At 43.9% G+C, this 144,179-nt stretch overlaps 7 protein-coding genes, 1 pseudogene and 1 gene segment (V, D, J or C); 5 read left to right on the top strand and 4 right to left on the bottom strand.

Annotated features, from left to right (window-relative positions):
* Positions 1-10,218, bottom strand: part of osbpl10a (oxysterol binding protein-like 10a) — a 64,273-nt gene extending 54,055 nt beyond the window's left edge. Inside the window, exon 1 of one of the 2 annotated variants that reach the window (XM_035523315.2) lies at positions 9,547-10,218. In XM_035523315.2, coding sequence (XP_035379208.2) covers positions 9,547-9,782 — 236 coding nt within the window. In that variant the 5' untranslated portion in view covers positions 9,783-10,218. The remainder of the gene's footprint in view (positions 1-9,546) is intronic. The other variant, XM_035523321.2, reaches the window with a different exon arrangement.
* Positions 10,219-23,413: 13,195 nt separating this feature from the next.
* On the top strand, positions 23,414-25,875 carry tmem42b (transmembrane protein 42b). Of its 2 annotated transcripts, none has more exons than XM_081711788.1 (3): positions 23,414-23,667; positions 24,546-24,614; positions 24,902-25,875. In XM_081711788.1, the coding sequence occupies exons 1-3, from the start codon at positions 23,491-23,493 to the stop codon at positions 25,043-25,045; spliced, it is 390 nt and encodes a 129-aa protein (XP_081567914.1). In that variant the 5' UTR covers positions 23,414-23,490; the 3' UTR covers positions 25,046-25,875. The 2 variants fall into 2 exon arrangements, with proteins under 2 accessions (XP_081567914.1, XP_026886815.1); XM_027031014.3 differs by having other exon boundaries at positions 24,468-24,614.
* A 5,507-nt stretch (positions 25,876-31,382) lies between these two features.
* Positions 31,383-37,276, bottom strand: zdhhc3b (zDHHC palmitoyltransferase 3b). Of its 6 annotated transcripts, XM_035523369.2 has the most exons (8): positions 37,045-37,276; positions 36,048-36,219; positions 34,622-34,952; positions 34,140-34,264; positions 33,098-33,194; positions 32,777-32,858; positions 32,389-32,519; positions 31,383-31,928 (listed from the first exon to the last, which is right to left on the bottom strand). In XM_035523369.2, exons 2-8 carry the CDS (start codon positions 36,134-36,136, stop codon positions 31,770-31,772), a joined length of 1,014 nt encoding a protein of 337 aa, XP_035379262.1. In that variant the 5' UTR covers positions 36,137-36,219; positions 37,045-37,276; the 3' UTR covers positions 31,383-31,769. The 6 variants fall into 6 exon arrangements, with proteins under 6 accessions (XP_035379262.1, XP_081567912.1, XP_035379271.1 ...); XM_081711786.1 differs by having other exon boundaries at positions 34,622-34,959; positions 36,048-37,276; XM_035523378.2 differs by having other exon boundaries at positions 36,048-37,276.
* Positions 37,277-38,079: 803 nt separating this feature from the next.
* ehmt2 (euchromatic histone-lysine N-methyltransferase 2) lies at positions 38,080-53,447 on the top strand. Of its 3 annotated transcripts, none has more exons than XM_035523298.1 (28): positions 38,080-38,144; positions 38,495-38,534; positions 38,635-38,718; positions 38,817-39,007; positions 39,559-39,631; positions 39,912-39,997; positions 40,154-40,309; positions 41,041-41,112; positions 41,637-41,757; positions 41,861-41,968; positions 42,184-42,317; positions 43,539-43,682; positions 43,850-44,157; positions 44,622-44,861; positions 44,990-45,072; positions 45,392-45,498; positions 45,709-45,831; positions 46,323-46,424; positions 46,590-46,694; positions 47,913-48,067; positions 48,264-48,431; positions 48,523-48,667; positions 50,802-50,879; positions 50,972-51,087; positions 51,633-51,719; positions 51,936-52,014; positions 52,111-52,286; positions 52,689-53,447. In XM_035523298.1, exons 1-28 carry the CDS (start codon positions 38,118-38,120, stop codon positions 52,867-52,869), a joined length of 3,489 nt encoding a protein of 1,162 aa, XP_035379191.1. In that variant the 5' UTR covers positions 38,080-38,117; the 3' UTR covers positions 52,870-53,447. The 3 variants fall into 3 exon arrangements, with proteins under 3 accessions (XP_035379191.1, XP_035379185.1, XP_081567915.1); XM_035523292.1 differs by having other exon boundaries at positions 39,909-39,997; XM_081711789.1 differs by lacking the exon at positions 41,861-41,968 and having other exon boundaries at positions 39,909-39,997.
* Positions 53,448-53,694: 247 nt separating this feature from the next.
* Positions 53,695-69,035, top strand: slc44a4 (solute carrier family 44 member 4). 3 transcript variants are annotated; one of them, XM_081711793.1, is made up of 23 exons: positions 53,695-53,907; positions 58,733-58,781; positions 58,856-58,929; positions 59,675-59,753; positions 59,882-59,981; positions 60,081-60,212; positions 60,892-60,952; positions 62,332-62,446; positions 62,532-62,555; positions 63,570-63,653; positions 64,083-64,195; positions 64,605-64,727; positions 64,962-65,061; positions 65,179-65,271; positions 65,435-65,540; positions 65,776-66,035; positions 66,421-66,515; positions 66,601-66,704; positions 66,960-67,033; positions 67,550-67,620; positions 67,813-67,907; positions 68,006-68,090; positions 68,240-69,035. In XM_081711793.1, the coding sequence occupies exons 1-23, from the start codon at positions 53,868-53,870 to the stop codon at positions 68,344-68,346; spliced, it is 2,184 nt and encodes a 727-aa protein (XP_081567919.1). In that variant the 5' UTR covers positions 53,695-53,867; the 3' UTR covers positions 68,347-69,035. The 3 variants fall into 3 exon arrangements, with proteins under 3 accessions (XP_081567919.1, XP_035379218.1, XP_081567920.1); XM_081711794.1 differs by lacking the exon at positions 53,695-53,907 and adding an exon at positions 58,166-58,599; XM_035523325.2 differs by lacking the exon at positions 62,532-62,555 and having other exon boundaries at positions 53,696-53,907; positions 68,240-69,034.
* Positions 69,036-69,408: 373 nt separating this feature from the next.
* On the bottom strand, positions 69,409-76,736 carry rnf5 (ring finger protein 5). The gene is made up of 6 exons (XM_035523434.2): positions 76,448-76,736; positions 74,657-74,675; positions 73,304-73,416; positions 73,094-73,148; positions 72,617-72,728; positions 69,409-72,539 (listed from the first exon to the last, which is right to left on the bottom strand). The coding sequence occupies exons 1-6, from the start codon at positions 76,654-76,656 to the stop codon at positions 72,421-72,423; spliced, it is 627 nt and encodes a 208-aa protein (XP_035379327.1). The 5' UTR covers positions 76,657-76,736; the 3' UTR covers positions 69,409-72,420.
* Positions 76,737-85,241: 8,505 nt separating this feature from the next.
* LOC113568264 (major histocompatibility complex class I-related protein 1-like) lies at positions 85,242-90,432 on the top strand (annotated as a pseudogene).
* A 15,530-nt stretch (positions 90,433-105,962) lies between these two features.
* Positions 105,963-115,387, bottom strand: LOC113569144 (Ig kappa chain V-III region MOPC 321-like). The segment is given in 4 exon segments: positions 105,963-106,412; positions 108,189-108,222; positions 114,842-115,164; positions 115,305-115,387. Coding segments are annotated over 4 exon segments (726 nt in total).
* Positions 115,388-129,300: 13,913 nt separating this feature from the next.
* LOC118240839 (class I histocompatibility antigen, F10 alpha chain-like) lies at positions 129,301-136,607 on the top strand. 2 transcript variants are annotated; one of them, XR_014123028.1, is made up of 4 exons: positions 129,301-129,456; positions 131,664-133,104; positions 134,262-135,409; positions 136,361-136,607. XR_014123028.1 is itself a non-coding variant. In XM_081711785.1 (4 exons), the coding sequence occupies exons 2-4, from the start codon at positions 133,062-133,064 to the stop codon at positions 136,438-136,440; spliced, it is 408 nt and encodes a 135-aa protein (XP_081567911.1). In that variant the 5' UTR covers positions 129,301-129,456; positions 131,664-133,061; the 3' UTR covers positions 136,441-136,607. The 2 variants fall into 2 exon arrangements, 1 of the variants encoding a protein (XP_081567911.1); XM_081711785.1 differs by having other exon boundaries at positions 134,262-134,546.
* Positions 136,608-144,179: the final 7,572 nt, after the last annotated feature.

Here is a 144,179-nt window from a genome sequence, read left to right as displayed (position 1 = left end):
CCCTACAGTGGCGTAGTTAATCCCTACAGTGGTGTAGTTAAACCCTACAGTGGGGTAGTTAAACCCTACAGTGGGGTAGTTAATCCCTACAGTGGTGTAGTTAAACCCTACAGTGGGGTAATTAAACCCTACACTGGTGTAGTTTAACCCTACTGTGGGGTGATTCAACCCTACTGTGGTGTAGTTTAACCCTACAGTAGGGTAGTTAAACCCTACACTGGTGTAGTTAAACCCTACAGTGGGGTAATTAAACCCTACACTGGTGTAGTTTAATCCCACTGTGGGGTAATTAAACCCTACTGTGGTGTAGTTTAACCCTACAGTGGGGTAGTTAAACCCTACAGTGGTGTAGTTTAACCCTACAGTGGGGTAGTTAAACCCTACAGTGGTGTAGTTTAACCCTACAGTGGGGTAGTTTAACCCTACAGTGGGGTAGTTAATCCCTACAGTGGGGTAGTTAAACCCTACAGTGGTGTAGTTTAACCCTACAGTGGGGTATTGTTTATTTAGCTACATTTTAATCTAACTGCTCTATTTTCCCTTTTTTGTGTGTAAGTTCTGTTAGACAGTCTGGATGTTCACTCAACACAATTTAAAAAAATCAAGAAAAATAAAGAAATTATAAAGGAATTATAAAGGAATTCATATCAATTGAATTGGCTTATTTGCACACAGCCTCACTTTGCAGTTAGCCCAGAACTGAAACCCTACAGTGTACTAATGTGGAAAGAGTGCTCGTAACACACACACACACACACACACACACACACACACACACACACACACACAGAATTTCAGAACTTTATATCTGCTAAATGTGATCGAATTGTTTTAGTTTAGAAATGTCCTCTCCCTTTGCAGTTCTACAGTCTGCATAAATGTGGTTTTTATTATATTAATTGAAAGTAAACTGGTAGGCTACAGATCCACCACACAGACCTCATCTTATTGGTTTGGAGGTTTGGGGACTTTAAATAAATTATGAATAAAATCAGGTCACCGCTTCTCTGTAATCCAAACTGCAGGATGTTCTGAAAAACCAGGTTGAGTATATAAGTGTAGTTTAACCCTACAGTGGGGTAATTAAACCCTACAGTGGTGTAGTTAAACCCTACAGTGGTGTAGTTAAACCCTACAGTGGGGTAATTAAACCCTACAGTGGGGTAGTTTAACCGTACAGTGGGGTAATTAATCCCTACAGTGGTGTAGTTAAACCCTAAAGTGAGGTAACTAAACCCTACAGTGGTGTAGTTAAACCCTACAGTGAGGTAGATAAACCCTACAGTGGTGTAGTTTAACCCTACAGTGGTGTAGTTAAACCCTACAGTGAGGTAGTTAAACCCTACACTGGTGTAGTTTAACCCTACTGTGGGGTAATTAAACCCTACTGTGTTGTAGTTTAACCCTACAGTGGGGTAGTTAAACCCTACAGTGGTGTAGTTTAACCCTACAGTGGTGAGGTTTAACCCTACAGTGGCGTAGTTAATCCCTACAGTGGTGTAGTTAAACCCTACAGTGGGGTAGTTAAACCCTACAGTGGGGTAGTTAATCCCTACAGTGGTGTAGTTAAACCCTACAGTGGGGTAATTAAACCCTACACTGGTGTAGTTTAACCCTACTGTGGGGTGATTCAACCCTACTGTGGTGTAGTTTAACCCTACAGTAGGGTAGTTAAACCCTACACTGGTGTAGTTAAACCCTACAGTGGGGTAATTAAACCCTACACTGGTGTAGTTTAATCCTACTGTGGGGTAATTAAACCCTACTGTGGTGTAGTTTAACCCTACAGTGGGGTAGTTAAACCCTACAGTGGTGTAGTTTAACCCTACAGTGGGGTAGTTAAACCCTACAGTGGTGTAGTTTAACCCTACAGTGGGGTAGTTTAACCCTACAGTGGGGTAGTTAATCCCTACAGTGGGGTAGTTAAACCCTACAGTGGTGTAGTTTAACCCTACAGTGGGGTATTGTTTATTTAGCTACATTTTAATCTAACTGCTCTATTTTCCCTTTTTTGTGTGTAAGTTCTGTTAGACAGTCTGGATGTTCACTCAACACAATTTAAAAAAATCAAGAAAAATAAAGAAATTATAAAGGAATTATAAAGGAATTCATATCAATTGAATTGGCTTATTTGCACACAGCCTCACTTTGCAGTTAGCCCAGAACTGAAACCCTACAGTGTACTAATGTGGAAAGAGTGCTCGTAAAGAGTGCAAGTAAAGAGTGCTCGTAAAGAGTGCACGTGTCACACAGCAGTCATCATGAGATGTGCTCCACTCCGTCATGGTGAAGCTGCCATATCCAGGCAGTGCTGCATACCTCCGAGTAGCTGAGGCTTGTGGGAAACACAGTACAACAGAGAGGAATCCACATTTGTCCAGGACCCACTGACCCGTCAGACCTTTGTACTTCCATGAAACACGATTCTCACGTTTCCCTCAGTCTCATACACACACGGCTCACGCTGGAGTGGCCAGAGATGTGCTGTCCTGTGTGTGAAATGCACATGTGCTTCAGTCAGGGACATCACTGGCTACACACCCAGAGCTGCAGAAATGAACGCAGGACAGACAGACGTATTCAGGACAGACGTATTCAGGACAGACAGACACATATTCAGGACAGACATATTCAGGACAGATAGACACATATTCAGGACAGACATACATATTCAGGACAGACAGACGCATTCAGGACAGACGTATTCAGGACAGACAGACGTATTCAGGACAGACAGACACATATTCAGGACAGACGTATTCAGGACAGACAGACGTATTCAGGACAGACAGACACATTCAGGACAGAAGTATTCAGGACAGACGTATTCAGGACAGACAGACGTATTCAGGACAGACACACATTCAGGACAGACATGCATATTCAGGACAGAGACACATTCAGGACAGACAGACGTATTCAGAACAGAGACACATATTCAGGACAGACAGACGTATTCAGGACAGACAGACGTATTCAGGACAGACGGACGTATTCAGGAAAGACAGACACATATTCAGGACAGACACACATATTCAGGACAGACGTATTCAGGACAGAGACACATATTCAGGACAGACAGACGTATTCAGGACAGACGTATTCAGGACAGACAGACACATATTCAGGACAGACAGATTCAGGACAGACACGTATTCAGGACAGACACGTATTCAGGACAGACAGAAATAGAGGAAGGAGCAGAGGTCGTATGGGAACAAGAGCGGTCGATGCCCCTCCCCCACTCACGTCGGCCTCGGCAGTATGAGAAACTGACCCCAATAAACAGACATGAGGTGAATATTTAACTCACAGAGAAGCTTCCAGTGCACTTTAGCCAGAGACGTGTAAGTCATGTGGAATATCAACAGGAAGGGACTGTGGAATGGCCACCGATAAGAGGGTTCATTTTAGGTCACGCAGTTCTGTCAGCACACAGATGAAACAAGTATGAGGAAACAGATAAGGGCCAGACCCATACCCACAGCAGCGGTTTATCCTAGAGACACTGCCCAGGGAGGGTGGCAGCCCCCAACCCTAGGGGTGTGTTCATGGCTCCAACAAATCAGGCTGAAGGGAGCCCAGGCCTTTCTGAGCCACAAGGCCAAACCCTGACCAGAAGCTGGCGGCGTCTCTCAGAGTCTCTGCACTCCTGCTAAGATGGTGGCACCTTGGGAGTGGAAGCTGCTCTTCCTGACAGTGGAGATCGTGCATGTCGATGGGCCCCAGCAGATGCCAGCACCGTGGCAACGGGGTGCTGCTGCTTCTGCTGTCACCCTGGTAACCAACTCCAGTGCCACAGCAACCTTCAGAAGCAGTGCTATGCGGGTTTGGGCCCCAGCAGCTACATGCCGTGCTACCATAGCGACATAGAGTCTCCCCGAGTGAAACCCTTCCCCTCGGCACATATGTCACACACGTGACCTCCAGGAAACCCCGGGGCTCCATCTACAGCACCACGACTCACACACACACCCAAGACGGAGAGAGTGGAATGGACGCTTGTGATGTGGGCGCGCAGGAGGTCACGAACATGCAGTCACCTCGCTGCACGCAACACACCACTGGCACACGCGCACACACACACACACACACACACACACACACACACCCTGTACACACCCCCACGCGCCCCCAACACACACACACTTACATATGCATTAACTCGAATACGCATGCACACATTTGGTGTCTACAAGCTGGTGTAGAGGCAGAGTGTGTAGTCTGTCTGCTGCCATGGTCAGGAAGTGTACGCCATGCTAATGAATTTTTGAAGAAAACTTTTTTTTTTTTTGGATATGCTGACTCATAAGAAAGTTTCTTTTGATGCCAGGAGAACATCAAGTTTGGAAAGCTCATTACACATGTAGACCCATACGAGACTCCAGGATAAATCACCCTCACACGCACACACACACCTCATGCCCTGGGGTCAATGACACTGGCCGTGAACTGCTTCTTTACTGATTTAGTGGAGGGCTGACTGAAGACAGCTTGAGAGGAGGAAACCACACTCCAGGATTTAACCTCACAAAGACCTTCATGCTAAACGCAGATGAGAGAAGAGCAGGTGAAAGGTCAGCCAGGGTCAGAGCCACTCTAGCACTTCTCAGACGAGGGACCTGCTACTGTAGAACTCAACACAGTCCAGAAATGCAACATCCACACCCAAACAGACCTCTGAGAAAGAGCAGTGCGAGAGGATTTACTCAGACTGCACAGCGCCCAGACACACACAGACACAGAGACACAGTCACACAGACACACACAGACACAGAGACACAGTCACACAGACACAAAGACACAGTCACACACAGACACACACAGATACAGAGACACAGTCACACAGAAACCATAGACACACAGTCACACAGACACAAAGACACAGTCACACACAGATACACAGTCACACACAGACGCAGTAACACACAGACACAGAGACACAGTTACACATAGAGACGTGCAGCTCACCAGCCAGATCTGGGCTGCCTGCTCTTTCTCTTTTCTTTTTTTAAAACCTTAACATTTAGAACAATGTAGCCACTGCAGAAACTCTGTGTGTGTGTGTGAGAGAGTGTGAGAGTGTGTGCCTGTGTGTGTGTGTGCGTGTTTGAGTGTGTGTCTGTGTCTGGGTAACTGTGCATAATGTCACAAAGCATTGTGAGTATGAACTCAAAAAGTGTTTGATTAACAACTGATCTGCTATTATGAACTGATTATGAACTGATCTGCTATTATGAACTAATCTGCTATTATGAACTGATCTGCTATTATGAACTAATCTGCTATTATGAACTGATCTGCTATTATGAACTAATCTGCTATTACAAACTGATTATGAACTGATCTACTATTATGAACTAATCTGCTATTATGAACTGATCTGCTATTACAAACTGATTATGAACTGATCTGCTATTATGAACTAATCTGCTATTACAAACTGATGAACTAATCTGCTATTATGAACTGATCTGCTATTACAAACTGATTATGAACTAATCTGCTATTATGAACTGATCTGCTATTATGAACTGATTATGAACTGATCTGTTATGAACTGATCTGCTATTATGAACTGATCTGCTATTATGAACTGATTAGGAACTGATCTGTTATTATGAACTGATCTATTATGAACTGATCTGCTATTATGAACTGATCTACTATTATGAACTAATCTGCTATTATGAACTGATCTGTTATTATGAACTGATTATGAACTGATCTGCTATTATAAATTGATTATGAACTAATCTGCTATTATGAACTGATCTGCTATTACGAACTGATTATGAACTGATCTGCTATTACAAACAGATTATGAACTGAACTGCTATTATGAACTAATCTATTATGAACTGATCTGCTATTACAAACTGATTATGAACTAATCTGCTATTATGAACTGATTATGAACTGATCTGTTATTATGAACTGATGTTATTATGAACTGATCTGCTATTATGAACTGATCTGTTATTATGGACTGATCTGCTATTATGAACTAATCTGCTATTATGAACTGATGTTATTATGAACTCATTATGAACTGATCTGCTATTATAAACTGATTATGAACTAATCCGCTATTATGAACTGATGTTATTATGAACTGATTATGAACTGATCTGCTATTATAAACTGATTATGAACTAATCTGCTATTATGAACTGATCTGCTATTACGAACTGATTATGAACTGATCTGCTATTATGAACTGATTATGAACTGATCTGCTATTATAAACTGATTATGAACTGATCTGCTATTATGAACTGATCTGTCACCCATGCAACAGTGAAAAAGGAGCAGCAACAAATCAGGCTTCATGCTCACTCACACACCCACACGTGTGCCGTTATCAGACCAGCATGAGTTAAGAACGTGTGTAGGCTAGAAAACGTCCCATGTCACGCTTCCCCATTTCACTAGAATCTCACCTTAATTTTCTCCCTTTCTCTCCCTCTCACCACCATCACTAAATCTGGTCACGTCAGACCTCTCACGTGTTAGTGGTTCAGTCCTGGCGCAAGTCAGGCCTCTCACGTTATCTACTCCAGCAAGCCCCTCCCACTTCTGAATGTGCAAGCAGGTTCCTCCGTCCTGCTGCTCACACGCTGTGGTGCTAAAAATGCTAATCATGTCTCTCAGCCAGAACAACCCAACAACTCCTCCTGCACAGGAACTTCAGTCCAGGTGCTGACAGCACACACGCAAGTGGCACGTTTGAGGATGTTTCGTTGATTTTACTTTGCATTTTGGCACAATGGATGTGATATTAAGTCAAATATATGGAGGTAAATTCTCAGTCTGAAAATCAGTGACATTTCTGTATTTGGTGAATTAAGTAGGAATCAGAGCTTCTTGGGACCTATAATAACAATAATAATAATACATTTTATTTGTAACACACTTTACATTTAAAACAAATCTCAAAGTACTACAAGGTAAAAGCACCACTATAAAAACAAAAAAAAACTACAATAAAACATAACAAAAATAACAGCAATCAAGCAGTTAATTGAGAGTCATAAACTCTGCTAAACAGAAACGTTTTGAGTGTTTTTTTTAAACCTGTTGGTCAGAGAGGTCAGTCCATAGATGAGGGGCGGCAGAGCACGAGGCCTGTTGAAGACGCCGCGTGCGCATAGCGCGGAAGGACTGTGCTGAGGTCAGAGGGGAGAGCCACTCTGTGGAGAAGCATATGGAATCTCCATATATACACTGGTAAAACGCAGCCAGCAGGGAGAATGGGTGTAACATGTCTGTTCTGTCACTCTCGTCATGCGTAACGGAATGACCGGTTTCGTGGCCAGCTCCATTTCCCCACGTGGGTTAACCCAAGTCTAAGTGCTGCATGTCTATGCACGAGGACCAAAGAGTCGTTAACAGAGTCCATCATGGTGTGGACAGAACATCAGCATGTCAGAGACAGAGTGAAAATAAATAAATTAATTTTCTGAATCTAGTTCCGACTCTTATTACTAGATTACTGTTACTTTTTGAAAAACATGGCGATTGCTGCATGAGCACATCAGTTTATCACGGATCAGTGGTTCCTTTTTCTTCATTTTAATGGTTTTAATCGAGCAAATGGTTCTTGTGTCTGTTGTCCCACTGCAACGCCATTGGCCTGCATTTATTCACAGAGTTGAAACGTGCGACATGACGTGTGTTCAGTACCCTGAGTGCGTTTTGGTTCTTTTATGTCATTCCCTGGTGCCTGGATGCAGTCATGTGTGTGTGGAGTCGTTCTGGTTTGATATGGGGCTTTCTGTGCTTGAATTACTGCACGTCACAGTTTGAGTGCCATGAAAGGACTGTAAGACCACCATAGAGAGAAACACACCAGCACTACTGTAAGACCACCATAGAGAGAAACACACCAGCACTACTGTAAGACCACCATAGAGAGAAACACACCAGCACTACTGTAAGACCACCATAGAGAGAAACACACCAGCACTACTGTAAGACCACCACAGAGACAAACACACCAGCACTACTGTAAGACCACCACAGAGACACACACCAGCACTACTGTAAGACCACCACAGAGACAAACACACCAGCACTACTGTAAGACCACCACAGAGACACACACCAGCACTACTGTAAGACCACCACAGAGACAAACACACCAGCACTACTGTAAGACCACCACAGAGACAAACACACCAGCACTACTGTAAGACCACCACAGAGACACACACCAGCACTACTGTAAGACCACCACAGAGACAAACACACCAGCACTACTGTAAGACCACCACAGATGAACACACCAGCACTACTGTAAGACCACCACAGAGACAAACACACTAGCATTACTGTAAGACCACCACAGAGACAAACACACTAGCACTACTGTAAGACCACCACAGATGAACACACCAGCACTACTGTAAGACCACCACAGATGAACACACCAGCACTACTGTAAGACCACCACAGAGACGAACACACCAGCACTACTGTAAGACCACCATAGAGAAGCACACCAGCACTACTGTAAGACCACCACAGAGACGAACACACCAGCACTACTGTAAGACCACCACAGAGACGAAAACACCAGCACTACTGTAAGACCACCACAGAGACGCACACCAGCACTACTGTAAGACCACCACAGAGACAAACACACCAGCACTACTGTAAGGAACACACCAGCACTACTGTAAGACCACCACAGAGACGAACACACCAGCACTACTGTAAGACCACCATAGAGAAGCACATCAGCACTACTGTAAGACCACCACAGAGATGAACACACCAGCACTACTGTAAGACCACCACAGAGACGAAAACACCAGCACTACTGTAAGACCACCACAGAGACAAACACACCAGCACTACTGTAAGACCACCACAGATGAACACACCAGCACTACTGTAAGACCACCACAGATGAACACACCAGCACTACTGTAAGACCACCACAGACAAACACACCAGCACTACTGTAAGAGCACCATAGAGAAGCACACCAGCACTACTGTAAGACCACCACAGAGACGAACACACCAGCACTACTGTAAGACCACCACAGAGACGAACACACCAGCACTACTGTAAGACCACCACAGAGATGAACACACCAGCACTACTAGACTCGCCCTGTTCATGGTTTATGGTTCATAAACCATGATGGTTCAAAAAGTGTGGTTCAAAAGTGTGAATACGGAGTCAACCCAACAAATAACAACAAATCTCTGCTTTTGCAACCAAAGCGACGCGCGCCGCGCGCCTCCACGGACGTGCACATTAACGCTTTTGTTGAACTTCTCCCAACTTCAGCGACTCGTGGCACGCAGAAGCTGGCTCGCTTTCTCCAGCACAGCAGACTCGGGCAGAGTTTAATGCCACGGTTACCTCGAGCCCGTGTTCATGCCACGCGCTGTGAACGGACACGTATCCAGACGTGCACAAAGCACGCAGCGCTCCAACCGTTTCCGCGGGACCGTAGGAGCAGCTGCTTTAAGGACCCGTCAGAAGCTCGCTGCGCGCGGACTCGTGCGCGCGCCGGCGGTCATTTACCTGTTCTGCCAGCCTTGGATCAGGTTGGTGTATTTGCTCAGCACTCCTTCCAGCTGCCGCGCGCGTGTGCTCTGCGCGGGGACGTCGTTTGCCACCAGACCGGAGCGACCGCGCGAGCTTGAGCCGGGGCTGTGCGCGCCTGCTCGCGCCAGCTTCCGCGTCGTGTGTGCTCCGTCCGCGGGCAAAGATCCCGAGCTCGCGTGTGCAGGGGCGAGATGCGACAGCGTCCTCTCCATGCTGGCAAAGCCCAGGCTCGCGCGCGCGCGACGTGCAGACGAGGGCGGGCTCGCGCGACCTAAATCGCCTCCCTTTCAAAGCGAGTTTCCATCACTCTCCGCCTGTGTAAGAACGCATCGCGTGGGCATGCTAACGGCAGGGCAGCGAAGTGACTCCGCTGCGGCTGAAGCGCGCGTGTGTGTGTAAATCTCAGAACAGACACTCCCTCCCGTCCTCCGCCAACCCGGATATTACAACCCACTCCGCTCGCGCGGCCAAATGCGCAGCGCGATCCCGAGGCAGAGGGATGCGCGTGACTACGGGGATCAATTCCGCTGAAATGCTGATTCACAGATTTTCACCGCGTCACGTGTGTCTGTGCACGTAAACACACTCCCGTCTACTCTTGCGAGTCCTGTTCGACATATCGCGCGGGCGCCTGCACACTGTACAGCAGCGCAGCGCTACCGCGTGCCGGCAGGAGAACGCTAATCGCCCGGCTGCGGAAGCGCGTGACACGCTCGTGCACCAGTAGCAACATGAGCGCGAGCGCTGTGAACGTTCCCCTCCAGCACGAGGCGAAGTGTAACTCAGGCTTTATTTATGCAGCACGTGTTTAGAAGAAATAAAGCGAAAAGCTTTACGGAAGCAGCGTTCTGATTGGGTAGACGCGCCTGATCGGAGCGTTCTGATTGGGTAGACTCGTCTGGGCGGAGCATTCTGATTGGCTAGTCTCCCCAGAGCAGTGCTTTTCCAAATTTGCATGCCAGAACATTTACTAAATGGGTGAGTTATTATAGTTAAAACCGCCTAGATGTTGGCTTGTTTGGATAAGAGCACTCTGATAACCTCTGTAGATGTGTCAGGCGTTACCCATACAGCACACGTCCAGTTGAAGTATTCCTGACCAGGACTTTAAAGCTAAAATCAGAATTACGCAGCATAACAAACAGTATACCGACACAGTATACCTTAGATCCCTGAAGACAATGTCTTCCAAACTATTTTTAATACAGACTGAGGCACAGTCAGGAGATTCCTGTTCTAGAGTTTAAAAGTTAATCAAACGAACGAATGTTAAAATTAGTTTTAAATGTCTTAAAATGTGGCTTTCCCTGGCTTTGCTCTTTGAGTGTTTTAGTACTTAACACTGCAGTGCTGAACGCTTTAGTATTTAAAGGATAACCTGCGCTCAGCTTTTCCTGAGCGCTTTACCGCTGTTCCCCAGGGTACTGCTGAGCACTGTGGACTGGGTTTACTCTGCTGTCTCTGGTTCTGTGCTCGTCCCAGTGCACCGCCCGGCCCTGTCACGGCTCGCCGAGTACTGTCAGAGAACTGAAGAGATCCCGTAATCCTGAGCGACCCGCCTCCCTGACCCTGTCCAAACCGCTATGTCCCATTGTTTTAATCTCAATTTTCATTTTATCCACCTGCCTTACAGAAAATTAGATTCTTCCAATTATGTTTTAAGAAAAACATTTACAGTAAACCAGTATGCCTCCAACAAGATAGGAAGGAAAGAATCTGTACATCTAGAAAGTTAAACATGTGCACATTTGCTCATATTTAACAACTGTATAAAAAGGGAAATTATTGTTTAACTGGTGAATTAAATCTGGACCTCGAATCCAAATCGTGTGTGTGTGTGTGTGTGTGTGTGAGAGAGAGAGAGAGAGAGAGAGAGAGAGAGAGAGAGAGAGAGAGAGAGAGAGAGAGAGAGAGAGAGAGAGAACATGCATACACATAATTGTACTGAATAAATCGATGATCAGTGGATCTGAATTATATTGAATGACGGTTAGTCCAGTTCTAATTAGTGACGAATAGACGTGCCCCTTTCTGTAATGATTTATCGGCGTCAGACAGCGCTCTGGTCTCTGCTCCACGCTGCCCTCTCATGGCAGACGCTGGCAGTGCCGTTCCACCTGCTCCTGGACCCTTGAGAAAAGGACAGCTCGCACTGGCTGAGTTCAGACAACACAGAAAGTCTCTGTTGACAGTTCGATTTCACATGACAACATCTGTGCCCAGGACCTTGGCCCAGGGTTCTTACAGAACTGTATATAACACATTACTTTACATAATCCTTAGTCTGACACTCTGTTGTTGAGGTTTGACCTAATCAGGTTGGCACCTCGCCCCAGCTATGTGTCACCGAATTAAACCCACGACAGCTCGAGAAGGCTCCACAGCGAGGTCTGGCATCTCAGCACCTCCCCCGTACCCGCCCACTTTAAACCAACCACGTGCAGCTCTTTAGAGGAAAAGCCACACTGGCCTGCGTGGTGGCTAACGTGGCCCCAGCCCCACTGACACCTTTAATGTGTGTGCAGTGCCATCAGTTCTATATGTGTTTCATGCACTGCACCAACAGCACACATTCAGTTCATCTCCCTCTGTTGACCCACTGCACCGCTCTCACACATCCAGTCACTTCCTAACCTGTGAAAACCACACTGGCCTGTCCAGTGTCCAGTGACCAAGGCCATTCACAGGCCCAGTTCTACGGGGACCATCAATACTCAGGGTCACCAGTTCCTCATGAATTTTACCATTGACCCCACCAAACATACCCTGCACTCACTCTCCAGTGCGTTGGGAATCAAACACAGACCTAATCATTGTATCCATATCACTACTAGACAGAGTTAACCTCTAATCTCTTAATGTTGAACAAAAGACATAGTGGCACCTGACTGTGTCTCCATGTATATCAGCGCTGTGACAAATGAACCGTAACAGCCTGTAAATATCAGAGTCCTGACTGCCTCTCACTAAACTTAGAACTGCAGTCTTCACCTTGCCACTGTCCAAGGTTTTGAGGAGTTGGAAGGATGTCAGAAGTAACTCCAGCAAAAAATAAAAAGAAGAAACTTGTCTTAGGACAGAACTTTGGACTGATCCCATACACAGTCGCGCTGTGAGACAGCTCCTCACTGATGTGTGTGGGCAACACAATTGAACAGGAGACGAGTCTCCTAATCAGAATGTAGACTGCTCAGACCAGCCAAGCAATGAACACCTGAGGTCTGTCTGGTAACACTCCCACAACACCAGAGGTCTGTCTGGTAACACACCCACAACACCTGAGGTCTGTCTGGTAACACTCCCACAACACCAGAGGTCTGTCTGGTAACACTCCCACAACACCAGAGGTCTGTCTGGTAACACTCCCACAACACCAGAGGTCTGTCTGGTAACACACCCACAACACCTGAGGTCTGTCTGGTAACACACCCACAACACCAGAGGTCTGTCTGGTAACACTCCCACAACACCTGAGGTCTGTTTGGTAACAATCCCACAACACCTGAGGTCTGTTTGGTAACATTCCCACAACACCTGAGGTCTGTTTGGTAACAATCCCACAACACCAGAGGTCTGTCTGGTAACACACCCACAACACCTGAGGTCTGTCTGGTAACACTACCACAACACCAGAGGTCTGTCTGGTAACACTCCCACAACACCAGAGGTCTGTCTGGTAACACTCCCACAACACCAGAGGTCTGTCTGGTAACACACCCACAACACCTGAGGTCTGTTTGGTAACAATCCCACAACACCTGAGGTCTGTTTGGTAACAATCCCACAACACCAGAGGTCTGTCTGGTAACACACCCACAACACCTGAGGTCTGTCTGGTAACACTCCCACAACACCAGAGGTCTGTCTGGTAACACTCCCACAACACCAGAGGTCTGTCTGGTAACACACCCACAACACCAGAGGTCTGTCTGGTAACACTCCCACAACACCTGATGTCTGTTTGGTAATGCTCCCACAACACCTGAGGTCTGTCTGGTAACATTCCTACAACACCTGAGGTCTGTTTGGTAACATTCCCACAACACCAGAGGTCTGTCTGGTAACACACCCACAACACCAGAGGTCTGTCTGGTAACACACCCACAACACCTGAGGTCTGTCTGGTAACACTCCCACAACACCAGAGGTCTGTCTGGTAACACTCCCACAACACCAGAGGTCTGTCTGGTAACACACCCACAACACCTGAGGTCTGTCTGGTAACACTCCCACAACACCAGAGGTCTGTCTGGTAACACTCCCACAACACCAGAGGTCTGTCTGGTAACACTCCCACAACACCAGAGGTCTGTCTGGTAACACACCCACAACACCTGAGGTCTGTCTGGTAACACTCCCACAACACCAGAGGTCTGTCTGGTAACACACCCACAACACCAGAGGTCTGTCTGGTAACACTCCCACAACACCTGATGTCTGTTTGGTAACGCTCCCACAACACCTGAGGTCTGTCTGGTAACATTCCTACAACACCTGAGGTCTGTCTGGTAACACACCCACAACACCAGAGGTCTGTCTGGTAACACACCCACAACACCAGAGGTCTGTCTGGTAACACTCCCACAACACCAGAGGTCTGTCTGGTAACACTCCCACAACACCAGAGGTCTGTTTGGTAACAATCCCACAACACCTGAGGTCTGTTTGGTAACAATCCCACAACACCTGAGGTCTGTTTGGTAACAATCCCACAACACCTGAGGTCTGTCTGGTAACACACCCACAACACCAGAGGTCTGTCTGGTAACACTCCCACAACACCTGAGGTCTGTTTGGTAACAATCCCACAACACCTGAGGTCTGTTTGGTAACATTCCCACAACACCTGAGGTCTGTTTGGTAACATTCCCACGACACCTGAGGTCTGTTTGGTAACATTCCCACGACACCTGAGGTCTGTTTGGTAACATTCCCACGACACCTGAGGTCTGTTTGGTAACATTCCCACGACACCTGAGGTCTGTTTGGTAACACACCCACAGCACTTGTTACCAAACTGTTCGGTAACATCATCTTACATTCTTCAAGTATAATATTTAGGAATAAGTGAATGTCTTAAAACAGAAATATATTCAGAACAATCATGTTTCTGGAAAAACACACGTAACAGAAAAATGAATGAAGAACATTAGATGTGCCACATCCTCCACATCCACAGTTCATATGAGCATCAGTTCTCTAAAAAAGCGGTTTTCCGCAGCACTACCAGACCTGTACCGCATCTTTCTGATATCCTGTTACCCTTTCTCATGGGCCCGGAGCGGCCTGAGAGATCACATTCTTCTTCGGGCTATCTTTAAAGAACACACACTTCTTTTTGTCCTTTTGTTCAGTTACTCAGGGGTGTGTTGATCTGGAAAAATATCTTTCTACCCAACAGGACTGGCGGTGTTCAAACTGTGTTCACACACCCATAGCACAGGCCTAAATTAGCAAGGTCTTCCATGCTGGACAGTGAAAAAATAACTCAGAGTAACACACACTCATAACGCAAGCCTGACTTAGCAAGGACTTTCATATCTGACAGAGATTCAAATCAGAGAATAAACATGTCATCACAGAATAACACACAACTAAAGCGCAAGCCTAAATTAGCAAGATTGTCCATAGCTGAGGGATTAAAATAATATGGAATGGATTTTGGACATCAGGAGAATCAGGAGTCTAGCAGCTGGGCTGTGAGGACAGCAGTGTAAAATAAACAGGAATATTCTCTGAGCCAATAGTATGGGCCAGTGAAACAAAGCAGTTCGGGATATAATCTGAATACAATCCGTAAATAATCTGAACAACCACCATGTTACATCGCTTACATGGAAATATGCCATGCCTCCGGTTGATGTGTGTAACGTTGAGGAGGCAGAGCAGGATGCAGGGATGAGTGGAGTAAAACAGAGACACATTTATAAGCGCACACAACACAGAAGGCGTAGCTCGTAGGCTATCGCGGTTAAACGCCACGACTACACAAGAGACTTATATACACACATGATAATGATACAGAACAAGGAACAGGTGAGAAACACGAGAGGGCGTGACCACGCGCACACACTCATCTAACACAGACCCATTGCCTAGTGCCTTTGGTGAGACATGACTGTGTGTGTGTGTGTGTGTGACACACAGAGACAGTCAAACAGACACAGAGTCACACAGAGACACAGAGACCCATGCAGCATTAGAGACCCATGCACCCATCCACCATTTCACTGCGAGTTATACTGTGTATGACTATGTATGTGACGAATAAACCAAACTTGAACATTAAGGTGACTGTTTCCTGCCAATCCATAACACCGGGTTGAAGCCAGATGTCACTACACTCTGCCTTAGCTACAGTCATACAGAGATCACTAAATGTTAAAATCACTTGCCATATTCGCGGTGATCTAGATCTCTGTGTTCTAGACTTCTCAGTGTTCTAGATCTCTGTGTTCTAGATCTCTCGATGTTCTAGACTTCTCAGCTGATCCGAGCTGTCCGACCCAGGAGATGCTCTCATGCACACATCACTGTTACAGCAGGTTTCTTTTGCTTCGGCTATGTTTTTTAGATGCACGTGTTTTAGATGCATAAATCATAATTACTGTACACTTTTGTAAACATTTGTCATATAGAGTTAAGTGGTGGAGATCAAACTTGCCCTGTGGTAGGACACCCAGAGTGTCCGGAAGGCAAGCGGACGTGCTGGATGAGAGACATACGAAAGCCAGAATATTTCAGCAAGGTTGAACGGAGGAAGAGTGCAGGTGTGTGTGTGTGTGTGTGTGTGTGTGTGTGTGTGTGTGTGTGTGTGTGTGTGTAAATGTGTGTGGAAAAGCCCACCTGAATCCTCTCAACAGCCTCTCCTGCACCGAACGCCATTCCCAGCCACACGTCGTCTGGACACACACACACTCTCTCACACACACACACACACACACACACACACACACACACAAACACACACACACTCTCACACACACACACACACGGGCCACACACAGTCATGTGCCTTCATAGCAGGGCGATATGTCCCACTTTGCTAATGTGCATCCCATCTATAGGATACTAAAATATATTCTTGCTGGATGCTCTGGGTGGATGCTCTGGGTGGATGCTCTTTTAGAAGAAACTTGACAGGGGCTTTGATATGTGACCAGTGCATGGAGCATACAAGGGTGGTGTATCATAGCTGATGTAAATGTCATGTAAAAATACTTCCATATTGAGTTGTTAATGGAGTCTGGTGAGTTATTTATTGGTGTTTATTATTTATTTATCATGTTTTCTAATCCTCAGTGTTGTGTGTGTGTGTGTGTGTCATTCAGTCTGAGTGCTCCTTGAGGTAGAAATGATAAAAATGAAAAACAAGAATAAAAAAGTTCATCTGACGGAACAGAGTTGGCTGATAGATTAATTCATGGATTAATGGTACTAACCGTAGGTCCATATCATCTTCAGGAATGTACCACTTTGAAGGGGAGCCGGGGGGAGTAACAATTACATACGCCTGTAGGTGAGTGCTTAGTGTAGAGAATTAAGTGCTTCACCGTGACTTTACTGGCTGTGCATAGTGAATCTGACCAGAGAATCAGGCACTGACGTCTTTTACAGTATTTATTTGAAGAACGAGTGAGCAGACAGTGCGGGAAAGCCCTACACAGCTTCCAGGAGGTGCACTCCTTTACCTTCTCTTGGACTCATATCTTGTGTGTATGTGTGGTCTGGAAAGGCTGAAAGGAAACAGACTGGTAATCAGTGAGAGTTACCACTCATCAAAACCTGCGAAGCAAACTGGGTAAACTGTCATATCGTACGGTCAAGCCTTTAACATCACACAGACTCAAGTAAACGTAAATTATAGACATCCCTTATAGAATAGTATGGTGATCAAAAACATAAATATATATCAATGATAAACATGAACTGAAGCTAGAGATGCATGTAGCCTAATAGCATTAGCATTCACGCTTTGAGTTGGTCAGATAACACCAATTTTCTTAAGCAGAGATATAAAACTTTACAACAGCATCTCACAACTTTACAACATTAAATCAGCACAGGAATAATTGTTGTCACAGTGCAGTATAGGAACCCTGTATGACTGCAGTATAGGAACCCTGTATGACACAGTACAGTATAGGAACACTGTATGACACAGTGCAGTATAGGAACGCTGTATGGGACAGTGTAGTATAGGAACACTGTATGACACAGTGTAGTACAGGAAAACTATGAGACATTGCAGTATAAGAACACTATGACACAGTGTAGTATAGATACATTGTATGAGAAATGCAATATAGGAACACTGTATGACATTGCAGTATAAGAATACTGTATGACACAGTACAGTATAGGAACACTATATGACACAGTGCATTATAGGAACACTATATGACACAGTGCAGTACAGGAACACTGTATGACACAGTGAAATATAGGAAAACTGTACTCACACACTCACACACATATGAAACCCAGCAAAATGCTTCCTGGTGCTAAGCAAATGTCAAGCAGAGGTCAGACCACTGTGTGGGTCATCGTGTGTGTGTGTGGGGAGTGAGTGAATGAGTGACATTCAGAGAGAACAGGAGAGAGAAAGACAAAGAAAGAGAGAGAATGACTTTGAACACATCCAGAGAGCTAACACAGAATGCAACATACACTCGCGCTCACACACTTACACCTGTCGCAGTGGGAATGGCCTGGAGTTTCTAGTGTTGCTGACGTCACACAGCCTGTTGGGTTTATGCATATTAAGTGTGAAAAGAGAGTTGAGATTAGCATAAATGAGAATCGCTGACATTTCCTAAAATGCCTTTCACAGATGGCGTTACCCACAAGGGATCAGGCTAAAAGTCGAAAGACCTGGGACTGGACATGTGACCTTTCAGTAACCTGCATCTGTCTAACAGGAAGAACAGTTTTCAATAGTTCATGGGAAGATGCAATAAGTGACTTATAGTGACTTACTAGAGAATCAGTTAGTTATCAGTAACAAATACACAGAGAAGAAGGTGGTGTTTGAGAGCACTGTTACATTAACCCCACTAGTGTTTATTAACCCATTAGTGTTTATTAGTGTTTATTAGTGTTTTTAACCCCACTATTGTTTGTGTTTATTCACCCTGCTAGTGTTTATTAGTGTTTGTTAACCCCACTAATGTTTATTAGTGTTTATTAACCCCACTAATGTTTATTTGTGTTTAACTAAAACTTTACAACAGCATCTTACAACTTTACAACATTAAATCAGCACAGGAATAATTGTTGTCACAGTGCAGTATAGGAACCCTGTATGACACAGTACAGTATAGGAACCCTGTATGACACAGTACAGTATAGGAACACTGTATGACACAGTGCAGTATAGGAACACTGTATGACACAGTGCAGTATAGGAACACTGTATGGGCCAGTGTAGTATAGGAACACTGTATGACACAGTACAGTATAGGAACCCTGTATGACACAGTACAGTATAGGAACCCTGTATGACACAGTACAGTATAGGAACACTGTATGACACAGTGCAGTATAGGAACATGGTATGGGACAGTGCAGTATAGGAACACTGTATGACACAGTACAGTATAGGAACATGGTATGGGACAGTGCAGTATAGGAACACTGTATGACACAGTACAGCATAGGAACACTGTATGGGACTGTAGTATAGGAACACTATATGACACAGTGTAGTATAGGAACACTGTATGACACAGTACAGTATAGGAACACTGTATGGGACTGTAGTATAGGAACACTATATGACACAGTGTAGTATAGGAACACTGAATAACACAGTACAGTATAGGAACACTGTATGACACAGTACAGTATAGGAACATTGTATGACAGTGTAGTATAGGAACACTGAATGACACAGTACAGTATAGGAACACTGTTTATTAGTGTTTATTAACCCCACTAGTGTTTATTAGTGTTTATTAACCCCACTAATGTTTATTTGTGTTTAACTACACTAGTGTTTATTTGTGTTTATTAACTATACTAGTATTTATTAACTACATTAATGTTTATTAACCCCAACGTGGGTTTATTTATGTCTAGTAGGTGTAACAAGGCACAAATTTGAGAAAGAGAGGATCCAAATGTAGGAGGTTTTATTGGGAGTACGCAGAGACTGCAGGGAGAGCGTTAAGGATCCTGAACATTGCTGCCTTCATATGTGGGACTCAGCACGTACTGTGGGCCGGGTACTGTGGGCCGGGTACTGTGGGCCGGGTACTGTGGGCCGGGTACTCTTGGGTGGAGTCCAGGGGTGAGGCAGGAGAGAAGTTCTAGAAACCAGGAAGCCCAACACGTAGAGGAAAGGCTTGGGACACATCATAAGAGTGGCAGTACTTCACAAGGAGAGTGTGAAGAAGGGAGAGAGAGAGAGAGAGAGAGCGAGCACATGAGAGAGAGAGAGAGAGAGAGAGAGAGAGAGAGAGAGAGAGAATGAGAGCGAGAGAATAGATAAAAGGTGGGTCTAATTAGTACTCTGACGAATCAGATCAGAGATGTTGGTAGGTAGAGGAAGGTATGGCGACGCTGTGATGAGTTCATGGGATCTGTGACAACAGGATACAAGTCAAATTAAGTCACCTTAATTTATATAGCATGTTTAAATACACCAGATGTCAGCCAAACCACTAAATAACTAAAACAAGGCATTCCAATAAAAATAAATGAAAAACAGTAAAACGCAAGAACAAACCGCAGATAACGAGACAGGACAGATGGACAGATCGCACAGTTCTCAGAAGACTCCGACACTGGAGAAGATGCCTAGGATTGAGGCTGGATTTCCAAAATGTCTTCTGTAGGAGAACACCTTATGAAAACATTAGCTGTTCTATAATTCTGGAGGCAAGTCAGCGCTGCAGGTGTTACTCAGTACTATACGTGTTAATTCAGAAATGCTGGGCATTTCAGCAGTACAAGTGTTCATTCAACACAATATGTATGAATTTATTACTGTTTGTGTTGATTCAGCATTGCAGGTGTTAATTCAGTACTGTTTGTATTGATTGAGTGTTGTAGGTGTTAATTCAGTACTATTTGTGTTGCTTCAGCTTGGCAGGTGTTATTTGCCACTGTGGATTTTGCTTTGTGGATGTCTCATGACACTTTTCTGACGGCCGGTGTTTCAGTGGGACTTTTGTCTCTCTCAGTCAGAACATTATGAGCAGCTCATTAGCTGCCTCTTCCCCGATCACACCCCTGAACAGCACTCGAGGCGTCTCCCAGAGAGGCAGCTCACTTACCCAACGGGACATCTGACATTTCCCCCGATAAGCCGCAGCCGCTTAAATCAGGGCTCATCTCGAACAGCAGCCTTTCCAACTCTGTGGCCAGCCTAATGTCTTTGGCAATGAAGGCCCCGACCGGGCAGCAGGTGGGGCGCGTGTGCGGAGAGCCGGAGCCCGGCACGGCCATGGCGGAGCCGGACCGATACTACTCTCCTTTCTTCGCTGGGAGTTTTCACCTAATGAGGCTTCTCTGACACGAAACCTGATCTGCTTTGAGTATGAGGTGGCAGACATTGAAGAGGCAGGGATTTGTTAAGGAAGCTTCTGGAATTCTCGGTGTGATTAAATAATGGAATAGAAACTTTTAGTAATAAAAATCTAACTAAAACCTCTCTTACATCATATGTGGAAATTACTGCACGTTTGTACAGTACATACATCTGTTTGTACATACAGTAGTGAACTATTAATAGTGCAAAAGCTTTAGATTACGCTGTGCCATACATCTCTCCACAGCTGGTTCATCTATGTGTTAAATATTGCTTTTCATTCTGTGTTGTATTATACATGAACTTTAAAATAGCTTTTTAATCACATTTTTTAACTCATGTTTATTCTTCATTCTGTTTATAGGATGTATATTTGTAAATAGTCCAGTGTGTCTGTGTGTTTGAAATGCTTTGAGTGGATTGCGAAAGACATATTCCTCACATATCTAGCAAATAAAACTACTTCTGATCCTGATACAGTTTCAGAGTTTATCACGAAGATCAATCCGTTGCACTAAAAGACAACTATGCCCTCTAGTGGTGGAGCCACGTGTGTGCACCCACACATATATTAGCATAGTCTTTTGATCATTTAACCCAACAGTGACACTGACATATAAAAGCTACAGGAGCATTACTGTGTTAGGTAGGCACACCAGCAGAACACCTCATGCATTACCATGTCACAGCAGCAGCACACCTGCGGCCATATACCTGTTGGGCAGAGGGCAGGTGAACTGAATGTGCCTGTGCTGTAATCTTTACTCTTGTGTAATGCACACGTATGTGCTAAAATGCCAGTGTGACAGTGGCTCACATACTGATTCACTCTTTAGGCAAGTTTATAGCACTCGTCATGCAAAATGTCAATTGAAAGTGCATTAGAAAGAAATAATTATAACAAAGCTTATTACATCCTGAGTTATAACACCTCAAGAAGGTTTTTTTTTACTAAATAAAATAAAAAGTGAATTTATGTAAATAGAAAATGTAATTATAATAAATAAAGTTGCTTTCAGTTGTGTGTAGCTTAAGATGTAAATGTTGCCTAAGGCAGTTTTGGTTTGACGTCAGAGTTGTACAAGCCAGCAGCTATCCACAGACCATTACAGTCGTCAGTCCTGCTGCAGCTAATGCTGCTGCTATTGGCAGTGAAAACAACAAACAACAACAACAACAACAACAACAGTACGTTCATGCACGTCTCAGTGGAGAGTAGGGGTAGGTGCCCCTGTTCATGGTCTCGAGATGAGACTGTCTAGCTCTTAACTCAAGATTAAAGGTACTGAAGGGTTGTTTGCAGACGTCTTAACGGATCTCAATCTTGGTACCCCTGCACCCTCTGTGGGGTTTTTATTATCATGGTGTTTCTCTGTGGAGCTTCCTGTCTGCCCAAGTCTACATAACCTTTAATCAGGAGACAGCGTCCATAACAGTCAAAATCGTCTAGTTGAAGTGATCCAGGTGTACACAAGCAGAGTCTGGTGATGTAGCTATAGCCTTCATAAACTGATCACATGGAGGGTGCAGGGTGACGTAGCTATAGCCTTCATAAACTGATCACATGGAGGGTGCATGGTGACGTAGCTATAGCCTTCGCAAAATTGATCACAAATGCTCTCATTTATGGACCTTTTCTGAACAAAGAAAGTGCTCCAGGTGACCGCGTGAGTGTAACAGGTGACCCCGAGAGAGTGCTCCAGCCGACCCTGTGACCTTTCCTGGGGTGCATGTAAGTCCAGACATGGGAACTGATATATAACCCTGCAGCCCTGTGCCTCATTTTGACAATACACTGTATGATATTATAATAATAATAATAATAATAATAATAATAAAATACACCCTTTTTTAAAAAAAACTGCAGGATATCTCATCATGACCAAGCTTTCATCCATCTCCCCCCCTCTCTGATTAGATAGGGCTAATGAGTTGCAGGGCACTGCTATAAGTCAAGGGCATCTCATTAGAATTGATCTGCTCCCGGTGAGGGAGGTGGACAGAAATGAGAGGAATGAGATTAAACTGACAATCTCTGCCCTCTCTGCTCTGTGGAGTTCATTTGCAAAGACCCATATTGGCTCTGAATTGGTGTTTTTGGAAGTATCAGGAAAATACTGTGTAGCTTAATTTTTGTTTATCAAATACTTTATATATATATATATATATATAAATATAATTGCATAAGGCATATGTGCATTCTAAAATTACTTTGAAATAAGCGCCACATGGTAAAATGATCTTGGAAACTACGGTTCCCAGCATGCTGCAGTACGCCACGCTCCTCCCAGCCTGTGCCGTGAGCGGAGCAGCAGTAACCGGACGCACCGCCGTTCCCTGCACACGCGTCCCGGTGGCTGTGGGGGACATGTAGCCTCGCCGTCACCATGCTCCCTGGAGTTTTCTATGCGCTGTTGGCGGGGTTCCTGGGCGCTGTCGCCTCGTCGTCCGCCAAACTGTCGCTCGGCACCGATTATCTGAAAGGTGTGTGCGAGACGGGGCTGCGGACGTGGGGAGCGCCGCGCGCATCTGCACAGGGCGGCCAGACTACCGCGTGCGACTGGGTGAGTCATTTTCCGCAGTCCAGACTATATCAATGAATAACTGATTTGGTGGCGCTTGGTTTTTAAACGCCATGCGAAACTCGCGTACATCACGCTTACCGGGTCCGCGCGCCAGGACAGCGTCAGCACCGCCTCCGGCGGCGCCCGCGCGAGCAGCGCCCTAGAGTCACGCTTCAAGCGCAGCGCCGTGCTCGGTGCATGCGACTTGGACATCACGCGCGTTAAATGTAGGCCTAACACGACTGACCAAAATCTAATTCAGTCACCAGATTATGGGCGACGGCACTTAAAATAACAATCCATTAACCCCGCTGTCTCGGGACTCGGACTGAAGCAATATTATTACACGGATGTTGGAAATGACCTTCAAAAGCGATTGCACGTGTCGTCTTTGCCACTTCATTCTTTAGAAAAATGTATCATTTCTCTCGCCACTAATTGACTCTAAATATTTAAACAGGGTGTGCTGATCTACATTCATCATAAAGCCATTTTACTGCGAGCTAAGGCGAGAAAACGGCCTAGTGACCCTCGCAAGCATCCCTAGATCAATAAACAAGCAAGTTGTCTACTCTATGAGCATCTGAATGGTTTCTTTACATCCTCTCTGTGTGTGTGTGTGTGTGTGTGTGTCTGTGTGTGTGTGTCTGTGTGTGTGTGTCTGTGTGTGTGTGTCTGTGTGTGTGTGTCTGTGTGTGTGTGTCTGTGTGTGTGTGTGTGTCTGTGTGTCTGTGTGTGTGTGTGTGTGTCTGTGTGTGTGTGTGTGTGTCTGTGTGTGTGTGTGTCTGTGTGTGTGGCAGCTGCATGTCCCCTTGCGCTTGCTGTGTGGGGGGCTGGTGTTCACCTGTAATGCTGTGATGTGGACCTTCTTGTCCAAGGCACTCAGGTATTCGTCATCCTCCGCTCGGACCACTGTGACCACCACGGCCTCCAATTTAATCTCCTCAGTGAGTATCTGGGACCACGAGCGGCATTAGCCTCAGCCTCAGACCCCACCTCTCCCCAGCCCCCTAAAAACAGACCATAGCCAAGCATGCGACATGTCCAGAGGAAGTAAAACATATGCAGTAACCACGTGGCTCCAGAACCTCATGATCCATCCATGATCTGTAGCGTAGTCTGCCGTAATCATGTACAGCAGAGATGGAACTCTAGCTTGTCAGAAGAAATCTTTTAGTTTGTTATAAATACCCATAGATGATGTGGGATCTGTTTGTTTACACTTTCTGTTCAGGCATTCCTTGGACAGCTCATTTTTGGGGACAGCCACATAGCTTTGTGGTGGGTGGGCGTGTCCCTCACCCTCTCCGGCCTGCTGGTGTTGCGGCGAGCTTCCCCCAACCACGCGCGGTCTCCGCCCACAAGCAAGGACAACTGAGCCGGCCGGGCCCACCCCTCCAGTGGAACGCAAACGCAAGGACATCATGATGACCAATGACCAACGGCACCTCCCCCCACCCCTGCATACATTAGCATATTTTAGCATAAATGATTACAACATTATGCACATTATTATTACTATTATAGAAACATGGCCAGGGCCATTGCCATGGTTTAAGGAGTAATCTGACCTTTATTAAACTGTAACGTTTGCATATGGCAGGGTTGAACAGGACATGTCCTGAACTGGGCATTTAGACCAATTTAGTCCAACAAATATGACAGATCCTTCCAACACACCTGGATCTCTATACTATCCACTATAAACACCACCTCTTAAAAGGAACCCTGCTACCTGCACAAGGAACTTGTCTTAGATTAGAAACAAATGTTATTTTAATGGGAACAATTCAGATTCGTAAAACAGATATGACCAAAGACTTTTAATCCTGTATTTGTCTTACAGGGGTGGGCAGGAATCGTTATTAATGCTAGGGGGTGGAGAAGTGACACTTGATCCCTCACTCTTTAATGTGTCTTGATTGAGAGCTTGTTCACACTGGGGTTTAGCAGAGTTAAACCACATTTAGCCTGGAATAGTTGGGCACATCTGCAACATCTGGATATTTCCTGTATGATTCCTTTGTTTCCCAGGATATAACACTAGTGAGCTAGTCCTATAGGAAATGGCTCTTAATTCACATTCTAATCTGGAATGTCCAGGAAACCCAAACCCCAGTGCAGATCACCAGGCCAGAGGGGAAACGTTGGTTTACATCAGCTTTGTGTAAAATGCAAGACTAGTCTCACAAAGATGGATCAAACGAAGATAGTCCCCAAAGATGGTCCCCAAACATAGACCAGCAAAAGATTATCCCCACACAAGGATCATCCCCAAACATAGATAGTCCCAAAAGATCGTCCCCAAACAAAGATAGCCCCCAAACAAAGATGGTCCCCAAAGATTAACAGCATGTTTAGAGTCAGACATTCCGAACATTCCATTCAGACCCTTCCTCTGAGACATCACTGTTAAAGTGACAAAGATCGTCTGGTATAGATTTGAAATGAACAGAATCGGACCTCGTTCTCCTTGAGCCATCTGGTAGGAGATCCGTAGACAAGCTGTAGTGTGTGACTAGTCCTGCCTCTGGACACAACGTACTCTCTCCTCTGGTCCACGTCACTGTGAGCAACCATGGGATTGGTATAGTGTTATGCAATAACAACTATGACAACGAAATCGAACACACACTGAGAAATGGCATTCCACACATTGTGGGCCTTTGACTGCCAAAGTCCAACTGAGGCATTTTTGGTACGAGTTGCACCTTGTTACATGCAGTGAAACACCCAAAGCACATCTCTGTAGCAAAAACACTGATTCCAGGAAGTCTAGTTGGATGCACTTCCTTTGCGTCCTTCGTTTAGAGATTAAAAGAGCTACACGCAGACTTTCAGTAGAATATAATATTAAGTAGAACTACTTACTGTGGTGCTTGAAAATTTGTGAACCCTTTTGAAGTTTCTATATTTCTGCATAAATTTGACCTAGAACTTCATCAGATTGTCAATTCTATTGTATAATTCCTAAACAAGATAGAGAACCCGATCAGTGAGACAAAAATAAAAGACTCACTTATTTACTGAGGAAAATGATTATATATTACATATCTCTTGGTGGCAAAAGTTATCATTGTATTATTGGATCATTGTTCTCAAATGATGGACTAATATTTTTGTCTCATTTGATTTGGTCCTCATTGTTCCACTTTTAGGATTTGTGTGAAGTTTTAGGTCAACCTTATACAGAAATATAGAAACTTTTAAAGGGTTCACAAGCTTTCAAGCACTGCCGTGTTAAGCAGAAAACCTGATGTCACAGCACGGGTGCTGGATGCTAGGTGCTGGGTTCCCGCCCTGCTACTGTAGCACGCTAGCGTTTGGGCTTTTGGCTCAACTATCCCCTCAACAATGGGCATTGTTATTGAACTTCACATGGTGATGATGCATGAAAGGTTTATGACAGCAGAAGAAAACTCAAAGCAGCTTACTGGGAGGCCCCGACAAGGTGAACTGACTGGTTAGCTGAGCGTAATGCAGCATGAGACACACTGACACAGGCTGACTGATGGAGGTGAGGAGGGGTTATGAAGCCTCTAGTATCAGGCAAGGGCTTGGGTCAAAGGCCACAAAAGGTCACACTTCCTGTGAATCTCCAGTGCTTCCTACTTACAGCATGTCGAGTCCCTATATCAAGGGACTTATTTTTTAACTGTGATAGACTGACTGCATGCCCGCAGAGCTGCCTGTCCACACTGCAGGTGCAGTGAAGGACGAACATGCTGCATGCCTTTCTCACCAAAGTCACCAGAGAGTTTTCCCTTCCTGTGTGTGGCCTACCATCGGCGCCGTTCTGAAGACGCTGGCGTTTTAGGTAGTCACTGTCCTGTAATGGTGAGTGTATCTGCTCTCTCAAGAGTAATCATTCACATAGAGCAAAGTGTCGTGTCACAACCTAGTCAACACAATGCTAGAAATGTCCATTGACCTGTTTCAAGATGTGTACTGTACATTATAGATAAGACAAAGCAAACTAATCTAGCGCTTTTCATTAATTAGAGTAGTGTAGCATAGGATGGAATGGACTTCATAAGGGAGCATGTTTATGAAAACATTATGCAAAAAGGCCTGAAGTTGACATGGTGCACCATCATCTTGAAAGCGTTAAGAGTGAACCTCCTATCTCTGCGCACCACACTGGAGATAGAGGGAGGGGAACTATATTTTGTAGAATTATCTGTAGCATTGTTTTATTCTTCTCACCTCACCATATCTGTAAATATACACACTTGTAGAAGTGTAAATACATGTATTTAGGTATAGACACTAATAGCACTGTAAACCCATATACCTGTAATAAATGCAACAAAATCAGTGCATGAGTAACCTTTGCAGGAGGGAAATATTTTCATGTGCGATGTGTGAGTTAATACCACGGTACTGAGGCAGAGGTGAGGGACACAGGAGGCATGTGTTGAACTATCTGTAGCACTACCTTATTTTATGCACCTTGCCCTACCTGTATATATCTGTAACTGTACGTGTAAATTACATACACTATATTCTGTACAGGAGCCACTGTCATCTCATTTACCCATAATAAACGCAACATTACTTTGACTAAAGCTTGCAAGTGGACAGTGTGAATGTTCTAATGTAATGTAAACAGCCAGCCTGTTTTAATGTGTGTGAGATAAGCTATGTGACAGTCCTGCTTACAGAGGATACAAGACAGCAGGACCAACCCCACACAGACACACACAGTACTGAACTCAATGGAACCACACGCACATAGCCCTAAACCCAATTGAGCCACACACATGATGGCAATGTCACATGCAGCATCCTGCACCACAGAGACCTTCCTGTGTGCAGGACTCTGGTGTCCACTGACCAGCAGTCTCAGCCTCTGGTTATCTAGTGTCCCTCCACCCCCTAGGAAACTGGGTAATACAGTATTTATCTACATTCATATCTAGAAAGCCACAATGCAGACTGTGCATATATAAGTATATAAAAGAACCCCCTCTGGCTGGACTGGAGTACTCCTACACTAGGGGTTTACATTCTTAAAGTGCCCCTCCTCCCTTATTTCATTATTTACATAGTCTAACATCAACACTTCTGTTTCAAATACCAAGTACTGCGAGAGCACTCCGTGACTGAGAAGAGTTGCGGCAGTGCAATCAGTATATGGGTTTTATATTCACGTGAAAAGCTTTGGACACGGTTACAGCCCTTGCTATACATCCTCTTGATCACCAAAATGCCCTGTACCACTCATGAACGGGACTAGAGACCAGCACGCCATGTAACAGTTCTGAGAGTGCACAACGGTTCTGTTCTTGTTTGGAGAGCATGGGGCGGGGGGTCAGCAGCTCAGACTGTGCATCAGCTGTGCTTTTGCCATCCAGCCTATTACAAGATCAAATACAGAAAGAGCAGAGGCTGGAGAAGTCTCCGTCTTAATGGAACCCACCCAGGTTTGGCCAGTTTAAAACGCACACCCACATATGATCTACACCATCTTCATTGTTCCAAGTTATATTTGCTGAGTTTTAGTGGTAAACAAGAAAAGCTTTCACTAGGAACTGTTTTGAGAGCGATCAACCATCACCTTTACATGGAGTCTACGACATTACAGAAAGATTCATGTTCACATCAAGAACTCAAATAGAACTGTCAACACCCACCCACCCACACCCACCTTCTGTATGAGTCCTTGTACCAAATACATCTGTTACATGATTTCGCACATATCCCTTGTACAATAGAATTAATAATAAAAAAAATAAAAACATGTTGGTACACCTTAACAGGTGAACAGGGAAATGGCACACATTTGCAAATGGCAAAAACAATGCATTGTTTTTGCCATTTTGCCAATCAAAGCCCATTTTACAGGGGCAAATATTTATGAAATATTTGCACATCATGAGATCTACACATACACAGAAAGAGCATAAGAGACTGTGCAACTATAATCCTTTTGCATGAATAGCAGCACAGAAACGTGATTTCTCACCAGACACACATTCTCTTACTTAGTCCCACACACAAACATTCCGTCAGGTCAGGCTGTCAGGTCTGGAGAGGCAAACGCGTCTGCACTGCTGTGGGGACACTGGTCTCAGCCGCCCACACCGCTCACCGAGCAGGAGCTCCTGCAAGCCCAAGACCAGGATGCCGCCATGGTTACCCACCCACAGCCAGGGAAACAACACTTCTCAGAATGTCTCCTAGAAAACTGAACTAAGATCAGCTCTGACAACAATTTACAAACATCTGCTCCTTATCTCTGTTATCCTATTCAGTCATGTTATGAAAGGATAAAACTGATCCTGGATCAGCCAGATACAAAGATATACAGAAACAACCAAGTTCAATATTCCTGTGAGCAGCTCTTGCAGGTCACATGATCTCACACTCAACCCATCCTTGCCCAGCTGAGCTACTAACCCCAGGCTAAGCTCATGCAGCTGTATTCAGCACAGGCCAGTGGGATAAGTAACTGCTTTGGCTGGTGAAATCACGAGTTACAGACCAGGATGACACCGCACTATGGGAAGTCCCACCACCAGAACGATTGACCCAACAAACAGCTTCATGAGCATAGCTGAGGCGTCCTCCCAGACGGTGTGCGTTTAATACGACCTCAGCAAGTCCAGTTCAAAGGAAGGCCTTTGCTGGGGTGTGGTTCCTGTGTAGCCAGCGCCTCGGCGTGCGCCGTGCTGCTGTACTCGGGCAGAAAGGTGACGTCAGACTGGTAGACGAGACTCTTGCCCTGAGGGATTTCTTTTGGGTGTCAAGTCCAGCAGCAGGACTTGTTAAAAGGTGAAACCCACACAGCTAGGGAACACACCGAGCAGGGAATCAGAGCTACTCAGGCATTCGTGACGTGAACAGATACTGCAGAGCAACCTGCCACCAGGCAATCAAAGCAAATACCAAATGACACTGGACAAAAAACCCACCGAATGCTTAAGACTACAGTAGAATCAGACAGCCAAACCCCACCGACTGTTTAAGACTGCTGTCTGACTGAACAGGATGGGGCACAGCATTCTGCACTAGAGACACCTTCCTGCAGGACTCAATTACTCACTGAACTGGACTCAATGATTCAGCAGAGTCATGACGTGTTATGGTTGTCACAGCTGGACCAGTGTGTCCATCTAAGCAGAGGACGGTCCTGGCTCCCAGAATTACACCATGTCCAGCTCCAGAAGGCTTTAGAGCAGGTACATAAACTGCACTCTCAGGAAGTAGTGTTCTCATCACTGTGCAAGGAACGAAAGAAAGAGACAAAAGGAAATGTGCGCATCCACGTTTGGCCCAGCTCTACTTCAGCCAGGTGGTACATCCTGTGTTGTGCTGGTCCTGAGATGTTTGAGTGGTGTGTTGTATTCAACAGTCCTCCCTTTATAAAAGAACCAAAACCGGCACAATTTGGCAGCATAAGTCGTAGCAGGTGGCAGCAGCTACCAAAGGCTCAGCTCCATTTGAACGAGTTCCAGGCGTTTGCTTGCAGCGCAGAGCCGAGCTCAGCAGGGGGCTTCTGCCATCATGTGAACCCCATTTACACAACGCCTGGAATCCAGCCACATCTCCAGGGTAACCATTATCTGAGGTGCCCCCCACCCCTACCCAAGATCTATAACAGAAAACGCACCTTCGTCTGCTGTAGAAAAGGCATTCACACATGGCCACAAGGATTCATAAGCCAGGCTTGGTTATAATAATAATAATACTAATAAATAATAACAGCCTCATTTTAAGGTGGCCTTCAGTCCTGAGTTTTAATGTGTGGTTTGCTTCATATGTGCAGCAGTCAGTATCCTGGTGTTATTTAAGCAGACACACCCTCTGGAGGGCCAACATATTCCAGCGGTGGCATCTACAGAGGACCAGCAAACAAAATTTAGCAGTCACCGACAGCAGGAACAGGCAAAAAGAAACAAAGAAAAATAATGATTTTTTAAAAGTGGCCGGTCGCAGTGTCCCTTTCGGTGGAGAGACCATGATGAATAGAGTCTGAAAAACTGCAGAGAAAGTGATCGCAGCGCTGAGCCCTGATTGCTGTGCCCAGCGCGTGTGCTCCATGTGCAAGCAGGTACTTCCTGTGCACGTCATCAGTCTGCGCCTGGAGGCTGGCGCCGTCAGACGACGTACTGGTAGGCGTCAGCCTTGCCGTGGTCAGGCGTGGTAAAGGGACTGAGCCAGGCGATGGAGAAGGGGTGGCCGAAAACCATCTTCATGTTCATCCACCTCGACTTCTTCACCCACGTCTTCTCTTCCTTCTTCAGCTGTTCGATGCCCTGGAAACAGCGAGACATTAAATGCACTGTGGTTCTTTTTTTACTTCACAAACCACATGAGCTCTAGTCCCCGAGGTATTACAGAGGGAAACAAATGACTAGCCCTTAAGGTGCCAAGCACTGAACCAATATTGTGAGCTTACAGTAGTAAACAAACTTCTCCCTGTCTCAATCTGAAATCCATTTTTAACGTGTCTTTGTCAATGAATGAAACAACTATGGCCCACTAATCTAATGTGTGTAACCTACACACAAATGTAAGTCTGAAACAACCTTGTAAGTGATCTGCAGTGGGCAGTGGAAGCTCAGTGGTTAAAAGTATTTCACTTGTAATCAGAAGGTTGCTGGTTCAAGCACCACCACTGCCAAGTTGCCACTGTTGGGCCCCTGAAAAAGACCCTTAACCCTCAATTGCTCAAGTTGTACTCAGTTATAATTCTGGGGTCAGGGGATAACTCACGGTTTCGTCAGTACAGATGGAGTGGACCTGCGTGCCGAACATGACCGCGGTGAAGATGAGGAAGAGGAGGCCCTCAAAACACAGCAGGATGAGGAGGATGACTGTGGAGGGAGGAGAGAATGTGCTGCACTCTGGGAAGGAAGGAGAGGGAGGAGGAGCAGAGGAACAGCAGAGGGAGAGGAAGTAAGGGGAATGTGTGGGAGGAACGCTGAGCTCATGCAGCAAACGCGTCACTGCTCGGAACTGCCGTGTTTGACGTGGACACCACAGTGACTTTCCTGTGTGTCTGATGAGACAGGACAACAAATGATGGAGCTCAAGTATGAATTCTGTCTAACATGTTTCATGTTTGTTAGTGTGGAGGGTAAAAGGAGAACAGGGCCCTTACTTGACCAGTCCTCCTCGAAGCAGAAGACAAAATGGAGTGCAGCCATGAAAAGGGCGTGGAAGGATATCAGAGCAATGTACATCTGTAAGAACACCACAATACATACACAGTGTATAACTGAAGGTATAATTTCAGCCCTAAGATCATATAATCCTGTATTACACTTGTACAACATTGCATGTCAGATAACCCAGGTAATGTGGACTATGACCCTTCCACTAGAAGGCGGCAAAAATGTGTTGCAGGGAACTTCAGCACACCTGCACTGCAGGCCCCTCCCCTATCACTACTGATGTGAGCATTTGCAGGGTCTGCACTTACTGTGAAAAGCACAAAGTATTTCTGGTTGTTTTCACCAACACAGTTGTTTACCCAGGGACAGTGGTGGTCCATCTTCCTGATACAGCGTTTACAGACACTGAAAGAAGGAAACACATGCACACAAGAGAGCAGATGTGTGAGAGAGACAGAAGGAGAGAGGGGGAGGGAGGGAGGGAGAGAGAGAGAGATCCTTTATGAATATAGGTCTTGGAGTCACCTCAGGGTCTCTCCCAGATGTAAAGGGAGAGGCCAGTGCCAATGTTAAATAAAACACAGCCCGCAGAACTTCACAGAGCATCGGACACACACACGCACGCGCACGCACGCACTCACACACGCACACGCACTCGCACGCACACACGCACGCACACACGCACTCGCACGCACACACGCACGCACGCACGCACTCGCACGCACACACGCACGCACGCACGCGCTCGCACGCACGCACGCACTCGCACGCACGCGCTCGCACGCACGCACGCGCTCGCACGCACGCACGCGCTCGCACACACGCACGCGCTCGCACACACGCACACACGCACGCACACACGCACACACGCACACACGCACACACGCACACACGCACACACGCACACACGCACACACGCACACACGCACACACGTCCAGGAGGCTCTCCTAATTCAATTCTCAGTTTAACTCAACTAAATTCAATTTCACCTCCATCCCAAGCAAATTACATCATGTGCACACCAACTCGGTATCAGACAACGCAGATTTGATTTAGTTCACTTTAGTGCTCCTTTATAAAGTTCACTTTATAACGCAACAGGGACACAATTTTGCCAAAGAGTGGGGCTGAGGAGTCCAGACACTGTGTGGTTGGTTGGGGGGGGCGGGGTCAGAGACTGGGTAGTAAAGTGAGCTTGAATTCACTTAAGTGCATGATGCACTTAGGCAATAACCATTGCATGCAAATTAATTACATTAATACAATGGATATTACTTCTGCCATTTTGAGTGGTTGGTTCGTACTGATTTGATTTTACCTGCAGTGGTGTGTGTATGTGTCTGTGGTACCTGCAGTGGTGGGCTCGTTCTGGTTTGATGCTACAGCACTTTGGGCACTTATAAACCACCTGGCCCGGTTTCAGCTGCAGACTCTCGATGAACTCCTTAGTGGCATTTCCTTTCGGCACTGCCCCCTATGGGCAGAAGAGGAGAACACAGCAACATGAAAACCACACTGTACAACCTCCATCCACACTGTAGTCTTAATACACCCCTACCATAACATTGCATGACATGGGCACCACAGAATATACAGCTCCACACTGCAGCTGTCATATGCCTCACCAAATGATAAACATGCATCTAAACAGTCAAAGAAAACCACAGATATGCTTGGGCACACCAAGCATGTATTCAAGGTAAAGACAGTGTGAACAGGGCTAGAGCAGGCCTGGGAGTGGAGGTTATGACATCCTGAGAAGGACTCTGGACAGAGCAGGGCTGGGTTACAGCAGCCAGGTCAGGGTGGGCCAGGGCGATTCGGGACCCACCGGGTCGGTGCACATGGCCCTAAAGTGGGAGGCGAGTGCGAGGAAGGCCAGTGTGTTGAAGAGCGCGCCGTTCACCAGGCTGTAGGCCACACTCCGGGCAGGCAGCAGCATGACAAAGACCACCACAAACTCGGCATACAACACCAGCAGCCAGGTGATGAGACCACAGGCCACTCCACAGCCGTCACGAACAAACCACATCTCGCCGGGGGGGCGTAGCCGCGGAGGGGGAGGGGCACAGTGCTCTGGCTGCAGGTAGCCCGCCTGCCGCTCGATGTCTCTGCTGCGAGGGACCGGGCTGCTCTTCATCCTACCAGCCACTGGCCACCGTCTTCATCCTCACATGGAGGAAGGCATGACAGAGGTAGAGGATTGGGGGGGTGAGAGAAAGAGGGGAGACAGGGCAAGAGAGGTGGCAGGGGGAGAGAGAAAAATAAGAGGAAAGGAGGAGATGGACAGAAAGAAGAGAAAGCAAGAACACACCAAAAAAACAGAAATTGAGAGGTTTTTTTTTTTTTTTTTTTTTAATGTATGGCTGTTTTTAGGCTTGAATCCAAGCAGCCCTGTCTCCATAATCTCAATGCTGCTATGAAGCACTCTGAACAACAGATGTGTGTCTAAATAACCATGGTGACTGTCTGGCTACCACTGCTCCCTGCAGCATGTGCCGCACACATCTCCCTAGAGTGGGTGTGGGTCCTGGGGTACAGCCAGTCAGGTGAGGAGAGGCCATATCCCAAACACTCAATCAACAGCTGCCTTAAGGGTGTGGTTCAACACCACTGAACAAAAATCATTTAGACAAGAAATCTAGCTCATTGCCACTCAGCAGCTAACCCTAACCTTGTCTGTCTGATCATGAAATGTAATTTGAATAGAACACACTTTCACCACTAAGAAACAGATTACTTCTGCCCTCTTATGAGGCACTAAAGAATGTCCAAGTAGAAATGTACCTGGTTACTCAAACATGAGGTTTAAAAAAAAAAAAAAAAAAAAGCTTAAGCGATTAAATAAATGCTGTTTCTGAACACTATCTGATAGCTCTGCACACAAACGCCCAACATTACCATATCTGGCAACCACCGGGCTTTAGAAGCATGTCCTTAACGACTCGACACGTGTCTGTTTCACATCTATTCAGTATCTTTATTTTATTAGGAGTTATTTACTTTAGAACCTGATTCACATATTGAAAAGCATTTCATTGTTAGTCTAACCCCCGCCCCCCCCCAAAAAAAAACAACCAAACCACAGACTGGTATATTTCTAACACAATCATGAGAAACAAAGTTTAAATGTATAGGAGAAACAAAATGTCAAATTGTCCATTTGTTTGTTTGTTATATTTACTACCACTAATACTGTGCTGGCTAAAGTGACATTTAAAACACCATACAGGTGTTTTAGTTTTACTGATACTCACCCCAAACCCAAGGGAACTATTACATACAACAGCAACAGAGCTCTGGAAGCTAAGGGAAACCTCTGGTTGTGTGGCCTTTCTAGTGACATGGCCTCAAGCCACTCATCAGCATGTAGCTCTACAGCAACTTCCTCCACTTTACCTCACCTACAGCCCAGAAACACCAGCAAGGCTGGAGCCAAGAGAGGCAAAAAAACCCAAAACGGTTTCACCAATAAAACAAAGTCTTGAATGTGTTTCACACCGTTCATTGACAGACTGTTCAAAATAAACCAGATAACCTTGCTGACACGAATTTATCAGCATGCTTTACACCCAACTGTTTCTCAGAGACCAAGGTTACGTGTCCATCATACATCTATCCGTGTTAAAGCGTTCACTTTGTCTGGGAAACCCAAGCGAAACATGTCGAGTTAGCCAGCAAGACACCTAACGTTACCATTTAACTTCTATAACCCAGGTTAAGCAACGTTACCCACCCGCTAGCGAAGTGACGACATAGGCAGGTGTAGCTATCCTGTCAGCTCAGCGGCCAGCTGAGTCAGCTAGCTAGGTCAGCTAGTTAGCCAACACTTAGTAAACTCCTTTACACCAACTAGCTAGCGTTAGCTTAGAGTTAGCTCAACTTCCCCAACTTCACAACACACGTTTACTTCCATGTGAGAACGTGTCTTTAACAGAATGAGAACGTGCACGAAACGTATAACTTACGCCACGAGCAACAAGTCCAGTAAGTCCAACAAGTCCAGTGTCAATTAGCAAGTTAGCCAACACGCTAACCTAGCTAGGTTATGCTAGCTCCCTAGCCTAGAATAGCTGGCTACCTAGCCTTATCTAGCTAGTTAGTCAGTCAGTTAGTTACCGGGCAGAATCTTTGCTTATACACGTTTCTTCGTTAATTAACTAGAAAACAGAACATAACTCGTGTCAGTCACATACGGCTGTCACACACGCGTCTGGTATAAAGTAAACTATACAGATTAATTTAACAAACTACCTTGGCCTTGTGGCAGGTTGCCAAGCACAGGTGAACTGGCACAGACCACAGTACCCTCAGTCCCGGTTCAGCCTCATCAATAAAACTCACTGATCCGGTAACAAAACCGTAAAACGACGCGACATCTCAACAATCATTCAAACTTTAACGGTCTGAGCGAGCGCTGCCGTTAGTCCTCACGAGGGCGTCTAGCTCGGGAGAAACGGCGAACTCTCGCGCTGTTGGAGCCTTTATGAAGACATCGACATCCAGTACATGCTGGAATAAGGATTTATTTCAAAATAAAAGTTTGCAGTGCGGGAGAGGGGGTGCCCCCCATTGTCCATGTGTTGTATCTGTATAAATTACATCAATAGCCACAGCAATAATGAAAAAAACAATTGCATCGGGATCTTGGAAGAAAAATGCAAAACCTAATTAACTTGTCTGAGAGCAGGTTCATTCAGTTTTATATAGCATAGAGCTAAACCTAAACATTTCTAAACTGCAAAGTATTAGTTGAACAATCTTAAATACCTAACTTAAATAATAAAAATAGCTGAAATAACCAAAGTTGCTAAATTTGAACAGTATTAAACCAGATTATTCCGATGTAGGATATGCCCTTTTCACTATATGTCCAGTTCTCTGTGTCTACTTTTATCATGTACATACACTCACTGCACTTTACAAATGAAAGATATGACAACATAGCCTACAAACTCTGTGTGACATTAGAATAACTTTATATCACAATAGAGTGGTTTTAGAAATACAATTAGAAATAAATCAATCAGATACTAAATTATTTTGAATACTAATTTATGGTGCTCATACTATTCTTTGGTGTTATTTAGAGACTTGCCGTTCTCAACGAATGAATTATTGAGTATGAATGAATGAGTTGTATTACTAGATACTGGTCTCGAGGTCACTTATTAACTCTCTTTAATAAGTAAAGGTTTCTGAGTGCTGAGTGCTGTAGGGAGACTTTTATTTATCCTTCAATTTAACAAACCCAGCGGCCATTTTTGAATCATTCGTGCCATCGTGTCAGGCTTCACGTTTTTTTTTTCCCACTCACAGAGAGCAACATGTCGACAGATGAGAGGATGGCCGAGGTAGGCACGCAAGTCAAAACGACACGAAATACGGCTGCCATTGCGAAAGCATTCAAACCGCGCACAGACACATGTGTCTGCAGGATGTTAACGGTGGTACCGGCGCATAGCAGCGCCGGCTCCCGTGCTCCAGCCTGTCCTGCATGCTAGCTAGCTAAAGGAGCAGCTAATACAGCTGCTGGTGTTGTTCTGCTTGTTCTGATTGTTTGCATGAATAAGGTGTATAACGGCATTATAGCCTCACCTGTAACAGAGCTGGGCCATCATAGTGAGATGCTCAGCCAGCTGGAATCGCGCAGTCGGCCCCAGTACTGCTGGATGTTTACTTGTTTGTTTGTGTGTTTATCCAGGGGCCGTCCCATAGCAGCCCCACACGCTCCACACCTGAAGGTGCTGCTTTTTGCTTCTAATTCACACTGTTGCTACTAGACTAATTTATTATTGGAATGTGTCATGACATTTGGATCTCCTTTGGTTAAAATGTGAACAGAGCCCTCCCCATCACTGAAGGGGAAAGACAGGGATGAAGACAAACCAGCGACATCCAGCTCTGCCTCCGTCAAAGCCTTCAAAAGTAAGACCTCGGACGCATTTAACACAGCCGTACTGTATCTCACTGCACGGCCTATTAACTTCTTTGTGTATTAATGAAAACTTGACTCTCTCTCTCAGGTCATTGCGTGAAAACCCTCCCTGCCTCTTCCTCACCCTCCTCTGCCTCAGGCAGGGCTAAGATGAGTGTCTGTGGGCCAGGCAGCAAGGTGCAGCCGTCCACGCCTTCCTCCGTTCCTTCCGCTTCTTCTGGCCCTCCGCCCAAAGTCCATCGTGCCCGTAAGACTATGAACAGACCCCCTCTCGCACAGGTGAGTGGGTTTCTCCTACTTCCTGTAACCCCGTCGTGGGGTTTGTCCAGGTATTCCGTGCAAAATGGACACGTTCCGTCTTACTTGTGTATTTGTGTGTTGCGGTTGTTTAATTTGTTAATTACTGTAGATTAGGAGCTGTTTAAAACTGTGTATCAGCGCTGTGTTTATTTGTTAGACATGTTGCCACGGTAACATATTTTGCTTTCCCCCTGTTTAAGTGATGATCTTCAGTTCTGATGAGGGAGGGGTCTGTTCTGTGCAGGCTGTATGAGCACAAATGTTTGTGGAGTATTAGTGTTCAGTGATGTAGTGTAAAGGTGTGGAGGTCATGGGCACTACTGGAGAGAGTTCAGAGTGGTGTTTAGTATAGCCAAACACTGTGTGTGTGTGTGTGTGTGTGTGTGTGTGTGTGTGTGTGTGTGTGTGTGTATCCATCTGTGTGTCTGCGTGTGTTTGTTGTAAATCTGTAGGGGGTTTTCTTACATTAAACAGTGTGTGGGCTTTTGTGTGGATAAACGCTCCGTGTGTGTGTGTGGTTTCCTTCCTAGGTGCGCTCCTTTGAGGCAGCCGCAGTGACTCCAGACAAACCAGTGACAAGTGGCAGTTCTGACACTGAGACAGGTCTCTCCTCTCCTCTCCTCCTCTCCTCTCCTCTCCTCCTCTCCTCTCCTCTCCTCCTCCTCTCTCTCCTCCTCTCCTCTCCTCCTCTCCTCTCCTCCTCTTCTCTCTCCTCCTCTCTCTCCTCCTCTCCTCCTCTCTCTCCTCCTCTCTCCTCCTCTCCTCTCCTCCTCTCCTCTCCTCTCCTCTCCTCCCCTCCCCTCTCACGAGTGCAGTGTTTGGCTCTAAGGGAATGTGTGCTAGTGTATTGTCTTGTAATGGGCGTTTGCACATTGTGTAGCAGTGAAGCGGCGTAAGGTGGCCACAGACCTGAATTCTGCTGCGCCCCCTGCAGGCAGTCCAGCAAAAGTGTCAGAGGCACAACCAGAGGTGAGTGGAACACAGCAATATTACCTTGCTAATGCATGTTTAAAGTTGTAAAGCAATGGTAGGATTTTGAAACGCATGTATTACAATCTCTTGTAATGTGGGTTCGTATGCTTGTTCATGAGATCATTAAGTGCATATGTTTTTTAAAAAAATTAGCCACCTGTGGTGGAGAAGGTGGAGCCTGTAGCCACGGTGACGAAGGAGCACCAGGGTTGTTGGCTGGAGGATCTAGATGATGAAGCCGATGAGGAAGACTTTCACCTGATGTACAACAGTTATGCAGGAGATGACGTGGTGTACTCCGACAGCAAGGTACTGCTAGAGCGTGCACACACTCACACAGATCAGAGGAAACATCTTAGATAAGATCCCACCTGAAGGTGCAAAATGTACTGCGTTATATGAGCTAATATGCACGTGATGGCACGTATGCAGTGGAGGGAGTCATCACTGCAGGCGTCTGGGAGTGCCGGCAGGGAACGTTCAACAAAACATGCCCTTAGTTCACAAAGCAGGGATGTGCAGATCATACCATTATGTGACAAAGCAGTGATGTGCAGATCATACCATTATGTGACAAAGCAGGGACATACCGTTATGCGGCAAAGCGTGTGCAAAACCCGGAACTCTACTGCCGGAGTGTCCTGTAGTAAGTAACCCGTTCTTACTCTTGACCTGCGGCACTAATGCAGTCGGTTAGGGGTCAGCGCTTGTATGGATGCACCATAAGCAAATCTAAAACCGCAAAGCCCTCATTAATACAGAACAAGAAAAACTTGGAGGTGACTGGGACTCATGTTTAGGTGAACAGGAAGTTAAAGTGAAATTTATTTATACAGCATATCTACAAGAGCCATTGTCAAGCAGTTTTACCCGCATCCGAGTCCAAGCCCCCAGTGAGCAAGGAAAAACTCCCTAGAGCAGGAGGAAGAAACTTTGAGAGGAACCAAGACTCAAAGGAGAGTATTGAGGTGGTTTGGGGAGGGTGTTGAGCTAAATGGAGGAAAAACCCTACAGCTTGTTTCTCCTGTCGTGTTTTGTAGTCGGACGATGGAATGATGTCTGGCCCGCTGGACGTCCGCATGGGAGAGGAGGCGGGACATCACTCTGATCACGTGAGTGACTCTGACCCATGTTTAATTAATGGTTGGGTTGAGCTTTGAGTAAGTTCAGTGATGTTCAGTGCTACTGTGTTGTGCTGTTGTCCTGTACTATACTGTGTTGTCTGTGTTATGATGTGCTGCTGTGCTGTTGCGCTGTACTGCTACGATGGCCTGTGTTATGTTGTGCTGTTCTGTACTGCTGTGTTGTTGCGTTGTCTGTGCTGTGCTGCTATGATGTACTGTGCTGTGCTGCTATGTTTTGCTGTGCTGCTATGTTGTCTGTGCTGTGCTGTGTTGTGCTGTGCTGTGCTGTGCTATGTTGTTCTGTGCTGTGCTGCTATGATGTGCTGTGCTGCTGTGTTGTGTTGTACTGTGCTTTTCTGTGCTGTGCTGCTATGTTGTCTGTGTTGTGCTGAGCTGCTGTGTTGTGCTATGTGCTGTGGTGCTATGTTGTGTTGTCTCTGCTGTGCTGTGCTGCTATGTTATGTTGTCTGTGCTGTGCTGTGCTGTGCTGTCATAACCCTGTCCTCTGTTAGGGTTCCCCTTCTGAGCAACCAAGAGGAAGCCCGAAGAATAAAGGAGAGGGAGAATCTCCATGGAAACAGCCAGAAAAAGGCAGGGAAAAACCCACCCCACCAGCTGCAGAGGCAGAGAGAGGTGAGGTTATGTGAGTGTGTGTGTGTGTGTGTGTGTGTGTGTGTGTGTGTGTGTGTGTGCTTTGTGAGGGTTTGTGGTTCTGAGTGTATGGTCTTAATTGTAGATGTAGCAGTTACTCCTCCAGCCGGGGGCTCCACTGACTATACTGAAGTTCCCCTGGGCTCACTGGACATCTCCACGGCAGACAGCCTTACACTCTCCCCTCACCCAGGTGTGTGTGTGTGTGTGTGTGTGTGTGTGTGTGTGTGTGAGTCAGAGAGAGAGAACATTTCAAGGACCTTTTTTATAACTATGTGTTAAAAAACTTTAATGCATTGTATATAGTTATGTTAAATCTGTTGTCATTGTGTGTGTGTGTGTGTGTGTATGTGTCTGTCTGTCTGTCTGTCTGTCTGTCTCTCTCTCGCTCTCTCTCTCTCTCTCCAGATGGCAGTGATAGGGAGATGGAACGGTTGGAGGAGCTGCCGTTGTGTAGTTGCAGAATGGAGGCACCCCGCGTGGACAGACTTACGGCACACGCCAACCGCACCTGCATGGCCATCGAGAGCATTAATGGACAGGTGTGTGTGGGTGGGTGAGTGTCTCGGTGGGTGGGTGTGTGTTTTACAGACTCAGACTCTGAACTCTGGAGATCGTCATATCACTGACTGGTTCACCTTCACTCCAGACTCAGACACGCAACTCTGGAGCTCCTTCAGTGTGATTGGTCTGGATCTCATATTATAATCATTTATATCATTATAATCCATGCCAGTCTGGTGATTTTAACAGGATGAAATGCTTTTGCAAAGAGGGGTTTAACATTAACTTTTTTTTGTCAGCTTTATCGGTCCGGCAAGTGACCAGAAAATTCACTGTCCCAAACGAATCTTAGTGTTCAAATGTGTTATTCACATATAAATAGGCACACATAGGCTAATATATTTAGATAAGGTTATTTATTTTTAAAATACTTTCACTTAATATTTGTTGTTGTCGTAAATAAGCAACATATTTCATAGCACATCTTTCTCTTTTAAACTGTGTTATGTGGTTGTGACTAACGTGGTCATCTTAGAATCGTCTTCACTGTTCATTAGTCGTATGCACATGTCCAGTGGTCCAGACATGCTAGGAGGATTTTTACTGCTATACACACTGTGATAAAGATTTGTTGAGCGCTTTCTGAAATATGTAGTTCTAGACGTTGTCTGAGATTAATGTCATTGGTCTGTTTTGACTGGACTGAAGGCATAAGAACATTTTTTGAATGACAAGGGGTTAACCTTCGCGTGAATTGAGTTTGGCGTTAGATATGAGGGGTTAAATACTCGAGGCAGGTGGTTTTACTTGCCCTGGGCATTTGCTCAGTCAACATTGTTGAACCCTGCAAAGCACTGTATACATAACACATACCACCACGCTGCACACCTCACGACACACCACCGCGCTGCACACGCAAGTCCATATCCTGCACCTCTATGATCAGGTATCGGGGTGTTTCATGGGTTTAATGAGGCTATGTGAGGGCAGTTGGTCTGCCCTTCTGCCCTGTACATCAGTGGTCTGTGTCTGACCACAGACGCTCCTCTGGGCATCTCTCCCTACAGCAGTGACACACTTGTGGTGTTTTCACATACGTCGCTGTCCCTGCTGGGTTCAGCCAGTCATGATGCTCTGCACAGAACCTGACCAAATGCTGAATGGCCAGAAGACGACTAACACAAACTGGAGTTATTTATCCTGTGCACTCACACCCCTTTTTCTCCCGTTTTATCTTCTGCCCATTCTGGTCGTCTAAGCTGGTGGGCTGTACCAATGCGATTGTGAAGGGGGAGACCATGCGTCCGTCCAGCCGCGTGTCCCTGATGGTGCTGTGCGAGACTCATCGCTCCCACATGGTGAAGCACCACTGCTGTCCAGGCTGTGGCTACTTCTGTCTGTCTGTAAGCACCTTTGTGTTTTTCTTAATCGGAGGAACTCTGTGTCCAGGGTGCCGCCATCTACTGGTGGCTGCGCTCACCTGCACGCGCTGTTTTTGGAACACGCGGGACATGCATGTTGGAACTGTTTTTCTGCTTTCGTGAGCCGTTCTGACGCCCTGACCTTCCAGGGAACATTTCTGGAATGTTGTCCGGACGTTCGCATTGCGCACCGCTTCCACCGCGGCTGCGTGTCCGTCTTGGGAGGTGGGCGGGGCCGTGGTGGGATGGGTGTCGGCCTCCTCTTCTGCCCACACTGTGGGGAAGACGCGTCGGAGGCGCAGGAGGTCACCATCCCCCCATCGACACCGTCGTCTGGGGCGGCCGTCATCACGGCGACGGCCTCCTCCACCACCACCACGCCCTCGCTCCTCCCCTCCACGCTCACTGCGGCGACCACAGCGCTTAGCAACGAGAAGAGGACTGGTGAGCCAATCAGGTGAGAGGAGAGGTTACTGAAAAGTAATTCTTCTTTACAATATTATTAAAGTGTTTCTTGCAACGGAAGCACGACATGGACCTGGTTTATAACTCACTCACTCACTGAAAGGAGCAGTAAGTTGTTTTTACCACCAAAAAGTAGCAAACAATATTTCTGAAAGTTATTGTTTAATATTTGTACTTTTTGTATAAAGTGCAGCTCACATGAGATGAAGAATCAGACTGCTTTGTAGTTCACAAATGAACCAGTTTATGCTCACAGAACGGCTCTCCCACACTGAAGCGGTCATGCGTAAAGAAGAGAGTTTAGAATTGGTACAGAACCTCAGTTACTCCCTGCCTTTCTAACTGTCACACGTAGCAGGCTGCAGACTGTCCACAAGGGGGAGCTACTGGACATGAGTGACACTGGGATTGTTTTTGTGGTATTAATCAAATCAGAGCTCTCTCTCTCTCTCTCAGTGCCAGGATGCGCTGGCGTGGTGAGGTCAGGAAAGGTGCACAGCTTCAGCTGCAGACTGCCAACGCTGCCTCAGGAGGGAGCGGAGTCGAAGACGTGGTTGCTGTGGGCGATGGGGGCGTGGACAGTGTGGGCCCCTCTCTGGTCCTGCCCAATGGGAAGCCGGTCTGCCCCAGTGCACTACCTCCTGGAGACAGAAGGGCGGCGCTGCAGAGAGCAATTCTTACCCAGGATACGGAGAGGTCGGCGCGCGCACATACACACACACTTTCACAAAGAAGGCTGTCCCGTAACGTCCAGATATAATTTCCCAGGTGACCAGCTTTTGAATATTCTAATACAGGCATTTTATTGTGTTCTGGTTGATCAGGAGGAAGAAGCTGAGGTTCCACCCCCGCCAGCTCTACCCAGCAGCCAAACAAGGGGAGGTGCAGAAGGTTCTGCTCATGCTCAGTGCGTCCACGCCCTCATTACTAAACCCTGCCTTTAGACTGATTTCAGATCAGTGCCACGTGTAGAATTCTGTTTCACAGTTTCCCACCACTGTGGCCATGTGAGGTGTTTGTTTTAGCCTGTGAATGGGAATGCTAGGAGCACACACTGGCTCTGAACTGAGTCTCTCCCTCTCTCCCTCTCTCTCTCTCTCTCTCTCTCTCTCTCTCTCTTTCTCTGTCTGTCTGTCCCTCTCTCTCCTCTCTCCCCCTCTCTCTCTCTCTTTCTCTGTCTGTCTGTCCCTCTCTCTCTCTCTCTCTCTCTCCCTCTCTCTCTGTAGTAGAGGGGATCGACCCAGCGTATCAGGCAGACTCTCAGAATCGGCGCTGTGCTCTTCATGCTGCTGCCCAGCGTGGTCTGGTGGAAATCTGTTACCTGCTACTGCAGGTACCGCTCCCACAGGGGCAATTCTGCGACCTTCGCCCCCAGTCAGACCTCAAATGGCAGGGTGTTTCTCTCTCAGAAACTGGTGTTTATATGCCCTTCACCAAAAGTTGTTTTGTCACTAAGTAATTTGACCAGCATCAGTTCCTTATTACCATAATCACACAGGGCTTTGCTGGAATAATTTTTTTCTGCATATTTTGGTGTTTTTAGGCAGGTGCGAAAGTGGATGCCCAGGATAAGAGCCAGAGGACCCCTCTGTTAGAGGCCATAATTAACAACCAGGTGGAGGTGGCAAGATATCTCATTCAAAGTGGAGCCTGTGTTTACCATGTAGTGAGTATACACACACACACACACACACACACACACACACACACACACACACACAAAGCCTGCATTTCTCACACACATACTGGGTCTCTCTCTCTCTCTCTCTCTCTCTCTCTCTCTCTCTCTCTCCCTCAGATGAGGTGAGTGAACTCACACTGAATGATCGCAAACATTTACATTTTTCCTGTTTGGCAGTCGTTCTTATCTAGAGCACCTGACCGTTTTCGGTCATGTTACAGAGGGATGTGGGTGTGGTGTTACTGGTCTTGTCCAGGAACTCCTACTGGTGTAGCGTAGAGCACACCTGTATGGGGACTGAACCTCTACACCAGTGCTCCTCTACACCAAACACCTGTTAACCTGTTACTGCAAATGATTAGTAACTGTGTTGTCAGAGTGTGTAACTCATCACCATGTCTTGCATTTATTCCCTCTCTCTCTCCCTCTCTCTCTCTCTCTCTCTCTCTCTCTCTCTCTCTCTCTCTCTCTCTCAGGAGGAGGATGGTTCCACAGGTCTTCATCATGCCGCTAAACTGGGGAATCTGGAGATTGTCACTCTGTTGCTGAACACAGGCCAGGTGGACATCAATGCCCAGGTGCGCCTGTACATGCCCCCTGGATGATGGTTTCACACGGCAACATCTCATTTCACTTCAGTTCAGTCAAGACACTTTTTATTGCCAAAGAAAGTAACAAAGAATTAATGAAATACCAGGAAGGTATTTATGAAGAGTTCTTCATCCCAATCCTGCTCTCTGTAGGACAGTGGTGGCTGGACTCCAATCATTTGGGCTGCTGAACACAGACACAAAGAAGTGATCAGAGCTCTGCTAAACCGGGGAGCCGACGTCACTCTCAAAGACAAGGTGGTGACGCACACACCCATACACACCCACACACACACATATATATACACACACACATACACACACACGCGCGCACACGCGCGCACACACCCACACGCACACACATACACACACACGCGCACACACACATACACACACGCGCGCACACACCCACACGCACACACACATATACACACACACATACACACACACACGCGCATACACACATATACACACACATATACACACACACGCGCGCACACGCACACACACACACACGCGCGCACACACACACCCACACACGCGTACACACACACACGCGCGCATATACACACACACGCGCGCGCACACACACACATATACACACACACACACGCGCGCGCGCACACACACATATACACACGCGCACACACACACGCGTGCACACACATATACACACACACACACGCGCACACACACACCTACATGCACACACCCATACACACACACACACATATATATATATATATACACACACACACACAAATCACAGTGAGTAGATGCAGGTGTAGATGTAGATCAGATGTATTATACAGAAAAATGGGACAAACATGAACTACATACACAGTTTACATAGTTGATTAGTGGAAAGTAATTTGGTATGTTTTATTTAATATTAACAATACACTTAATTAAGAATTAAGAGCACAATTATGAGCACACATAATTAAAAATTAACACATTTAATTAAGAACACACTTAATTATGAACACACTTCAGAGCCTCAGTATTGTAGAAACACCTGATGTGTAATAGCTTTTAATTCTAAATCTCATACTGAACACAAGAGGATGTCAACCTCAGATTGCTCATTAGCATTCTGCTCATTAAGTGTATGCACACAGATTGTCTAAAGACGATGCTTTGCTACATTTACATCTACAACATTTAGCAGATGCTCTTGTCCAGAGAGAATGTCCAGAGTGCATTGGGGTGTGAACAGTGTGAACTGTGGGGTGTGAACACTAGTACTGACTCTGTAAAAGCACTAACACTAGTACTGACTGTGAAAGTACTAACAATAGTACTGACTCTGGCATGTGTCTGTGTGTATGTCTGCACATTTGCATTTTTGTTTGTAGGTGAGTTGTAGTACTGACAAAGTATGATGAAAGTATGAAGAAGGCAACCCTTATCAAATAATTCTTGTTCTTTCTCCCTGTGTGTGTGCACGCGGGCATGCGCACCACCTCTTTGTAGGAGATGAATGTGTGTCTTCACTGGGCCTCGTTTGCAGGAAGTGCTGAAATCGCTGAGCTCATCCTGAACGCTGGCTGCCCCCTCATATCAGTCAACATGCACGGAGACACGCCCCTGCACATTGCCGCCCGGGAGGGCTACCTCGCATGTGTCACGTCAGTCCCTCCGATCGATTGATTGATTGATTGATTGATTGATTGATTCTTTTAGTGCTATGGTCATTTCAAACATGTCTACTAAATGTGTGAATCTGATCCTTGATGAGTGTAGTGTGATCCAGAGTTTGGGATCTTGAAAACAAAGATTTTCCTTGTTTTGGTTTTGTGTGTGTGGGGGTGTGTGTGTGTGCAGGTTGTTCCTTTCGAGGGGTGCAGACATTGACATCATGAACAAAGAAGGGGACACGCCTCTTTCTCTGGCACGTGCTGATTCGCCAGTGTGGGTGTCCCTCCAAATCAACAGGAAGCTGCGCAGAGGGGTAGCCAATCGGATCGTCCGAACAGAGCGGATCATATGCAGGTTTTAGTTTTTTTTCCCATTTGTAGTTTAATTTCAGTTAACAGACATATTATCAGCAAAGGTCTCTCTGACTGTGTGTGTGTGTGCGCAGTGATGTAGCTCAGGGCTATGAGAATGTTCCTATCCCATGTGTGAATGGTGTGGATGATGAAGGCTGTCCATCAGACTACAAATACATCGCCGAGAACTGTGAGACCTCCGCCATGAACATAGACCGCAACATCACACACCTGCAGGTATCACACACACACACACCACACACACACACACACACACACACACACACACACACAACTGTGAGACCTCCGCCATGAACATAGACCGCAACATCACACACCTGCAGGTATCACACACACACGTACCACACACACACACACACACACACACACACACACACACACACACACACACAACTGTGAGACCTCCGCCATGAACATAGACCGCAACATCACACACCTGCAGGTATCACACACACACCACACACACACACACACACACACACACACAACTGTGAGACGTCCGCCATGAACATAGACCGCAACATCACACACCTGCAGGTATCACACACACACACACACACACACACACACACACACACACACACACACACACACACACACACACACACACACAACTGTGAGACCTCCGCCATGAACATAGACCGCAACATCACACACCTGCAGGTATCACACACACACACACACACACACCACACACACACACACACACACACACACACACAACTGTGAGACCTCCGCCATGAACATAGACCGCAACATCACACACCTGCAGATATCACACACACACACACCACACACACACACACACAACTGTGAGACCTCCGCCATGAACATAGACCGCAACATCACACACCTGCAGGTATCACACACACACACACACACACACACACACACACACAACTGTGAGACCTCCGCCATGAACATAGACCGCAACATCACACACCTGCAGGTATCACACACACACCACACACACACACACACACACACACACACAACTGTGAGACGTCCGCCATGAACATAGACCGCAACATCACACACCTGCAGGTATCACACACACACACACACACACACACACACACACACACACACACACACACACAACTGTGAGACCTCCGCCATGAACATAGACCGCAACATCACACACCTGCAGGTATCACACACACACACACACACACACCACACACACACACACACACACACACACACACACACACACACACACACACAACTGTGAGACCTCCGCCATGAACATAGACCGCAACATCACACACCTGCAGATATCACACACACACACACCACACACACACACACACAACTGTGAGACCTCCGCCATGAACATAGACCGCAACATCACACACCTGCAGGTATCACACACACACACACCACACACACACACACACACACACACACACACACACAACTGTGAGACCTCCGCCATGAACATAGACCGCAACATCACACACCTGCAGGTATCACACACACACCACACACACACACACACACACACACACACACACACACACACACAACTGTGAGACGTCCGCCATGAACATAGACCGCAACATCACACACCTGCAGGTATCACACACACACACAACACCACACACACCACACACACACACACACACACACACACACACACGCAACTGTGAGACCTCCGCCATGAACATAGACCGCAACATCACACACCTGCAGGTATCACACACACACACACACCACACACACACACACACACACACACAACTGTGAGACCTCCGCCATGAACATAGACCGCAACATCACACACCTGCAGGTATCACACACACACACACACACACACCACACACACACACACACACAACTGTGAGACCTCCGCCATGAACATAGACCGCAACATCACACACCTGCAGGTATCACACACACACACACCACACACACACACACACACACACACACACACACAACTGTGAGACCTCCGCCATGAACATAGACCGCAACATCACACACCTGCAGGTATCACACACACAACTGTGGGACCTCTGCCATGAACATAGAGCGGTGATGCGTTAGGGCAGAACTTGACTGGATGATGGGTTAGGGGCGGGACTTGACTGTGGGTGATGGGTTAGGGGCGGGACTTGACTGTGGGTGATGGGTTAGGGGCGGGACTTGACTGTGGGTGATGGGTTAGGGGCGGGACTTGTCTCTGACTATGTGTGGTGGGTGAGAGGTGTTACTAAAGTCTGAAAGTGTGTAATGGCTGAACTGCAAATCTCCACAGCTGTGGTTTGTGGCAACACCACTTACTAATGGACCTTACCGTAATGCTCTCTCTCTCTGTGTGCGCGTGTGTGCGTGCGTGTGTACGCAGCACTGTAACTGCACTGACGACTGCTCATCCAGTAACTGCCTGTGTGGACAACTCAGTATCCGCTGCTGGTATGACAAGGTAAAGAGTATGTGAGTGTGTGTGTCGTGCCTATCAGTTTCTGTGTATAATTTTATCATTTAGTGTGTGTGTGTGTGTGTGTGTGTGTGTAGGACCAGCGTCTCCTGCAGGAGTTTAATAAGATCGAGCCTCCTCTGATATTCGAGTGTAACCTGGCCTGTTCCTGCCACAAGACCTGCAAGAACAGAGTGGTGCAGGCGGGAATCAAGTGAGCCAATCAGCCGGCAGCCTGCCCGACACATCTGTGATGTCAGCAGCGTTGTCACTCTGACAGCTCCATCCGTGCGCTGAGCCACACCCACAGCAGCTCACTCCTCCCTTCACTCCTTCACCTCCTTTACTAACACTCCTCCCTTCACTCCTTCACCTCCTTTACTAACACACTCCTCCATTCACTCCTTCACCTCCTTTACTAACACTCCTCCCTTCACTCCTTCACCTCCTTTACTAACACACTCCTCCCCTCACTCCTTCACCTCCTTTAGCACATGACAGACTCTCTCTCTCTCTCACACACACTCACACACACACACACACACACAGGCGTTCCCCAGGCTGACCCAGACAGTCTCCATGAGCACCTGTGCTGTGTGTGTTGATATGTCACATTATGACATCACACAGCCTGTTATGAAAGAACCACTGCAAAAATAACATCTGAATCATGGCTCTGGTGTTGTGCAATATCCAGTGTGTTCTCTGAAGACTCTTAAGAATTAAACACGTGTGTGTGTATGTGTGTGTGTGTGTTAGGGTGCGTTTGCAGCTCTACCGCACTGAGAAGATGGGATGGGGTGTGAGAGCTCTGCAGGACATCCCACAAGGCAGCTTCATCTGCGAGTGAGTGTGTGTCTTCTTTCTACCTCACCCTCACCGCCTCACCTTCTCTACCTCACCCTCACTACCATCTCTGCCTTGTTCTCTACATCTGTGTCTTTGTCTACCCCTGCCTGTCTACTTTTATCTCTCTCTCTACCTCTCTCTCCTGCTGCCTCTTTCATTGTTTTTGTTCAGTTATTGTAGGGAGTGTGTGTGTGTGTGTGTGGTCTTGTGCAGGTATGTGGGAGAGCTTATCTCTGATGCAGAGGCTGACGTGAGAGAAGACGACTCCTATCTCTTTGATCTGGACAATAAGGTTTAATGTTGTCATCCGTTTCCTAATGCAGGTTCACTTGTACACCTGTCACCCCATGCCTGAACTCTGTTTGTTTTTATTTCCTGTTCTTTGCAGGATGGGGAGGTGTACTGCATTGACGCCCGTTACTATGGTAACATCAGTCGTTTTATTAACCACCTGTGTGACCCGAACATCATCCCAGTGAGAGTGTTCATGCTGCACCAGGACCTGCGATTCCCACGTATAGCCTTCTTCAGCTCACGGGACATCCTCACAGGACAAGAGCTTGGGTAACCCGCGCACGCATCGCACGCGCATATGTACACACACACACGCAGGAATTCCCACAAATAGCCTTTTTCAATACATAGGACTTCCTAATAAACATTTGAGTAACAGACACTCTCTCTCTCTCACACACACACACACACACACACACACACACACACACACACACACACACACACACAGGGATTCCTACACACAGTCTTCTCCAGCTCATGGAACACCTTCAAGTTGCTTTACGTGTGAAAGAAACGATCACATATCAGAAGGTCTGATAAAGACACTGTTCCATTGCTCATCACTTCTGTTGGTCCTGCTGCATGAACTTGGGTAACACACTAATACACACACAAGCACATATTACTGTTTTGCTGATTCTGTTCCACTTCGATTGTGTGTGTGTGTAGGTTTGACTACGGAGACCGTTTCTGGGACATTAAGAGCAAGTACTTCACGTGCCAGTGTGGTTCAGAGAAATGCAAACACTCAGCAGAAGCCATCGCCCTGGAGCAGAGCAGGCTGGCCCGTCTGGAAGCCTGCCCAGAGACAGGGCCCGATCCTGGCCTGGCTGTGCTAGGAAACTCCTAGGCCTTTTCTGGAAGCCTTTGGGGTAGAACTGCTCTAGTACCCAGTGCACCCAGAGGTACTTGGGAGGATATGATAGCAGACAGGTTGCCTTTACCAGTTTACATACACAATCAAAATCTAGGGGTTGCATTTGTCAACTTTCTGGTACTCTTAAAAATGAACTGGCCAGTTTTATTTGATGCTATACTTTGTAAATCAATAATACACTTTCAAAAACAAAAACCCCACACATTTTGATTTTATTGTCCTGGATGAAGTATGAAGTTTACCCAGGAATCTCTGATCTGTGAGAAACCTGTAATGAGGAAAGAAAGTGAAGATGAACCCAGCCAAAGCTTTCAGCGGTGTGTGTGAGCTATCACAGAAACGGCAACACCAGAAGCCATTGCTGGAGTGCAAGAATAGATGGCTGTTTGGTACCGCTTTAGTGGTGCCTTGTGGAAGTGCCGGAACACGTCCAACGTCCAGACTGTCCCTCTCAGACGGCACTGTGTCCTTATTTCATCTTTGGCTTGTATGAATTCCAGTATATTTTCCCGGTCACTGTTATTTCTGTGAATAAATGTGATTTGATAGAACAGCCGTTCCTGTCGTTTCTTAGCTCTGTCTTCGAGCTGCGTCACGTCGTGCGGGTTTATTCTGCCCTGTAACATCCTGCCACTGAGCTGGTAGAGTTCTCCAAACGGGCCGCTTCAGTAACATGTTATTTCTGGTTTTTGATGTCTTCGTTGGTCACTTCTAATCGGTATTGTTCGTCACTTGAAAGGGAGGCGTTGCAGGTGCGGCAGCGACAGGTAGGGGGCGTGGTCTGGGCAGGGGGCGGGGCCCGCCAGGTGCGCCTTGTATCACCGCAACCGCGACGAGCGACACAGATTTGCTGAGCGGTTTTAATCCAGCGGTCATAAAGCATTCAGCTCGCCTTTATTTATTCAGTTTTTAGTTTTGTTTTGTTTTTTAAAGATCCCTAGGTCACCTGTAGAGTTTGTCCTGTTCGTGAAATGGGTGGTAAGAAAGAGGAGCAGGATTCTTCCGAGTACGGTAAGACCATTTGAACGGACTTATCTCGTGTGGCGTGGCAGCTGTGGAAATAAACAGATAATGTCTAAATGACTGCGCCTAGTGCGCTACGGCGTGTGTGTATGTGTGTATATATATATGTGTGTGTGTGTGTGTGTACTTTGTCGCTTTACTTTGTGGTTGGCATGAGAAATCAAAAACGTCCCTAGACATTCACCGATTAGAAACCACGCTGGCGGCTCGATTCGGGCCGCAGCTGCGCTCCCGTCCTGGTTTCCAGCCAGCAGCGGCCGTGTGAGGAAGCTTGAGTAACGCGCCTTAATAACCCGACAAGACGAGCGCGTTTTCTAGACGAACCGGATCGTTTTTCTGTGAACTGTAACTTGCGTTGCGAGTGCGGACTCGCGGGAGCCCCCGAGACCTGCGCGCGTGCGGGGTTGTGCCAGGTCTACGCGGGCGCGTTCACAGCGCCCTGCGCGCGGCAGCCCAGCTCGAGCCTGGAGGGGTCACGCTATCCAGGGGTTTCCTTTCTTAAGCAGTCGTTATTAATGTTGCTTTAAACATCACAACTGCCTTAAAGGTGGAGCAAGTCATATTTTACCATCAAAACAATATTTATGAAAGTTGCTTTATTACTTTTATATTTTTTCCTTATAAAGGGAGGACTGTGGTCCTCAAATGAATCATTTTTTGCTCCAGTGAGCAGGTCCCATACATGGAGGCCTGTTTTATAACAACTGTGAAAAACAAGCATTGGAAAAAGTATGTATTGCTCCTTTTAAAGTAGGAGAGGTTATGTGAGTAGTGTACCAAACATGCACGCACACAAATGTTGATTTATTGGTAATATTTATAATGTATAATATACATTATTAATAAGAGAACACACAAAGCCACACACATATGGTAAGATGTAAGAGAATATTGGGGACGTGTGTGATCTCACACTTCTCTCCCCGGCCGTCTGGGCAGAGGTACTGTGGAACAGTTTCTTCCCCCATGACCTCAGACTCGGAGACTGACCGCAAGCACATGCAGCCACGTTGGTCTGTGTCGTGCTCTGGTTGGAGCTGCCCAGTAAGTTATCCTTGGTCCATATTTTTTGTTTACACTTCTGTTATTCTGTTCTGCTGCACCATGGACCTGAAGGAACATTATTACCTTTCTGGAATGACAATAAAAAGCCTCTTGACTCTTCTTCCCACAGTTGTTAACAGGGTTCCTGTAATCCCATAAACTAGAAATTGGTCATAAAGTGATGTAAGATGCAGACGTCGGAGGATACTAGCTGTTCTTCAGTTGCCATGTTCGCTTGCGTGTCTCGGGTACGTGTGAACGTGTTGCTCTAGGCTCTAGGGTTGGATTTCCTAGAGGGTGAAATACCAGCACGATGCACAATCCTTACTGCACAAAACACAGACTGTAGTGACAGTCGTAACATGGTTACTGATGTTGCAAGGGGTAGGGAAAGCTCTCGTCCAGGACTTTCTCTTCACCTGTCCGTGTGTCTGTGTTGGCGAGCACATGCACGTGGCACACATCTAATGGCGCGAGAGGCATATGGCACTGTGCTCTGCTTCTGACGAAACAAAAAAAAAAAAAAAGGCTTAACAAGCTACGTTGTGTGACGTCGACAATGATGATGGCTTTTTCTGTTCAATGTTTTGAGCGTTGTTTGTACCGCTCTATTTTGACTATGGGTTATGACCTTTGTCGTAGAGGTTTTTAATAATCCGACATGTTGAAGAACTCTCTCTCATTTGTGTGTGTGAGAAGTGGGCGTGGTATTGGATCTACAGTGTTTGAGTGACTAGACGTTGCTACTGATAGATTCTTAAGTGTTAGATAAGGTAACAGTGTTATCAGACACTAAAGCTTCAAAACACAATGAAGGAACGTCCTGCTAATATAGACAGTTACTTTACATGATTAAAGTAACGTTTTGAAGTCAGGTGCAAATACATTAGTTTTGTAAACACCAGTCATGAATAGTGTTCAGCTGGAATGTATGAGACACATCAGGAAGCAAGTACTAATAAAGAGTCTCTCTCTCTCTCACACACACACACACACACACACACACACACACACACACACACACACACACACACACACACGAGTCTTGGACTCTGATACACAGATGTGTGAATTCATGCCTTCACACATGAGGGTTGAATTCTAACGTATGAGTCTAATCAGACTTTTAGATGTTCAGGTAGTCAGCAGGTATGAGTAACTGGATTATCATGTTTTATAGTGTTTGAAATTACTTTAATGAGGAAATGAAACAACCATACTTCCAGGAAGAATGAGAATTCTGGTTAAATGGAGCTGGTTGGGCTCGTTAATGGGTGTGGGTGTGTGTGTGGGTGTGTGTGTGTGAGACCACAATGTGCTGCTTAATTTCCTCGTGTGGGCCACTGGTTAACCGCATCTTTAAGGTCAGGATTTAAGCACAGTGCCAAACACACACACACACTTCTTCTGTACCAGACAGGGAAAATATCAGTTAATTAGTTAATTATATTGACTCTATCATGATTAGTATATGGCACATACACATTCGCGCACGCTCGCGCACACAGACGTCCTGAAATAAAACAGAGGAAGGTGAAACAGCTGTGCCAGGGAGTGCTTTAGTCCAGGGGGTTAATAAACAGTCTGTTTGTGTTAATAAATGCAACAGGTTAAGTTACTCATGTCTGAATTCTGCAACAGTTTAAATTTGATACATTTCATAAATGAAAAAGTATTAGAAATGTGTAAGACTACATTTTCGGTTTTAAATCTTTTCACTGTCTTTCCCTGCTAACGATCTTCCAGTTGTAAGAAATCGTGTCTGATGTCTCAGTTCACCTCTGAACTGGGCGGACCCTCTACAGGAGGTGGATGCTCTGTTAGGCTTCCAAGAAAAGACAACACCACAAAAAGATTTCCAAAACCCAGACCAACGTGATACTGGACAGATACTATGAAGCTGTTTTGCAGAGAAGATTATATTTTGTTCTTTTTATTTTCATCTGTTTCTCATTCCTAAGTGAACTGGCTTAAGACACGTTGAGTGTAATGTGATCTGTGGCCTGTTCTGAGCTCAGTCCTCTGAGGAACTGATTCTTCGGAGGGGTACTACAGCAACATTTTTTTTAAATTTGTTGTTTGTTTCCTGTGTGCATGCCGAGATCGTTGTTGTGCTGCACCTCAGCAAAGCTGCTCTCCAGTTACAGGGTGGCCACTGGCGAATTCTTACCCGGAGTACTTTCACCTCTCCAGGGTCAGTGCTGTTACGGAGCTCCTATGGTACAGGGAGTGCAAGGTGTTAGTAACACCAAGGTTAAGCATCTGATTCTTCTGGAGCGCACACAGTCGTACCAATAAACCTGTAAGTCTATAAAACATGGCCCTCCCTGCTTTATCTGGTATTTTTAACGATTATGGCATGGATCAGGATGTCCGTGGCATTCAGTCACACATTAGTCAGTGTCTCAGCTCACACTGGTTGAGGAAGCTGGAGAGAGTAGAGCAAGAAGTGTCACGGGATCATCCACGGGGAGAGTCGCTCAGGGTAAGAGCATCTACCAGGTACTGTAAAGCACAAAATAAAAGTCCTCTCTCTGGAAATTTGGTCCAACTGCCTAGATTTACTAATTTACCTCAAACCAGCAGTTGAAATTAATGAGCCAAATAAACTTGATGGTATAAATGGTGACAGTTTATTTTTTGAGCTTGAACTTGTACTCCTTCGGTTCTCCCCACTCTGATACTGGATCTGGTAGGCTCGTGCTGCACTGTGAGCTGTTGTTTAGTAGCCCAGCCATCTGCAAGACCACTTGACCAGGAGTCTGGAGGCCACCATGTTGTAGTTTTAAAGCTCAGACAGCAGTTTGTTCCTAATGTTTAAACTTTTGGAAACTAAATAAGGTTTTAAGAAGCAATCAAAGTTTTTTTTTGCTGCTGAATGGCATCAAACCCCGTAAGTGAACTGACCTATGAGTTTTGAGGTTTATTCCAGGTCCAAAGCCCAGGTCCTGTCTCCCTTTAGCAGTGAGGAGGACCGGCACCTGGGTGTATCCACGATTCTCCACGGTTTTTCATCTGCGGAATTCAAACTGGATTCAAATACAGACTCGTGTGTGTGTGTGTGTGTGTGTGTGTGTGTGTGTGTGTGTGTGTGTGTGTGTGTGTGTGTGTGTGTGTGTGAGGGAGAGAGAGAGAGAGAGACTCATTCTCTCTCATGTTCATTCACTGTAGAGGGTTAATGTTAGACGCAGGGGAAAGAGGAGGGCGGGGCCTGTGCTATATCTGTGCCCCTCCCACTTACCTCATTCATTCCCTCTGTGTACCACATGCCAACAAAAGCCTCCCGGTTGCTCAGCAACATGCAAAGTGCAATCTCCCTGCCCTAGGTGAGTGGAGTACACCGGGCTGTGGAGAGCGTGTGCGCTGCAGGAATTCTACAGGAGTGGGATGCACGTGAACCGCACTGATGTTGGACAATACACACAATCTATAGATTTAGAAATGTGACTGAGCTATGGCATTTCAACAAAGGTGCCTGTGAATTTGCGTTGGATACTGTCCCTGCCCCTGAACGTGACTGGAAATCTGCCTGGTAATGTCCTGAACACGTGCTGCTGTATTAATGCCTGACTCCCTGCGCAGTTCCTGCTAAACTGGTTTCGTGAACAGGAAGAACAAACTCAACAATCAGGACGTGTAAGGCTTTGTTTTGATGTGTGGTTAGATGCGTCAGACAGCCCAGGGACTGGTGTGTTGTGAACATGGATGGGTGTTGATCTTCGACATGTCAGTCACACCTCATTAACTCTGACTCTGCCTTCTTTAACAGGGGAGCCAGCAGCGTATGACCCAACGTTTAATGGGCCCATCCATAACAGGTGCGTGCGTGCGTGTGTGTTTGTGTGTGCGTGCCTCAGCTATATGCTGTCTGACGCTCTGATCCTTGTGGCAGGAGCTGCACTGACATCATTTGCTGTGTGCTCTTCATGCTGGTCGTCACAGGATACTTGGTGGTAGGAATTCTGGGTAAGAACCCGTTCTCTAAATCCTGCCCTCCATCTGTGTGAGTGCTTCTGATAGGCCAGATAGTCTGATGGTTTTGGTTGGGTAGAAACGTGCTGGTAGCTGTGAAGAGCACTGGGATGGGCGGAGCCTGAGTTCAAAGGTTTGATGGTTTCACTCTGGCAACTTGGACATTTAAATCTGTGCGAGGCTGTGTGTATCGCCACAGTGATGGATCCAGAGCGCACCTGGCCCCCATCCTTGACCCAGGTGTGTTCTGGCTGTGTTGGTGCAAACGCAGGCAGGGTTGGTTATAGTGGATGGGGTTGGTGTTTATCTTCAGACAAACACTTATACACACTCCTGTTCAGTATGATAACCTTGTTGGGAAGCACGTTTCCCAGCTGCATAAATGTTGTCATATGCAAAATCTGTTTAATCTGTAGGATGTCAGTCTCTTCTTCTCACACACACACACGGTCGTCACAGTCTAACTGAATGTTATTAAAAGTTCCTTCTGAGTCCGAAGGTCTTCAGCTCTGACCAGAGTGATGATTTACTAACACACACACACACGAGATCCATCCACTAAAGTAGACACTGAAGTGTGTTAGTGTAGAGTGTTATTTACAGTGTAGCGTGTTGGTGTGTGGGGGAGTGTGTTATACTGACACAAGACTGTAGAGTCGCTTTGGATAAGTGTCAGCTAAATGCCGTAAAGCGTGTGTGTGTGTGTGTGTGTGTGCGCGCGGATGCTGCTGTGTTCTAGCCTGGCTGTATGGAGACCCCCGCCATGTTCTGTACCCCCGCAACTCCACTGGAATGTTCTGTGGTGTTTCACCAAACCAGTAAGCAGAAGCCAGTCTCACCCAGTCTCTGCCTGTCCAAGCCTATCTGCCTTGACATCCAGCCAAGCTTAATGTGCTAATTATTATTTCTACTCTTCTGTGTGTGTGTGTGTGTGTGTTTCGTATAGGGATAAGCCGAATGTGTTTTATTTTAATATTCTAAATTGTGCCACGGCCACAAATATCATGGCTGCAGCGTTAAACGGCCTTCAGTGTCCCACCACTCAGGTACGTAACACCCCCCCGTGTGTGTGTGTGTGGGGGGGGGGCTAATCATTGGCTCTGCAGTGTGACGTGTGGGCGTCCTCTGTGTCCCCTCTGGTGCAGATCTGTGTGTCCTCGTGCCCCTCTAATTTCTGGGCTCTGAATCCGCTGGCCTACCTGCCCAATGCAGACCTGACCAAGTTCTTCCAGCAGGACCTGTGTGTGCCCTCCTTCAACCTCAGCACCACCAGCCTGGTACGTATGTGCGTGCAAAAACGTCAGGGACTCCATCTCCTCCCTGCTGCTCTGCCCGCAGTCTGATCCCGAGGTCTGATCCCTCAGTGAAGCAGCTCAAGATCACAAATCCCTTTCGCAACAAGTCTGCTGACAGACGTGTTGCAAAGGTGAAGCTGCACTGGTGTTGGAGGCAGCCAGCTCCACTATGGGGTTGTTCTCACGTTTTGCAACATAATTACCTGTGTGTGTGTGCGTGTGTGTGTACGCGTGGTTTCACTTGCAAGTATGTATCTGAGTGTTAAGAGTTCATTCTGGTGTGTGATCAGTGAAGCACTTGTGTACACACACACTGCTTGTGCATATATGAGAAACACTCGCACATTCATATGATACACATGCACATGTTAACTGCATGTTGTGAAAAATGAGGTGTAGATCTTTCGTTTCTTAACGAACTCCAAGTCCTCATGGTCTCAGACCTTCATCTGCCCAGAACTAGACAGAATGATGTTCTTTGTTTAGCAACCTCTCTTCACGCTGTATTGATGAGCGTGCTGTGTAGGTGTTCAGTATCTACCTTCCTGTGTGTGTGTGCATGGAAGTGTTTTATGTATTTCGTCCCAAGCATCCACCTGTGGTATGTTGGTAGTTATCCTTTGTGTTTGTTTGTTTATTAGTCTCCTCTTTTCTCTTTCAGACAGCGACACAGATCATCAATAAGGAGCTATGTCCATCCTTTTACACACCTACCACCGCAGGTACACACACACACGCACATCTAGAGAGTGAGGTGAGTCCAGTCTAGGATGAAGCCTGGCCTCCAGGCTTGCACAGAAATAAGTGTTTGACGTGCCCTTACTATATTCTTCAACCTTACAGACAACATGGAGACTCCAGCTCCCCCCCCTTTTTGTTAATTTGATTAACACATTAAACACATTAATGATGACATCAGCCTGAGCTAATGAGGTAATACAGAGAGTTAATAGGGATGAGAGGCCGCACAGTGCATTAGACAGATTAATAACATGCATAAGGGAGTATAAAGATTGTGTCCTTTCAGAAAGATTTGCGTACAGGGCATCTGTAGAGGCCTCTGCAGGCTTCAGCAAAGGATCCTGGGTAGGCTTTGGTGGACCTCAGGGTAAGATATACGACCTCTTCACCAGGTTCAGGACCGTGTAGAAAAACAATCTTCTTTAGGAGAAAGTTAACCGAATCTTCTCTTGGAATGTGGTGGTAACGGGTTTCAGCTGGTGTGGGTGTTGAGTATCAGTTTGCATATGTTGACTAATGTAAGGTTTGGATGTAATGGTGGCGAATGCAAACATTAGTATGTAAAGAGGTGAATACATAATCACATGAATACATAATCACATCTGACCAAAGTAGAAAATGTGGGTTCTTTGTGTGATTGTTAGACATTCCCCGGAGGTGCCTCAATAATGCTTAACGTTAACCTGCAATAAAGGACGGACCAGCTGTTCTCTTTAAAATAGAAAAAAGTCAGACTTCAGAATTAGTTAATGTTGTTTAACTTTAACTTTAAGACTAGCTGACTGGGGGATTTAGGAACGACACTAACCTCAGTGTTGAAAATCCAGCACACAGTCCCGGTGTACTCTGTGCAAATTTTATGTTATTAAACAGGAAACCTTGCCCTGCCTGGGGCAGTTGTCTAGGTCTAGACGCCGTTACGTGCCATGCTGGCTCGTCCAGGAAATTGCTGCCGCCCTGGGAAACTCCTGCTGCTCTCTGACCTGTAGCGTTCCCCTTCTCCTAGCCTTGCGGAGCTGTCCCGTTGTGTGGAGTTGTGTGTGGGATTAGGTTTATCAGGCTGTGGGATTAGAGTTTGATTTACTCAGGGTAGTCGAGAGGGGGATTACAGCTACCGTAGCCATCAAGACCAGCACACCTGACCTGCAGGGGGGCCAAGGCCACTTACCCCTACAGAGTTCACTCGACACCTTTAGTTTAACCCTGCTGTCCTTTCCCTGAGTTGTCTGTAGCACGTATAACACATTTGTTAGACTACTGCTGTGAATCTCTGAGAACCAGAGTCTGGTGACATCACTGACCATTCCTCCTGTGGGCACATGGGTTCTCTCTCTCTCTCTCTCTCTCTCTCTCTCTCTAGTCCTGGGCAGGTGTTTGCCGAGTTTAGGCCCTGAATATAATAACGTTCCCAGTAACTTCAGTCTTCCCGGCATGTCAAACAACGCCACCGTGAACGTGATCAAGAACGCCACAAGGTAACGTGACCATACGCACGACTCCTGCTGGAACAAACCTTCGCACATGCACAGATGGTGCCCCAGTAACGTGTCTCTCTCTCAGCGGCAGTGGTGGAGCGTTCTCAGCGTGAGTGCCGTCCATTCACGCGTACAGCCAGTGTCGTGTCCCATCTCACTTCCTGTGCCCTGTGCCTCACTTCCTGCTTGTTCTCTGCCTCACACTCATGCTGTTTCCTTCTCGCTCGGGTGCAGCTTCATGGCTCCTGTGGACTGGCCCACCCCGCCACTGGAGATGTCCGTGACCACAGGGCATAGGGAGCAGGGTCAGGGTGTAGGGTCAGCACAGACCTCCCAACACATCCGGGTGGGACTTGCTGGGCAGCTTCCATTCCAAAAAGGGGGGTGGAAGTTGGGCATTACAGTGTGTGTGAGAGAGTAATATAATGTCATTTAAGGTTTGCTGTATTTCCAGTGGGTTTTATCTAGTGGGATAAACCTTCAACTAGACCCACGGGGTAAGAGTGATCGTGAAGAGGAATGCACCCTCTGCTCCCCTCCAGCTCCTTAAGGGAGTGCTGGACACGGTCATGACATGGCACCTCTCGCTCACTCCATCCTTTTCTCCACCCGCTCTCTCTTCCTGCCATCCCTGCATCACCCTTCCTGCGGCTCGGTCCAGTTCAAATAAAACTAGGGCCCTACTATCTTCCCCTAGTCCTTGCTCACTTCCTCTAGTCTTCACTCAGCCGATGCGGGGATTCTGTTCTAGGGAAACTGAGTGTGTGGTTTTTTTTTTGGTTTGTTTGTTTTTTTTAATGGGAAAGAAGCCCCTGCTCTGTGTGCCTCTCAGCCCTGCCCTGTCTGTAGTCCCGCCCACCCGGTCTGGGGTGTGTCTGTAGTCTTAGCCAAATTGCCTTTTTCATGTAGCGTTTTACACAGGAACCTCTGTGCTTGTCCACAGGTGTGTCTTTCTGTACATGTGTTGTACGTACACACAGGCGTGTGTGTGTGTGGGGTTTACTGTTTACTGATGAGTCAGTGTTTACTGTTGCTATGTCACATAAGGGTTGATGTCTGGGAATACATGGTATTGGTGCTTGAGTCCAAACACACATCGCTGAGAGGGTACTCTACCCCACAGTGACCTGGTGTCCAGCTTCAATGCGAGAGATGTGGGCGTGCGCATCTTCGCAGACTTTGCATCAACGTGGCAGTGGATCGTCCTGTGAGTGTAAAATTAAACACACTGCCCCCTTGTGGCACCTTTCGGAACTTTCCCTTGATTTCTGACTTTTTTTTCCAAGCGTGTCAAAGTTAACACAAAAACAGTCTCACATGATCCTTCAGCCAGACTTCTCACCAGCAGCTTGAAAAACTTGATTTTAAACTCTAACCAGTTTCTCTCTCTCTCTCTCTCTCTCTCTCTCTCTCTCTCTCTCTCTCTCTCTCTCTCTCTCTCACACACTCAGTTTTCCCCAGTTTGGACAGAGCGCACTCAACCATTTCACTGCGAGTTATACTGTGTATGACTATGTATGTGACAGATAAATCAAACTTGAAACTTGAACACACACACACACAGTAGGTTGGTGATTTGCCATGGTGGTCAGTCTGCTATTGTGTACACTCACACACACTCTTGTCTCACACACAGTGGGTTGGTGATTGCCATGGTGGTCAGTCTGCTATTCCTCCTGCTGTTGCGTTTCCTGGCAGCCATCTTGATCTGGATCCTCATATTGGGAGTGCTGGCAGTAGGAGCTTTTGGTAAGTGTGTGAGTGTGTGTGTGTGTGTGTGTGTGTGTGAGTGTGTGTGTGTACGCGCGTGCGAGTTATTCAAGGGAACAGAGAGGGCACTCCAGAGTGCTCGTGGACTCAACAACACTGTTCAGATGGGACCAAAATCCTCTAGTGTGAAGAGCCACAAAGTTACTGATCTTTACATCACCAAACTTCTGCTTTTACCTTTTAACAACTCTGATTTAGAAATCTGGTGAAATAAATACATCTAAACTCCCCCTTTTTCAGCATTAACACTAGAGAGGTCTGGAGGGTTACTGAGTTACTGGGACCGAATTTGAGAGGGACGGCCTCACTTGTCAGTCTCCTCTATGGTATAATATCTCTCTCTCTCTGTCTCTCTCCCTCCCTCTCTCTCTCTCTCTCTCTCTCTCAGGTATCTGGTACTGCTACAGGGAGTATGCAATGCTGGCCAACTCCACTGTGACCTACAACAATGTGGGTTTCTCCACCAACGTCGACGTCTACTTGCAGATCCGTGACACTTGGCTGGCCTTCTGTAAGAGTGTCACCACCTCACGCTAACAGTAAAGTCCAAACGGACATTAAAGACATTAACGAGAAATTAGAATTTGTTAAATGTAAACCTATTTAGCAAAGAGGTGTCAGGTGGGGGGTTGTTGCTTGAACTAGCGATGAGGACAGTGTTGACATGTTGCTACATATCTTGCAGTGAGGGTTGATGTACTCCTTGTGCTCTCTCTGTTGCCCCCCCCCCCCCCCCCCCCCCCAGTGATCCTCCTCAGTGTGGCTGAGGCGGTTCTACTGTTGACCCTGATCTTCCTCAGGACCCGTATTCTCATAGCCATCGCACTCATTCGGGAGTCCAGCAAGTTTGTACAGGCGCAGACGCCCCCCCCTTGACTCTAAACCAAATACCAAATAACAACCCACTTACTTTAGAGGATTTTGCAGTATATGAGAGTAATGCTGTGTGTATGTGTGCGCAGAGCAGTGAGTTACATGATGACGACGCTGATCTATCCACTCGTCAGCTTTGTTTTCCTCGTTGTGTGTGTTTCCTACTGGGGAATAACAGCACTGTATCCTTTGTGTGGGTGTGTGTGATGTGATGCTGCTACTGTGTGACAGTCGTGGTGTGCTGTGTGTCTTTGGGACTGACTGTGAGCTGGTGTAATGGTGAGAGACTGAGAGGGTGTTGGGATACAGACAGTGAGACGCGTACAGCCTCAACGGTGTGTGTAGATATCTGGCCACATCTGGCGCTCCTGTCTACAACGTGGTGGCTCTCAATATGTCTCAGAGTGACTGTAGTACTGTCATCACTGGCAACCAGACCTGCGACCCGCTGGTGACCCTGAGTACAGCACACTCACGCATTCATGCTCAGAGCAGATGATAGTCTACCGTTGCACATGCATGCTACTGCCACACCTAAATAAGTCGTCGACTTCAGAAACGCAGACTGGTGGTGCAGAGGTTCCCAGGAATATCCACAGGCCAGAGAGATGTCTACCTGCCACTGATCTGGGCCATGAGAGGGGTAATGTACACTTAACACTCTCTCTCTCCATCCCTCCCCCCAGGCGTTTAACAGTTCTATGTATCCGTCATGCCCCTCGGCCCGCTGCGTGTTCATCAAGTATAACAAGGATGGCCTGTTCCAGAGGAACCTCTTTAACCTGCAGATCTACAACGTCTTCGCCTTCCTGTGGTGTGTGAACTTCGTCATCGCGCTGGGCCAGTGCACACTGGCCGGGGCCTTCGCCTCGTACTACTGGGCCTTCCACAAGCCCTCCGATATCCCAACATGCCCTCTGGCCTCCTCCTTCATGAGAGCCCTACGGTAAGCCTGACCTCTGACCTAGTGATGGCCACAACCCTGCTCCCTCCCCTGGAGTAAGCTCACATGTTACCGTACTGTAAGCGTAAGCTGACACGTTACCACACCCTCGGTCTTGCCCTTTACTGCACAGTAACCCTAACCTCACTCATTATATTGTTTTCTATGGTTTTTTTTTGTGTGTGCGCGCGCGTGCATTCTTGGACACCATGTGTAAGGTGTGTGGATATTTCCGCTTGAGTGGAGACTGAAACACATTCTTCTTACTCAAGCACATCTATAAGAATACAGAACGGAGATCGGAAAGTTCAGTTTTCATCCAAAAATATAATCTGAAAGGAAAAAAAACATTAATTTTTGCTGTTTTCTTGGCTCCCTCACTCCTCAGGTATCACGTGGGCTCTCTGGCGTTTGGCGCTCTGATTCTCACTATTGTGCAGATCATCCGCATCATTCTAGAGTACATCGACCACAAATGCAGGGGTGCGACTTTCCCATCACCGTCAACTAACTCTGCTGGAGGAGTTCACTTAGGTGTTTAGTTTATCTAACGTGTGTGTGTTTCCAGCTGCCCAGAACTGCTGTGTCCGATTTATCCTGTGCTGTCTAAAGTGCTGTTTCTGGTGTTTGGAGAAATTCATCAAGTTCCTCAACCGAAATGCTTACATCATGGTGAGCTACAAGAAGCTGGACCGTTCTCCTAAAACCCTTGACACCCATATACTTCTTTACACACATAGATCCCTGTATGGCCCTGTTGGCCCATGGTGCCGGGTTCAGCCTGGTTGTTCAGTGTGTTTGTTACTGCGTTTGTCAGCCCGTGCAGCTGCTTTTTTTAGTCTCTAGACTGTGTTGATCCCTTTCTGTGACTTTGCTTGTCAGCCTGTCTGTCTGAGTCTGTTCTTCTGTTGCTACGCTCCTGCACAGATTGCCATATATGGGAAAAACTTCTGTGTCTCAGCCAAGAACGCTTTCCTCCTTCTCATGAGGAACATTATACGGTAGGTGCACCACGAATGTATGATGCAAAGAAACAACGATGTTGATCAAATTAACAAGTTATTTACATTGCACTTATTTGCAAAACAAATTCGATTAAAGTGCCTCACAGCTGAAGACCACTGAAGTAAGAATAAACATAATTAGACGAATCCTATCTGAGTATTTTAGAGAAAGATCAAATAATACAAGTGAAGAAAATGGAGACAAAATGCCCCAAACAAAACTAAAGGACTAAAATCAGTCCAACATCAGACAGACGTTGCCTGTGAGCATGTTTTTCCCACGTGCATGTTCAGTGTTTTAACAGTCCAGTTCTGGCCCCTCTTAAGCAGTACTGACCCACATTACGGGCAGTCTAGACAGCTATTGTCATGTGTTGCTGGATGAACTTTAAAGCATGTATAATGATGGAGGAAGAGCTGCATCGCGCGTTCTCTGCATCACGCGCTCTCTGTGATGGAGGCGTGTCTGGGGCCAAGGACGGACTTGTGTTACGCGCTGTGATGTGTGTGCAGGGTGGTGGTGCTGGATAAGGTGACGGACCTGCTGCTGTTCTTTGGAAGACTGCTGGTGGTTGGTGGAGTAGGTAAGAGGGAGTGTCTCTGCTCCGAGAGACAAGACATGGTGGCTGTGTTTGACCAGTGTGGTCAAAACGGAGAGGAGTTAATATCCTACATTACAGCCTGTATCCCACAAAAATCCTCAACATGCAGTTCAGTACTGATGCTTTTTTTCTTCAAACCCTTAATTTTCTAAACTGCTCCTCTCCTCTCCTCAGGTGTGCTGGCGTTCTATTTTTTCTCCGGCAGGTTGGTCATTCCTGGCGTGTCTTTCACAGCGTCGGCACTGAACTACTATTGGATGCCCATCATAGTCAGTCCCTTTCTCACCTGCTTTCTCCAGTTACCCATTGATTACCTCGGGGGGGGGGGGCGTATGGTAATCCCATCTATCATTTTGTATCGTAATAGGCAGTGGTGTTTGGGGCCTACCTAATCGCTCACGGATTCTTCAGTGTCTACAACATGTGTGTGGACACACTCTTCCTCTGCTTCTGTGAGTTCTGGTCAACACACTGTTGTTCGTTACGTTATTCATTTATAATACTGCTAATCCCTTAGTGCTAATTGCTAGTTCAACTAAATTACATCAAAACTACAAATGGATTAGAATTGGACTTTGTTGTTGTTCTGTCATTTCCTCAGTGGAGGATCTGGAGAGGAACGACGGCAGTGCAGAGAAGCCCTACTACATGTCCAAAAGCTTGATGAAGATCCTGAACAAGAAGAACAAGCAGCCAAATAAACAATGAACACTCCTGCACCCTGTCCTCCTCCAGAACACAGTCACTTTCTTCTCCACTCCTTTCCAAAATTGCAATGTCTCCAAATCAGTTTCCCATGAAGGTCTTGGATCACCTCCAGAGGGTCCAGACACTCTGGACTCATTTTAAGCTTGTTTAGCATTTCTAATTTTAGTCTGTGTTTAGCAGGGTTGAAGGGTCACTCTGAGTCCAGCTGGTAATTTTGTTCATTAATTCAGTTGTACTGTTGTTGTTGTTGTTGTTGTTTGTTTTTTTTTTGTACCCAGATGTACAGCAGAATAGTATGTCAGTATGTGACCCATACTGACATATTTACATTTGCATGTTGGTTACAGAATGTAATTTTGTGCTTCCACCATTGTACATTGACTTCCAATGCTTGCTTTTTTTTTTTTTTTTTTTAAAGATTCCCTAAAACAGTTTCCATGTTATCATATTTACCATGTGAATGTGCTGCTTTTTAATGCAAGTCTTAAGTTTTATTTTTGAAATAAGAGCATGCAGTTTTCTGAAATGTCACAGAGGGGAATTTGTGTTGATTCTGTTGGAGTAGACTTATTCAGCCAAAGTGTCTTTAACCAATACTTGACTGCTGTTAATGCCTTTACAGTTGATCTCAGTGGAGCTATTTATTAAACTACATTTTACACATAAACCAAGGCCTTTCGCTCCTGTCCGTCGTCAGAACAGTCTCTAAACGTGAGCCTCCTCATACATGCCACATCTGAGCTCTAAACATGGAAATGTACAAGTGTTATGCATTTTTATATTGACATTTTTCATCAGGGAATTTGTGTGCCATGAACGACTGATGAGCACTCAAAAGCTTACTGCCTAGGTTATTCAGGGCCTGCTTAAGTGACATGTGACCTCTTCACCTGTTTCCACAGCAACAAGGGTGTGATTAGACTTGAGTGGAAGGCATGAGGTTGGCAGATTCACAGCATGTAGCATTAAGCAATCCCATAAGCACAGGTCTTCAGTCAAGTTTATATACTTACTGTTGGTCCAATCAATAATCATCATACTAAAAACAACATGGCACCCACACGCAGTACGAAACATTTATTAATTGCCAGCACAGAGATCACAACCAGTTTATTTCCTCTGCAGAGGCACTGCTCTTCAGTTTGAGCTACTGAAAGAACTCTACAGAAACAGTCTTTGCTTTTATTGGGTTCAATGTCAAAACACCAGGAACACAGAGGCTTGGATTAAACAGTGATTATGCAAAAACAGGTCTAGAACCACCCAGTCCCCCCACAGCATCAAGGCCACACATGTCTCTGACCCCCACCCAACACAGGTGCTCAGTTAGAATTACTAAGAGTGTAGTAGTAGACCACTTGTGAGAAGTTGCAGAATTCTGAGCAAATGCACTCCCCACATGAACTGGTTTCAGTTTCCAATTCCTTAATGCTCTACTGCAAGGACTGCAGTGAGTATTGCCCCGCTGGGATGGCAGGAGAGGGGTGTTTTGAGTCCCGGGTTCGTCTCCACAAGCACCGGGAGGCGTTATGGACACGGGGACGCTCCCACGTGCATGCTCTGAACTAGAGGCGACTCCACGTGTTCAGGCCGAATGAGTTCCGATTTCACGCACTTGGAGATGATCTGAAACCCAATTCAGATTTTTAATTCACCAATATAAAGAGTTGTATGAACTAGTTTGTTAAATTCAGCACCTGAACTGGCTAATGTGACGTGACGCACCGATTGGCCTTTACTTGTTCTATTGTGTCTGGTTGCAGATGGCAGTTAGAAGGGCCCATGACGCATAACCCAACTCTCACGCATAGGCCTGGGTTCCCTCCGCATGATCAAGAGTACATTACCAGCCAATCACAACTGGCCCAGAGAAGAGAAGCCATCATTTCATTTCCCGTTAAATCGGATTTGCAGTTATACAGAAAGGTGGACACAGACCTCCATCTCGTGGCTCAGTCCCATTACCAAACAATGAGATACAATTAAACACATCATTTACAATATTCATATACACACAGCTGACAGTTGGGAGAATACTTTTCATGGCAACAGCATTACGGTTCAAAAGTTTTCACTGTTAAACTGCAAGGTACTTTAATAAGCTGTTATAATGTTCAGCTATAAAACTCTTGTTTAAAAGGGGAGACATGTTCATTTAAAATTTAGTAGATTTGAGTAGCGAAAAAAAACCTTATTTGCATTTTAGTACACTTGCCACTTCTATAGCACAAACACTGATTGATTATCTAAACAGGTTGGCAGATTTATTTTTACAAATTTAATTCTCACCTAAAACCAAGCCAGAGCGCGTGGATGTGAAGGACTAAAGGATTGGGATAGGACCCGGCACGGTAGTCTGGGAAACACGCCCTCGCCCACTGCGCTGGCCATTAATTCTGAGATCTGCATGTTTGCTATAGACAGTAGGTCATACCGATGATGGCAATAGCTGAACGAGTATATTTAATTTGTTTAGAAACGAACTCGCTCCAAGTGAGCTGCACTGAGCTTGACATGTAAATGTAATAATCATCTTTATTTGTAGAGCACTTTTACATAGGCAAAGTGCTTCATCTAGAACAGGATGCATAGAATAATATCTCATTGTGTAGTAAACCTTAGGACCTCAGGAAGCCATTTTACTAGATTAAACCAGAAAAAAACCCTCATCCCGAAGTGAATTTTTTTTGCTTCCAGCTTACACTTATAAACGGCTTTGTGCGCAATCGTTTCCGGTGTGGAAATGGAATGTGTGTCAGACCACGAGGCTTTCTAGCATGGCTGTGCTACTGAAGTGGACACGCATGTCCACCTGTTCCCTCACCTACCGCCCCTTCCATTAACACAGCAGGGGAACACCCCTAAAGAGGGCAGCGGGGATGAGCGACACAGCCAAGCGCGCGAGGAGGGCATGTTACACAGTCCACACGAACGCATGTGCGTCCTCTGGCGCCCTGACGTTTCCTGGTGGGAGGTTGACCGTGAGCAACACCTGGAAATACTGCCCTCTAGTGGTAAACCTGCGGCCCACTACAGACCTAACGTGAAGATATAGATTAACCCCAGCAATGAAACCTACGTGACAGGGGAACAGAGTAGCACAGATTCCGCCGTCTGTGCATCCCAAAATACTTTCTCCTTTTTTCCTGACAAATGATCGTTTAATACCATATCACATTAGGCCGTTATTTGCTGTAGAGGGATTTAACAGACGACAAGTGTTAAACAAGAAACGGCCGGGGACGTGAACAACGTGTAGAATAAACAGAGTGGAGTGAGAGAGAGAGAGAGAACTCACAGCTTTTCAACTCAACACCAACCCTTGCCATCACTGAGCACAGTGCAAAGGCCGCTGCCACTGTGAGAGGCTGAGTAAGACAGTTCACTCCCCAACGCCTCCTACATCCACCAAGCTATCTATTTTATTTATGTACGGTTTAAACAACTTTTTAGAACATTTGTGTAAAAAGAATTTCTCTTTGGTATTAAAATTTGTTGCTTAATACGAGTTGTGAAACGACTAATCATTAGAAAAAAGTTCAGAAAAAAATCTAAAGTTTATGTTTAGAAGGGTGTGTGTGTAGTTTCACACACTCCCTTGCTGCAATGTTTTTGATTCTGAACACCAGAGTTCCAAAAACATCAAAAGGGTCACCAGACTCACTTAAGAATGATCAAATTCTCACCCAGTTTTACCTACTTAGGGACCATCAAACTCCAAGCAAATTCTGCTTAGGGGGTTCAGACAATTAATACTATCATTCTTTCCTCAAACCCGACACCACATCAGAACGTCCAAAAGGGTCTAGGTCTTGGTGTCAGAATGCGTGTGCATACATACAAATCTGAACAGAGGGGAGAAAAGAACTGAAGGAATTCCTTGCAAACAAACGGTTCTCACACTTCCTTCAAATCCAAGACTACATTTTTGTGTAGAGGACACACAGAGCTTGATCACAGTAGTTTGTGTGCGTTTCACATCCACTGAATGTACCGCCTCCTCTCTCCTCCTCTCTATACCCAGTCATCGCCTTCGATCACGCACTTCCTCGTTGCTCACACACGCAAACACTTTCACACACTCAGCATCCAGAAGAAGAAGAAGATGGCCAGGAAGAGGAACAGTGAGTCTTGCCAGTTGTTGCCGTTGTTGGGGTTACCGTTGCCTTGGTGATCGCCTGCATAGTGAGGATCTAGGGACACGGGCGACATTCACCAATAAACATTTTGTTTGTGGTAATAGGACGCGTGCGTGTGTGTATGAACTGACCTGGTCTGTGGAAAGGGTCATTGGTGTTAAAGACTGTGGTGAAAAAACCAAAAGGAAAAGCACCAATGCCAAAGGACATGTGGAAGCCTGTGTCCCCGAACCCCTGAAACGCCTGGAGAGAGGAAGGGGAGGGTGGGTCAAACATCAACGGATTTAAAACCTGAGCATCAGTGAATAACAATTGTTAAAAAAAATTACAAGAAGGGTTTTAAGTGTCATTAAAGACACAGCATCTACAACATTTCTTGCTAAAACCTCAGACATTGAAAGTAGAGGAAAAATGCTTTCTTCATTATCGCTTTGGGCTTTCGAAACTGTTGAGAACTGCAGTGTCACTAACACTAACACACTTCTAGCACAAGCATGATCATTTAGCCACATCTCCACTTAGCGTGAAGCGCCACTGGTAGAGTCAGAGTGTGATTAGTCTGAGGGTGCGAGGTGAGGAAGGGTAGGATTAAGAGAGAGAGTACACACCCCTCTACTTTCAGGCTCTGTTCTCTGGCCTTGAGGTCGAGGTGGAGTTTTCAATCTGTAACACACCATTGAAGACCACAGGCTTATTAGCCACCAGGTCCACAGTGCTCAGTCACATACACTCCCTCCACAATGCTGCCACACACTTCCACACATCCCCTAGGCCTACGTACCATCAGATTCTCTCTCTCTCCCCCTCACTCACAGTACCTGGGGTCCTCCTGACTGGTGCTGCCACGTCCATATAGAGGGATGACTTTATCTCTGCTGATTCCAGCCTTACAAACAGGACACTGTTGTCTGCTGGGCCTGGTCTCCAGCCACTGAGAGCGAGAGAGAGCGAGAGAGAGCGAGAGAGAGCGCGAGAGAGCATCTGTAACCATTGCAAGTAAAGCAAATTAGAGACTGACAATCACTTCCTGCCATGTGCAAAATAAAAGCATTACCGAATCTTACTAGGGGAAAACACAGAAACCACAGACATAGCAGGACAGTGTCCTGCCATAAGGTAAGCCATCTGTCCTCATCTAGTCCACGTACTGTTAGTCCCACCTTCAGACAGCCTCCTTAGCTCCACCTTTACTCTTAATGTTATACAAACTGGTGTTAAGATGAAAAGAATTTGATTGCCTCTGTTTCAGAAGCAAATAACGGAGGAGTACATGACTGAGGCCCAGCTGCACCAAGAAACAACCCCAGCAGCAGACACCCAACGTGGTAATGATCATGGACGACCCGGCGAGACCGGGCCCACTCCAGGAGGACCCAGCGAGGCAAGGCTGTGCCACCCATGAAGGCTGTGGTTTACAGACCACACCCAGAGCAGCCAAGAAGAATGGCAACATTGGTCCACACAAACAGGGCACTTACACTGAATGTTGTTAAATCACAACAGCCACAAACAAAATGGTTTGGGCTTTTGCAAAAGGAACAGTTAGGTAATTTTCTATTTTGCTTGAAACAAACAAGCAGAATTTGCTGTATTTGTATAACCCTGTGACTGGATTAGGTCTCTCATACTCACACCCCCACCCACAAGCACAGGAAAGGGTGTGACTGTGCTCCTATGATTGAAACACACTCATGTTAGTGTTCACTCCCTCACAGTTCATTCTCTCACTGTCACACTAATGCTTTGCCGTCATGCTCTAGTGTTGGTATGCCACGTCTGCACCCAGCTGTAACTCTCTCACCAGGTCACACTACCACACAGACAGTGGGAAACCACAGCAGGACTTTTAAGTTTCGAAGCGCAGCTTTTCCATGTCTGATCAGCAGCAGCTCATGACAGGGTCAGAGCTGAAGGTTTTAGTTCCAGGAGGTTGAGGAACGTGATTGAGCTGGGGGTTTGACTCCTCCGCAGGCAGACCTGCAGGGTGGCACCACGCTCAGGCTGGGTTCCCTGACCCCTGACCTCCCTCCAGATTTACCCTGCCGGGCCTCGAGCAGCAACCCCCCCCCGAAAAAAGAGGTCAAGGCCAGCACAGAGCACTTAGGAGTTGGATGACCTGGTATTTAAGATACGTCTATAAAGCTACAGATAAGACAGATAGGCTTCCTTACCTGATGAAGACATGGCCAGCTAGAGAGAGAGAGAGAGAGAGAGAGAGAGAGAGAGAGAGAGAGGTCAGAATTGATTTGTCAACAGAGCTCACCTTTGAAACTGTTAAGCAGATGACAGTCATCTGATAATAGCCCTACTTTGACCCTGTACGTCACATCTGCTTTAAAATAAACATAAAATAATATTTAAAATAAGATCGATTTTCCCACATCGCAAGGCTCAGTCCACAAATAAATGAAGCAAAGCTGAAAATGAAGGCCACATGACCGCAGTGACAGAACATGAACAGATCAGTAACGATGACCGAGCTGCAGAGGTTGTCCAGTACCACAGTCCATCAAAGCTGGTATCTAAAACAAACTGTCCCAATAATGATTCCTTACACTATATGAACATATCATATCCCTCATGTGAAACTAGTGCCTACACACTTTATTGCACAAGTGTAAAATTATCATCCCGAAACCTGTACAGCACCACTGAAAATACTAAATAAACACTGTGAAAACAATAAATATTTCAGAAATATATATGGATCATAAAATAGGTCAGTGTAGAATGGAAATAGTGATGGACCAAAGCAAAGGCCAGTACATGAACCAGTGTTGACTAAACTTCACCTGCTTAGGACAGATACGGTAAGGGTCAATATTTACATCAGGGTTTCCTCTCAATTTCCCCTGTCAGTATGTAACCTACGACAAAACAAAGGCCCGTGGGCAAAGGAGAAAACACACTCTCTCTGTTTCTTATGTGAAATATGATAAATCATGGAAAAAACCCCAATAGGCAATTGTGTTGAGCAAATCAACTAGCAGTTTATTCAGCTGACTGTGCATAAGAAAGCTCCCTAATTCAACATTCATTCCTGAATTCATGAAGCAAGTGAAATCCAGATTATGAGTCAGAACTTCACAGCATAAAGATCTGGCCAGCACTTTCAGCAATCTGTCCACCTATGGTCCAACTGTCGTCAAAGGCACCTTCAACCCAAACCAGGAGCATGCTCTTAGTCGTTAAGACCAGAAACAAAAGACTAGATGAAAAATTGACAGAGGAGGTTAATAACACAAAGGTGAACAAACAGCCAGGACACGGAAAGGAAAATAAACTACATACACTGTCAATGACATAATCTGAAGGGATCAATCACACTGCACCACTGAGTGTTTTTAATCTCCCTTTACGGCTCCACCACAGCGAGTGTGAGCCTAATCTCCACGTAATCCCAGAGGCAGTCCCTCGCCCTGGGCCGACACTACGACAAAAAAAGACTAAATCTGAAACGCAGTCGCTGCATACAGGGTGTCCTCTGACCACAACCCAACCGCCTCTGATGGACCCGTGGAGCCAGCTAACCTAGACACACACATCCCCAAACGTCAAATGTTTTACAGGCTGCGGCCTCCTTCATCCGTGTCAAAGTTAGCTAGCTAAAACTCAGCAGGCTAATAACGTTACAACACACGAAAATGCAAAGCTGCATAAAGGCATTGGCGGTTTCATTTGGAAGCCTGGCCCGATTCAGCGACCACATCTCCTACTGCAACGCAGCTAACGGCTGCTCGCTAGCGATTCAGTTAGCGTTAGCAGGTCTAACAAACCTAATATCAGACGATTTTACAACAAGACCGCCAAACACGAACCAAACAAATCCGATTAGTTCACAACTCCACTGTTTGGATTTAGCTTTTCTAAATACTCATTAAGTACGTCAGCGTTTAAAACTTAACGCGTCAAGCTAACGCTAAGACAGCGCTAGCCGTCTTCACCGAGAAATAACATCCTACCAGAAAAGGTGTCCGCACAGGCTGATCACGGCCTCCTTCGCCGTGTCCAAGCATATGTTACACTCGAACGTAGCGCGCTCTCGTTCCCGCTCACCCTCCCCGCCGCCGCCACCCGCCGCGCCGCCGCGATCGTCGCTGCTCTCCCCGGGGAAGCCGCCCTTGCCGGCCGGTCCGCTGTCACTCGAGGAGCGGGGATCCGACGCGGCCATACTCGGTCTAACGGCCTGGCGCGAGCCAGGGAGCTCCAGACCGCGCCTGTATATGAACTTCCGCTTCCGCTGCACGGAGGGGCGGGGCGCAATGTTTTGTAAACACTAAATACGGAATGGGCAAGATATGTACAACAAAGGAAACGTTTACAAAAACAACTAACTTTCTGTAAAAAATATATAAACACTAGTGGGAAATTAAAATAAAAAAAATCTTTATACAGAAAAATGTGTACGGGAGGAGGTACCTGCCTCGTACCGCCTACCTGCTGACATTTATTTATTTTTTATAATGCAGTGAATAAATGTTTTTGCATATTTTACATTAAGGTTGAGGCCAACAGAGGTGGCTAGTGAAAAACTATAATTATGTAAAAATAGACTACACGAGTCTATTTTATACATTTTTTTTCTTTGATTAAAACCATCGATGTTTTCGACACAGGCATATAAAAGAACAGATTCTGAAATCCAGAACTGTCACCTTCCCGTAGTTGCTACATAAAAAGCATATTTACAGCTGTAAGCTATATATCAGTTCAAATACAAACCTTATAGGAGCACCCAGAGGTAGAAGAATTACCTCTGTGAAGACCTCATCATTTCAGTGTGCAACAGAGCACCTCTGTGAAGGTGCACCTCTACAAAGCATGACTCTGCACTCCAGCTGACAGTCAGGATTGAGTCTCAGATACGCCACATAAGGGTATTGATATAAAGCTCAATTATTTTCACCCTGGTTATATCGCATACTACCAACTATTGTGTCTCCATAGTCATGCAGACTTCTCATTTGTAACTTGTTTTGACCCTTTCACAGGAAGCTTGTCGTCTACTCGCTGATCCAGAATGCAGCAGCAAGACTGGTGTTCACTCGTCTGAAGTTCCCCCGCTGTGTTCCTTTCACTGGTTTCCAGTAGCTATTCGCCTACAATACCAAACATGGACTTGAGGGCATTGGTCAAAGCCTGATCCGTACTTTGAGTACTTCGAGCATAAAGTACCTCTCGACCATCCTACAAGTCTCATGGAAGATAAGCATCAAGACTCTGGAATTTAACTCTGTTCTGCTCCCAGATGGTGGAATGAACTTCCACTGGCTGTCCAACCAGCAGAGTATTTTGTGGTCTTCAAATGCAGTCTTCAAACTCTATTTGTGGAGTATTTAAATCACCACTGATCCTGTACTTATGGAAATATTGTACTACTATTGATTAACTGAACCTTTTTAGCACTTATTGTGGGTAATGCACTTATTGTTGTTTGGTATTAGACTTGTGTACATTTTGTAATTTCTTTGGTATCAGAACTGACTCCTGTACTTGTAAATACCTTAGTTCACTGGTACCTTGAACTCTAGCCTACTGTACTATACTAGGATGTGTTCTATGAGTAGATGACAAGGCTTTTTTCAGTCATTCTGAATAAGAATGCCTACTAAATACCATAAATGTAAATGTAGATGATTGGAGTATTGACAAGCTACACACACCACCAATAAGAAGACAAGAAATACTTTAATCATTTGAAGAGAACTTTGTGAATCTTACACAGTCAGGTTTGTTGTTTTTTCCAAGGGCTGCAAGAACACACAAATATCAAAAGTCTTAGCAAAGTCCACATGTGCTCAGACTGCATTTATATGCCATCTCCCTAAATAATGAACAAAGAGTCATGTTAGCCAAATATGGAAAAAGAACATGAATGCTAATATTGACCTTCCTTCTAAAACACAGTAGCATAGACACAAGACTTAAGTTGACTCATGACTTACTTCACAGAGCATAAAATGACACTTGATTGAACAAACAAACAAACAATTCAATACATTTTTTACCCATAGAATTTTCTGTTATAATACAAAAACTTGATATTTTAAAACCTGACAGTGTGATCTACATTCCAAAAATGATAGAGCCATAGACTCCACTGACCTGCTGCCAGGGTAATGAGTACAGTAAAGGATCAGTTACAGGAGTTTTACAATAAGCTGGTTGAGGCACATATCAATCATCCTTACGCTACTGACATCAGTAGAGCGGCTGTAGTGGTAAAATCATCTTAACTATTAGAGAGACCACACAGACTGATACTCTATTTTCCGCCATTGGCTTTTTATGGTACTTCTGGACTTGGCTGTCATCTGCTTTAAAGCAGTGTGGCATAATCAGAGCTGTGTTCTCTATCAACTAAATGCAGCCAGACATAATGATCACACTAAGATTATTACAGAGGAATGAGGACATAAATCCAAGGCCACATGAACTGTAGGTGAGATCTGAAGCTTGAGAATTCCAAATGAAATTAGTGGCTAGTATAATTAGAATCTCACTGGGCAGCGGCAGCAGCAAAGGATTGTGGGGTTTTGTTTCAGCCTCTTTCCTCTCCCTCCATCTGAGAAAGAGTCAGTCAGAAACATGAACCACTAAAATGTCTAGAGCAGCATTTCTATAAGAGTGTAATGTACATTAAGACTCTTGTATATTCTTCATATTCTCAGTGTGTACTGTGATTAATAATCTGGAGAGACTCTCTGAAGTTAGGGAGAGATGTGGGTTTGGACCCAACCTGCCCTGATATGGTGAGGGGGAAAAGAACAGGTAGATAGGTGATACTAATAGGTGATAACAGGTGATAGGTAGATACTTTATGACCAGGTGATAGGACATACCTGTGTACTTCATGAACAGGTGACAGCTATGTGCTTTATGAACAGGTGACAGGACATACCTGTGTACTTCATGAACAGGTGACAGCTATGTGCTTTATGACCAGGTGATAGGACATACCTGTGTACTTCATGAACAGGTGACAGCTATGTGCTTTATGAACAGGTGATATGTATTTGTACTTTATGAACAGGTGCTTCATGAACAGGTGATATGACATACCTGTAAACGTCAGGAACAGGTGACAGGTATGTCTTCAACATCAGACTGAAAGAGGTCATTAACGAGTGCTTCCAAAAATGTATGTTTTTGCTCTAAAAATGTGTAATAGGATATATTATATTTTGAAAAATGTCCAATTCATCATCTAATGTTAAATATATATTTTTTAGAAAATAAATATTTAATGTAATTATAACAGATGATATAAAATCATTGTAATAGAGATAAAATCATTATAGTTGTATGAGTGTATGAGTTATCTGTACTTTGTGTCTATAATGCCAGTATATTACCTCAGGAAATACTTGGCTCTCAAAGTACCACCACTTTGACCAAAGGAATTTTATTATTACATATTTATTTTAAACATTTTGGAGATTCCTCCTATTACCACTAAAGGGAACACGTGTACCATAGTTTGAGAACCAGTGCTCTACACGTTCACATGTATTGGTTGGAATTTTTAAGTTATATTTTAAGTTATATTTTATCTTATCACAGACTTCAAGAGGTTGGGTTATGAGTTATGCACCAGTATGCTTTGGTGTATTACTGCAGAGCTTGTCTCACTAAAAGGACTGTATACAGGTGTATGCACAATGAAGGAAGACAACAGTCTTCACCCTTCACCAAAGACAGTGGTCACACCCATCACACTCAAAATACACTACAGTTGACAGTTTTAATAAAGGTTTAATTGAGGCCAAACCTGGAGAGACCTGTAGCTCATCTTAATGCAGAAAGTGTTAGATTCTCTCTCAGTTGGATTTGGATTAGCCTGACTAATTATTTAAATGAGCTGAAAAGTTACTAAAAGTCTTTATGTTTTTTATATATCAGTTGTTCCTAGTGAGACATACTCAGAAGATTATTTGAAAAATATAATCTGGGATATTTTATACAAGCACAAATACTTTAACTATTCTATCAGCAGTTTTCAATTATTAAAGCATTTTGTCATCTGACATTTTCGAAATGTATGATGAGGTTTCGTTGATGCTTTAAGAGGGAATTTGGTTACTCAAAAAGTGTAGGACATCAGCAAACAAAATCAAATGTACATTCATAAATCCAAAGACATATAGACAGGGATCGGTGAGGGACAGTTAGGTGTGTAAGGTCAGAGTGAATGACAGTGTTAGGGGGACAGTTATGTGTGTAAGGTCAGAGTCAGGGTCAGAGTGAATGACAGTATTAGGGGGACAATTTGTACCAGGGAGACGTGTGGCGTGGGGCACTAGTATCAGGGAGACATATGGCCTGGGGCACTAGTATCAGGGAGATGTGTGGCGTGGGGCACTAGTATCAGGGAGATGTGTGGCATGGGGCACTGATATCAGGAAGATGTGTGGCATGGGGCACTAGTATCAGGGAGATGTGTGGCATGGGGCACTAGTATCAGGGAGACGTGTGGCGTGGGGCACTAGTATCAGGGAGACGTGTGGCGTGGGGCACTAGTATCAGGGAGACGTGTGGCACGGGGCACTAGTATCATGGAGACGTGTGGCGTGGGGCACTAGTATCAGGGAGACGTGTGGCGTGGGGCACTAGTATCAGGGAGACTTGTGGCCTGGGGCACTAGTATCAGGGAGACGTGTGGCCTGGGGCACTAGTATCAGGGAGACATATGGCCTGGGGCACTAGTATCAGGGAGATGTGTGGCGTGGGGCACTAGTATCAGGGAGAGGTGTGGCGTGGGGCACTAGTATCAGGGAGACGTGTGGCCTGGGGCACTAGTATCAGGGAGACGTGTGGCCTGGGGCACTAGTATCAGGGAGACGTGTGGCGTGGGGCACTAGTATCAGGGAGACGTGTGGCCTGGGGCACTAGTATCAGGGAGACGTGTGGCGTGGGGCAGTAGTATCAGGGAGACGTGTGGCGTGGGGCACTAGTATCATGGAGACGTGTGGCGTGGGGCACTAGTATCAGGGAGACGTGTGGCGTGGGGCACTAGTATCAGGGAGACTTGTGGCCTGGGGCACTAGTATCAGGGAGACGTGTGGCCTGGGGCACTAGTATCAGGGAGACATATGGCCTGGGGCACTAGTATCAGGGAGATGTGTGGCGTGGGGCACTAGTATCAGGGCGATGTGTGGCATGGGGCACTGATATCAGGGAGATGTGTGGCATGGGGCACTAGTATCAGGGAGACGTGTGGCGTGGGGCACTAGTATCAGGGAGACGTGTGGCGTGGGGCACTAGTATCAGGGAGACGTGTGGCGTGGGGCACTAGTATCAGGGAGACGTGTGGCACGGGGCACTAGTATACTAGTATCAGGGAGACGTGTGGCATGGGGCACTAGTATCAGGGAGATGTGTGGCGTGGGGCACTAGTATCAGGGAGACGTGTGGCGTGGGGCACTAGTATCAGGGAGACGTGTGGCGTGGGGCACTAGTATCAGGGAGACGTGTGGCACGGGGCACTAGTATACTAGTATCAGGGAGACGTGTGGCCTGGGGCACTAGTATCAGGGAGACCTGTGGCGTGGGGCACTAATATCAGGGACGTGTGGCGTGGGGCACTAGTATCAGGGAGACGTGTGGCGTGGGGCACTAGTATCAGGGAGACGTGTGGCGTGGGGCACTAGTATCAGGGAGACCTGTGGCCTGGGGCACTAGTATCAGGGAGACGTGTGGCGTGGGGCAGTAGTATCAGGGAGACGTGTGGCGTGGGGCACTAGTATCATGGAGACGTGTGGCGTGGGGCACTAGTATCAGGGAGACGTGTGGCGTGGGGCACTAGTATCAGGGAGACGTGTGGCGTGGGGCACTAGTATCAGGGAGACGTGTGGCGTGGGGCACTAGTATCAGGGAGATGTGTGGCGTGGGGCACCAGTATCAGGGAGACGTGTGGCGTGGGGCACTAGTATCAGGGAGACGTGTGGCGTGGGGCACTAGTATCAGGGAGATGTGTGGCCTGGGGCACTTCGGTGTAGGAAAGATGCTGAAGTGGCTGCTGCAGACATTTTAAGGGCTGGGCTGGTGCTCTGATATCGAGCTGTATGTGTGTTGTTGTGACCATAGTGAAGACCCTGCTTCATTCTCTCTGCTTAGGCGCGTCCATGGAGATGGTCACCATGGTTGTCCTTGGCTTGTTTCCTACCACCAATGCCGGGAACCTCTAAGTCCTCATAGCTATGGACAGAATCATGAAGCGGCTCGAGGTATACACAATCCCAGACTAGAGTGGAGCGGCTGGTGGAGGAGATGTTCTGCTAGTTTGGGCTGCTGGATGAGATCTTCTGCCAGTTTGGCCTGGTGAAAGAGATCTTCTGCCAGTTTGGCCTGGTAGAGGCTTCCAGTTTGGCCTGGTGTTCTGCTGGTTTGGGCTGGTGGAGGAGCTCCATAGTGATTGGTCTGTAACTTTGAGTCAGCGATCATAGCTGTGGTCTGCTGCTGGCTGGGCATCCACAAGACCCAGACTATAAACAAATATTCTACATCAGAGGTCTACAAATGCTTGAAAAGAGAAAAATAGAAATAAATTATAATTCTAGTCCTTTGGGGTCTTCATTGCTCTGAGGTTTTTCCAGCACTGTACAATGACCATGTATCTGTCCATAAATGTGAATAACAAAGGTTTGGCATGACTGAATTTGCACTTATGAATATTGTACTTAGCAAGCAAGGAGATTTATTGTGAAATCCATCTTTCCTTCTCTTTCTCATAATTTAACATTCTAGAGAAGAATATAAAAAGAAAATCATCAATAAAATGAGTTGAACACACAACAGGAGATCAGACCAAAACATATTTATATGACTGAATAACATCATACAGAGCATTTCTACAAAACAAACAAGCAGTCTATCAATGTCAGGCATGTGTTTTGTTTTGTTTTTTTTTACTAGGAAGTCTTCAGTCAGATGGAATTTGTGGATTAATTTAAACCTATTATTTAGGGTTGTGAAGAACAGAAAATGTAATCCCCCACACTGATGTGTGTTAATCATCACTGATTTTGTGTTATACCGTGGTTTGTTTTTCCATACAACGTTAAGAGATCATATTGTCAAGTTTCTTTAGCAACGTCTTATCCACCTCCAGAGTGAGATCTGCACTGCTAAGAGGGTGCTCTTTTGCAGTCGGTCATATCCCCATTAAGCATCACTTCCTGTTTTTGTTGAGGAAGCAGCAGTGTGTTTCTTTAACTTCTCCAGTGATTGTTGAAAAGTTTGCTTTATGGATGGGTTATTGCTGAAATAAACTTTTCAACAATATACATTCACGATGAAGATAAAATTGATTTTTTTGTTGTTCGGAATTACACTGCCAGTTTTAGCACCCACTGAAAGTAAGTTTTAGTTCTTGAATGTTCTTGTTTAAAGTGTAGATGAAAACGTGGGGAAGTTTGAATGAACACAGTTCAATATATGTTTGTAAGCATAATATAAAATCGGATCAATTTTACAATACGCATTTGTCAAAATAAAATCTTTAACAGGTATTTAGGCAATCACGGTGCTCACGGTACAGAAAACATGAACACTTGTATAATGAATACTGATGTCATTAACTTCGTTTATACTCCTTCAAAATCGTTTTGCATTAGGGATGATAACAACAGAAATATATGATGCCTACGCTATACGATAATTTAGAGTTTGATCATTTACTGAAGTAGTGGCAGCTATTCGCTAACCCGGTAGAACTCTGAGCTTTTTAACCATGGTAAGCTGGATCAGAACTGAAAGAGTAACAGGCCTGTTTAAGGTAGACTAGTTGGAGCCTGTTTGTTAAAACTCTCTCACCAGGGCCGTGCCGACACTGCGCAGAGACTAGGGACTCAGCCCGAGAAGGAATGTTGCTCTATGAAATCTTTAACAAATGTTTGTGCACCCCCCCCCCCCCCCCCCAGAATTAAATCAAATCTTACATTTAGGGGCTTTGCTACATTGATATAATTCTAACCGCGCCAGTGTGCAGCTGTAGCTTAGACGCTTTCATACGTAGAGTGCAATGAACCAAATGCGTCTTATAGACTTCTCCATCCTCTCTCTACTTAAGAACATTGAAGAGGAAGCTATCATTGATTGTTTTGCCAAACTGTATCAAAAACGCTACCCTTTGTGTTACTCCAAAAAGTAAAGAAAGATCAGGTATTTTACCTGCGTGATGTGTGTTATACATCTACATTATCTACATTATCTATATCTACATCTACCTGTGTGATGTGGGTTATAATGTTCATTTGTTATGCTTGTCTCAGACATCCTGTCCATGCTCTGTAGTTGGTCATCTTGCATATCAGTTAAAAGGCCCTGTTTGCTGAAATGAAATGTGTGACCCTAGTCTGTTGCCTCGTGTAATTGTATCAGAAAATATTACCTTTGAAAACAACAGTAACTGGCACAATATTTTGCATAGTGTATTGAGCACAAATGCACAGCTGTTTTTTCTGAATGCTGCAAAAAAAGCCAGATGTGCCAGTATGCTTCTGTTGACATGGATTTTTAGCTCACTAATTATGTGTATTGATTAAGTACTCACATATTAAATTAATCGGATATTAAATTGGCTTGTGCAATGTAGGAGGAATTTGTACAGCTTCAGTAGAAGTTTACCAATATAGCCAAACCCCTAAACGTAATATGATATTTAATTCTGGGTTTGTTTTCTCAAACCTGTGGTAAAGAATTCACAGAGCAACATTTCTTCTCGGGCTGAGCCCTGGGTCTCTGCGCAGTGTCAGCATGCCCCTGGTGACCAAAAGCTCTCAGATGTCCTGCTTAGATTCACACTTTATGTTTCCACATGGGAAATCCAGTCAGTTTCAGTTTGCTACATATTAATTTCACTCCTTATTGGCAATAATCAACTTATTTATTACTATCATTTCTTGTTATGTCTCTGATTCCCACAGATAAACACTCTCTGTTTTACAAGTACACAGTCCAGTCCAGTCTCTACCCAGACGGTCTCTTTGAGTTCACTGCAGTGACTGTTCTGAATGGCAGACAGATTGACTCCTACAACAGCAGGAACAGAATCAGGACTCCCAAACAGGACTGGCTGAAGAAGCTTCTACAGAGAGACCTGCAGACAGGCACTGCTGACCTACAGGAAGATGGACTATGGCCATTTCGTTATTGAGGACTTTCAACACAAGATATCAGGTGAGAAAAGGCTAATGTTAATATCTTCAAACTTTATTTTATGATATTAATGCAGCACGAGTAGATTTATATTATTAGTACAGCAGAAGGAGTAGATCTACATTATTAATGCAGCAGGAGTAGATCTACATTATTAATACAGCAGAAGGAGTAGCTCTACATTATCAATACAGCAGAAGGAGTAGCTCTACATTATCAATACAGCAGAAGGAGTAGCTCTACATTAACAATACAGCAGAAGGAGTAGATCTACATTATCAATACAGCAGAAGGAGTAGCTCTACATTATTAATGTAGCAGGAGTAGATCTACATTATCAATACAGCAGAAGGAGTAGCTCTACATTATTAATACAGCAGAAGGAGTAGCTCTACATTATTAATATAGCAGGAGTAGATCTACATTATCAATACAGCAGAAGGAGTAGCTCTACATTATTAATACAGCAGAAGGAGTAGCTCTACATTATTAATGCAGCAGGAGTAGATCTACATTATCAATACAGCAGAAGGAGTAGCTCTACATTATTAATACAGCAGAAGGAGTAGCTCTACAATATTAATGTAGCAGGAGTAGATCTACACTATCAATACAGCAGAAGGAGTAGATCTACATTATTAATACAGCAGAAGGAGTAGATCTACATTATCAATACAGCAGAAGGAGTAGCTCTACATTATTAATACAGCAGAAGGAGTAGCTCTACATTAACAATACAGCAGAAGGAGTAGCTCTACATTATTAATACAGCAGAAGGAGTAGCTCTACATTATTAATACAGCAGAAGGAGTAGCTCTACATTATTAATGTAGCAGGAGTAGATCTACATTATCAATACAGCAGAAGGAGTAGCTCTACATTATCAATACAGCAGAAGGAGTAGCTCTACATTATCAATACAGCAGAAGGAGTAGATCTACATTATTAATACAGCAGGAGGAGTAGATTAAAAGGACACTTGCCTACAGTGTGTAAACAGACTTTTACACAGTAATATACAGAAATAAGTTGATTTACTGTTCAATGTTTTATATTCCATTCCAAGTTATTCCAGTCTGCACTGGTCTGTGTCCTGAACGAGCTGCTGTACATATTTAACATATATTGGTGATAAAACATCATATAGTCCAGAGAGCAGTCTGCACTGGTCTGTGTCCTGAACGAGCTGCTGTACATATTTAACATATCAGTAATTAAAACATCATATAGTCCAGAGAGCAGTCTGCACTGGTCTGTGTCCTGAACGAGCTGCTGTAAATATTTAACATATCAGTAATTAAAACATCATATAGTCCAGAGAGCAGTCTGCATGTCATTTGGACGTTGCATTCATTTAGTCCTCTGAATGTGTACACTCAGTGTAAGTTCTAGTGTGTCACTGTTTAATCTTGGGCATGTATGTTCTGTAGAAAGACTTGTGGGAGAGTGGAAAACTCATGAGAAATGTCTGCGTACTAAATGTGTCTGTGTACTAAATGTGCTGTGTCTCTCCAATCAATTTCAGATGTTCACATCCTTCAGTGGAGGTTTGGCTATGCGACTGAAGCAACGTTTAATGTTTTAAGATGCATTAATGAATATGGTTATGATGGAGAAGCTCTCATCTTTTATGACTGGATCTCCATACAGTGGAAGGCCACATTTAAGCAAGTCCAGGACACAGCAGAGAGGTGGAATTCTGAACATGGACAAAACATTGTTCTTGTGCGATGTGTGGAGTGGATGAAGATTTATTTGAACTACAGTAATACTGAGATCAGTCAAAGTGAGTATTTGGTCTCCACAGTGAAACCTGTTTGTTTACTTCTACAGGGCTTTTCAACTCCATTTGTACTCCAGACTGGAATTGAATCTCTGCACTACACAACTACAGTACACACAGATCTGTTTGATATTAGTAATGTTACTGTAAAACAAGGCCAAGTGTTTTTCAGTCTTTATAAAACATAGATTAAATTTTCTGCAGCTCTTTTAAATAAATTATGATCTTCCAGAATATATACACTTCCTAGTCACTTTATTAGGAACTCCAAGCTTGTACCTACAGTCACTGTTAACTTTAATAAGTAGGATGGCATTATAGCTGCATTATTACATCTCTGTGCACAGTTACAGTCTGTATTTTACTGTGCATGTTGGCCTGTGCTATAAGCCACCTGTCAAATGTGGCTTCTTTTGCTAATGTTTTTACAATAACAGAAAAGTCCCTAAATGGTGGTGTGTTCTGGATGCTGTGCGAGCAGCAGTTTGAAAATTGTCTTGCAGCAAGCATGTGCTCCCTTCACTCCTCCTTCACTCTCTTCATGCTCCCTTCACTCTCTCTTCATTCTGTTGGTGCCTCACATTAAGAAAGATTCAGACATGAGGAAGATGTATGTTCAAAACCAAAGTGTATAACCGAGTCTGAGCTTCACAGTGCTGAAATAATGGATACATTCCTCTGGCAGAACAGGTGTCTTCATAAATAAGGTGACATGGTTCTGAAAAAATGTGCAGCAGTAATGTTTTTGATAGAGATCTGGCTTTTGACTGAATGCAAATTTGTGTGTTTACACCTGATCTCTCTCTACAGCTAAAGTGGATGTCTATATATTTGCTCAGAGAGCTGTAAGTGACCCAGGCAAACTGACTCTGACCTGCCTGGCCACGAGCTTCTACCCTAAAGACGTGATGATGAGTGTGAGGAAGTACCGCACCTCCCTGCCTGAAAAGCTGATAACGTCCTCAGGAGTCAGACCCAATGATGTTGACACTTACAGCTGAGGAAGAGTGTGGACATCCTGGAGAATGAAGGCGCAGATTATGACTATTATGTGACCCACAGTAGTCTCACAGAACCAGCAATAAAAAATGGGGTAAATATATTTGTGACACTGAAAACTGTATTCATGAGTTTGAGAAGATGTTGGTCTGTTAAAGTATTGCACTTTTGCAAACTGCATAAATCACATCAGACATATTGAGTTCCAGTGGGAAATGTTGATGAGGAGACGAGGCAATACATTACATTCAGAACATTCGACTAGCATCGCTGTTCAGGAATGTTTTGTTGTTTTATAATAAGAGAATTTATTACTTTACTGACTACAGATGGAGAACACAGTGACTCTACAATGAAAAACACTCTGATGGGAGCTGTGATCTGTGGAGTTGTGATTATGGCAGTTGTGGCCACTATTGTCCTTAAAAAGAAAAGGATGATTGGTGAGTAGCTATAAACTGCTTCTGCTGAAGCTAAAATTGCTCAGGTCAGATGCTGCTGATACTGCTGCTGTGTCCCTGTGAGGTTAAATGTGTGTGTGTGTCTGCTCTCCTGTTTTGTATGAGAGCTCCAGTGTACAAGTTACAGTGATTCATGACTAAGGTTTTAAATCAGATTTGTAAATATATATTTTGTTTTACAGTCAACATTTGGATTAGAAATAAGTGAACTTTGACTCCTTTCAGGTAAAAAAGACAGCCTCCCTCCTCATGAAGAAGAAATTGTGATGATAGTCCAAAATAGTCAAGCATGTAATGGTAGTACCAGTCCATGGACTTATGGGAGTGATGTGTAGCTCCAGTATTTTGTACCATTAATTAGTTCAGATGTATCCTCATATAGTTTTACTGTTCAGGTGCAGGAGATCAACTCCAGCTTGTGCAAGAGACACATGGTGAGGTCCAAATGCACCAGCTAACTGACCAAGTATAAATTAATTGTTTTATATAATAAATAAATTTGATTATGTATATAATAAATCACTTTATTATTTATGTAATAAACTAATTTAGTTTAATGGATAGATAGTCATTTAAAAAATGTTCAGTGGCTGTAACTTTAGACTGGTGCTGAATCTCACTCTTCTCTGGTTAATAATATAGTTTGAAAAGGACAAGTTTTCTCTTGTTCTTGTTCTTGTTTTTCCATCCCTATTTTAATTCTTATTTGAACAAATTCTCCAGCATGGAATTGTGGCTTTGGTAATGTTTTTCCACATTTAAAGCATTTTGGACTTTTATTTTGAGTGAGTGTTGTGCACTGTGTGTGTATTTCCTTTTGCAGTTGAGGGTAGCAGTGCTGGATCAGCTTTTAGCAGCACTGAAGACATTCAAATGTACAATGATTTCACACGAGTCTGGCAATGTATCCCGTGAGTAACAATCTGAACACAGTTTCATATAGAAGATATTTAATTCAAGTCTGGGTAGTTTGTCCCATATGTGGGAACATTCGTAGGTCCCAAGAGAAACCCTCTCCCATCACAATCAAGAATGAACAAGAATGAATGAAGACCCCCTTAATTTGATCAGAGAACATTCAGTAAATACAAAACAATAAATAACTATATACAGGAATATAACATTTTAAATAATGTTTTATATTTTAATATAATAAAAATAACTTAAAAAATGCAAATGAATTACAAAGTGTGTTTAAGGGGTTTGCACATCATGCTGTTTAATTTTATTTATTTAGTATATTAAGTAATCAGCACTGACTCACTGTGTTTAAAATGCAGCCTCCCAGTCCCTGTTATGTTCTTACTAGCTGCTACAATGATGTGAATTTCTCATTTTTTCAGTAACTACAGTTGCATGATATCCAGAAGTGATATTTCTGCATTGATGAGTAATAAAATGTGATGTTTGGTCTGTATATATGTGTGCGTTCTCTGTTTGACTCCAGAGTCAGATCCTCTGTCTCCTCCATCTCTTTGGACCACACGCTCCATTCCTGATGCCACTCCAGGTCTCCAGTCCTGCTGACCAGACAGAGGGAGTGTGAGCTGGAGCCCCGTGTGTGGCTTTAGTTCACTTACTGATATGGTTCAGGGTTGTTACCCAGTGTTGGCTGCTCACTCTGTGGACGACTTTGCTTCCCACCTTGATAATAAACCCCCAATTAAACACCTGTAGAAGTTGACAAATTGCAGAAAGTGCTGTAGATCACTTTAGCAGCCTGCATCCATACACTGATTACATTTATGAGCTAGCTTAGGTAGCTGACCTCACACAGGTGGAACTCTCCTTTGTCCAGAGTACCTGGCAAATGTCGCAAACATCTTGGTCTAGGGAAAAGGAATATACCAGTATGTTGTCAAGGTAAACAATGATGGATATACCCAGATCTCATTAATCTTCTGAAGTCTGAGGGCATTTTCTCTGTTTTTGCATACTTTCTTAAATTCACTTTAAAGGTTCTTACTTATAGTGTGATACCCATATGTTTCATATGAAAATGTTCAGACAAATCTCAGCTCTATTCCTTATGAGGTACCATTTGACCTTAGCCAAAACATGTCAGTCCATCCATATACTAAACTACCTTTCACACTAAAACTTTAGCAAAGTAAACTTTTGCTATTTGACAGTCAGTTTTCTCAAACAAAAGTCATGACTATTGTATTACAAATCAATTTCACGAATTACACACAGAAGCAGCAATGAGGATATTTCACCAGGAGGGCATTAGGAACTCTGTGGTCCCAGCAAGGCTTCAGCCTGCTGTCCTTCTATATGTAGAAGACACTGAGGTGGAGGTGGAGGGGTAAATGTACTCCTGCTCTAAGTCCTGCTGAATATACTGCTCCATCACTTGGTTTCCTACTGAGATAAAGGGTAAACCTTACACTGAGGAGGACAGGTGTTATCCAGTAGTTTGACAGAGCAGTCGGTTTTTCTGTGTGGGGGAAGCTGTGTGGCCTTTACTGGGCTGAATACCTCAGTGAGGTCTTGATAGAGAGCTGGGATGGAGATGTCAGACTCAGCGCTGGACTCTTGATGGAGGTGAACTGGGAGGGCAGGACCACTGAGGTGAGGCACTGATGTGGCAATGGGGTGAACATTCAAGAACGTTGTTGCTCTACCAGGAAATGAGGGGGTGGTGAGTGTGTAACCAGGGTAGTCCTCAACTGATAGGATGAGAGGTGTGTAGTGTGTAGTGTAGTGTAGTGTAGTGTAGTGTAGTGTAGTGTGTAGTGTAGTGTAGTGTAGTGTAGTGTAGTGTGTAGTGTAGTGTAGTGTAGTGTAGTGTGTAGTGTAGTGTAGTGTGTAGTGTGTAGTGTAGTGTAGTGTAGTGTAGTGTAGTGTGTAGTGTGGTGTAGTGTAGTGTGTAGTGTAGTGTAGTGTAGTGTGTAGTATAGTGTAGTGTGTAGTGTAGTGTAGTGTAGTGTAGTGTAGTGTGTAGTGTAGTGTAGTGTAGTGTGTAGTGTAGTGTAGTGTGTAGTGTAGTGTGTAGTGTAGTGTAGTGTAGTGTAGTGTAGTGTGTAGTGTAGTGTGTAGTGTAGTGTAGTGTAGTGTAGTGTGTAGTGTAGTGTAGTGTAGTGTAGTGTAGTGTAGTGTAGTGTAGTGTGTAGTGTAGTGTAGTGTAATGTAGTGTAGTGTAGTGTAGTGTAGTGTAGTGTAGTGTAGTGTAGTGCGGTCCTGGGCAGGAGTAGGTGTGTCCCTCCTGCTGGACAACCAGCCTACCGTGACAAGAGGGGGAATCAATAACTAATAAAGAAACGTGTTCTGTTTGGAGGGCACTGGTCTATGATATGATAAGATCAGAAAAGACTTTATTATCATTGTACTTGTACAACAAAACAGGTAGATCACAGCATCAATAAAAATAATAAAATAATATAATAGGAATAGAATGGCAATTTAAAAATAAACATTTCCAGGGCTACAAATGTATACAGCAGACATGGATAGTGCAAAAATGATGTGTAAACAAGAAGTGTAAACAGTGAAGTGAGTGTAGGAATATGGAGTGTGTCGTTAAGGGGAATAAACATGTTCTCTTTACTAGGAATGAGGCGTTTGGTTTTTCTTATTTAGTTCATTTAATCAGGCTAATGATACACTCACCACCACAAGAGGAATGAATGTTAGGTGGTGTTGGTGTAGCTGCAAGGAGAGTGAGCCACCAACCTGGACAGCAGGGGGCGACATAATCCACCTCAGCAGGCCTAGAGAGAGAGAGAGAGAGAGAGAGAGAGAGAGAGAGAGAGAGAGCGAGAGAGACAGAGAGAGAGAGAGAGAGAGAGAGAGAGATCGAGCGAGTGAGAGAGAGAGAGAGAGAGAGAGAGAGAGAGAGAGCAGTGGGGTGCAACTCAGATTTGCATTACCATGGCTGAGTGATTCTCTTTTTCGCAGAATAGAGCCACACTTTCACCAGATGTTCTGGTCTGTTCAGATAAGCTCACTCAGGCACAAGAAACTGTCTGGTAACATTAATAAAGATGTTTGTCTCTTATAAAAGAGCAGACAATGTCCAAAATGAAGCTTTATTTTAGTGGAAGTAACAGAAATTCCAGGACACAGAACAGAATACAAACAGAGCTGCTGCATTCTGCTCTCCTGCACTGGTCAGAACTCCCTCCTGCACCTCTGAGACATCCACAGTCCAGTTTACCACTCACTGAGTTTAGTGCCTCATCCACGAGTCACCCATAGTGATACATTCTAATGAAGCATCATCCAAAAACCTCTTTCACATTATAGTGACTACACACACACAAACACACAAGCTTCATATTTCAGATAGCTTTTATCCAAAGCAACTTAGAGTTATGACTGAACACAATTTGAGCAATTGAGGGTCTTGCTCAGGGGCCCAACAGCGGAGAAGTGAACTGGCAACCTTTTGATTAATAGGCAAGTACCTTAACCAGTGAGCTACCATACATAATATAAATAAGCATTATGACACTGTCCTAATATTTAATGAATATTGATAATTTAGTTTTTTTTATTGTCATGACAGCTAAGAGAGGAGGAATTTGGTGTATTATATTTTTTATATGATTGCTTAAGGCTGTTTTTGAAAACAGGGCTCATTTCGTAAAATTACTACACACAGTTCACACAGCCACACAAAAGTAGCAGAACACCTCAGTTCTTTTGAAAAATAATGTATATGATAACATGACAATGTGATGATGGTATGTAATCTGTCTAACGTGAGTGTGTGGACTGTGGTGATGGTGTGTAGTCTGTGTAACGTTTGTGTGTAGACTGTGTTTTTGTAAGGATTCAGGTTGCCATGGCGATGGAGGACTCCATTATGTGTGATTGCAGCCACAATGTGATGTTACCACCACGTTGGCCCTGGACAGTAAAAATATATCTGTGGCCAGTGATGTTTCTCCCTCTTCTTACGTTTGTCAGGTTAACACCAGACAACATTGTAACGTATATGTAAAAAGGTTGTGTGCAGCAAATAATAATGAAGTGAACAGATCACATGACTAAATTACATACCTCCATATATTTATGCCGCAAGTCTTTTGCTTAAAGTCAGATAAACTAGTAGAATTGATGTCATGTTAGATTTCTGTGTCTAATGTAGAGAAGTGTATTTAGTAGAAGTGACACCATGTTATCTTCTGGATACATGTCTACTGCATTCAAAACCGTTAGGGTGGTACCAATCCTCAAGAAGGGCACACTTGACAGCTCCAGCGTTACCAACTACAGACCAACTTCCTCTCATAAGCCCTTGAACGAGCAGTTTATAATCAAGTGTCTATCTTTCTCACCCAGAACCAGCTGCAAGATCCCAATCAGTCTGGCTACAAACTGGCACATTCTACAGAAACGGCCCTCATAGCAGTGACTGAGAAACTTCATGCTACCAAACAGTTATCTGTTTGATTCTTCTAGACCTTTCAGCAGCCTTTGACACAGTGAACCACAACATTCTTCTCTGTTCTTTCCAGGCTTGGTGTGACTGGCTCTGCTTGGAGATGGTTTCAGTCCTATCTGGATGGACGGTCCTATCAGGTGACATGGAGAGGATCCACATCCAAACCGTGTGACTCTCCACTGGTGTTCCACAAGGCTCAGTATTGGACCCCCTTCTCTTTTCTTTGTAAACTCGTTCTCTTGGTGATGTAATATCTTCTCATGGTTTCTCCTACCACTGCTATTCTGAGGACACTCAATTATTTATTTATTTTCCACTCTCTGACACGCATGTCTCCAGACGTATCTTGGCATGCTTGACTGACATCATGTCATGGATGACAGCCCACCACTTAAAGTTCAACCCAGGTAAAACCAAGCTTCTGATCAGCCCAGGTACTCCCAACCCTTACCATGACCTCACTGTTTCTGTAGAGAACTCCCTGGTATCACCCTCCGAAGCTGCCCGTAGCCTGGGCGTAACTTTGGACAACCAGTTGTCGTTCTCAACTCATGTTTCTAATCTAACCCGGCCTTGCAGATTCCTTGTTTGTACCATACGAAGGATTCAATCCTTTCTTTCGCAGGAAGCCACCCAGGTGCTTGTGCAATCTCTTGTGATCTCAAAGCTAGACTACTGCGACTCAATACTTGCTGGTCTTCCTCTAAGAGCCATCAAACCTCTACAACTTGTCCAGAATGCAACAGCACAACTGGTCTTCAATCTTCTGAAGTTCACACGTTACTCCACTGCTGCGCTCCCTTCACTGGCTCCCTGTAGCTGCACGCATCAGATTTAAAACCTTGATGCTTGCCTACAAAGCTAAAAATGGACCAGCCCCTTCATACATGAAGTCAATGTTCAAAGCCCGAGCCGTACCTCATGTACTTCAAAGCTCAAGTACGGCTCCGCTTGAAATACCTTGCTTCAGGTCTCATGGACGACAAGCATGGAGACTATTTTCTGTCCTGGCTCCAAGATAGTGGAATGAACTCCCACTTGCTGTCCGGACCGCAGAGTCCCCTGCAGTCTTCAAATGCAAACTGAAGTCCCATCTATTTATGGAATATTTAAAGGACAACTGACCCTGCTCCCATATTGACTGACTAATTTAATATTTATTGTAGGGCATTGTTTATGTTGTTTAACAAACTCTAGCATATTTTGTTTATAGCACTTATTATTTATAGTACTTATCATAGTTTAAGATAGACCTTATATATTTTGCACTTCTAGGTATCAGCATTCATCCCTGTATTCTACATTATTCTAGTTCATTGGTATGTTTAATTCTAACCTACTGTACTTGGATATATTCTATGAGTACATGGCAATGCACTTTTGTAAGTCACTGTGGATAAGAGTGTCTGCTGAATGCTGTAAATGTTAGATTTCTGTGTCTAATGCAGAGAAGTGTGTTTAGCAGAAGGGATTTGTGTAATGCTTTGATTAAAGTCTGAGGCTGAGAATGTGCTTAAAGTTGTGCAAATCTGGGCTGAGGTTTTGCTGTCTGAGTCTCAGATTTCACTGACTGTGAGAGTTTTAATTATAGTGTGTAAGGAACCATAAAAAAAACTGAAATACAGAGAGTACTTGGTAGATGTGTATTAATACAGAGAGGTCACTTTGCATGTGCAACACCTGCTTCAGTGCTCTGAGAGTGTTTATAGTCCTGTGAGTTTAACACTTCATGACTGAGAGCTGCCTGCCCCAGCAACTTCACCCATAGCAACCATGACTTTGATCCCCATCTTCATCTGCACACTGCTCCTCTGGACTCAAGGTAACTCACTGCTTTACCTCTGTGATGAACTATCCATGTGACACAGGTCTACTACTCTTATTTAAAATGCACTATTCACTGATTTAGAGTAACTAAACAAAGGTATCTGTACAGGTAAATGTTACCTTTTTATGATTTTATTTATTTCTTCCCCAGGATCCAGAGGTCAGGTAACAGTGACTCAAGATTCAGTGAAATCTGCTCTTCCAGGAGACACAGTCACCATCAGCTGTAGAACCAACCCTGCAGTGTATAAGGATGACCGTCTACACTGGTACCTGCAGAAACCTGGAGAAGCTCCGAAACTCCTGATTAGATTTGTGAACACACTACAGTCAGGAACTCCAGCTCGTTTCAGTGGTAGTGGATCTGGATCTGACTTCACTCTGACCATCAGAGGAGTCCAGACTGAAGATGCAGGAGATTATTACTGTCAGAGTGAACACAACATTGGTGATAACTGGCTGTTCATACAGTGTTAGAGAGTCGTACAAAAACCTCCCTCAGTCAGACTGCACAGAGACTGCACTGCTGCAGGTGTTGAGGGGGAGGATGTGATACAGAACAATGACACACTCTGTGGAGGAGAGATGCCCCATCACACTCACTCACTACTGAACAACACACATCTATAGAAAATCATTCTTCTAGGAACCACAACACACTGACTCACAACAATAGAATGTCAGAATTGACTTTTATTTTGGATGTGTTTGGTATTACATCTGAAAAACTGTACAAGCTGTATGTAGAGGGTTAAACATATTATCTATGTCCATGAGCTGATCCAGGATCAGTGTATCTGGTTCCTCTTCAGGCCTTCAAGCTCTGACTGAGTCTTTAATCCATTCAGACAGCTGCAGCTGAAAAAAATACACCCCATTGTTATTATTCCTCTGGAGAAGTCATCAATCTGCTGATGGAGCTCCTTCCAGTTTCCTCTGTTGTGCCCAGTTTACCCCTGTGTCTCTCTCCAGTTTACCCCTGTGTCTCTATCCAGTTTACCCCTGTGTCTCTCTCCAGTTTACCCCTGTGTCTCTCCAGTTTACCCCTGTCTCTCTCTCCAGTTTACCCCTGTGTCTCTCTCCAGTTTACCCCTGTGTCTCTCCAGTTTACCCCTGTCTCTCTCTCCAGTTTACCCCTGTGTCTCTCTCCAGTTTACCCCTGTGTCTCTCTCCAGTTTACCCCTGTGTCTCTCTCCAGTTTACTCCTGCCTCTTTCCAGTTTACCCCTGCCTCACTCCAGTTTTCTGGTGCCTGTCCCCAGTTTATAATATAATAATTGACTATACTAACATTAGTAACACCTATTGTCATGAAACGTATAGAAACATACAACAGTACTAATAATCAGACTGTGATCTTCTGGATGGAGATCTCAGTGGTGTAACCCTCTGACTTCCAAGTGTCAGAGTGTAAACTACCCAAACATCTGCATGATAGTGATAGTTGTGCACAGAAACCTCCTTCAGTTGTAGACACAGAAACTGGTCTGATATCTGCTAATTAGCTGATAATAGCTGCTATATAGCTGCTAATTCTGTACTCAGCTCATTTCATCAACTACAAACCATTACAGTACTGGGCAGGTTTCTCTTTTTGTTAAATATCCCTTTTGTTTAATTTCATTCAAAGGCGGGGCACTGGTAGCTCAGTAGCTAAGGTGCTTAACTTGTAATTGGAAGGTTGGTGATTCAAGCCCCACCACTGCTAAGTTGCTCTCAATTGCTTAAGTTGTAGTCAGTCATAATTCACTTTGGATAAAACCATCAGGTAAATGTAGGCAGGAAACCTCACTTGCTTTCTTCCAAATATTAACACAAACAGACTAAAACTGCACAGGAGAACATAAAACTAGTTTTCCCAAGATGAATCTCACCTCTTTGGCATAATAATAAGAATTTTCCTACATAATGAAATAACATAATAATACAGTAAGAAATGTCTCAGCCAACATGCAGAGATCCATGGTCATGCTAAAACTTTAAAAAATGCAAATGAAGGGAAAATATAGTTGCCCAATATAACACACACACACACACACACACACACACACACACACACACCCACACACACACACACACACACACACACACACACACACACACACACACACACACCCACACACACACACACACACACACACACACACACACACACACACACACACACACACACACACACACACAGATTAATCATATTCCAGGACCACAAATTCACAGTATGGTTCAGACCTCACCTGGAGTTATACAGCATGTACAAGGATTTATGCAGCTAGTGGTCAAAACCTTGCTGTAACACACTGGAAATACAGTCAGTGATCCCAAAGCTAACAGAAGCAAAGTAAACAAAAGAAACATAAACAAACAACAAAAACCTTCAGCAGGAGAAATCCACAGTAGTTAAAGACCAAAAAGCTCATAACCACAGCAACCATAAACTACACACAAAAGATACATAAAGATTAAAACACAGGATACATGGAAATGGAGGCAAAACACAAACTCCTTAAAGGAGAAAAAAAATCAATACACACCTACACACAGGCACACACACACACACACACACACACACAGACACACACGCATGCACACACAGGTGTGTGTGTGAGATGCATAATGATAATGTGATAATGAAAAGGATACATATCAAGTTTCAAGTTTGGTTTATTTGTCACATACATAGTCATACACGATATAACTCGTAGTAAAATGGTGGAGAGTGCTCTGTCCAAACTGAGGAAAAGAAAACAGGGGTGCGTAGAGAAATATAGATATTCTGTATATGTGAAATATATATATGCAAGATAAATATATATATTCTATGTATGTACAAAATATATTAACAATGTATGTACAATATATGTATATTATGATTATATACACAATGTACAATGTATATGGTTGTGTATATATGTACACAATCTACAGAATGTACAGATCCATTTTGTATAATAACATATCTACAGTTGTTGTGTAACAAGGTAATTGAATATAAATATATAGTTATACAGATATACAGTTATGTTACATGGTGGTGGTGGTCCCCACAGTTTATCAGTTTCCCTGATTCAGGGCCCGAATGGCCTGTGGGAAGAAGCTCCTCTTCAGCCTCTCTGTCTTGGTCTTCAGGGAGCAAAAGTGCCTCCCTGACCTCAACAGAGAGAAGAGTCTATTGTTGGGATGGGTGGGGTCTTTCACAATCCTCCTGGCCTTGGTCTGGCACCGCTTGTAGTAGATGGTCTGCAGGTCAGGAAGTTCCGTGTGAGTGATGCGCTCTGCTGAACGCACTACCCTTTGGAGTGCTTGTCTGTCCTGCTTGGTGCTATTCCCAAACCAGACTGTGATGTTCCCCATGAGGATGCTCTCGATAGTGCAGGTGTAGAAGTTCCGTAGTACCTTGGAGGGCAGTCTGAAGTCTCTTAGGCGTCTGAGGTGGTAAAGACGCTGACAAGCCTTCTTTGCCAGGGAGTTGGTGTGGCGGGACCAGGACAGGTCCTGCGAGATGTGAACACCAAGGTACCTGAAACTATCTACTCTCTCCACTGTGGTTCCACTGATCCTCACAGGTTGGTAGTGCCGCTCCTGCTTCTTGCTGCAATCCACGATCAGCTCCTTTGTCTTACTGACGTTTAGGAGGACATTATTTTCCTGGCACCAGTTTTCCAGGTGTTTAATCTCCTCCAGGTAGGCCCTCTCATCGTTGTCCGAGATCAGACCCATGACAACGGTGTCATCAGCAAACTTGAAAATGATGGTGGAGCTGGAAGTCGCTGTGCAGTCGTAGGTGTACAGTGAGTAGAGCAGTGGGCTTAGGACACAACCCTGAGGAGCTCCAGTGCTGAGGGTGAGGGTGGATGAGACACAGTTGCCCACCCGTACTGATTGTGGTCTGTCTGTTAGGAAGTTGGAGATCCAGTCGCACAGGGATGTATGCAGTCCTAGATCCCCCAACTTAGTAGTGAGTAGGGAGGGGATGATGGTGTTAAATGCTGAACTGTAGTCTAGAAACAGCATTTTAACATAATTACCCCTCCCTTTGTCCAGGTGAGTCAGTGTGGTGTGGAGCAGATGTGCAATTGCATCATCAGTGGAGCGGTTGTGGCGGTATGCAAACTGCAGTGAGTCCATGGAGGCTGGCAGTGAAGATGTGATAAAGTCTCTGACTAGCTTTTCAAAGCACTTCATCACTGATGTGAGGGCGACAGGGCGGTAGTCACTGAGGTCGGAGGGTCGAGGTTTCTTCGGGACGGGGACGATGGTGGATCGCTTGAGGTGCTTTTGCTACAGGTATATCACAGTCTGAATAAAAAGTGTTTTGGAGGAAGAAGAAAGAGAAAGATGATATTTTGGACATTTGGTTGTTCTAGTGCTTGGTCTCTTTCTCCCCTTACTCTGATTCTGAGCTTGTTTGATCCCTCTAACTTGGCCACTGTTGTAAATTTGTATATATTATTTATCTATTTGTATATAGTATGTATGTATTTGTATATATTATGTATCTATTTGTGTGCTCTGGTAAGTAGGGAGTGGATGCCGTTGTGTTTGGGCCCTGGGTTTTATTGTCTGTGTTTTCACTTACGGGGTTACTGTAGTCTTATCTTAGTATAGGATCTTAGTATAGAATGCTATACTGCTAATAGAGAAATAATAAAATACCTACAATCTCACACTGAAATGGACAGAAGTGTTCTAGTATGTGACTGTTCATTCATTCATTCATTCATACAGACTCCCTTGACGATGTGAAACATTTAATGACATGAAACATAAACGACATGCGTGGCACTCACACATAATAACACTAATAGACAGGAACACACAAACAACAACGACAACATAAAATGGTACAAACGTTGGGTTATACTAACAGCGGCTACACACTCATTGACACTAACATTACACTAACACTAACAATGACCAACCATGAGGCCCACACTGACACGGCTTTAAATAAACAGACATACACTCAACGTGAACCCCGTACAGGTGCGTGCCATCATGTAGGGGGTGTGACAACAAACGTAATTCCCCTGCATGCGGTGGGCCATACCACGTGACTCATGGGGGGAGAAGCATTGCGTGACATTTGTTAAATACATTTTTTATTATTATCTAAACTTACTTACTAGAGAACATAATTTTTATTCAATCTTGATACTGTGTTATTGGCAATTATTTCCTTTTCCTGTGTAGATAATGTTCAGATATTAAATGAAGAACTGAAACTATTCTCTAGTAATGTCAATACCAGTCAGAGTGAAAGAGAGCGAGAGCAGTGGAGTGAAACAGATTTGTGTTTACAGCCCTGAGAAACCTGCTCCTTCCCAGAATAGAACAACACTTTTTGCAGATGTTCAACTTACATTAGCCAAACTTACTCAAGCACAACATACCCCAGAACAACACACTCCAGTACAAAGAATCTTACAGTGCAGATAGTGAATAATAAAATAATACAAGAACAGACCATGTTCAAATTGAAGCTTATTGCAGTGATAGCAAAACCCAAGAATCAAAACCAGCAGAGTGGTGAATTAAGAAAAAAGAGCATTCTTCAGACTATAAGCTCCATTGATCAGGGCTGTGTAAGCGTGTTACATTACATTACAACTGACTGAGGTCATCATGGAAGATGGTAGAGCTCCTCCTCCTCTTCCCTAAATGCAGCACTAAGAGTCAGTGAGCTGCTGTGGCTGTAACAGAAGTTCTGTTCTTCTACTCTGGTCAACACACTCTCTTAGACATCCACTGTGCAATTCACCAGCGCCCCTTGTGGAAAGTGTGTAGACAGCAGGCACAACAGAGATCCTGTACAGAGGAGCAATTGAGAGCACTACACCACACACACTTTTAGAAATATTTACATAAAATATACTAGATACTTCTTATTTATCATTCTCTATAAATCTGTTAATCAGTTCCAGTTACGCGTGGGCAACTGTGCCTCATCCACCCTCACACTCAGCACTGGAGCTCCTCAGGGTTGTGTCCTAAGCCCTCTGCTCTACTCACTGTACACCTACGAATGCACAGCCACTTCCAGCTCCACCATCATTGTCAAGTTTGCTGATGACACCGTTGTCATGGGCCTGATCTCGGACAACGACGAGAGGACCTACCTGGAGGAGATTAAACACCTGGAAAACTGGTGCCAGGAAAATAATCTCCTCCTAAACGTCAGTAAGACAAAGGAGCTGATTGTGGATTGCAGCAAGAAGCAGGAGCGGCGCTACCAACCTGTGAGGATCAGTGGAACCACAGTGGAGAGAGTAGATAGTTTCAGGTACCTTGGTGTTCACATCTCGCAGGACCTGTCCTGGTCCCGCCATACCAACTCCCTGGCAAAGAAGGCTCGTCAGTATCTTTACCACCTCAGATGCCTAAGAGACTTCAGGCTGCCCTCCAAGGTACTACGGAACTTCTACACCTGCACTATTGAGAGCATCCTCACAGGGAACATCACAGTCTGGTTTGGGAACAGCACCAAGCAGGACAGACAAACACTCCAAAGCGTAGTGCGTTCAGCAGAGCGCATCACTCACACGGAACTTCCTGACCTGCAGACCATCTACTACAAGCCGTGCCAGACCAAGGCCAGGAGGATTGTGAAGGACCCCACCCATCCCAACAATAGACTCTTCTCTCTGTTGAGGTCAGGGAGACGCTTTCGCTCCCTGAAGACCAAGACAGAGAGACTGAAGAGGAGCTTCTTCCCACAGGCCATTCGGGCCCTGAATCAAGGAAACTGATAAACTGTGGGGACCACCACCACCATGTAGCATAACTGTATATATATAGATATTCTATTACCACCATGTAACATAAAAACTGTAAATATGCCATTTTACAAAATGGATCTGTACATTCGGTACATTGTGTACATATATACCATATACATTGTGCATTGTGTATATAATCATAATATACATATATTGTACATACATTGTTAATATATTTTTGTACATATATAGAATATATATTTCTCTATGCACCCGTTTTTCTTCTTCCTCAGTTTGGACAGAGCACTCTCAACCATTTCACTGCGAGTTATACTGTGTATGACTATGCATGTGACAAATAAACCAAACTTGAACTTGAACTTGAACTTGAACTTGAGTTATCCAATAATCAGCACACTGTTCCATAGTTTTCTGACATTGTTTATATTAAATAGAAATACTATTTGACCTATATATTACATTATATTATAAAGTTTATAGTTCTCTAGTATGGTTGGTTCTGTTAAATATGGTTATGTAAGAGGTATTCAGTGGAGGCATTACTTCAGACAGAGGCCACAGAGAGTATTTGGTAGACATGTATTAATACAGAGAGACCGCAGAGAGTATTTACTAGACGTGTATTAATACAGAGAGACCACAGAGAGCATTTGGTAGAGATGTATTAATACAGAGAGGCCACAGACAGTATTTGGTGTACATGTATTAATATAGAGATTATTTAGTATATGTGTATTAATACAGAGGTCACAGAGATTATTTGGTAGACATGTATTAATACAGAGAGACCGCAGAGAGCATTTGGTAGAAATGTATTAATACAGAGAGGCCACAGACAGTATTTGGTGTACATGTATTAATATAGAGATTATTTAGTATATGTGTATTAATACAGAAACGCCACAGAGAGTATTTGGTAGACATGTATTAATACAGAGAGGCCACAGAGATTATTTGGTAGATGTGTATTAATACAGAGGTCACAGAGATTATTTGGTATATGTGTATTAATACAGAGGTCACAGAGATTATTTGGTATATGTGTATTAATACAGAGGTCACAGAGAGTATTTGGTAGACATGTATTAATACAGAGAGGCCACAGAGAGTATATGGTAGACGTGTATTAATACAGAGAGGTCACTTTGCATGTACAGAACCTGCAGTGCTCTGGGAGTGTTTATAGTCCTGTGAGTTTAACACTTCATGACTGAAAGCTGCCTGCTCCAGCAACTTCAACCACAGAAACCATGACTTTGATCCCCATCTTCATCTGCACACTGCTCCTCTGGACTCAAGGTAGGATTTAAAAAAGTGGAATGGATAAAATTAAATTAAGTCAGTGAATGATTAAGTATTTTAATAATAGTTAAACATAATATCTTTCTTATTCCTGCATTTTCTTTCATTCTGAATCCAGAGGTCAGGCCATTGTTATTCTCTCATGTTCAATCATAATTCATACTGACTTCATATTTGTTGTTTTTTTCCCCAGAATCCATGTGTCAGGTGACTGTGACTCAGACTCCTGCAGTGAAATCTGCTCTTCCAGGAGACACAGTCACCATCAGATGTAGAACAAACCCTGCAGTGTATAATAATAACTTTTTAGCCTGGTACCTGCAGAAACCTGGAGAAGCTCCTAAACTCCTGATCTACGATGCTACTAACTTACAGTCAGGAACTCCAGCTCGTTTCAGTGGTAGATCTGGATCTGACTTCACTCTGACCATCAGAGAGGTCCAGACTGAAGATGCTGGAGATTATTAGTGTCTGGGTTAATTTTTCCTCAGTGGTAGCTGAGTGTTCACACAGAGTCATACAAAAACCCCCCTCAGTCTGCACACACAACATACAAATCTATGAGCTACAACTGCCCAGGAATTCTGGAGAAGCTCCCAAACATCTCCCTTCTCTTTTTTCTTTGAGCAGCTGATCTCTCTGTTTCTGCTGGAGCAGGTGAAGACAAAATACTACAGTTATAACAATAACAACAACACATGGAATTTATCTAATGCTTATCAAGACCCCAAAGAGGCACATTTACACACACCCAGTGGAGCATCAGAAACCAGTCACACCACTGCAGTACTGAGTCCTTTGGTCTCTTGGGGCAGTTGTTCTTATAATAGAGCAGGTAGTTATTAGTGGAGAGAAATCTCTACTAATAGCATGACTGCTAAAGCAGTGTCAGTCATCTTCAGGAGGTTCTGTCCTGTTTAGTGGTGATGTAAGCACACACTAAAGCACTAATCACCATGTCTGTGCCTTCATCTGATTATTCTCAGCCACTGTGAAACACTTCTACCAAAAAATACAGTTCATGTTCATTATAAATGTTTATTAGCAACAATCAAAGATATTTAGGGGGTAATGGTTAATAATCTTACTATAATTTACTAAATGCTACCAGCCAAAGAACATTCAGTAAAATCTTCTATCTCACACTAAAACATTTGCTTTGGTGTGAAGGACATGCCTGTGTCATAAATGCACTGTATGACTCAAATAATATAAAACATACCAAACATTAAGCAGTTATTTACTGTTACATTTATTACATTTAGCTTGAAGCTTTATTTTAAACAGATACCAGAGGCCTGGAGCATAAAGTTTCTACTATAAATCTATTGGGAAAATATATTAGGACTGTGGGTTTTTAATAAAAAGTTGGTTGTTTTTTAATATAAAACCTGTACTTTCTTTTGCAATAAAAAACTACTTTATTACCTCCTAAGGGACCCATAACAATATTTTATTAAAACAGCCCAGCGTGTGTTAAAAAGTGATATGCAGTTAGTTTCAGGCATACATTTACAAACAATAATAATATTATGGTATATGGAGAGGACCAAAGATGTTTTAGCACCCACTCCATGATGTTCCAAAAATACACTGACTTACACATTACAGTTTCTAGTGAATGAAACTTATGTTGAGTCATCTTATTTCCTGGTTCCTTAACAAACTTTACCAACAGTGGTCAAATAGCAACATTATCAAAGTTTAATCCTATAACTCATTACACACACGGACCTCTGAAGTACAGACAATTAGCACTTTAAAGGCATTTCTTGTTCTGTGCAATGTTGGCAAAGAATCTTCAATTAAGACTATAATGTTGTTTGTTCACATTTTTTATTTCATTTTGACCAATAAACAGAGGAACATTTGAGTAATAAACACAGTTGAACTAAAAGACAGCACATTAATGAGTGAGAGGAGAACACTTCAGTACACATGTGGGAGTTTCACGCCTCAGCACACTGCTCTCTACTCAGTGTCTGTGTGACAGGAGACTGGGAGTCCTTGGTGGCCTCACAGGTCACTGTCTTCTTCAGCCACTCCTCCTTCTGGAGGGTCAGGGTGCTGCTCCAGCTGTAGAGGCCGTCCTTCTGCAGAAGCCCGGAGCTCTGGCTCACCCCCGAGCTCCAGCTGCTACCAGCCACCTTCCAGCTCAGTTTCCAGTCTGAGGGGAAGCCCTTGTTGGCCAGACACACGAGTGTGACCTTCTCCTGCTGCAGCTGTACACTGGAGGGGGGCAGGACCGTGAGGGTGGGCGGGGCGTCACCTAGGAGACACAACACGGTCTACAGCTCAGACAGGCAGGAACCGTTAGCAGGAAAATCAGTTGTGTTTCACTTCCTCTTTTTGTGGAACTGAAATCAGAAATGAAATCAACAATATAATTTTCCATTGGCATTAAAACCCTGGACAGTATATTTAATTTATGAACCATTTAAATCAATATAATGTATAGTCATACATAGATTAAAATGGAAGTATATTTAACAGGCGGTGATTGTTCAGTATGCGAGTATGACGGTTAAAGTGCTTTGCATCGACAACCTCCAGTCAGGGACAAACACTTATACTAATGAAAATTAACCCAATAGGCAGAATAAAGGTTTGATGAGGGATTTTGCTGAAACATTTATGCTTTTACTAAAAAAACGCTAATAATGTGGGTCGATTTCCACTAAAATCTCGCAACACCACTGTAACGGTTAGGATAAACGCGCTAATAAATTCACCTTTAATGCGCTTTAATAAAGTGACATTTATTACAAAAAATACCTACTTAAAATTGTGATTTACTGGGAATAAAAAGTGAAGTTCTTCTTACGTCCAGTGTCCTCCACACTAACTTCGTTTAAGGTCCGTACATAAACCTGCTCTAAACACACTGCCGTCTCCTTTCTTTACAGCGCCGTAGTTTAGCTTCAGAGTTAGTGAACGATACAACCCCAAAGACGCTTGTTTTTCTTTTCTTTTTTGTAATGAAAGAAGTTATTAAATATACTCCATACATACAATATACAATTAGAAAAAATATATAAAAATAAAAACAGAAGCTAATTTGAATACGGAGAAAACGTTATTTACATCCAACTGAGAGTTTTGAGTTGCGAAGTGTGCGTGTAAAGTGAATTCGATGATCCCTTTAAACTATTTCAGACTTATATCGTTATTGTTTATGCGTTAGATATATGTAGACTCTGTAGAATCATATCAATTGGTTACAAAAATGTGTTTTAGGAGATATTTTTCATATTTTTTTGTATACTACAAACACAACATTTAATGCAACATCCAATTCAAGATAATTTATCTAAAGACATACAAGGTTTTGATCCTTCAGTATGCGAGTATTGTGGTAAAAGTGAACTGCACCGATAAGTTCCAGTCAGGCACCGATATTTCTGCCTTTTAAAATAAGCCCAGCATGCAGATGAAGGCTTGTGGAGAGATATTTCTGAAACATGTATGTTTTTACTACTGAACGACAATTAAGAAACTCTCCATCGGTATAAATTAAAAGGTCTATAAGGACATAGCAGCGGTTATGATATAGGAAGATTCTTAAGAAAGTCACAATTAGTCTATAAAAGAGTACTGGGTAGTTTACAAAACCACCGTGCATACAACGTTACATAATTTGTGATTAATAGTGAAGAAAAGTTAAAGTTTACTTACGTCCAACTGATAGTTTTGTTCCGCCACCCAAAGTCCCCCACAGAGCTACAATCTCCTTTACTGTCCGTCCAAAAACCTCCTGATCTAAACACGCCGCTCTCTCCACTATTTACCGCTTAATATGGAGCTTCGACATTAATGCTTTAGAAAACTCATAAAGGACTTGCCCAAAATATTTTTTGATTTTTAAAATAATAAAATAAAACACACACATACATTCTATTATTAGATAAATTACGTCGTAGTAGTTGTTGCTCCGTAAATCACAATAAATGCAATCGCAAAGTTTTTAAGTCTGAATTATCATCAAACATATCGATTATGATTTCAGAAAATAACAACTTTTGTAAAAGCAGTGAAAGTTACTTACGTCCAATTGAGAGTTTTGTGCCGCCACCAAAAGTCAACCACAGTGATACAAACTCGTTCAGTGCTCGTGCAAAAACCTCTTGCACTAAAGAAGCTGCTCTCTCTGCACTTTAGAAAGCCTTTTTCAAAAGAGTAATAACGGATAGAATTAATACATTTCATAATATGCAGGAAAATATCTAGGCATAAAAAAAAAAAAAAAAAATATATATATATATATATATATATATATATATATATATATATATATATATATATATATATATATATATATATATATATATATTTCCCGTTTGTTCGTTTTTCGAATGTTACAATTTGTCTTAATCGGTATTATCAAAACATATTTGTAATTAAGATGTTTAAAAAAATTATGTAAAATAAATTTTTTATATTTGTTTTTTTGGACGTGTCAATATAATTTTACAAAGTCAATTATCAATGCTGACAAACGTAAGAGGACTAATTAAAGAGTTCTAGCTGAACAGTCCTGTTAAATTTACTTAATTTCTGGTAAATAACCAAATAATGATACAATAAAATGCTTATTTACTGCCTTGTTTTTGTTTGGCAGCATCTTTAGTACAAACAAATATGAAATCAAAGAATCAACAAAAACAACATTCACAGAGAGTGACACTGTAAACAAACAAACATTAAGATGCACTGAACAATGTGAGACTACCCTGCACTGGTTCTTGACAAAACACTACACTGATCTGAATGTCCAGATTGCGGAGTCATTGTATTAGGTGCACTACCCTGATCTGAGAGTCATTGTATTAGGATCTTGATAAGTAAAAGTGTCATAAATTGAAAATACAATTTTTTGTTCAAATATAAGTAAATGTAAGTATAATTAAGAAGCTTTAAATTGAATTTAAGAAAATATGCAAAAACAGAGACAATGCCCTGAGACTTCAGTGGGTCAAACATATTATCCAATTACACATGCTGATCCAGGATCAGTGTATCTGGTTGCAAAGACAGTCCAGTAATCCCACAGAAAACCAGTGAAGTCCTTGGGAAACAGGCGTGTTTTTACTGTCACGAAAGAGGGCACTTGATAGCTGCATGTCCATCTTTGATGTGGCCAGTGTGTTTTTGTTTATTGTTTGATTGTTGTCATTTAATTCTTCATTTAATCATTTCTGTCACTGACCCTACTTAGACTGGGTCGTAACATCTGTTTCAGCAACATGGAACTCAATGTGCGTCAGAACCCTGGACAGCTCCCAGAACAGAGCTAATGAGACCCAGGTGAAGCTCATCAGAGAGACACTCCCGAACTCACCCAATCCACTGATCTCCAATCAGCCCAGAGCCAGATGAAGAGCCAGCTGTACTGAGGGAGGAACTGCAGTTGTCTCACACATTGCTCATCTTCTCAGAGCCAGTGATCTCCAAATGTGCAGAGAACTGAATAAAGATGCAGATTTACAAAACACATCAGATTCTTACCCAAATCTGACCAATTATAAAGAGTTTTCTTTTTATATTCTTCTGTGTTTACTATTTGTTCTACAATGTATTGCACAGAAATAGCACAGGTCACATTGCACAACAGAAACCAACAAGTAGAAACAATAAATACCTCATAACAAAAGACTGCTGATCATGTAACTAAAACAGAGGTAAGCTTCTCTGTGTTTAGTCTTGAGTGAGCAATGGCAACTACATATTTATTTTGCTTATTGTAGATCAGTCTGTGATACACAGTAGAAGATCATTTCTATAAATTAGTGTGTTCTCTGTCATCTGAGGTCTGTGCATTGGGAGAATGAACAGCCAGGTCTCCTTGTATTTACTACCACATTTATTCATAGACAGAGAGGCCCAAAGGTCTAAACGTGATCTTAAACTACTATATACAGCTAACTATGCCTAGTACATTCTAGCCTTTCCTATGAATATAGTAATAGATAAAGCTGCATTTTACTAAAATTAATAAACTAAATATGTTTTTGTTTAGGTGACATTATGTGTCTATTTAGTTATCCATAACATTAACAACAGAAAACCAAACATTTTTTAAATATTTGTAATCTATTTGTCAAAGCTCATTAGACTGTAATATACATAATAGAAAATAAAGGGTATGTGTTGGGTTCGTTTCAGTTTATTCAATTGTGCTTGAACATTGTTTTTGATCATTGTTCCAGCTGGCAAACCCACGATGTCACAGGGTCTGTCCAATAGAACAGATCAAACTGAGCTAAGCTTCAGCTTCATCTTACCACAGAGCTGTAACGTGGCCCAAGTGCTGAAGGGTGTGGAGCAGGATGCACAGACTCTCTTGACACGGACGAACATTCATTTATGTAAAACACAAAGGTGTCCTGGTTTCTATGGTTTCTGTCTCATGTCTTTGTTTTGATTTACTTCCTTGATTTTGTTAAATTCTCTGATCCTCTTTAGCTTCACCAGTTTTGTTTAGTTCTTGTTAACCTGAGTATTTAATCCCTGTGTTTGTCTCAGTGTTTTGTTTAGTTCTAGTTAACCTGTCTATTTAATTCCTGTGTTTGTCTCAGTGTTTTGTTTAGTTCTAGTTAACCTGTGTATTTAATCCCTGTGTTTGTCTCAGTGTTTTGTTTAGTTCTAGTTAACCTGTGTATTTAATCCCTGTGTTTGTCTCAGTGTTTTGTTTAGTTCTTGTTAACCTGTGTATTTAATTCCTGTGTTTGTCTCAGTGTTTTGTTTAGTTCTAGTTAACCTGTGTATTTAATTCCTGTGTTTGTCTCAGTGTTTTGTTTAGTTCTAGTTAACCTGTGTATTTAATCCCTGTGTTTGTCTCAGTGTTTTGTTTAGTTCTAGTTAACCTGTGTATTTAATTCCTGTGTTTGTCTCAGTGTTTTGTTTAGTTCTAGTTAACCTGTGTATTTAATTCCTGTGTTTGTCTCAGTGTTTTGTTTAGTTCTTGTTAACCTGTGTATTTAATTCCTGTGTTTGTCTCAGTGTTTTGTTTAGTTCTAGTTAACCTGTGTATTTAATTCCTGTGTTTGTCTCAGTGTTTTGTTTAGTTCTAGTTAACCTGTGTATTTAATTCCTGTGTTTGTCTCAGTGTTTTGTTTAGTTCTAGTTAACCTGTGTATTTAATCCCTGTGTTTGTCTCAGTGTTTTGTTTAGTTCTAGTTAACCTGTGTATTTAATTCCTGTGTTTGTCTCAGTGTTTTGTTTAGTTCTAGTTAACCTGTGTATTTAATTCCTGTGTTTGTCTCAGTGTTTTGTTTAGTTCTAGTTAACCTGTGTATTTAATCCCTGTGTTTGTCTCAGTGTTTTGTTTAGTTCTAGTTAACCTGTGTATTTAATCCCTGTGTTTGTCTCAGTGTTTTGTTTAGTTCTAGTTAACCTGTGTATTTAATCCCTGTGTTTGTCTCAGTGTTTTGTTTAGTTCTTGTTAACCTGTGTATTTAATCCCTGTGTTTGTCTCAGTGTTTTGTTTAGTTCTAGTTAACCTGTGTATTTAATCCCTGTGTTTGTCTCAGTGTTTTGTTTAGTTCTAGTTAACCTGTGTATTTAATTCCTGTGTTTGTCTCAGTGTTTTGTTTAGTTCTAGTTAACCTGTGTATTTAATCCCTGTGTTTGTCTCAGTGTTTTGTTTAGTTCTAGTTAACCTGTGTATTTAATCCCTGTGTTTGCTTCAGTGTTTGGCTGATCATTTTTGTTTGATGTCTGGTTCTGTTATACTTGTAACATAGGCGGCACAGAGGAAGCAAGAGGCAATGTAGAACATACTTGTTCTTTATTTTCCATAAATTCTCTATAATCACACAAAATAACTCCAAGATGAGTACTCCTGTGGACAGCGTTTGCACTGACGGGCACTGAAGGTCTCTCTGAACCTGCAGGAATATATAATGACGTGATTATGATCAGGTGTCCCTGGTCAAAAGACAGATGATTGTGAACGGCGTATGTTAGTGGTACGGTCCTTGTTGGAATTGGGCATGTCCCTCCTAGTAGGGCACCGGCCTACCATGACAGAACCTCCCCCAAAGACCCCACCAAGCTCCTGGAACACAGCCGGCCCTGCCCACTCGAGGTAGGCTTCAGAGGGTACCACCTGTGGAAGGAGGTAATGAGGTTGGGGTCCAAAATCTGGCAGGCCAGAACCCAACTGCGCTCTTCCAGGCTGTACCCCTTCCAGTCCACCAGATATTGTAGTCCCCTCCCTCTTCTCCGGGAGTCCAGCAGGGTCCTTACTATATACGCCGGGCCCTCTTCCATTTCCAGAGGTAGAGGCGGGTCACCCGAGGGGTGTTCCTCCTCGGCAAGGGTCCCCTCAGTCACGGGCTTCAGAGCCGACACATGAATGGCCTGGGATGCCCTACTGTCCCCCGTTAGGCTGACCCTGTAGATCACCTCGTTGATTTTGTCAGTGATAGTGTAAGGGCCCTCATACCTTGCCCTGAGAGGTGGTTGATAAAACATATTCAAATGGGGTGAAGCCAGTTCCCGTGTTAGGCAGCGAGTTCTGCGCATACTCTGCCCACAGGAGGAACATGCTCCATGTCTCTGGATGGTGTTGACAGTAGAACTTACCTAGTTCCTGGTTCACCTGCTCTACCTGCCCATTAGCTTGAGGGTGGTAGCCTGATATTAAGCTGACTGTGATGTGGAGTTTACCTAACAGTTCTTTCTACACTCAGTCTGACACGATGTCCTCAGGTAGGCCAAACTGTCTGAACACCTGGCAGAACAATATGTCTGCTGTTTCAAGTGCGGTAGGCAGGGCTGCCAAAGGAACAAAATATAACATTTTGGAGACCTGGTCCACTACACTTAGGATGGTGGGACCATGGTTGTAGGGTCGTTGGCAGTGGTAGTAGCTTCCCCACTGCAGTAATGCATAGTGTCTTATTGCAGTCAGCGCAGGCCACATATCTCACTATCTCCTCATTCATCGCCGGCCACCAATATCTTGCCCCGATAAGTTGCATGGTGTGAGTGGTACTAGGGTGTTCTGTCCCCAAAGAAGTGTGTGCCCATGTAATGAGGGATCCTCGATGTCTCGGTGGCACATAGAGGTGATTGGGTGGGCATTGTGGATGTGGGTTGGCTGTCTTTATATGTCGGTCCAGCTCCCACTCCAGAGAACCCAAGAAGCAAGAGGGAGAGAGAACAGGCTCCTAGCTTGTCGACAGTGCCTCCACATGGTGTTGCTGGGAGAGTGAGTCCGCTCAAGTGTTCTTCTCCCCAGGCCTATAGCTGACCTGGAACTGGAGCCGGGAATACAAGATTGACCACCTGGCTTGTCTAGCATTCAATCTCTTGGTGGTCTGGAGGTATTCCAGGTTTTTGTGGTAGGTATATACAGTAAATGGGTGTCACGCTCCCTCGGGCCAGTGCCTCCACTCCTCAACAACAGTTCCCTGTCTCCAATGCCATAGTTCCGCTCTGCTAGACTCCAGGAGAAGTATGCAATAGGCCTTAGACCCCTTCTCTCTCCTGTATACTGAGACAGCACAGCACCCAATTCTATGTTGGAGGCATCCACCTCCACCACAAAAGGTCTCTCTGGGTTGAGCTGTCTTAACACTGGAGCTGTTGAGAAAGTGTTCCTTAGTTCCTCGAAGGCTTTCTCTACATCGGGAGTCCACTTGATCCTTTGGGCCAGACCCCGGAGCTGGTTAGTGAGGGGCCTTGCTAGTGAACTGAAGGACCTGATGAACCTCTGGTAGAAGTTGGCGAAGCCCAGAAAGCATTGGAGAGCCTTGTGTGTGAGAGGTCTGGGTCAGGCCGTTACTGCTTGCACTTTGCCTGGTTGCATGCTTACGTTCCCTTCTTGGATGACATAGCCCAGGAAGTCCACCTCTTTGTGGTGGAACTCACACTTCTCTGCCTTGCAGTATAATTTGTTCTGTAACAGGGTTCGGAGCGCGGTCCGTACATCTTGTACATGTTGGTTCCAGAAGGAGGAATAGATCAAGATGTTGTCTATATAGGTGATGACAGATCTTCCCAAGAACTTCCTAAGAACCTCATTAAACTGTATATCTATAATGCATTTGACTCCATCTCTGTTCAAAAGCCTTACAGATGTGGTGTAACCGTGGCTACGAAGACTGTTGTGAAGGTTGCTCTGTACACCGCTTTAGTGTTGGAGGGGATTCTACTGGTGTTGTGTCTAAGCTGGACACATCTCCACACACGGTGAGGGGTTTGAGGATTGGTAAGGGTTGGACAGAGATCCAGTAGGTTCTCAGTCCCATGTGGAAGATTTGGTTTAAAAAGGCATGAAGCACAAGTGCTTTTGCATATGTAGTCAGGTACATGGTAAGACAATAGCGCCCTCTGTGGGTGATACTTAAATCAGTTAAGTTAAATCAGCTTGGTGTGTTATATTATTGTTCTCTGTGTAATAATGGAGTTCTTATTGTCTCAGTGGAACACAAGCAGATGGAGTATACTGGGAACAAGCAAAGCTATACTGGGACAAGCAGAGGTATACTGGGAATAGAAAAAAACATAAAGGTGGTGTGAACTGCTAACCATAGTAGCTTGCTATAGTATGGTTCCTCTCATCCACAGAGTGTGTCATTGTGCTGTATCACATCCTTCCCTTCAGCACCTGCAGTAGGTCCCAGCTGCAGCAGTGCAGTCTCTGTGCAGTCTGACTGAGGAAGGTTTTTGTATGACTCTCTAACACTGTGTGAACACCCAGCTACCACTGATCTCATGTGCACTCTGACAGTAGTAATCTCCTGTATCTTCAGTCTGGACTCCACTGATGGTCAAAGTGAAGTCAGATCCAGATCCACTACCACTGAAACGATCTGGAATACCTGATGCTCTCCTGTTAGTCCAGTGGATCAGGGGTTTATGAGTTTCTCCAATTTTCTGCAGGTACCAGGATACACAAGGTGGGGAACAGTCTGTGGGTGCAGGACTGATTCTACAGCTGATGGTGACTGTGTCTCCTGGAAGAGCAGATTTCACTGCAGGAGTCTGAGTCACAGTCACCTGACCTCTAGAACCTGAAAATAATAGACCAAAACATCACGGTAATTTAATACAGATTCATTTATTACTCAGATATGGTGATGTGATATTTTAGAAAAATGATCACAGACTGACATTACCTGGATCAGTTGTTCAATATAAAGCAGTGAGTTACCTTGAGTCCAGAGGGCCAGTGTGCAGATGAAGATGGGGATCAAAGTCATGGTTGCTGTGGGTGAAGTTTCTGGGGCAGGCAGCTCTCAGTCATGAAGTGTTAAACTCACAGGACTATAAACACTCCTAGAGCACTGAAGCAGGTGCTGCACATGCAAAGTGGCCTCTCTCTATGGAAATGATCTTCCTAATGTCATGGGAGTAAAGATGATCACATTCATACAGTTTATTAGACACTCTGTTCAATATGGAACCCTTTAATTACATTTCAGTTTTCAATGAAGACCTGGCAAAATGGACTCTTTAATCACTCTAACCAGAACATTTACAAACCAGACAGAATTATTGTCCTTGTTAAGGACATGTCATCACCAGTGAGTTCTCAGCACTGCATCTCCACTGAGTCCTGACTCCTGCTCTCAGTTAGGACATCAGGTCCTTATGGCACATATAAACACTTTCTGGATCCATGGGTGTGTTTGAGAAGTCCTACCTCTGTTCTGATCACAGTGGATGGAAATATGTTGCATTTTGACAATTGAAAACATGCTCTTGAAATACATAAAACAGATTATTCTGATTTTAGCAGAAAGATAATTCCCTATATTTAGTTTTTTGCTTGCAGCCTTGTTACTATACTGTAAATACAACAGTCAATACTATCTATACTATTGATGCTTCCATTGAAATGTTCATGTATAAAGGGAAAAGATATTTCCACTATTGCTGCAGTACATGTACTGCTGAAATTCCTGGCTGTCATTTCAGATATCGACCTACCAGATTACATTCAGTGTGATGTTGATGAAAATCTGTGACCAAATGCAGCGGACAAGGTCAAGTACCTTGAGAGGAACGAAGACTCAAAGGGGGTAGGGGGGCATCCTCCTCTGGCTGACAACGGACACTACAATAGCAATAATATAAACAATATAGACAAGAATAAGTATTGAGAGAAAGAAATTTTTTTTTTTTTTTTAAATGAGCAATGAATGTCTATTCCAGTTTTCTAGTCCTAGTCTGGTTTCGAAGGTGTATATGTGTCCAAAATGCTGCTGGCCTGAGTGGCACTGGGTGCAGGGCAGGACGCACAAACCTCTTCAACGGTGCAAGACGTTTATTTACATTAAACATATAGAGATCTTGCATTGGGTGCCTGAAGACAGAAAGGCTGCAGTATCTAACAGTGAGTAGGAGTGAATGCATAGACAATCCATGGCTAGGCACTCAGTGTGCACTTAAGTGCAACTGTCCAAGAGCGCACTTAAGAGCTCCCTATCGCTGGCATGAGCCTTTAGAGCCATGGAGAGGGTTCTGTGTCTGTGTGTTTCTCCAGGGTCACCCCACCAGTACCTGTGGCTATCCCGTAAGCCACCCAGTCTGTTCCTGTTCCTGGCATGAGAGAAGCTGCCCGGCCTGATCCTGTTCCATTTCCAGTATGTACGCTGTTTGTCCTATTCCCTAGTCTGAGTCACAGTCACCTGACCTCTAGAACCTGAAAATAATAGACCAAAACATCACGGTAATTTAATACAGATTCATTTATTACTCAGATATGGTGATGTGATATTTTAGAAAAATGATCACAGACTGACATTACCTGGATCAGTTGTTCAATATAAAGCAGTGAGTTACCTTGAGTCCAGAGGGCCAGTGTGCAGATGAAGATGGGGATCAAAGTCATGGTTGCTGTGGGTGAAGTTTCTGGGGCAGGCAGCTCTCAGTCATGAAGTGTTAAACTCACAGGACTATAAACACTCCTAGAGCACTGAAGCAGGTGCTGCACATGCAAAGTGGCCTCTCTCTATGGAAATGATCTTCCTAATGTCATGGGAGTAAAGATGATCACATTCATACAGTTTATTAGACACTCTGTTCAATATGGAACCCTTTAATTACATTTCAGTTTTCAATGAAGACCTGGTAAAATGGACTCTTTTAATCACTCAGTCCTGTTCCCCTGTCGGACCTGCCTCTGCTGATCACTCCGGACTCCCTAGACCCCCCTGACCTACATAGCTCCACTTCTGGACCTCCCAGACCTGACGCTGAATGCCGTAGCCGCGTCTCCGGACCTCCTGAACCTGCCATTGACCACCTCAGCTGCACTCTTGAAACTCTCAGAACAGCTGTGGGCCATGGTTGTTACACTGCTGGACCCCCAGTCAGGCTCTTTTCCCAGTGTAGAGGACACTGCTCTGCTGGCCCCTGTCTGCAGTGCAGAGGTTGTTGCCCTGTCGGTCCCTACCTCTGGTGCGAGAGATGCTGCCCGTCCTGATCTGGTTCCTGTTCCCAGCATATTGGATGCGACCAGTCCTGTTCCTGTTCCCTGCCTAGTGGAGTCCATCTGGCCTGTTCTCACCACCCAAGATGTCACTCAACCTATTCCTGTTTCCTGGGTCAAATCCATTGCTGTAGCTGTGCACTAGAACCCACCACCGCTGAACATCGCAGCCGCACCTCTGGATGCCCCGGATCCGTCGGTTCCTGTTCCTGGAGTGGAAGAAGCCACTCCATATGTCCCCATGCCTCGTGCCAGGCCTGTAGTCATGGTTGCTCTTCAAGACTCCCCTCTGCCCCTAATAGCTGCTACAGGTGTGCCTCTTGAGACACTTGGAACTCTTTCGGTCACACCTCACAGTGATCCTTAAGTCCTCTCCGTCAGCCTCCCGGACCCATACAAATCCCGTATTTATGCCTGGTGCCTCTTCTGTACCTCCTCTGCCCCCTGAGGCAGCTGCACCAGCCCCCATTACTGCCCACTTGTCTGCTTCTGTTGCTTCAGTTCCTGTGTTGCCTACTCCTGTTCCTGGTTTTGTTCTTGTTCCTGTTCAAGTGTCAAGTGTCAAGTGTGAAAATTGTACATCCTGTTACCCTGCCTTGTGGGATTAGTGTTCCCTTTCCCATCCCAGAACCTGTAACCATGCCCACTGTGTATTTTGTTCCTGTACTTGTTTCTGTTATGATAAAAATACTGAACTCTGTCCTTGCTACTGTGACCAATCTCCATGTTTCTCCTCTCCTCTCCTCTCCTCTCCTCTCCTCTCCTCTCCTGTCTCTGTGCCTCCTGTTCTGACCAGGTCTCCAGTCCCACTCCTTTTCCCCATCTGGCATCTGTCCCAACTCCACTACCTATCCCTGGTTTAATGTAGGCCTGGAATATCGACGTAGCCATGGTCAGCCTGTACAGCAAGACCAGATATTCATAATGGCCAGTAGACATGCTGAAAGCTGTATTCCACTCGTCACCCTCCTTAACCCAGTTATAGGCACTACGCAGATCTAGTTTAGTGAAAAACCTGGCTCCTCTCAGTTGTTCCAATGCTGCTGGAACCAGGGGGAGGGGATACAGGTACTGCACCAACAGTTTGCTGAGACCCCAGTAGTCCACGCAGGGTCTTAGGCCCCCATCCGTCTTCTTTACAAAGAAGACTCCGGCTGAGGCTGGAGAGGTAGAGGGGCGGATGTACCCTTGTTCCAGAGCCTCGGTGATGTACTGGTCCATTGCCCATTCCTCCTCCTGGAAGAGGGGATAGATTCTGCACCTGGGGGGTATTGCCCCCTCCTTGAAGGTTATAGCTCAGTCCCAGTCCTAATGGGGCAGAAGCTGTGCAGCCTTCATGGGACTAAAGACCTGCACCAAGTCCTCATACTCCTGGGGAATGGAGATTGGTCTATTGGCTCTGGGGCTCACTATCGAAGTCATTTGTAGCGATATCGCCTTGTTCGCGAAGCACTTCCGGCTGCATGAGGGCACCCACTGCAGGATTCAGTTCTCCCTCCACATCACCTGCGGGTTGTGAGTCCTCAGCCATGGCAGACCTAATGTGATAGTGGGAGAGGGATGGAAGGAGGAAAAAGGCGATACGCTCCTAGTGTCCATCTTGGGAGATGAGGAGGCCATGGGGAGTGACATGCGTGATGTAGCCAGAGCCTACCAGGCCCCCATCCAGGGCTTGTATGCTTAGCAAAGAGGGTAAAGCGATTGCCTTGAGCCCCAGCCTCTTAGCAAAGCCCCAGTCCATGACATTACCCGCAGCCCCCGAGTCAACTAGGGCAGATTTATATGACACCTCTCCCAACAGTTTAAACATGGAGCGAGATGGGGAACAACTCACTAAGTTGGTACCTCTCCGTTGATCTCCCCTTTTGGGCTGTACCCCTGCTGCATTCAGCTGCATGGGCTCCTCCGGGTTATCGGTCGGCCTGGCGGGTCCGGTTACCTTGCGTAGTTGGGAATTCTGTTGTATACACTGATGTTTTTTCTATAGGGGGTGGTCGTACGTTATGGCGAGGTGAACCACCTTGTTCAACGTGCTAGCCTCCTGCTTGCCGGCTGGTTCAGCCTGTCGTTCTGCCCTTAACCCATGTACAAAAGTACCAATCTGCACGGGCTCGTTCCACCATGTCCCCGCTGCCAGAGTCTGGAATTCCATAGCATACTCCGCCGCTGATCTTAATCCCTGATTAAACGTAGCAGCCTTTGTCCCCAGAGCCTCCCTTGGCACAGCTCTTATATCTCCCATGAAACCCGTGTAATCGTTCAGTAATGGCGAGTTGTTAGTAACCAGAGCTGCTCCCCAGACACAAGCCTTACCCGTGAGCCTGGAGATGATATACGATGCTTTGGCACAATCAGATAACTGTGGCGAAAAACAGTTTGCACTGCACCGAGGATCCCTCGCAGGTTTCCGGATCTCCTCCATATGCCTCTGATGAGGCAATTAAGACTCTTACCCCTTCAGGTGCAGAAGGACTGGCGGGGGAGGTAGTTCGTCCCTTGGGGCTCAAGGCCAGGCGGTTAAAATATTGGCTGAGGGTCTGCACCATCAATAGAACCTCCCTGATTTCCTGCCTATGTTGTTCAAGCGCTGCCATCTGAACAGTCAGCAGGTAAGTTCAGTCAGCACTGCTCGCTTCGCGTCCTGAAGGCTGCGAGGAAGCGAGAGGTGAGGTAGAACATACTTGTTCTTTATTTTCCATAAATTCTCTATAATCACACAATATAACTCCAGTTTAGTATACTTGTGTACAGCGTTTGCACCGATGGACACTGAATGTGTTTCTCCTGGTAGGGGACCGGCCTACCATGACAATGCTCTTTCAGACTAACTTGTGTTTTCTCTGCCTGATTATTGTTTCGTGTTTCTCTCCTTGTTCCATTTCTTTGTTCACCCTGTTTTATTTTCTTCATCATGTCTGTCATTTCTTGTCGATGTGCCCGACTCCATGTTTCAACCCTGGAATATTCTATCGAGCTGCCTTCCAAAAATGCCATACACTTCACTGACCTGCTGTCCGGTTAATGTGTACAGTTACAAATCAGTTACAACAGTTTTACAATAAGCTGGTTAAGGCACATAGCAATCATCCTTACCCTGCTGACATCAGTAGAGCGGCTGTAGTGGTTAAATTATTATAACTATTAAAGAGAGCACACAGACTGATACTTTCTTTCCAACAGAGATGTTCTTTAGTGCATCTGTAAAACCTGGCTCTCATCTGCTTTAAGCAGACTGTCAGCTAATTAGACCTATGTTCTCTATGTAAAGTAAATAAAAAGTAAAGGTTTACATCATTGTAAAGTAAAGATTTACATCATTGTATTATATATTCATCATATTCTCAGTTTGTGCTGCAATTAATAATCTAGAGAGACTTGCTGAAGTTAGGGAGATATGTGGGTTTGGACCAACATTGCTCTGATATTGTGTAGGAAAAAGAAACCATGGAAAAATAAACCAGTCAGACCATATAGAAATTTCTGTTTTAAACACAATAAAAATAAAAGTGATCTGATATATCATATAAGCTCTTAACAGTAAAGTTATTATGAAATGAATTTTATTCTACATTCAGTAAATGTGCAATTTACAAACAGGTGATGGGTGTTTACTTTATGAACAGGTGATATGACGTATATTGTTCTCATCAAAATTTCCTAATAAATGTGAAATGACTTAATATGTACAGCTGTATTCCTGCTTGTTTTATTGTAGAAAAAAAACCATGAAAGTCTTTATTGCCAGCATTTGGGTGGCGCCATTGTTCGATGACATCACAAGCACCACGCCCTACATAAAGGCTCGTGTCACTCAACAGTTACCGCCAATTTAATCCGACTAAATTCACATCTAACAGCGCATAAGAATTTATTTCATGTCCTACTGTGTGAAACAACTGTTGATTTGTAAAAGTATGGAACTATACTAACTAAACGCTACCCGCCGCGATACACAACTGCAAAAATAATAAAAGCACATTTACTCACTCAAATTGATGGTTTTGAGGAGTAGATTTTTAGGAAAGAAATACCTCTGAGAAGGGAACTCAAGGGATTGGGACTAAACAGCTGTGTAGCCTTAAGAAAACCACTTGTCAGTGAGGCTAACTGGCAAAAACGGCTTCAATTTGCTAGGGAGCATAAATATTGGAATCTGGAGCAATGGAAGAAGGTCATGTGATCTGATGAGTCCAGATTTACTCTTGTTCCAGAGTGATGGGCGCATCAGCGTAAGAAAAGAGGTGGCTGAAGTGATGCACCCATCATGCATAGTGCCTACCGTACAAGCCTGTGGGGGTGGTGCTATGATCTGGGGTTGCCGCAGTTGGTCAGGTCTAGGTTCAGCAATATTATATGTCCAAAGAATGAGGTCAGCTGACGACCTGAATATACTGAACAAGCAGGTTATTCCAACAATGGATTTTTTCTTCCCTAGCATGAGCATATTCCAAGATGACAATGCCAGGATTCATCGGGCTCAAATTGTGAAACAGTGGTTCAGGGAGCATCAGACATCATTTTCACACATGGATTGGCCACCACAGAGTCCAGATCTGAACCCTGTTGAGAATCTTTGGGACGTCCTGGAGAAGACTTTGCGCAGTGGTCCAAATCTCTCAATCATCAATACAAGATCTTCAGGAAAAATTAATGCAACTCTGGACAGAAGTAAATGTGACATCGTAGAAGCATTTGGAAATGAGGGCACAGCGAATGCATGGCATAATCAAAGCTAAAGGTCAGTCCAATAAAATGTTATAGTGTGTAACCTTTTTTTTTGGCCAGGCAGTTGGTTGAGTAGGTGGCGTGTTGGTGAACGTTAACAGCAGAGACTGTTAGCTAACGTGTTACGTGTTAGCTCGAGCTAATGGAACACAAGTTACACACCCTTTCACTAGCTAGCTAGATGTGGGATCCTAGAACCATGGAAGCTGAACTTACTTTTATTTTGATTAAAAAATAATTTTTTCGTTTTGTGAAATGTCAGTCGTGCTATGTTTATTATCTCAGCATCCCATAACAATATAAGCGCAAGTTTAATGACAGTTCTTATTATGTCATTAGGACTGTAATATGCTTTGTTTGACTAAACAAGTTAAGATGTATTAATGTCATATATCATTAAACAGTATATAAAGTATAGCAATATGTTAAATAAAATATTTTCAGAGTACAGTTTTAAAAGTGCTGGGAACAAAATCTGCAATTTCAGAAAGCGGTGGGGACTAAATAGGCAACTTACTGTCACTTCCAGGTCAGAAATGTGAAATCAACATAAAAGAAACACATATTTAAGTAATTAATCTGCCTGATGACACACTGTGAAGCTACAGAGTGTGGATGTGTTCATCGCATTTTTCCCATCCAATGAACCTATTTGCAACAAAACGTTTGACGGTTCTGTGATCACACCCCAATATCTTAGCAATTTTAAGAGTGCTGCATCCCTCTCAAATACTTTTTACAATTTTTGACTTTTCAGAGTCAGATAAATCTCTTTTTTTGGCCCCCTTTTGCCTGAGGAAAAGAAACTGCCCAATAATTATGCACACCTTGTTAGAGGGTGTTGATCTCCTTAGGCCACACTCTCCCTCATTACACAAATACACATCACCTGATATGCTTAAAACCATTAACCATTTAACTTGGAGTTGGAAAATATACATAAAAATGATGATATGGTAAAAACACTCTCTTGCCTAATAATTGTGCACACAGTGTAGGTTTGATTGTGTTTTAAATGTTTTAATAGACGATAGATAATTCTGTGATCATTTGTATTTGTCTACGTGATGTGAATAATTTAAGTTCTGATTTCTAGTATTTTTTATACCATATTTCACTTGATGCAATAAGACCATTTTCTTTTAATGTAAAATGTGAATAAATGTACCTATGCTTGTAGTGTGTATGACATTTTTAGCTTAAACATAAAGTTTACAACAAAGCACCTGAAGTTGAATCACTGGTTAAAAGCATCAGATTTGTTTAATGTAGTAATTGTTCCTGCTTGTCCCATTACTATATCTGATATCCCTCTGATAATCTCTGGCAAGCGGTAAAACACTCGCTGAGGTCTGGTCACAGAACATCAGAGGAATAAAGCACAATTCCCCAAGTTAGTGTGCAACATGTTTTTAAATGCAGTTGAGGGGATCCCATTATTTCACTAAACTAGACCTATGCAGTGCTTACAATCTCATAAGGATTAGGGAGGGAGACAAATGGAAGACAGCCTTCAGTACATCCTCAGGTCACTATAAATATTTAGTTCTGCCATATGGTTTAGCCACAGCTCCCTCAATATTTCAAGTGTACATAAATGGAGTTTCAGGGTAGATCCATCATCGCTTATATCGACGACATCCCAATCTATTCCTCCTACTTCGACCAACATGTGCATGACCTTTGTGCTGTTCTTGGTACCCTTTTATGGCACCACCTCCACTGCAAGTTGGAGAAATGTAAATTCCACTGTACAGAGGTGAGTTTTTTGGGATATATTATATGAGAGGGTAGCATACGCATGCAACCATGCAAGGTAGAAGCAGTGACAGGCTGGCCGAGACCCCAGATACCCCGGGAGTTTCTTAGATTCTTAGGATTCACTAATTTTTACAGGAGGTTTATTAAATCTTTTAGCACCTTGGCCAGACCCCTCACAGACTTGCTTCAGGGACAAGCTAAATGTCTTAAATGGAGTTCCACAGCAGAGAGTGCTATCGAGGACATAAAAATTGCCTTCTCTACTGCTCCTGTGTTACAGCATCCCGACCCAGAGAAGCCTTTTGTCGTGGCGGTAGATGCCTTGGATGTGGGAGTCGGAGCAGTACTATCCTAAGAAAATTGGAGGGAAGGAAGGTTAGGGCCCATAGCCTACTACTCTTGGAAGGTAAGCCCATCTGAGCAGAATTAGGGGGTTGGGGATAGAGAGCTCTTGGTGATGAAACTCACTTTTGAGGAATGGAGACATTGGCTGGAGGGAGTGAGACACCCCTTCACTGTGGTAACCAACCATAAAAACTAGAATACCTCCAAACTACTAAGAGGAGGAACTCCAGGCACGCTCGCTGGTCACTCTTCTCCCAGTTTGTTTTCGATGTCACCTACAGACCGGGAGAGAAGAATGTAAGGGCGGATCTTCTTTCCCAGCAACATAAAGCCAAAGCCTGATCGACCAATCAGGAGCCAGTTCTTTCTCCTTCATGCTTCTTGGTAACATGGCATATAGACCGCAGCATAGAGGCAGCTAAGCCACATCCTCACTGTTCATCGAACTGGCTCTATGTTCCACCCAAACACTCAAAGCTCTCATCATATGGGCGGTGGGAACCGGACATTTTGGATCGACGTGTATGGCACAATTGTTGAGTGCACACTACTGGAAGCCAGCCATGCACAAAGATGTGGTCAAGTACGTAGCTTCGTAGACAGACTCTGCTATCCACAAGATGCTGCACACTCCACCTGCAGGTAAGCTGTGTCCTCTTCCCACTCCCCTACAACCATGGTACCACATCCCCATAGACTTTGTTATGGACCTACCTGTCTCTGAGGGGAACACCGCCATACTGGTGATTGTAGACAGCTTTCTTTGATGCTTAGGTTTATTCCATTGAAGGGATTACCTACGGCAATTGAAGACAGCGGACCTGCTCTTCTGCCATGCGATTAGGCAGTTCGTGTTGTCTGAGGACATTGTTTGAGACAGGGGGACTCAGTTTACTTCACGGGTGTGGAAAGAGTTACTTGGGAAACTAAATATCACAGTTAGCCTAACATCTAGTTACCACCCCCAAGCTAACGAACAAGTGGAGAGAGTTAATCAGGAGCTGGGCAAGTTTCTTCATTTGTACCGTCAACAGCATCAGGAGACATGGAGAACATACCTCGCCTGGGCTGAGTATGTGCAAAACTCTCTTTGCCATGCCGGGATGAGGCTTACTCCTTTTGAGTGTGTTTTAGGCTATCAACCTCTGCTTTACCCCTGGAATCCACCTACATCTGACCAAATGGCTGTTGAAACGTGGTGTTGATGCAGCGAACAGGTTTGGGAGGAGACTCACCAGAGGTTGCGTTCAGCTTTTATGGCCTACAAGAAAAAGGTGGACAGGAGGGGCAGGGTGACCCCTCAGTTTGAACCTGGACAAAAGGTTTGGGTGGCTACTAAGGATGGCCGGGCTGACCCTTCCAGCAAGCTAAAAGCCAAGTATGAGGGTCCGTACATCATAACCGGTCAGGTAAATGAGGTAACCTACCAGATAGGCTTACCAGAGAACAGCCATGCCTCAACGGTCTTCCATGTGTCAGCCCTGCAGCCTGTGGTGGAGGGTCCCCTCTCAGAGGAGGAAAATTCTTCAGGTACCCCACCTCCACCATTGGAAGTAGAGGGAGAACCAGTTTACTGGACTGGGATTGGTGGGTGACAGTTAGGTGTGTTAGGTCAGAGTCAGGGTCATCTTTATCAGAAAGATTGTGGCATGGGGCACTAGTATCAGGGAGACATGTGATGTGAGGCATTAGTATCAGCGAGACATGTGGCATGGGGCACTAGTATCAGAGAGATGTGCAGCATGGGGCACTAAAAACAGGGAGAAGTGTGGGTTGGGGCACTTGTATCATGGAAATGTGTGTCTCTTGAACCACAAATAAAACTAAAGGAATGCCTTCATCCCAATCTTGGACCGTCTGTAGACAGTATTTTTGTAACATTGATTTTAGGGCCTGATGAAATAATTCCAAAGCCCATTGGGACTCAGGTGGTAAGCACTCGATACCCTGTGCTTAATAGACAACTGTTTTAAAACTTGGGCAAATGTTTTGGATAAAAAAATTGGATGCTTGGTCTGTCTGAATGTACTGTGGTAAACCAAAAAATAGAACAGAAATGTATCAAGGCTTTAATGACAGACTTCATTTTTATGGTGTGTAATGGAATAGCCTCTGGTAACCTTGTAATGCCACACATTACTGTCAGAAGATACTGATGTCCCATATTGTTTTGGGCAGGGGTCCTACACAGTCTAAAAGAAGTGTATCAAAAGGAACACCCACCACAGGTATAGGCTAAAGCAGGGCAGGCAGTATCTTTTGATTTGGTTTGCTGGTTAGTTAACAGGTGTGACAAGAGTGATAATAGTCTCTCACATCAGACTAACACTGGCCAAAGGAAACGCTGTAAGATACATTTGTTTGTTTTCTTCACCCCCAAATGACCTGCTAGTAAATGTTCATGTGCTGAAACTAAAACCTGGGATCTGTACTCCTGAGGCACAACTATTTGAACAACCCTATTCCACTTCTGATTTTCTCTGTGTGTAGGCAGAGTCCACTTCCATATAAATATACCGTCATCCCACATATATGTGGGTACTGTAGAATCAACATTGTGAGCTCTGTCCACGCTCTCTCTGCGATGTTGCAAAGAAGGAACTTTAAGCGGAGCATAACTAAGCTGTTCTTTATTGGCACAGGAATCCATGTTGGCAAACTCCCCGATTAATTTACAAGGTCTACTCGATTCAGTATACTTCTCAATATCAAGCTCATCAGTCCACAATATCCTCAAATTTCCGACTGTGAGCACAAGTAACTAAACATGCAGGAAAGATAGATAATAACTCCCTATACTCCATGGTCTGTAGGACAGTACTACTATCTGGATGCCTTGTTACTTCAGGGACAGAAAGAACTCATTTCCCATTAGAAAGGTAACTAGAGAATAGGCAACGTAGCACAGATTCCAACAACAACTGTTCCTGTAACAAGTTCTGACTGCAAATTGATAGAGTAAGGAAACAGAAATGTAACCAGCTCCCATGCCCTGAACCAAGCGATCAACACCACAATACGAGTCATCGGACAACAATAAAATTCCCCCTAAAAGAAAGGACTGGCAGTGCCTGTATCTCTTAAGATGGTTACAAATCATTCTGTTCCTATTTTTCCTGACATTGACACTATTCCATCTATTAAAAAGGGGACAAATGTGTTGTCCACACCCTTTTCGTCAATGTTACTACACACAAGCTGAGTAACATATTTAATCAGGGCGACTTCCTTCCGGAGAGGACCGCATATTCTTCCATTTCAAAACTCGACAGTCAACAATAAGATGACTGGGTTTGCAACAGTAAAAAGATACACGAGTCTCAGAGTCCTTTGTGCTTCCTGAATCATTACCACGTTTCTCATTCATAACACGGTGATTATCCTTGGAGACTAATCGTCTAACTTGATCCACTCATACAGCAGATGGAAAAACTACTTTATGAATTAACACATACTCATCTGCAGCAACAGCAGCATCTGAGAGACCTATAAGTTTTTTGCTCATTTAAATGTTTAAAAGTTTTTCCAGCAAATCACTCTTAAAATTCTTTACTCACTTTGCACCATTTATCAAACAAGCCACTAATGTCCTGCGCAAACTCAACTTAAGTCTGGTTGGCTATTTTTGAATGGGATCAAAAATTCTGGCAATAAGCTTATGGAACCAACTCATAGGCATGCACAATAGATGCCTTGACCACATAGTAATCTAGGTTTTTATCAATAGGTAATGCAGAGAAAACCTCCTGAGCCTTACCAACCAGTGTGCACTGGAGCAGAAGAGTCCATTAACTTCCGAGGAATCAACTTTTGACTCCCGAAACTGATGTACAAGCCTAATCTGTCAACTAATATATAAATCAGGGGGCTCACCCAACCGACTGGACGTGGACAAACAAGGTACAGGCACGGGTCTCTCTGCATACCTTCAACTGCGGTAGCCTGATTTCTTTACCAGCCTGGACTTCCAGGGCACAAACCTGCTGGGGTTGCAACTCCAGCTCAAGCTCCTTCAGGCGTATCATCAAGGCAGGATGGGAAACAGGAGTGAAAGGACTAATAGGTGCATTGCTGGCTGGCCCCTGCGTGGCTTCAACTTCTGCCTCCTCCACGGGTGAAAGTCCTTCCTCAGCACTGCCCACACTCCCAGAGACAACACAAGCATGTTCAGGCAACACCTCTGTGTCCACCAGTTGTCTATACTGGTCAGCCTTGATATCAACTTTTGTAACGAAACGGCTCACTGCAATACTAAATCAAACATGGTGAAAATAGAAACCGCAAACACTCCCCACACCAAAATGAAAACAGCCCAGCAAAAACATGTAGAGACCAAAACAAGCAGATGAGCCCCCAATTTATGTTACAACCTTTATACAGGGTTTTCAGTGATGTTCAATCACTATTCAAGCAATCATTGACTCCCATAAAACAAAAGAAAATAAAATACAAATCACTCTTACCTCAACTCCTTATCACAAAAACAGAAATACAACAACAAAGCAAAAAGAACACAGCAGCCACCCTTACAACTCCAAATGAATGAATTATGATATAAGAATACAACTGCTTTCTTTAGGTTTTGTTTTGGCTATTATTGTGCTCATGTTTTACATTTTATTTATATGAAAATATTTAACACATTGTAACTTATATTTAATAAGTGATAATAAGTAGTTTAGTATTTCACGATATGCTCCTTGGAACATATAGTAGATTAAAATAGAAATAATGTCAGAATATCAAAATAACAGAAACAACTTTAAAAAATACACTGAAATGCCTAAACGGATGTGCAATAAAATCTTAGCCGCTGCTTCCTTTAGCGACGATTCCACATAAAGACATTCTGTGGTGGGCAAGAACCTCCAGCCACTGGATCTCCAGTATACAGAGATTTGGCTCTGTAGAGGAAACTTTTCCAGGGATGTATCATCGAAGAGTTTGCTCTGCGTAGGGATGATATACGTTCACAAGGAAGATAAAACTGATTTTTTGTTGTTCGGAATTACACGGCCAGTTCTAGCACTCACTGAACGTAAGTTTTAGCTTTGATTGTTCTTGATTGTTTTTGATTATCGTAATAAGTAGGACTGAAACAACTGAAAAAAATTATAGGCCTGTTGAAGGTAGCCTAGTTGGAGTCTGCTTGTAAAATGTTCTCACCAGGGGCTCATTCCGAGAACAAATGCTGATCTGTGAAATCTTAAATCAAATTTTACTTTTAGAGGTTTTGCTATATTTGTATAAATGTCAGCTAAAAACAACCTTTCGTAAAATCCGACCGAGATACTTCCAGACTTTCGAGCGGTCTACAAACTGTATCAAAAGACTGAAAAAACAGACTGTGTCAAAAACGATACCCTTTGTCACTCCAAAAAGTAAAGAAAGATCAGATGTTATTGTCCATTTTTACCTGCATTTGTGTAATGTGTTATATAATGTTCATTGGTTCTGCTAGGAAGTAGGCTCGGACGTCCTGTCCACGCTTTGTAGTTGGTCATCTTTCATGTCGGTTAAAAGGCCCTGTATGCTAAAATTTGTCAAAATGTATGACCCTAGTGTGGGTATTAAATGTATCGCATCATACCTCTGTTGTAAATTGTATGGGAAAATATTACCTGTGAAAACAATAGTAACAGGCGGAATATTTTGCTTAGTGCATTTGGCACAAATGCACAGTACTGCAGTTCTTTTCCGAATGCTCCAAAAAATAAGCCAGATTGTTTGTTTACTTTGGATATCTATCCCTCAAGAAATTTCACATAATACCAAAACAGTTCTATTACCACATAAGAGTAGGAGCCATTTAAAATTGTACTACTTTTAGGCAAATTCAAAATATTTTGTAGAAACAGATTTTGACTGTTTTGACTGAAACAGATACATTTTCCCATAATGCCAAAGCAATTCCACTACCTCATACATGTAGAAGCCCTTGGATATCACCAGTGCAATTATGACCAGATTCTGCTGTACTATATGTTCATAAATCCATATTAGTCATTATATCTTTAGGCAAATTAATATATTCGTATCATATAGGCTGGTTTTGGTTAGCTGTAAGGTAAACTACTGTTATGTGGTAGTAGAACTGTTTTAGCATTATTGGAAATTTCTGAAACTTAGATAACCATATTGTCTCCAAGCCCATTAAAGACATTAACATTTTAATATGGATTTTTGAAAAATTGTACAGGAGAATCTGTCCAAATTTGCACTAGTGATGGACAAAGGCTACCACTCTTGGGTGGAAGTAGAATGGTTTAGGCATTATGGGATAATTTAAAAAGTATGTAAGCATACTTTCCCTGAATGAAATGGGCATTTTAGCATCATTACAAATACCAGGACATCAGTATAGGTTTGTTAAAATTGGTGCAGTAGAATCTTTTCAAACTTGAGCTGGTGAAAGCCAAGGGCCACCAGTCAATTTGCAGTGAAGTATTTCAGTCCTGTAGTTTAGCAACGCTGCATTAGATATTGCCTCTGTTTTAGCTGGTAATCAAGTTCTATAATAAAGGTCTGAGAAACATTACATTGAAAAAGCATTTTGCACAATGCTTTTTGAGTTGTCTAAACATATTATTGTGTTTAATGCTGCAAGTAAACTGTATTTTGTACTTTTAAATGCCGTAAAAGTGCGTGTCTTTGTCAAAGCTCTTAAAAAAACAACAACAAAAAAAAAACAACAAAAAAAAACCCCAACTGTTTCTTTTTGCTTAGGGAGCGTTAGATTACGCTGAGCAGCGAAATACCGTAAAATTGCGCATATAGTCGCATTCGGATTTAACGCGCGGAAGACTTGACCGTGAATCGCTAAAGCGCGGATATCTTGACCGTGTTTCTGTTGACATCATATACTTTTAGCTCGCTAATTGGGTGAATTGATTAAGTACTTGCATTACTTGTGCAATGTGGTATAAATGTATACAACTGCAGTTGAATCTTACCAATATAGCAAAACTATATAGCAAAAAGTCTGGGTTTCTTTGCACAAAACTTTGGTAAAGATTTCATAGATAAACATTTCTTCTCGAGCTAAGCCCTGGGTCTCTGTACAGTGTTGGCATGCCCCTGGTGCCCCAAAGATCTGAAATGTCTTGCTTGGATTTACACCATATGTTTCCACATGGGAAATCCAGTTAGTTTCACTTTATTACATATTAATTTCACTCTTTATTTACTATAATTAACTTATTTTTTACTGTTATTACTATTATTTCTTGTCTTTGATCCCTACAGATAAACACTCTGTGTATTACAAATACATGATCCGGTCCGGAAACTCCATAGATAACATCACTGACTTCACTGAAGTGACTGTACTGGATGGCAAACAGATCGACTCCTACAGCAGCAGGGACAGTATCAGGACTCCAAAACAGGACTGGCTGAAGAAGCTTCCAGAGAGAGACCAGCAGACAGGCACTACAAACCTAGAGGAGTATGGAATATGGCTAAACAGCGCACTCTATTTAGTTATTAAGGACTTTGGACACAATAAGTCAGATGAGAATATATATATTTTTTTTAGTTCCTCCAAAATGTTGACATTATTAATGCAGCAGAAGGCGTAGATCAACATAATTAATTCAGCAGAAGGAGTAGATCTGCATTATCAACACAGCAGAAGGAGTGGATCTACGTTATTTACTCATTATTTACATTATTTTAGAAAGCAGATCTACTAGCATGTATTCTATGAGTAAATGATCTGGCTAGAATGTATGCTATGAGTAAATGACAGCACTTTTGTAAGTCGCTCTGGGTAAGAGCGTCTGCTAAATGCCTTAATGTAAATGTAGATTATTAATGTATTAGGAGTAGATCTACATTATTAATGCAGTGGAAGGACTAGATCCACATTTAAAGTTTTTGTCTAATGATTATTCTTAAATGGAGGGAAAAACTGAAGATGTTTAACAACCTGTTCTGTCATCAGATGTATTGCTGAGTGACCTTTTAATTGGAGAGCAGTGAAGTTTGTGGGGTTTAACGGTGTGTGTGTGCCATTGCAACTCTTTTATTATTTTTCCCAGCAAAATAACTGGAATAATGTTAATAATAAAACCATAAGGATGTAGGGCAGCCGAGAAGAGAAGCTCCGTTTCCTGAAATTTTCAAAGCCAGCTGCACTCAGCACTAACTGTAAACAGATACGGTCCTTCTCTATCAGTGTTAAATACTAAAGCAGATGAAAGTAGAGACAGAACTGGAGAAGATAGGTGGGGTTCCACATACACTGAGTGTGGAGAAAAGTTATATCTACTGTATACAGTAGTTTTGTCTGCCATTTACAGTACAATTATGTCTGACAACCAAAGACTGCCATGTTCCATTTATGGAAAGACATTTTGGGTGAGTGAAAAACTCACAAGAAAACATGTGTCTGTGTACTGAACGTGTGTCTGTGTCTCTCAATTTCAGATGTTCACATTCTTCAGTGAGGTTTGGCTGTAATACTGAAGCAACATTTAATATTTTAAATTGCAGTAATGAATACGGTTATGATGGAGAAGATCTCATCTCTTATGACTGGATCTCGAAACAGTGGAAGGCCTCAGTTGAGCAGGTCCAGCACACAGCAGACTTGTGGAATAATGTAAATGGACAAAACTTTTTGTGCGATGTGTGGAGTGGATGAAGATTTATTTGAACTACAGTAATACTGAGATCAGTCAAAGTGAGTATTTGGTCTCCACAGTAAAACCTGTTTATTTATGTCTACAGGGGTTTTCAACTCCATTTGTATTCCAGACTGGAATTGAATCTCTGCACTACACAGTACACACAGTTATTTTTGATACACTAGTAATGTGTTACTGTAAAACAAGTCCAAGTGTCATTTTGTCTTTAGAAAACGTCACGATCAGTCCCTCCCGGGTTCCGTGTTGCGTGTTTTCCCTGTCTTGTGTTTCTAGTTCTATTCCATAGTTTCATTTTCTCCTCCCCTCGTTTGATTGCTTACACCTGTCCCTCATTTCTACCTTTTGGTTCTTGTATTTAAATTCTGTCTTGCTCCCAGTGTTTTGCTGTTCATTTGAATGGTTGTGTTTATGTGATTGTGAATGTGTTGGTTTGTACTCTGTATATTCTAGCCTTAGTGTTTCTTAGCCACGAGTATTTCCTAGTCTGTTATAGCCTGCTTCCCTTGTTTGCCTTAGTGTGATTGTTTATCATGTTTCCTCATACTCTCTGTGTCAGCTCTTTGACCCTGGACTGCCTTAATGACTCTGATTCTGCATTTGCCCCTAATAAATCTCTCTGCTCTCCGCACATGCGTCTGCCTCCTTACTGCTCAATGTTACAATAAAACATAGATTACATTTTCTGCAGCGCTTTTAAATAAATTATGATCTTCCAGAATGTATACACTTCCTAGTCCCTTTACTAAGAACTGCTAGCTTGTACCTACAGTCACTGTTAACTTTAATAAGTAGGATGGCATTATAGCTGCATTATTACATCTCTGTGCACAGTTACAGTCTGTATTTTACTGTGCATGTAGGCCTGTGCTTGAAAATTGTCTTGCAGCAAGCATGTGCTCACCTTCACTCCTCCTTCACTCTCTTCATGCTCCCTTCACTCTCTCTTCATTCTGTTGGTGTCTCACATTAAAAAAGATTCAGACATGAGGAAGATGAATGTTCAAAACCAAAGTGTAGAACTGAGTCTGAGCTTCACAGTGCTAAAATAGTGGATACATTCCTGAGTCAGAAAAGGTGTCTTCATAAATAAGGTGACATATTTCTGAAAAAATGTGCAGCAGTAATGTTTTTGATAGAGAATGTTTTTGATTGAATGAAAATGTGTCTGTTTACATCTGATCTCTCTCTACAGCTAATGTGGATGTTTATATATTTGCTAAGAGAGCTGTAAGTGACCCAGGCAAACTGACCCTGACCTGCCTGGCCACGAGTTTCTACCCTAAAGACGTGATGATGAGTGTGAGGAAGTACCGCACCTCCCTGCCTGAAGAGCTGATAACGTCCTCGGGAGTCAGAACCAATGATGAAGACACCTACCAGCTGAGGAAGAGTGTGAACATCCTGGAGAATGATGAAGAATATTATGAATGTTATGTGGCCCACAGTAGTCTCACAGAACCAGTAATTATAAATTGGGGTAAGTATATTTGTGATACCGAAAACTGTATTCATGAGTTTGAGAAGATGTTGGTCTGTTAAAGTATTGCACTTTTGCAAACTGCATAAATCACATCAGACATATTGAGTTGCAGTGAGAAATACTGATGATGAGCGGAGGCAATTTATTACATTCAGAACATTCGACTTGCATCACTGTTCATGAATGTTTTGTTGTTTAATAATAATAATAGAATTTATTAGTTTACTGACTACAGATGGAAAACACAGTGACTCCTCAAAGAAAAACTCTCTGATTGGAGTTGTGATCAGAGCTGTGATCTGTGGAGCTGTGCGTATGGCAGTTGTGGCCACTATTGTGATTGTCCATAAAAATAAAAGTATGATTGGTGAGTATCTATAAACTGCTTCTGCTGAAGGTAAAATTGCTCAGGTCTCTAAGATGCTGCGGATACTGCTGCTGTGTCCAGTTATTCATAAAACCCTGTGAGGTTAAATGTGTGGGTGTCTGCTCTCCTGTTTTGTATAAGAGCTTCAGTGTACAAGTTACAGTAATTCATGACTAAGCTTTTGATTCACTTCAGAAAAATCAGATTTGTAAATATATATTCTGTTTTATGGTCAACATTTGGATTAGAAATAAGTAAACTCTGATTCCTTTAATAAGTGAATTCAGGTAAAAAAGACTCACTCCTCATAAAGAAGAAATAGTCGTGATGAACCAAAAAGGTAAAGCGTGTAATGATAGTACGTAGTCCATGGACTTATGGGAGTGAAATGTAGCATCAGTATTTTGTACTATAAATTAGTTCAGATGTGTCCTCATATAGTTTTACTGTTCAGGTGCAGGAGATCAACTCCAGCTTGTGCAAGAGACACATGGTGAGGTCCAAATGCACCAGCTAACTGACCAAGTTATTATATAAATTAATTGATTTGTATAATAAATAAATTGTATTATTTATATAATAAATAACTATTATTTATGTAATAAACTAATAAACTAACTAGTTTAAAGGAGAGATAGTCATTTTAAAAATGCACGGTGGCTGTAACTTTGGACTGGCGCTGAATCTCACTCTTCTCTGGTTAATCATATAGTTTGAAAGGGACAAATTTTCCTGTGTTTTTCCCTTATTTTAATTCTTATTCTAACAAATTCTCCCCCAGATATTGTGGCTATGCTTTCTGACTTTGGTAATGTTTTTCTACATTTAAAACATTTTGGACTTTTATTTTGAATGAGTGTTGTTCACTGTACCTTTCCTGTGTGTGAGAGCAACAATCCCATGAGTCACAATCTGAACACAGTTTCATATGCAAGATATTTAATTCAAGTCTGGGTATTTTGTCCCATATCTTGGAACATTTGTCGGTCCCAAGAGAAACCCTCTCCCATCACAATCAAGAATGAATGAAGATCCCCTTTTTTGATTCTTGAGAACATTCAGTAAATACAAAACAATAAATAACTATATACAGGAATGAAACATTTTAAACAATGTTTTATTTTTTAATATAAACAAAAATAATTGTAAAAAAATGCAAATGAATTACAATGTGTGTTTAAGGGGCTTGCACATCATGCTCTTTAATTTTATTTATTTAGTATATTAAGTAATCAGCACTGACTCACTGTGTTTAAAATGCAGCCTCCCAGTCCCTGTTATGTTCTTACTAGTTGCTAAAATGATGTGACTTCCTCCATTTTTCAGCTACAATTGCATGATATCCTATGTGAATGCTTTGTAATGACCTGGATTTCTGCATTGATGAGTAATAAAATGTGATGTTTGGTCTGTATATATGTGTGCGTTCTCTGTTTGACTCCAGAGCCAGATCCTCTGTCTCCTCCATCTCTTTGGACCACACGCTCCATTCCTGATGCCACTCCAGGTCTCCAGTCCTGCTGACCAGACAGAGGGAGTGTGAGCTGGAGCCCCGTGTGTGGCTTTAGTTCACTTACTGATATGGTTCATGGTTGTTACCCAGTGTTGGCTGCTCACTCTGTGGACGACTTTGCTTCCCACATTGACACTGAGCTTGTGTTTTCAAAATGCCACTTTCCTTGTTCCTCTGCCTCCTGTTGTACATTTGTATATAATGTATATAATGTATATAGTGTATATAGTGTATATAGTGTATATAATGTATATAGTGTATATAGTGTATATAATGTATATAGTGTATATAGTGTATATAGTGTATATAATGTATATAGTGTATATAGTGTATATAATGTATATAGTGTATATAGTGTATATAGTGTATATAGTGTATATAATGTATATAGTGTATATAGTGTATATAATGTATATAGTGTATATAATGTATATAGTGTATATAGTGTATATAATGTATATAGTGTATATAGTGTATATAGTGTATATAATGTATATAGTGTATATAGTGTATATAATATATATAGTGTATATAATGTATATAGTGTATATATTGTATATACTGATGTTTTGATTTTGTGCACTGGTGGTAGGGAAGGGCTGTCATTTCCGTTGGGTTGGTTACTGTTTTTGTGTGAGTACATAAGAACATTTTTAATTATATAACCTAGTAATTTTCTAGAACAAGTCTCAAACTGCTTGACAAAGTGCTTACAAATGTGATTGTATTGCATGAGTTTTGCTTTGTTGTGTGTATTGTGGGTTTTGTGCATATTTCTCTCACATACTAAAAAGTCTTCTCACATCACTCCAATTCTAGATCAGTTACACTGGTTACCTTTCCCACTGTGCATTTTATTTAAAATCCTCCTGCTCACATCTCTGCATGGTCTCGCACCCCCTACTTATATGAACTTTAATAGCAATCTGGTGAAAGACCTGCAGGAAGACAAGAGTGCATTGGGACTTGGCGCAAACAGTGCAGGAAGCCATGTGGATGATTACATCTCACTGGGAGAGCCACCAATCCTGAGCTGTAAGCAGCTGGCCTGTGTGTGTTGATCCTGGATGGCCATTTCCCAGAGAGATATGGGCCCTTGTGATGAGAGGAGCACAGCAGTGGAGCAGCTCTACAGTCTACAGCCGCTGGCCTGGGCAGTGTTGGTGAGAGCTGGCCTGTGTGATGGCCTGGTCCATATCCCACCTGATGGCTTGCAGGATGGGCTCCCTGCTGGTGGGTCCAGCCTCTGGGTCAAAGTTCAGCCTCTGAACAGGGCATCTGCCTTGGTGTTTTTGTATCCTGGCTGATAAGTGATGGAAAAGTTGAACCGAGAAAAGAAGACAGAGCACCTAGCCTGACAAGAGATGAGGTATTTGGCGATTTGGAGGTATTGGAGGTTTTTATGGTCAGTCAAAGGGGTGTTGAGCACTCTCTAATCAACGCCTCCACTCCTTGAATGCTAGCTTTATGGCCAGCAGCTCTCTGTCTCCCACTCTGTAGGTCCTCTCCGCAGGGGTCAATTTCTTAGAATAGTAGGCCACTGGTTTAAACGGCTTAATTTTGGGGTGTTTCCTGAACACTGAGGCAGCACCGCTGAGACTCCAACATCAAAAAGACAAAGGACCTATCAGGGTCAGGATGTTGGAGGACTGAGACAGTGGTCAAAGGCCTCTTCTGCCACTGGACTCCATTCCAGGCAGTTGTTTCCCCCATGGAGTAGGTTGGTGAGAGGATGGGCCTTAGCGCTAAACCCCCTAATTAAACACAGGTAGAAGTTGGCGAATCACAGAAAGTGCTGTAGATCACTTTAGCTGCCTGTATCCATACATTGGTTGCATTTATGAGGTAGCTTAGTTAGCTGACCTCACATAGGTGGAACTCTCCTTTGTCCAGAGTACTTGACAGTCGTCCAAAATATCTTGGTCTAGGGAAAAAGAATATACCAGTGTGTTATCAAGGTAAACAACAATGGTTATACCCGGATCTCATTAATCTTCTGAAGTCTCAGGGCATTTTCTCTGTTTTTGCGTACTTTCTTAAATTCACTTTAAAGGTTCTTATAGTGTGATACCCATATGTTTCATATGAAAATGTTCAGACAAATATCAGCTCTATTCCTTATGAGGTACCATTTGACCTAGAGCACTGCATAAAGAAATATCAACTGTTTTGATGTTGGAAATAACATCAAACTGTGACCCAAACTGTATGGGTCACAAATGTAGTGAAATATATGAATAAAGTAGTATAGACATGTGTAATAAATGTTTAAAATGATATTTTGTACAATCATTTATTGAGTAAAAGTGTGGTCTGTCACATTACTTTCACCAAGTCTTAGAGGGACTGGTATAAAATATGACTGAACAATGACTTTAAATTAGATATCAAGCCTCACAGAATATCAAAATATAAAGCTTCAAGTGTACACGTGAAAAATGAACAATATAACTATAACCAAAATATGCCAAAAAACAGAAAGGTCTCATCTGCACAGAACAGTATTCAGCATAGCCAAAACATGTCAGTCCATCCATATATTATACTACCTTTCACACTAAAACTTCTACAAAGTAAACTTTTCCTATTTGACAGTCAGTTTTCTCAAACAAAAGTCATGACTATTGTATTACAAATCAATTTCATGAATTATGCACAAAAGCAGCAATGAGGATATTTCACCAGGAGGGCATTAGGAACTCTGTGGTCCCTTCAAGCCTTCAGCCTGCTGTCCTTCTATATGTAGAAGACACTGAGGTGGAGGTGGAGGGGTAAATGTACCCCTGCTCTAAGTCCTGCTGAATATATTGCTCCATCACTCAGTTTTCCTACTGAGATAAAGGGTAAACCTTACACTGAGGAGGGCAGGTGTTATCCAGTAGTTTGATGGAGCAGTCGGTTTTTCTGTGTGGGGGAAGCTGTGTGGCCTTTACTGGGCTGAATACCTCAGTGAGGTCTTGATAGAGAGCTGGGATGGAGATGTCAGACTCAGCGCTGGACTCTTGATGGAGGTGAACTGGGAGGGCAGGACCACTGAGGTGAGGCACTGACGTGGCAATGGAGTGAACATTCAAGAATGTTGTTGCTCTGCAAGGAAATGAGGGGGTGGTGAGTGTGTAACCAGGGTAGTCCTCAGCTGATGGGATGAGAGGTGTGTAGTGTGTAGTGTGTAGTGTGTAGTGTAGTGTGTAGTGTGTAGTGTAGTGTGTAGTGTAGTGTAGTGTGTAGTGTAGTGTAGTGTAGTGTAGTGTAGTGTAGTGTGTAGTGTAGTGTGTAGTGTAGTGTAGTGTAGTGTGTAGTGTAGTGTAGTGTGTAGTGTAGTGTAGTGTAGTATATTGTAGTGTAGTGTGTAGTGTAGTGTAGTGTGTAGTGTAGTGTAGTGTAGTGCGGTCCTGGGCAGGAGTAGGTGTGTCGCTCCTGCTGGATGACCAGCCTACCGTGACAAGAGGGGGAATCAATAACTAATAAAGAAACGTGTTCTGTATGGAGGGCGCTGGTCTATGATATGATAAGATCAGAAAAGACTTTATTATCATTGTACTTGTACAACAAAACAGGTAGCTCACAGCATCAATAAAAATAATAAAATAATATAATAGAAATAGGATGGCAATTTAAAAATAAACATTTGCAGGGCTTCATATGTATACAGCAGACATGGAAAGTGCAAAAATGATGTGTGAACAAGAAGTGTAAGCAGTGAGGTGAGTGTAGGAATATGGATGGTGTTGTTAAACATGTTCTCTTTACTAAGAATAAGGTTTTTCTTATTTAGTTCATTTAATCAGGCTAATGATACACTCACCACCACAAGAGGAATGAATGTTACGTGGTGTTGGTGTAGCTGCAGGGAGAGTAATCCATCAAACTGGACAGCAGGGAGCGACATAATCCACCTCAGCAGGACTAAAGAGAGAGAGAGAGAGAGAGAGAGAGAGAGAGAGAGAGAGAGAGAGAGAGAGAGAGAGAGAGCAGTGGGTTCTAACTCAGATTTGCATTACCAGGGCTGAGTGATTCTCTTTCTCCCAGAATAGAGCCGCAATTTCACGAGATGTTCTGGTCTGTTCAGATAAGCTCACTCAGGCACAAGAAACTGTCTGGTAACATTAATAAAGATGTTTATCTCTTATAAAAGAGCAGACAATTTCCAAAATGAAGCTTTATTTCAGTGGAAGTAACAGAAATGCCAGGACACAGAACAGAATACAAACAGAGCTGCTGCATTCTGTTCTGCTGCACTGGTCAGAACTCCCTCCTGCACCTCTGAGACGTCCACAGTCCAGCTTACCACTCACTGAGTTTAGTGCCTCATCCACAAGTCAACCATAGAGATACATTCTAATGAAGCTGTCATTCAAAAACCGCTTTGACTTTATAGTGACCACACACACACACACACACACACACACACACACACACACACACACACACACACACACACACACACACACACACACACACACACAACCCTAAGCTTCATATTTTATCTTTAATCTTTAATTATTTTTTCATCTCCACCTAAACTAATATTTAATGAATGTTAATAATCTAGTATATTTTGTATTGTCAAAAAGGTGCAGAATACCTCAGTTCGTTTGCAAAATAATTTATCCAATAACATGACAATGACAATGTGTTTCATCTGCTCTGCATCCACTTGGTCTCCTGCTGTGATGATGGTGTGAAGTCTGTCTAACGTGAGTGTGGACTGTGAAGATGGTGTGTATTCTGTCTAATCTGTGTGTTTAGACTGTGATGTTGTAAGGACCCAAGTTGCCATGGCGATGGAGGACTCCATTCTGTGTGATCACAGCTAAATTGTGATGTTACCACCACGTTGGCCCTGGACACTCAAAATATTTCTATGGCCAGTGATGTTTCTCCCACTTCTTACATTTGTCAGGTTAAGTCCAGATAACAATGCGTTGACCTGATAGAAACGTACATGTAAAAAGGTTGCGTGCAGCAAACAATACTGAGGAGAACACATCATATGAATACATTACATACTTTAGTATATTTATGCTGCAGGTCTTTTACTTAAAGACAGATAAAGTCACCAGTTGCATTTTATAGTGCTTAGACCTGATTGGTGAGTTCATAATTAATCACTCAAGTAATCATGCCAGTTAATCATCCCATGTACATTTGACAGCTGTGTTTGATCAGTTGGTTCACAGGTGGGAGGTTTTGAACGGCAAAGAAGTGATGTCATGTTAGATTTATATGTGTAATGTAGAGAAGTGTGTTGAATAGAAGGGGTGTGTGTGTGTGTGTGTGTGGTGATTTGATTAACGTATAAGGCTGAGAATGTGTTTATAGTTGTTCAATTCTGGACTGAGGTTTTGCTATCTAAGTGTCAGATTTCACTAACTATATTTTTAATTATAGTGTGTAATGAATCATAAAAAACAAATACAGAGACGCCACAGAGAGTATTTGGTAGACTTGTATTAATACACAGCGAGGCCACAGAGAGTATTTTGTAGATGTCTATTAATACAGAGAGGCCACAGAGAGTATTTACTAGATGTGTATTAATGCAGAGAGGCCACAGAGAGTATTTGGTAGACGTGTATTAAAACAGAGAGGTCACTTTGCATGTGCAGCACCTGCTTCAGTGCTCTGGGAGTGTTTATAGTCCTGTGAGTTTAACACTTCATGACTGAGAGCTGCCTGCCCCAGCAACTTCACCCACAGCAACCATGACTTTGATCCCCATCTTCATCTGCACATTGCTCCTCTGGACTCACGGTAACTCACTGCTTTACCTCTGTGGTGAACTATCACTGTGACACAGATCTACTATGCTTATTTAAAAAACTATTCACAGGGTTAGTACTACTATATAATAGCATATGTACAGTTAATTGTTAACTTTTTTGTGTTTTGTATTCATTTTTTAGGATCCAGAGGTCAGGTAACAGTGACTCAGGATTCAGTGAAATCTGCTCTTCCAGGAGACACTGTCACGATCAGCTGTAGAACCAACCCTGCAGTGTATTATCACAGCAGCTATGGACATTATCTATACTGGTACCTGCAGAAACCTGGAGAAGCTCCTAAACTCCTGATCTACAGGGCTACTAACTTACAGTCAGGAACTCCAGCTCGTTTCAGTGGTAGTGGATCTGGATCTGACTTCACTCTGACCATCAGAGGAGTCCAGACTGAAGATGCAGGAGATTATTACTGTCAGAGTTATCATAGTGGTGGTGTGTTCACACAGTGTTAGAGAGTCGTACAAAAACCTCCCTCAGTCAGACTGCACAGAGACTGCACTGCTGCAGCTGGGACCTACTGCAGGTGTTGAGGGGGAGGATGTGATACAGAACAATAACACACTCTGTGGAGGAGAGATGCCCCATCACACTCACTCACTACTGAACAACACACATCTAAAGAAAATCATTCTTCTAGGAACCACAACATACTGACTCACAACAGTACAATGTTAGAATTGACTTTTATTTTGTATGTGTTTGGTATTACATCTGAAAAACTGTACAGACAGTATGTGGATGGTTAAACATATTATCTATGCCCATGAGCTGATCCAGGATCAGTGTATCTGGTTCCTCTTCACTGAGTCCTTAATCCCTTCAGACAGCTGCAGCTGAAAAAAAATACACCCCATTTTTATTTTTCCTCTGGAGAAGTCATCAATCTACTGATGGAGCTCCTTCCAGTTTCCTCTGTTGTGCCCAGTTTACCCCTGTGTCTCTCTCCAGTTTACCCCTGTGTCTCTCTCCAGTTTACCCCTGTGTCTCTCCAGTTTACCCATGTGTCTCTCTCTAGTTTACCCCTGTGTCTCTCCAGTTTACCCCTGTGTCTCTCCAGTTTACCCCTGTGTCTCTCCAGTTTACCCCTGTGTCTCTCTCCAGTTTACCCCTGTGTCTTTCCAGTTTACCCCTCCTGTCTCCAGTTTACCACTGTGTCTCTCTTCAGTTAACCTTTGTCTCTCTCCAGTTTACCCCTGCTTCTATCCAGTTTACCCCTCCTCTCTCCAGTTTACCCCTGCCTCTACCTAGTTTATTCCTGCCTACCCCCAGTTTATAATATAATAATTTGCTATACTAACATTAGTAACACCTATTGTCATGAATCCTATAGAAACATACAACAGTACTAATAATTAGACTGTGATCTTCTGGATGGAGATCTCAGATGTTGCTCCTGGGATCTGCTGGAGCCGTTCTCCCAGTATGGGGGTCACAGCCCGTAGTGCTCTGCTTATAGAGGGACACAGTTCCCACTGCTCCTGCTATTTAATGGCCCCTCCCACAAGGGAGGAAGGGAAGAGGGAAGACACACAGTTTTGTTGGTTTGTTTGGCTTTTGGTTGCAATTTTGTATGACTTGTGTATGACCTTGTTTTCCCCATTTTTGGACTTTGTGCTTTGGCTTCGCCTCTTCTGCTTCAGTAGCTGTTGCACATATACCTGTAGATATTGGACAGAGAGTGTAAATATTGTTTTGTTTGGTGCTTTGGTGTTGGATAATGGTGGTAGGGAGTGACTGCCATTTTTGTTGGGTGTGGGTTTTGCTTCTGTTTATTTGTCAGGTAGGAAAGTCTGATATATGTTTCTTTTGTTTGTTGGGATTATTTAGTGTGTATTTTTCTTCCATTAGTGTGGATTTTGTTTATTGTTTTGGCCTGGGTCACTGCTGAAGACATTGCACCAATAAGATTGTTTGTAAATAATATCCTCTGTGAAATACACCAAAAGGAGACTTCCATTTGTGCTTTT

The sequence above is a fragment of the Electrophorus electricus genome, chromosome 4 (assembly GCF_041902795.1).
Source record: "Electrophorus electricus isolate QZ-2024a chromosome 4, ASM4190279v1, whole genome shotgun sequence".
Classification (NCBI taxonomy): domain Eukaryota; kingdom Metazoa; phylum Chordata; class Actinopteri; order Gymnotiformes; family Gymnotidae; genus Electrophorus; species Electrophorus electricus.
The sequence above is the reverse complement of the archived record's forward strand: the minus strand, read 5'-3'. Positions and strand labels throughout refer to the sequence as shown.

Coding starts and splice junctions, on each gene's coding strand:
- tmem42b (XM_027031014.3), top strand. CDS start 23,491: ATGCTCCCTGGAGTTTTCTATGCGCTGTTGGCGGGGTTCCTGGGCGCT. Junction 23,668..24,467: donor AGACTACCGCGTGCGACTGG/GTGAGTCATTTT, acceptor TGTGTGTGGCAG/CTGCATGTCCCCTTGCGCTT. Junction 24,615..24,901: donor CCTCCAATTTAATCTCCTCA/GTGAGTATCTGG, acceptor CTTTCTGTTCAG/GCATTCCTTGGACAGCTCAT.
- zdhhc3b (XM_035523378.2), bottom strand. CDS start 36,136: ATGTCACTAGAAAGGCCACACAACCAGAGGTTTCCCTTAGCTTCCAGA. Junction 32,520..32,776: donor CTTCGAGGAGGACTGGTCAA/GTAAGGGCCCTG, acceptor CTTCCTTCCCAG/AGTGCAGCACATTCTCTCCT. Junction 31,929..32,388: donor CCATCTGTACTGACGAAACC/GTGAGTTATCCC, acceptor CGCTGTTTCCAG/GGCATCGAACAGCTGAAGAA.
- ehmt2 (XM_035523292.1), top strand. CDS start 38,118: ATGTCGACAGATGAGAGGATGGCCGAG. Junction 42,318..43,538: donor TCGAGAGCATTAATGGACAG/GTGTGTGTGGGT, acceptor TGGTCGTCTAAG/CTGGTGGGCTGTACCAATGC. Junction 45,073..45,391: donor GAAGGTTCTGCTCATGCTCA/GTGCGTCCACGC, acceptor CTCTCTCTGTAG/TAGAGGGGATCGACCCAGCG.
- slc44a4 (XM_081711793.1), top strand. CDS start 53,868: ATGGGTGGTAAGAAAGAGGAGCAGGATTCTTCCGAGTACG. Junction 59,982..60,080: donor TTCAGTGTCCCACCACTCAG/GTACGTAACACC, acceptor CCTCTGGTGCAG/ATCTGTGTGTCCTCGTGCCC. Junction 67,034..67,549: donor CTCATGAGGAACATTATACG/GTAGGTGCACCA, acceptor ATGTGTGTGCAG/GGTGGTGGTGCTGGATAAGG.
- rnf5 (XM_035523434.2), bottom strand. CDS start 76,656: ATGGCCGCGTCGGATCCCCGCTCCTCGAGTGACAGCGGACCGGCCGGC. Junction 73,149..73,303: donor ACCAGTCAGGAGGACCCCAG/GTACTGTGAGTG, acceptor GGTGTGTTACAG/ATTGAAAACTCCACCTCGAC. Junction 72,540..72,616: donor TGACCCTTTCCACAGACCAG/GTCAGTTCATAC, acceptor CCGTGTCCCTAG/ATCCTCACTATGCAGGCGAT.
- LOC118240839 (XM_081711785.1), top strand. CDS start 133,062: ATGAAGATTTATTTGAACTACAGTAATACTGAGATCAGTCAAA. Junction 133,105..134,261: donor TAATACTGAGATCAGTCAAA/GTGAGTATTTGG, acceptor CTCTCTCTACAG/CTAATGTGGATGTTTATATA. Junction 134,547..136,360: donor ACCAGTAATTATAAATTGGG/GTAAGTATATTT, acceptor GTTTGACTCCAG/AGCCAGATCCTCTGTCTCCT.